Source organism: Vulpes vulpes, chromosome 1 (genome assembly GCF_048418805.1).
Source record: "Vulpes vulpes isolate BD-2025 chromosome 1, VulVul3, whole genome shotgun sequence".
Lineage (NCBI taxonomy): Eukaryota > Metazoa > Chordata > Mammalia > Carnivora > Canidae > Vulpes > Vulpes vulpes.
Window position 1 is genome coordinate 12,251,220 of NC_132780.1, and position 103,925 is coordinate 12,355,144.

Genomic DNA, 103,925 nt, shown 5'->3' on the forward strand with positions numbered 1-103,925 from the left:
TGGGCAGCGAAGGGCTGCGTAAGGCACACGTGCACCTGGAGGTCTCTGCTCATTCCTCGGGTCTCTGGCAAGTGACTCTGCTTCTCTGTCCTCGGTCTGCTCATCCACAAAATGGACAAAGTGGGATGTTACCCCCCGGAAAGTGGCGAGCTGCTATAGGAGATGCCTGGTAGGGGGACTAGGCAGCATGCCCAGGGTCCCTGGAGCAGAAGAGTTCACCGGACTAATTAAGATACTCAAAAAATAAAAATAAAAAAAAGATAGATGTTTATCCCACTGTTTATTGAATTATTTTTTTTTATTTTAAGGTTTTATCTATTTATTTGATATAAAGAGAGAGCACAAGCAGGGGGAGTGGCAGGGAGAGGGAGAAGCAGGCTCGCCACTGAGCAGGGAGCCCCATGATGCAGGCTGGGTCCCAGGATGCTGGGATCATGGCCTGAGCTGAAGGCTGATGCTCAAGGGACTGAGCCGCCCAGGCGCCCCCATTGAATCGGTTTAAAACACATGAGAGAAGCCAGAGGAAAGAGTTGGAGGGGTTAACACACCTAGGTCAAGTGATCAAGGATCCCACCACCTGAGTTTTGGGGTATACATGGCTCCCGAGTCCCGTCTCAGCATGGTGTGGCTCTGATGCCCACAGAGGAGGGTGAACCAGTGGCTTTTGAACCCTCGAGGTGCCAGACCCACGTGAGGGCAAATGCTCCTGGCCACACTATAGGTCTGAAAACGTGCTTGGCAGCCACGGCTTTTACCTACATGGCTTGAGCACAGGACTCCGGGAACAGAGCTGGAGTCACCAGCTGGGAGCCCCCTTGCCGACACATGGACACATGGGACTTACTCGTTCCTTTCATCCTTCCCACCTATGTTTAAATCATTCTTAATGCATCCTTTTTGTTTTAAGATTTTTATTTAGGGGGCAGCCCCTGTGGCTCAGTGGTTTAGTGCCGCCTTCAGCCCAGGGCATGATCCTGGAGTCCCAGGATCGAGTCCCATGTCAGGCTCCCTGCAGGGAGCCTGCTTCTCCCTCTGCCTGTGTCTCTGCCTCTCTCTCTCTCTCTCTCTCTCTGCCTCTCTCTATATATCTCTCATGAATAAATAAATAAAATCTTTTTTAAGAGACACAGAGAGAGGCAGAGGGAAAGGCAGGCTCCCTGCGGGGAGCCCAATGTGGGACTGGATCCCGGGACCCCGGGACCATGACCTGAGCCACAGGCAGACACTCAACCACTGAGCACCCAGGTGTCCCTCATTCTTAATATGTCTACCAGGCCCCGTGGGTCACTTCTTAAAAACTCATTCTTTGTTTCTTCTGTCTGCTCATGTGTGTGGCTTTCTTGTTTTCTGTACGGCAGAAGTGACTATCCTTTTTTTAAAAATACAGCAGACACAAGAGAGCCGTTGAGAGAATTTGATAAGATAACCATGGAAAGTGTTTATACAAAGCCTGGCACAGAGTATGTTTTTAGTACAAGTACATGTTTATTATTAGTAGTATCATCATCCAAGGAAATGGAGGGACAGAGAGAAAAGCAAAATAGGGTCCCTTGGTCCAGGGAAGGGATCAGGTGGAGAGAGATACCACTGTAAGAACAGACATCAGCGAGGGGGGATTCTGGGGAGCTAGAGGGGGAGTGAACAGATGGCTGGGGGAGGGGAAGGAGGGGGACCCCGGGGAGGAAGGGGTTCTCTATGCTCAGCACCTGGTCCCCAAGTTAATGAGGGGAGGGTCCTGGCCTGCCTCCCAGGAGGGCATGCATTTGCTTAAGGTCCCTCTTCTGCTTGGCATCCCAGGCAATTTGCATACAGATGGTAGCCTGTGCTCTCAGTCTGACCCCTCCTACCTTGGCCAAGGGTCTGGGGGAATGGAAATGGGGGATCCCCCACTTCTGGATCCCCAAGAAGTAAAAGCAAGTTTGGAGTAAACTACCCTTATTTACCAACCTTCTGTGGCTCCCTGTTGCTCTCAAGAGCATGAGCCACACTTCACCGGCCATTTGGGACCTACAGTGTTGCCCCTCACTCACAACCCACTGCTCCCCCCTCACAGATGCCCCTGCCTGATGCCTTCATGACTTTACTATTCCCAGAATGTCCTCCCCCATTGTCACAAAGCTCATCTGTCCTTCCAAGCCTGGACATCTTGAAGGATTCTGAAAAGTTTTCACTCTCCTTTCCCTGCCCTGGGAACTTTACAAGAATCTGTGCCTCTTCTGGACTCTTATAGATTCCATGACTTTGATTGCAAATGACCAAAAAAAAAAAAAAAAAAAAGAAAAGAAAAGAAAGAAAGAAAGAAAGAAAGAAAGAAAGAAAGAAAAAGAAAAAAGTGGGGGTGGGGGGAGGGAGAGTAAAAAATTGTGTAAGTGAAAAGGAAAATTATTCACTCATATAATTAGGATGACTACTTTCAGGCATAGCTGGATCCAGGAGTTCAAATAGTCTCATTAGAAAGCTCTTGTCAGGGCAGCCCAGGTGGCTCAGAGGTTTAGCATTGCCTTTAGCGCAGGGCCTGATCCCGGAGATCCAGGATTGAGTCCCCACGTCAGACTCCCTGCATGGAGCCTGCCTCTCTCTCTCTCTCTCTCTCTCTCTCTCTGTGTGTGTGTGTCTCTCATGAATAAATAAATAAAATCTTAAAAAAAAAAAAAAAGCTCTCCTCTTCCATTTCACAGCTCTGCTGTCCTCCAAGCACTCTTTTCTCAAGTGTCACCCTCGTGCCAGATTTCCACCCTACCAGCTTAGCAACCCCCATTAAAAGAGTGTATCCCTGGGTCCCTGGCTGGCTCATTCGGCACAGCATGTGACCCTTGATCTCAAGGTGATAGGTTGGGTGTAGAGTTTAATTAAAAAATAAAATCTTGGGGTGCCTGGGTGGCTCAGTGGTTGAGCATCTGCCTTTGGCTCAGGTCAGGATCCCAGGATCCTGGGATCTTGGGATCAAGTCCCATATCGGGGTCCCCATGGGGAGCCTACTTCTCCCTCTGCCTGTATCTCTGCCTCTCTCTGTGTGTCTCTCATGAATAGATAAATACAATCTTAAATTAAAAAAAAAAAAAAGAGTGTATCCCTTTCTTATTTGATCAAGAGGGAGTCTGGAGTCCCAGAGCTAATTCCCATTGGACAGGAATGAGTCCCACCCCCATCCCTGAACCAATCCTGGTGGTGGTTGGGGGGGATCAAATGCTCTGATTGGCCAGGACAGGGACAGGCTCACTCCCACCATAAGGATTCTCAGTAGGGGATTCTGTGCAGGGAAATTTGGTGGTGGGGTGGGATGAGGGCACTGCTGGAAGAAGGAAAAGAGGTTATAGGTTGCCAGGCAGGTAAATACTTGGCACCAACTCCAAAGCACCGTCAGGAAGACTTTGGCCTTGTGCCTGTTCCTCCCGGTGGTTATGGCTCTTCAGTGAAGTGCCTTGGGGCTTGTCGACAAGGAAAGCCGGCTTCTCAGGCATGAGACCCACCCAGGCATTTGTCAACAAACATGGCAGTGCACAGCCACATGCATGTCCCCTTCTTCATGTGAAGGGGGCGTTAAACTCCGGCTTACCCTTCCAGGGCTTCTTTCATGGGCTCCACGAAAAATAGCCAGGGAGGCTGAGCTCACTCACCAACAGGGCCCAGAAAAGAGCAGGTGCTAGGGGGCCTTCCTAGAAGAAATCTCCCTGGGGACTGGGCATTCTGTTGAGGGGAGAAAGGGGTGTATGTGTGTGGCGGGGAGGGGAGGCGGGAGGCAACGGTTTTACAAAGCAAATTAGTAGCAAAGCAGCACTGAAACCCAGACACGCTGGCCATCTAGTCTGGCCCCAGGCTGGGGAAAGAACAAAGAGATCACATTTATTATGCACCTATTTGCCCAACTGGGCTAATACCAGGCTTGTGGGAAGCCTGAAAACACATTATCTGGAAGACGTGTAGGGTAGAAAGGGTAAGAGCTCGGATTGCCTGGGTTCAAATCGCTGCTTGCTACCTTCTGGCTGGGCAGCTTGGGGCAAATGACCCTCAATGTACTTTTCAGCATTGAAAAGGGATCATAATGTCTCCTCCATTGTACTCTTTTTTATTTTTTTAAAATATTTTATTTATTTGTTTGTTTATTTGACAGAGAGAGAGCACAAGCAGGCGGTGCAGCAGAGGGAGAGGGAGAAGCAGACTCCCTGGTTGAGCAGGGAGCCTGATGCGGGGCTTGAGCCCAGGACGACGCTGAGATGGTGACCTGAGCCCAAGGCAGACATTTAAGTGACTGAGCCACTCAGGTGCCCCTCCCCCATTGGATTCCTGTAAGGAATAAACTAAGATACATTGGTCCCAGATTTGCCATTTTGTGACTCTGTTGGGCCAAGTCACTCCATCTCTCTGAGCCTCAGGTCTCTTATAGGGTCCTGGGTGGGTATAAGTATTTGAGATCAATACTTATGGGTATTGATCTCACTATAGGTATTGATCACAAATACTTATAGTGCATTTAAATGTGTACCCGGCACACAATAAATAAATATATTTATTAATAGTATTATTACCAAGACTTGAAGGCAGGCCAGTAAGAATCCCTACCACCTGAGACCTTGCCCTTTGGGGAGGAAAGCTCAGGTGTGTGGTGAGTGGGAAGGGAGGGCCATGGGGGAGGGCGGTCCTCTGGCTGGGGCGAGACCCCCTCAAGCGTCTGCCGCGGGCTGATCGGCACCCTCGCCCTGGAGGAACTGGAACGGAGGGACTTCAGGCGCTCGGTGGCATCCCCCGCCCCCCCCCCAGCCGCCCGCTTCCCGCCCTCACCCCAACACACTGGGCGGCCTCACCAGCTCCCCCCGTCAGCCCTAGGAATGTGAAGAGGTAGGTGGGGGTGGGGAGGAGCAGGCGCCGCCGGGGAGAGACAAAGGGGCCGAGTCAGAACTAGAGACACAAAGACGCGAGGAGGCTGGGAAGATAGGAGAAGTGGGACAAGGACAAGGGGAGGGACCGTCGGAGTCCAGAGGCCGGACCCTAGCCCAGCCCGGCAGGGCCCGCGGAGCGCGGGGGCCGGTCTGTGGCGCCCCCTAGCGGGAGGCCGCGGACAAAAGCAGGTGCGGACCAGATGCAGGAGGGGACCCGGGAGGCGGGGAGCGGGAGAAGCACAGAGAACAGAGACATCGACAGAGACACTCAGAGAGACAGACACAGAGTCAAAGGGATGGAAAGAGACGCGAGAACCAAGTGACATCGGGACGGTGGGAGAAAGACAAAGAGAGCAGAAACACAACGCGACACCGAGACGTGAGGACTGAAGGATCCAGAGATAGGGAAATAAAGGGACGAAGAAGATCAGAGATCATGAGAGAGACAGAGACATCTGGGCAGGAACGAGGCAGCGACGCCCCGAGTCCGAGGCAGAGATTGGAATGAGGCAGGATTGGCCGAGAGCATCCAGATGTGACACAGGCCCTGGGCCGGGGGGCGAGAACCAGGAAAGCCTCGTGGCGGGGATCGGGGTGGGGGTAGGTGGTCTCAGCCTGGGGGCGGGGCTCCAGGAGGGGCGGGCCTAGGGGCCCCCACGTGCCTCACGAAGGTGTGACGACGAGGCCTCAGCTAATGATGAAGGGGCGGGGCTAGAACTTCGCGCGGGGCCGAGACCGGGCGGCACGGAGTTCCTGGGAAGAGGCTGGACCGCGGCTGGGAGAGCGGGGGGCGGGGCCTCGGGGGGCGGGGCCTCAGGGGGCGGAGACCCCGGGAGCCCCGGGGAGGGCGTGGCGGAACGGCGCGGAGCCAGCCAGGGGCGGGGGGCGGGGCGCGGGAGGCCGCCCGGAGGGCCGAGGGGCGGGGCTGGAGCGCCGGGAGAGGCGGAGATAGGATTCTAGGGGAGGGGCGACGTCGAATCCCGGGGAGCGGCAGGTGTAGCACCCTGGGAGGGGGCGGGGGCAGAGCGCGGGGCGGGGCGGGAGTAGAATCTGGGGAGGTCCAGCGAGGAATCTCAGAGGGGGCGGGACAGGCGTGAGCCAGTGGGGCCGAAGCCCAAGGTCGGCTCCGCGGGGGGGGGGGAGGGAAGGGGTGGGTCCTGTGACGTCACCGAGTCCAAGCTGCCGGAGAGAAGCCTGGGGCCGGGGGCGCCGAGCGGGGAGAGCCCGGCCCCGAGAGCAGAGAGCCGCGAGAGTAGAGCGGGCGGGAAGCGGCCGGGAGCCGGAGCCCCTCAGGCACCTGCTCGACTGCCCAGCGATCGGCGCTCACGGAGTGGCCCGCAGGCCCCCGCCCGGGCCCAGTCCCTCCCGGGCCCCCCCCATGGCCCGGGCCGCAGCCCTCCCGCCGTCGAGATCGTCGCCGACGCTGCCGCTCTTGCCGCCGCTGCTGCTGCTGCTGCTGCTGCTCCGGGAAACCGGTGAGAAACCGGTTGGGCAGCCGCCCACCCCCCGCGCGGACCCCATCCCCTCCCACCTTCCGAGCGTCTTCCCGCTCCACTCCCAGTTCACGGGCCCCCTCTCGAGCCCTCTTCCAGGCTGGCCCCTACCGACTCCGACCGGTTTCTCTGCAAGCCTCGCCCCCCATCACCCTCCTTTATTTCAACTCCCCAGCCTACGCCGGACTTCTCGCCGCCCCCTCCCCCTTCCTCAGATTCTAACACCCGAAGGGTTAAATCCCAGTCTCGCGACCCCTCCCCACCTCGCAGCACGCTGTCAGCCGGATCTGGGGTGTAGTCTCCGCTTACCCCCTCAGGCATGTGGGGAATTCCTGCCCGCCCTCCCCCAGCGGGAGGGTCGCGGCGTGGAGGCAGGACCATCCCCATCTTCCTTCTCCCAGCGTTGGGCGTCTCCGGCCTTGCGAGAATTGAGGGCAGGGGGCCAGGTGCCCAGGTCCTCTAGAAGGGGGCCGGGAGCTCGGACTTTGGGTCCCTTGGAGGGCGACCTGGGGAAGGGCCTGACGACTCCAACCCTGGGCCTCGGGGAGCTGAAGGCTCTGACTCTTGGGACCCAGAAAACAAGGGGCTGGGGCCTGGCTCCTGGGCCCCGGAGAAATTAGGACCTGGGGGGGGCTCTGGCTCCTGTGTCCCAGGCGGAATGAAGGCTAGGGTCCTGGTCAGATTGGGGGGCAGGCAGGGCTCAAACTTGGTTCCAGATTGTGAGCGGGGGCCTCTGTCTCCTGGGTCCCGGGTAAAGTCGGGGGGCCGGTGGTGAAAGAGGCTCTCTCCGGTGGACGTCGGATTTAATTGTGAGCATTGAAATGTCTCCTGAAATCCAGATATAAATGTGGGCGGGGGCCCCCGTTCCTGGCTACTAGACGTAATCAAGGGCCACAGGCTCTACGTGGAAGCTGGAGCTCGGTTAGGGATGTCCCAGGCGGAAAGAAAGGCCGGGTCCCGCAGGCTGGGACCCTTCCCTTGCCCTGTGAGCCATTGGCTGGGACGTCCCTGGGGAAGTTTACCGGTTTCGCTTTAGCTGAACCCGGGCGGGAGGGGCGGGCGCTCTCCAGGCTCCCGGTTCCGGACTCCCGGGTTTCGGGACCTTATCTTTCCTCTGGTCGCGACCTAACCTTCGGAGCCGCCGCGGGGAGGGGCGGAGGGAGGGGGTGGACGCGCGGAGCCACCGCCCTAATCCCCCGCTTCTTCCTCTACTCAGCCCACCAACCCCCTCCCGTTCCCCTCAGACCCCTTGAGGGAGGGCGCAGCTCTCAGGGGAGGGAGGGGCTGGGAGGAAACAGGTAAACGAGGCTCCGGCCCCGCCCCTTGCAGGTGACCGGGCTGTTTATTCCCAACTCTGGATATTGGAGTTTCCCAAGGGTTTGCCCAGAAAGTGTAGGCGGGGGCCTGGGAGCGTGGGGGGAGGGGGCCTGGGGGGAACTCTGGTTACCCCTTGACTTCATTTTCCCCAGCATGTCTGAGTTGTATCCCAGCCTTCGTCCAGAGCTGCCTTTCCCTTGGTGTCAGAGATAGGGAGATGAGGTCAGAACCTGCCACTTCTGGAGGAATGCTGAGAACCCACCTGACCTTGAGCCAGGCTTTGACGTGGATGCAAGATCTCGTGCGGGATTGTAGATCTCCCTGGGAGACCCATCCTGTTCCTGTTCCCATTTTTCAGATGGTGACACAGAGGCTTCAAAAGGGCAAGCCTCTTTCCCAGGGTCCACAGCCAGTCCCCAGGAAGCCGGACTGCAGACTTCAGAGCCTTTCTTGGCTCTGCTCCACCGGGTGCCTCCGAGCCTCCATTTCCTCCTTTGTAAAAAAAAAAAAAAAAAAGAGATAGTAACCCCTTCCCTGCAGGGCCATTGAGAGGATTCAGAGGTCCTGCTGATCCCGTGTGAAAGCTCTTAGCACCTGGGGGAGGGGGGCCTTCCCCCTTCCTGACCTCTCTTCCTTGAGCCTACACTCCTGCTTTTCTCTCTGCCTCCCTCCCTTCCTCTCTCTCTCTCTCTCTCTCTCTCTCTGTCTCTCCCCTCTTCATTTCTCACCTCTCTCTCTGCTCCTCTGGCTCTCTCGGCTCTCACAGAGCTCTTCCCCGCTTTCCTTTCCATCCTTCTCTCTTTACCTGTCTCTAGCTCCTCTGCCTTCCCCCTCCTTGGCCTCTGTGGATGGAGGGGGCACCACCTGGGCCTCCAGCTGGGTCCTCCCCAGCTTTCACTGCTTATCCTTGTCAGCCCTGCGGCCCCACAGTAGTGGAGGGGGATGGGAGGAGAGGGGATGGCGGGCCTGCTGTCTCTTCTTGTTAGAGCAGGGGGACTGGACAGCAAAGTGGGGGTGGGTCTGCTCACAGGCAGGGGGGAGGGGTGGGAGGGAAGGGAATACGCGGAGAGGATAGAGATACAGAGATGGGGACAGAAGCCGATGGAGCGTGCATCTGAAACAAATTTAGGGATGAGGTCAGAGACAAACAGGAGAATGGAACCGGGAGATGGGGAGAAGGAATTACAGCCCACAGGGGTGGGATAGAGAAAGGCAGAGTAGGGGGAGGGAGCTGGACAGAGACACCAGGATCAGGGCAAGAACAGCCTAAGGAGAGAGACCTAGAGGTTTGATGACCTGCTGGGGATCCCAGCCGTCAGTGATGGAGATGCCACGACCCAGGGAGGTCAGGGCACAGGCGAGCCTCAAGGCCAGCGGTGTGTGGGGGCCACAGGGAGTGGTGGACATAGGAGGGACAGGGAGTCAGGCATGCGGACCAGCTCCTCCGCCCCGCCAGGGATGCTGTTACATTTTTAATGTCCCAACGATGCTGAGAAATGGAGCAGGAGGGGGAGGAGGAGAGAGACCCAGCGAGATGGCCCCGGCATAGGGAAACGGTGTTAGAGAGTGAAGAGATGGGCAGAGATGGGGAGACCTAGGAAGTAGGGAGGTACCGGGGTCAGAGACCCTGAGAGATGTACCTCCGGAAACCTCGAGAGATTAGAGACCCCAGGAGTCCATGCAGGGAGCCGGATTCCGGAGATGAGGAGACCCAGACCAGAAAGCCTGGGCTCTCAGGTGTCAGACATGAGGAAAGAGGATACGAGAACAGCGAAGGATGTGGGCGATCTTCTTGGGCTGGTGAAAATGTTGAGATGGGCTGCAGTGTGACGGAGACCCCAGCCTGTGAACATACTGCCACTGAATATGTAGCCTATGAATATACTAACACCGCTGAACTCTGCCTTGAACGGGCAGATTGGGTGGTATGGAAATTATGTCTCAGTAAACCTGTTGGAGAGAATATGAGAGACACAGAGAGACCAGAGACCCCAGGAGTCAGACAAGTAGGGACAGATTTAGGGCCCAGGAACCAGATGCAGAGAGAGACACAAGAGATCAAAGCCATGACCTACAAGAGCCTGTGGCCAGAGTCTCATGACCAGAAACATTTTGAGGTACATGTTGACTGGGCAGAGGTGCTTCTTTCTGTCTGAGGGGCTCAGCCAGGAAGAGCAGTCCTAGAGATTCACCCCCAGAAATAATAGACCCCACAGGGGAGGTCTTCAGGGTGGTTGAGCCCCTATAGAAAGGCAGGGAAATCTTAGCCTGGGAGGGAGTGATAACCACTGAGAGATGATGTGGAGGCAGGGAGGCAGGTGCAGAAATCCTGGGCACAGCCAGAGAGCCCCATATCCTGGCTGCTGCTGCTGCTCAACATCCCCCACCACCACCACCAAAACCGGCTCCCGGATGTCCGCTGTGGGGGTGGGCACTGTGATTAATGCAATTAATTAATTAGCAAGGTGGCTGAGGCAGCAGCTGAAGCCAGTGCCCAGAGCACGCTGGCCTTCAAGGGCCTGCTGGAGTCCTGCCGCGCCCTACAGGGCAAGTCACAGTGTTTATGGGTCAGGAGGAGGTGAGCCAAGCCCTGGGGAGCCAGCCAGGCAGGAGTCCAAGCCCCCAGCCCCCTACTCCTCCGGGATGCCGTAAGTCCCTATGCACACTCTGTGCCTTGATCCATCCTTCTGCAGATCTCAGGGTCTCAGGCTGTGTCTCTGTCCCTCACAGTTTCCTCCTGGGCTCGCACAGTACCTGGGGGCTGCCCCCACTCTGCTACCAGAAAGCCTGCAGGCCTAGGCCACAGGGAGAGGAAGCATGTCTGGGGACCCAGCTGATTCCTCATTGAAGCTGTCGCCAGTCTGGCTTGCTGATGAGGGAAGCGGAGGGAGGTCCATGTTCACAGGGCCATGCTCTCCCCCACTGCGATGCCAGCTATGTCCCAGCCAAGGTTAGGGCACCGGCACCCGCCCAGCAACATGCTGGTCACTAGGATTCTAATTCCAGGCCAGCCATCCTCCTGGCTTCAATTCCCTACACCTAGCACCTAGAACATCTAGGCATTGGCCCACCCCTGTGCCCCTAACTCCCATAGCCTGTCAGCCTTGTGTCCCAACCTTCCCACCTTTTTTTATTTATTCATGAGAGACACACAGAGAGAGAGAGAAAGAGAGAGGCAGAAGCAGAGGCAGAGGCAGAAGCCAACTCCACGCAGGGAGCCCGATGTGGGACTCGATCCCGGGACCCCAGGATCATGCCCTGAGCCAAAGGCAGACACTTAACCACTGACCCACCCAGACGTCCCTCCTTCCCACCTTCTGAACTTGTTTCCAATCTGGCTCATCCTTCCTCCTATTCCCAACCCCCGTGTCCCTGCCCCATCTCATTCTAAGGGCTCTTTGAGAAGCACACACCTCGAGGTACCTGGGTAGAAGAAGCAGCAGCAGCACACACCCAACCCTGTTCTTGGGTGTAACTCTCCCTGCTTCCCAGTGACCTCAGGAAAAAGCCCAAACTCATAATTTAGCCTCAGCCTGTGTAATCTGGCACACCACTGATACCCCACCTTCATCTCATTCATTCATTCATTCATTCATTCATTCATTATATTTATGGAGCTCCTACTGTGTGCCAGGCACCATTCTCAGCTCCGGAGCTACATTAGTGAACAAAGACCTCTAGCCCTGGGCCCTGATGTTCTCGTGGGGAAGACATGTCAGGTGCCTTGAGAAAAATGAAGCAGGGCCAAGGGGGTTTTTGTGATCATCATTATGGTGCTCAGCTGAGCAAAGACCTGAAGGAAGTGAGGGGGGAGCTGTGGGGACAAGTGGGGTAAAGCATTTTAGGGTGAGGGAACAACAGGTGCAAAGGCCCTGAGGTGGAGCTTGCCTGACATGTTTGAGGAGTAGTGAGGGGGCTGGTGTGGCTGAAGCAGGGCGAACCCAGGGGTCAGGGTGGGAGGTGAGGCCAGAAAGAGGATGTGCAAAGATCATGCAGGGCCTTGTGGACCAGTAAAAAGGTTTGAGTTTCTTTCCTGAGTGAGGGGAGCCCCTGGATGCTATGGATCTTCAAGCCATAGAATTTGTTTTTTTAAATCATCCTACCTACTCTTTTTTTTTTTTTTTTTTTTGAAGATTTATTTTATTTTTGAGAGAGAGAGCACAAGCAGGGTGAGCTGCAGGCAGAGGGAGAGGGAGAAGCAAGTTCCCTGCTGAGCAGAGAGACTGACATTGGGCTCGATCCCAGGACCCCAGGATCATGACTTGAGCCAAAGGCAGATGCTTGACCGACTAAACCACGCAGGCGCCCCAAGCCAGAGGATTTTAGAACCTCATTCATTCAGCGAATATTGAGCATCCACTAGGAGCCAGTGTCTGTTATAGATACTGAGGACATAGCTGTGAGCCTAACTGGGCAAAGAATCTCCGCCCCGGTGAAGCTCTAGGGAGTCATGAAAATCCAGGGTGAAGATGAGAAGTGCTCTGCAGAGGAGATGGGGAGCAGGGGGAGGGGCGCGGGGCCCTCTGGGGCAGAATGTTGGGGATGGAAGGAGACTGAGGAGCCTACCCCACAAGAAGCTAAGAGTGAGTTTTTTTAATCCTCTGAAGTGGGCAGTGCTGAGACACTACCCTAGATCCGGGAGGACCACATCCCTCAGAAGATACAGGCAACATGGGATCATAAGGACTCCCTTAGAATGAGAAATCTGAGTCCTATGGGACCCAAGGGTGGGGGTGGGGGTGGGGTTCTCTGGACCTGAGCTCAGTTTCCCTTGGAAAGGAATTAAGTCTCCTTCAGGAAGCCCTCCCAGCCTGCCTCTGTAGGGTCAGGCCTCGGTTCTGGGTTCTTCTCCCATACCCCATCCCCTTCAGTCTTCCTGGCATCCTTGATGATGCCAATTGGTGCGACATTTGTCTCCCCACCACACTGTCAGCTCTTGAAGAACAAGCACCTGCTTTGTCCTGTCACTCCTGCAGCACCCATACCCAGCACAGAACCAGATGTTAATTTGGTGGTGATTTTTTTTTTTTTTAAGATTTATTTATTTATCTGAGATGGGGGCAGAGAGAGTACATGCATGACCAGCGGAAGGGGCAGAGGGAAAAATCTCAAGGCATTTCCTTGCTGAGGGTTTAGGGCTGAGCCCGCCTGGGGCTCAGCCTCATGACTCTAAGATCATGACCTGAGCCAAAATCAAGTTGGATGTTTAAACTGATGAGCCACCCAGGTGCACCCACTTGGTGGTATTTATTGAGCGCCTACTACATGCCAGGCCTTGGCAGAGGCTGTGGGGATACAACAGGGAACAAGACCGGCACCTCTTCCCCAGGGGCTGACTCTCCAGCCCCCAGCACCTCTTTGCTGAGTTGCTATTGTATGGACTTGCATGGGATGGGAGCCAATTCCAGTTCGTCCCCAGCTCCCGGCCCCCAACACTAGATCCCTTCCAGTTCTAAGGCCCCCTCAAGGGGTCAGCCTCCTGCCCTGTACTCAGTGGCTCCCTCTCACCTCAAAGGAGAGGGCCTAACTCCTTGGCCCCAGCCTCCTTGGCTCTCTCAGAGCTCCCAAGGTCGGATGGTTTTCCCTGACAGAGTGCCCATCCCTCCTCACCCAGCGGAGCCTTTGGGAACCCTTGTCCCACACTCAGTGCCTTTGGAGGCCAGGTGGGTGAGGGGTGCTGGCACCCGAAGGAAGAGGCAGCCTTTCCTCGGCTCTGCCCAAGTAGTGACCCGCCTCCCCCCACCACCCCCGCCCCAGGAGCCCCATATCCTGATTTTTGTCTGGATTTTGACATTTAGTCACCAGACCCTTTGGCCCGCTAGTAGATGATTCTAGTTCATGTTTGAAACAATGCTGTGTGGGCCAAAAGTAAATACAAGTGAAGCCAGACTTGGCCTACGGCGGGCGGCTGACGACCTCTGTTTGACTCACCCGTGCCAGGCCCTGCAGAGCACCGATGGAAACAGATCGTTGCCTGGGATCGTCACAGGGGACCCTGTGGGAGGGTAGCTTGAACATCCTCATTTTACAGATGGAGGAATTTAGGCTCAGAAATATGGTAGCCCCCCTGGAAAGGGACTGAGCCAGCAGGAAACCCCTGGGCAACCTGCTTAGGGGTCCCCCACTCTAGTGTGGCCTGTCCAAAGGGGGAATGCCCCTTTCCCAAAATGTTGCTCTTGGACTATTTGGGGACACACGTGCAGATTCCATGAGATGATATATCTACTATGCAGTGATCTTTTTTTTTCTTTTTTAAGATTTTATTTATTTATTTGTGAAAGAGAGAGAGAGGCAGAGACACAGGCAGAGGGAGAAGCAGGCTCCATGCAGGGAGCCCGATGTGGGATTCGATCCCAGGACTGTGGGATTCCAGGATCATGCCCTGAGCAGAAGGCAGATGCTCAACCGCTGAGCCACCCAGGCACCCTTCTATTACACAGTGGTCTTGACAGTTGGCTTCTTTCCAGAGTATTTGGGACTGGCCCTGCTTGTGGGACTACCTTCCTCCAGGGGGACTCTCTCATTAGGGTCTCTTGTTTACATTGCCTGGGTTTCTGTTTGAGGCCAGTGGCTGCACATGCTTCCCACCCCCCTTCTTGGTCAAAGACGGTAGGGCAGCCATTGCCTCTCCTGAGACAGGTCTTGTGTCCTTGGCCTTGCCTCAAGGCTGAGTGTCAAGGGCCACTTGTAATTACTTACCTGGCCCGTGTTTATTTGACAAACATCTCCTGTTTCCTGTGGCCCTGTGCTAAGTGTTCCACAAATATTCTTTAATCTTTATAACAACCCCTAGGAGGTAGGCCCTATGATTATCCTCATTTTACAGCTGAGGAAACCAAGGCACAGAGAGGTGAAATGACTTGCCCAAAGTCACATAGGCAGCGCGTGGCAGAGCCAGGATTTGAACCCAGGCAACCTACCCTCAATCACCAGGCCGTCCTGCCTTGCACAACAGAGTGATATTCCCCTTTATCCTGGTTTTTATTAAAAGTGAGAGGGGTACGTGGATGGCTCAGTGGTTGAGCGTCTGCCCTCGGCTCAGGTTGTGATCCTGGGGTCCTGGGATCGAGTCCCACATGATGCTCCCTATAGGGAGCCTGCTTTTCCCTCTGTCTGTGTCTCTGTCTCTTTCTGTGTCTCTCATGAATAAATAAAATCTTTAAAAAAAAAAAAAGTGAGAAAAGAAGGGGCGCCTGGATGGCTCAGTCAGTTAAGCGTCCAACTCTTGGTTTTGGCTCAGGTCCTGATCTCAGGGTTGTGGGATCGAGCCCTGTGTCAGCCTCTGTGCTCAGTGTGGGGTCTGCTTGAGATTCTCTGCCTCTCTCCCTCGGCCTCTGCCCTTCCACTTGCTCTCACATGCTCTCTCTCTTTCTCTCATAAATAAAATCATGTTCTTTTAAACAAGGTGAGAAAACAACAGATAAGTGAGAAAGAATGGGAACAACCCCAGTGTCCCAACTGATGAGCAGATCAATGGAACATGTTGCATCCAGACAGTGGAATATTATTTGGCCATAAAAAAGAACAAAGCACTGACACATGCTATAATACGGTTAAACCTTGAAAACATGATGCTAAATGAAGGAAGCTAGTCACAGAGGCCCCATGGTATATGATTCCGTTTATATGAAAAGTCTAGGGGCCCCCTGGCTGACTCAGTTCATTGGGCGTCTGCCTTCGGTTCCAATGGTGATCCCAGGATGCCGGGATCGAGCCCCACATTGGGCTCCCTGCTCAGTGGGGAGCTGCTTTTCCCTCTCCTGCTACTCATGTTCTCTCTCTGTCAGGTAAATAAAGCTTAAAAGGCGGGGGGGAGGGGCACCTGGGTGGCTCAGTGGTTGAACGTCTGCCTTCAGCTCAGGTCATGATCCCAGGGTCCTTGGATCGAGTCCCACATTGGGCTCCCCGTGGGAAGCCTGCTTCTCCCTCTGCCCATGTCTCTGCCTCTCTGTGTCTCTCACGAATACGTAAATAAAATCTAAAAAAAAAAAAAAAAAAAAAAAAGGATGGGCCAAGAGGGCTATAGATTTTCTAGAAAGGTGAAAGTATATATAATTCAATGCAGAAAAAAGTGAAGGTTGTCCTTTAAAAATTTAAGAATTTATTTTGCGAGAGGCTTATTTTTTTTATTGATTTATTTTTTAAGGAGATTCTTTTTTTCTTCAAACATTTTATGTTTAAGATTTTATTTATTTATTTATTCATGAGACACACAGACATAAGCAGAGGGAGAAGCAGGCTCCCCGCGACCGAGCCAAAGGCAGATATGCTCAGCCATTGAGCCACCCAGGTGCCCCTCTTTAAACATTTTACAATGGAAAATTTCAAACATAGAGATAGGGGTCAGTTGGAAGACCAGCTCAGGAGCCTCCCTCCCCTCCTCCCGCTAGACTTGACAGTGGGCTACATTTTGTCACATTGTCTTCATGGCTTTCTCTATAGCTTGTCTTGGTTTTGCTGACCCATTTGGGAGTTGCAAACATGACCGCTCAACCCTGTATCTTCTAAGAAACAGGAATGCTGCGTGGCTACAATTTAATCACCATGCTTAAGAATAGTAATGAGAATTCCAAAATTGCACATAATCTAGTCCAGACTTCTGTATCCCTAGTTTTCCTCAAAATATGTTTTCTGGGTGGCCTTTTTGGAATTGGGACCTCATGAAGGCTTCTGTGTGGCATTTCGGGCCCTGCCTGGCCTGGAGGTGTCCAGGTCCTTCCCCCACCTACCTATCTCTCTCTCTCTCTCCTTTCTCTCCAGGAGCCCAGGATGTGCAAGTTCGAGTCCCATCCGAGGTGCGGGGCTACCTGGGGGGCACCGTGCAGCTGCCGTGCCACCTGCTGCCTACAGGACCTGAAGTCCGAGTCTCACAGGTGACGTGGCTGCACGTGGATGCATCCGGAGCCAGCAGGAGCGTGGCCGCCTTCCACCCTTCGTATGGTCCCAGCTTCCGCAGCCCACAGCCTGGCAAAGAACGGCTGTCCTTTGTCACCGCTGGGCAGAGCACCGGGACCAGGCAGGGCACAGAGATGGAGCTGCGAGATGCCACCCTGGCCCTCCAGGGACTGACAGTGGAGGATGAGGGCAACTATACCTGCGAGTTTGCCACCTTCCCCAGTGGCACCAGTCGGGGGGTGACCTGGCTCAGAGCCATAGGTGAGCAGGGCAGAGTGGGAGAGGCGTGATGGGGGAAAATCCCCCTTGTGGATCTGTTTCTTTCTCTGCTTCAGCTGTAGTATTGACTTTCCCTGTGGTCTTCAGTCAATTAGCAAATATCCATGAAGCACCTACTGCATGGCTGATGCTGTTCTGCACGTGGAGGCTACGGCAGGCCACAAGGCATTCAAAAATTGATATTGAACACCTTCTATGTGCCAGGCACTCTTCTAGGCTCTAGGAATAAAGCAGTGAGTAAGACAGAGCTCCCTGCCCTACTGGGGTTTACCCTTCAATAGAGGGGTGTCGGAGCACAAATAGCATCAGTAAGAAAAATAGGAGTGGTCAGGTGGTTATAGGTGCTATGGATGCCGGAGGGGGGCAGGTTACAGTTTTGGGGAGCAGGGAGGCTGAAATCCCTTTTGTTCGGTGAAATCCGAACAAAAACTAGAAGGAGATGAGGGAGCCCTGTAGGGCTATCTAAGGGAAGAGAATTCTAGGTAGAGGGAACAGCAAATGCCAAGGCCCTGAGGCAGGGTGCATTTGAGGAAGATCAAGGAAGTCATTGTGGCCAGAGGCTTGTGAATAAAGAGAAAGTAGGAGGAGACAAGGTCAAGAAGATGATGGGGGACACAGGTCACAGGCAACTTCACAGACCACATGAAGACTTTGGCTTTTGCCCTGAAAGAACAAGAACTCTAGGAAGTTCTGAGCGGAGGACAGGTGTGATCTGGCTTTGGTTTTCACAGGCTCCTTCTGGCTGCATGTTGGGGACAAGGGTGGAAGCCCAGGGACTACAGGGTGGGAGGTCATGGCAACTAGAGCAAGGGGAGGCGATTGGGGTAGCAAGAAGGGGTAGGATTTTGGAAATACGTTAGAGGTAACGCCGGGAATAATCAAATTAGTAAACAAAGGGAACACCAGGATGTTGTGATACTGAGAGTAAGGGACCTGGGGGTCCCCTTTAGACAGACTGGTCAGGGAAAGCCTCTTAGTCAAGTCCTGAAGTATAAGGAGTCACCCTCGGACATATGCCCTCAAGCAGAGGAATGAGTGCACACATAGAGGGAACAGCATATGGAAAAGTCAGGATGCGGGAGCGAGCTTGTCATGTTCCAGGAACGGAAAGGAGCCTGGTGGCCAGGGCTTGAGTGGCCCTCAAAGGGACAGGAAAACCAACAGGGCCAGATTGCATGGGCCTCCTGGGCGAGAGGCGAGGCGGCTGGATTTCATTGAAGGCAGACGCAGTGGGGATGGGGAGGACCGTGTGGGATAAAACCTGGCTCCAGCAGGAGGGTGGGTGACCAGCACAGCCGCTTGACACAATGGGGAAGACTTAGGGAGGGCTTTTTTTTTTTTCCTGGATGATGCTATTTCTTGCTAAATCTTGGGCATTTGCCTGGGGTCCCAGCTTCCCCCAGCAATGACCCAGAAGCCACATCACTCTGGACACAATTTTCCTTCTCTCAGCCCCAGAGGGTGTGAAAGTCTCCTTTTTCTAAGGGAAAAGGCTTCATTTTTTTTTAAAGGAGCCTGAGACCACAGTTGTTTTGCATAATTCAAAGCAGATCTTCACTGCACTACCCCTCACAAAGGTATGCAGAAAGCACCTGTTTCACACCAGGGAACTCCTGGGGCAGGAACACAGAACAGCCAAACCTTAGCTTTCATGGAGGAGCAGGCGACGTGAGTGCCCCTAAACGGAGAGCCAGGTGTCAGGGAAGTTCCCTTGTGGAAGTGAAGCCCGGATCTGGAGGAGGGGAAAGAGCAAGCCAAGGAGAAGGGAGGCCAGAGCATTCCAGGCACATGGTCACCAAGATCTTGCAGTGGGTGGGAGCAGGGGCCCAAGGGGGCATGGGGCGGGTGCCTGGAGCCATCAGAGGACAGATGGCCAGGTGACCAGAGAGGATGTGGGGAGGAACATGATGAGCTCAGGAGAAACCCAGAGAGGTTCCCAAGGCAGCCAGAGCTTTGAGGCAGAACCTGACACAGTCCAGCTATAACTGCGGATTATTCCTCCTGGACATTTTACTATTGTTTCCCACCCAATGTCTTTCCATGTTTTCCAGGAAGATGGGTGAAAAGGGCAAAAAATTTCCAGCTTTGGGAATCTCCACAACCTTTATCCCACTTCCGGCACCACAATCTAGTGGTGATTACAGGAAAGAAGTGGAAGGCCTTCTGAGCTGGACCTTTGAACCACATTATTCTGCTTTGGCTTTTTGGAAAAAAAAAAAAAAAATCTCAGCCTCTTCCAGGCTTTTGGACACTGTTTCTGCTTTTCTGACAGAGTGGGACAGAATAATATCATGGCACCCACTTAGCCACAGGGAGTGCCAGGCCCCGTCCAAGGCCTTTATATACCAATTTGTTTAATCTGCCTGACAAACCCTCGGGGGTGGGCATTTTAATTCTCCCCACCTTATAACAGGGGAAACTGAGCTGAGAAACGGCTTGCCCAAAGCCATACAGCTGCTAAGAAGCAGAATGGGATCTGAGCCCGGGCTGTCGGGGCTTTAACTGCTCACTTCCATGGGTGAGGTGTCCGTCGAAGGGTCGCAGGTGAGGAGTGACGTACCCCTTCTGTTGCTCTCCCCAGCACAGCCCCAGAATCATGCCGAAACACAGGAGGTCACGCTCAGCCTGGACCCTGTGCCCGTGGCTCGCTGCGTCTCCGAGGGGGGCCGCCCTCCCGCCCGAATCTCCTGGTTCTCACCCCTGGACGGGGAGGCCAAAGAGAGCCAGATATCAGGGCCTGTGCCCGGCACGGTCACCGTCACCAGCCGATTCACCTTGGTGCCCTTGAGCCGAGTAGATGGGGTCAAGGTCACCTGCAAAGTGGAGCACGAGAGCTTTGAGGAGCCCATCCTACTGCCTGTTACCCTCTCCGTGCGCTGTGAGTGTATCAGGATGTGACCGCATCCCCAGTGTTGTCTACACTGGCTTCTCTAGGGCACTGTCTACACTATGCTTACGCGTTGTCTGCATTAGCCAAATTCTGCACCGCCTTCCTGCCTATTGTCTATACTGGCTTCCCCGGGCAGCATCTACACCCTGCCCTCATTGCCTACACCGGCTTTGCTAGGCTCCCTCCTTCCTGCCAGGCGGTGGTGAGCTGGGATGGGTTTGCAAGGGCCAGTTTTAGACATCTTGTCCCGATCCCACATTCAGCGAAGTGACATTGACAGCTTGGAATCGACCATTGGGGAGTATTTACAGCAAGGAAATTGGCAAACACCCAAAAACTGCCTATATCGACACCCCCAGTATTACCCCGAGAGGCTCCCCCGCCGCTCTCCCTGTGGACCCTGCCAGAGAGTGACTTGACCAGCTCTTCTTCACCCTGTCCAAACACAGCCTAGCCCCCAACTCAGCATTTTCTACACTAGCTCCCCAGGCGGTGCTTTGGTTAAACCAATTCCCTCTGCGGCTCCCTCAGACACTGCCGCATTGAACAATAACCTCCTCAAAATGATCCAGGCAGCATGCCTGGACAGTGTCTGTGCTCACCCCTGCAGAAGTAGCTCGAACTGATTTCTGCCAGGTTCCATGGGTCTGCTTCCTGTCAACCCACCTCATTTCTTTAGGATTCTCATGTCTCTGCTGATGTATCAGCCCTTCTGGGACTCTCCCTGTCTCTAAGCTAGTTCCCCCATTTCCCCCAGACCCTCCTGAGGTCTCCATCTCTGGCTATGATGACAACTGGTACCTTGGCCGCAGTGAGGCCACACTGAGCTGCGACGTCCGCAGCAAACCAGAGCCCACAGGCTATGACTGGAGCACGTGAGTCCTGGGTGGACCTGGACTCCCAGGTCTGAGGAAGGAGGGGGCTGGGGGCTGGAGACCTGGGTCTGAGGGAGGAGGTGCCTGGACCCTTGGTTCTGACGGAGGAGGGGATGGAGGCCTGGACCCTTGGTTCTGAGGGAGGAGGGGCTGGGGGCCTGGACTCCTGGGTCTGAGGGAGGAGGGGCTGGGGGCCTAGAACCCCGGGTCTGAAGGAGGAGGGGCTGGGGGCCTGGACCCCCGGGTCTGAGGGAGTTGCATCAGGGACCCGAATCCATGAGTCCTCCAGAAGGAAAGAGCTGGCAATATAAGGTCTTGAGCATTGAGTTTTATGTCCCTGGAGCTTGGACTGTGATGGCTGTGTCATGAATGACCAGGCCTGTGTCCCCTATGGACCCTGATACGTCCCCCCTATGGACCCGCCCCTTCCAGGACAGCAGGTGTCTTCCCAGCTTCAGCAGTCGCCCAGGGCCCCCAGCTGATCATCCACTCGGTGGACAGACTGGTCAACACCACGTTCATCTGCACGGTCACCAACGCTGTGGGCACAGGGCGTGCCGAGCAGGTGGTCCTCGTTCGAGGTGAGCGGGTCTTGGAGATTGGGTCAGCTCCCCAAGCGTTCCTCCCTTCTGGGTTCTGGGGCTGTGTTGGGGAGGCTGTGCCGCCGGCCTGGGGAGGGGTTCAGACCCGCCTCTCTGATGAGAAAGGAGGTCAGCGTGGTTTTTCTCTCCTGCCTCCTGTGGGATCTGGATTGGGATGACAGGGTAGGCCTGGGCAGAAGAACCAGGAGGATGAGGCCTCTGCTGAGGGCTTTCTAGAAACTAGAGGCCTGGAAAGGGTGTCCAGGAAGAGACCCAGGGACAGTGCCCCAGGCTCCAGTTGGAGAGACCTATCAGGCAGCTAGACAGACACAAAACACATTTGCATACTGATTTCTTACAGTGAGTGCTGGTCAAGTAACGTTAGGAAATTGTTTTTAGTGTGTGTTGGAACACATTTGTGTTCTTAGAGGGGGTATTTTGGAAATGGCGGCTAAGGTGTCGATGGGCGGAAAGTTCTCTGAGTCTCCCTGATAGGAACTCAAACCCAAATAGGCCCCAAGACAGAAGAGGAAAAAAACTAGGCCTGTGGCACTGGCTGATGGAAATAGGGTCGAAATCCCACAACTGTACACCCATGCACCCAGAGGGAGGCAAGGAATGTTTCAAGGCCATGTGCCCCGATTCACAGACACGTGGACCCCAGGGCAGGAGACAGAGTCCCTTCCATGTCACAGCCAGCGTGACCCACATCTGCAGAGACATATTCTGTGCTTTGAGATGGCATTGAAATCAAAACAGAAACTCACCCCTAAAAAAAAAAAGAAAGAAACTCACCCCTAACAACCCATGCACTCAGACCCACTGTCACCAAGACACGGCCCCCAAGAGGGCAGGGACAGACGCTAGACAAAGCCAGGTGACACCTGTCCAGAGAGACAGTTGGCCTGCCCTCAGCAAGGCTGACACACTCAGGTGCCAAACACACACCTCTGGAGGGAGACACCAGCATGCAGACAGGCCGACAGCGGGGAGACCCCAGACACCAACGCTGCCACACGCAGAAACCATCAACTCATGCACAGATGCTGAGAAAGAATTACTCAAGGACATTCTCAGAGGTGCACGCCCTCCGAAACTCTCCAGAAACCCAGTTTCTTTCAACATATCGTCATCTGACAAATATTTGTCCAGGGTTCCTCTTTGCCAAGCACTCTGTCCTCGATGTTAGGGATACAATGGTGAACAGAGACAGTCCCTGCCCTCGAAGACACACCCAGAGGATGGTCAGCTCCACCCACCCCAGCAGGACGCCCAACTGGAAATACATCTCCTGAACCTCTACCCCACATACACACCCAGCAAACTCGTCTCCCCGTCCATGCTTGGTCAGGAGGCACCTGCAACGGGTAGAGCCCGCAGAACACAGATGCCGTCATACCTGAGGTTCATCAGGGGAACACATGACCGCAAAACCATGGACACCCCCTAAAACCCCTTAAAACACACAGAAATCCCAGGGATATCCCCCCTCCGGAAAACTCCCCCCTCCAGAGAGGAACACACCAGCTTCAAAGTTAAGCCCTCCATCAATATTCGCCCTGTAAGATACATATTCAGTGTCAGGAATTGGGGTGTGGTGGGGGGCAGAGGGGAGTAGTGCACACAGGGTCACACCCCTGATTGACTCAGCTCACTGAAAAGGCCCCCTCCTCCCAAACTCCCCCAAAGGTAGCCACAGAGTCACATCTAGGCAAAGGCACATACCTCCAGAGGGACACCAAGAGAAGGGGGCCTGTGCTCTGAGGACCCTAGACACCCAGTGAGGGAGGTGGGTACCCCCGCAGAGCCTCCCCCAGACACAAGATTCACATGTCTTGAGTCACGTCCCAGGGGTCTCTGAGACATGTCACGTTCCCACATGCACCCAAGACATAGCCCAGACATGCAGTCATAGACCAGTGGTTTGAGGTTCACATTAGTGCAAACCATAGGTGTACAGATGGTGCCACAGGCTAGACATCGCCTCAGGGAGACTGGAGAACTTTTCACCCACAGGCTCCTGAACACACCCACCGTCTCTAAAATAACCACCTCCAGAAACACAGATAAACATTCCGACATGTGCTGCAACAGGTTCCCAGATGTTCTTGCTGGGATTCACAGTAAGAAAACTGTTTTTCACGCCCCTAACCAGGTGTATGGGCATAGATGTATATTCCAGAAAAAAAAAAAAATGTTCCACAAAATAGCACTTACCCTTCATCCTTGAGATACGCTTTTTCTGTTCTTTATTTTTTTATTTTTTTATTTTTACTGCTCTTTGTGAATCACTAAATTGATTTGAGAGCCCATGGGGTCGTGGCTCTATTTGCAACAAAGCGCTTAAAAGAAGCTCCTAGAGAAGCAGGTGTCCTCAGGAGTCCCTCCCAAATACAGGGTGTGGGGAGGAAGGGTTTAGGTGTAAATGGATCCCCTTCTCCCCATCAGGGCTCGCATGCAGGGGTGGGGGAAGGGCATGTATAAAACAGTTCCAGGTTCCACCTGCATCGATGTCTAGTCCTGGTGTGGGGCCCAGACTGCTCCCCCTCCTTCATCTCTCCAGCCCCTTGCATCCTTAGCACCCCCTGACTTCCTTCTCCATCTCCCCCAGACCCCTTCCCTCCCAGCTGCTGGGCCACTGCCAGGAGCACTAGCAGAGGTCAGGCAGTGGGCTTCAGGAGCCCCATTTTCCATGCTGGGTACATGGCCCAGACAGGGGAGGCAGGCCACCTCATCTGGCCCAGGTGCTCCCAGCCACTCCCAAGGCGGGAGGAGGATACCTTCCTCCCCCATCACCTTTCCCCCCTTCTCTCAAGCCTGGAGCACTTTGGAATCTGACAATCTTAAGCCCAAATCCAGCTGCCTCTTCCTGGGCAAGACTCCATCCATGACTCTATAACCTCAGAGCTTTTGTGAAGATCCACCCCCCCCACCCCCAACGCCCGGCACATCCCGAGTGGGTCACAAACTCAGATGCCTCCAGGGTCCTGGCAAGTGACCAGGTGACCAGGTGTGGAACCCTGTTCCGCCCCAAGCAGCCAGCCCTCACCCGGCTACTGCCCATTGCCAGGTAGGAGATGAGAGATTGGTGTTGGCTAATCCGAGTTTCTTTTTCCCTAAAAGAAGTCTGGGGTGGGTTTTGTGAGCTCTTTGTTTTGTGTTTGTTGTTGTGGGGGATTTTGTTTTGTTTTGTTTTGGTGAAATCGCCTGGCTTTTAAAATGTTAGCAAGTTTGATTTTTGAAAAACCCCGTGCAGGTCTAAGGAAGCACATCTGGGGGCCACCAGTTGGCAACGCCAACACCCCCTGAGCCCCATACAAAGTGCCCAGTGTGTAGTGCAGAACAAATGGGTTCTCCCTCCCCTCCCCCTCCTCTACCTTCTGCCCAGAGTCACCTCCCCTGTTTTCCCATCACTACCCCTGTTGTGTCCTATGTATCCCCCCAGATGTGTCCTCTTGACCTCGTGTCTCCCTTTCTCTCACCCCTCCTTCTCTCTCCTCAGACACACCCCGGGCCTCGCCCCGAGACGTGGGTCCAGTGGTGTGGGGGGCCGTGGGGGGGACACTGCTGGTGCTGCTGCTGCTTGCTGGGGGGTCCTTGGCCTTCATCTTGCTGAGGGTGAGGAGGAAAAGGAAGAGCCCTGGAGGAGGAGGAGGAGGAGGAGGAGGAGGAGGAGGAGGAGGAGGAGACAACAGTGGAGGAGGATCCTACGATCCAAAAACTCAGGTGTTTGGGAATGGGGGCCCAGTCTTCTGGACACCAACCGCCCCTGGTCCCCTGAAGCCAGACGGCAAGGATGAGGAAGATGAAGAGGAAGAGGAGGAGAAGGCAGAGGAAGGTCTCATGTTGCCTCCACCCAAGGCTCTCGAGGACGACATGGAGTCCCAGCTGGATGGCTCCCTCATTTCACGGCGGGCGATTTATGTGTGACCCCGAGACAGACAGAGACAGAAACAGAGCCAGCCACGCCAGCTAAGGGTTCCAGACTGGTTGGACTCGTTTTTCTGGACGACACTGGAGCTCAAATGCTACCTCCCACTTCCCTGGAATTGGGAGGGAGCTGGAATCACACACACTGGACTTCTGTCTCCAGGGCTGCATGGGGAAGGGGAGGCCCCAGGGGAGCTCGGTAATGGGGACCCGGAGAGGACCCCCCAGAGAACTGGTTTTTGGCTCTGGCTGCCCCAACCCCATGACACTCAGGAGTTAATAAACGCCTTGGAGGAAAACATCGGGGGTGTCTTGTAATACATCAGACCCCCTCACTGGGGGGCGGGACAGGGACTGCTAGGTCCCAGGGGGTGGGAGCCTGATGGGGGCTAGACTTGGGAGGCTGGGGCTGTGGGAGGTAGGTAGGGGGATCTGACTACTTGGATCATTCAAGGACATACTGCATGCCTGAGACCCCTGAGGCCAGTGCCCCCAGGAGGTGGGTGGCTGGTTTCTGGGCTTAGAGGCTGGGAAGCTTGGACTTGGGAGGGGGGGGAACCGAGGCTACCTTTCCATGTGGAATAGCCAAACTGGTGAGAGCGCAGAGCTCCCCAGAATGGAACAGAGAACCTGAACTCCTGGGCCCTTTTGGGGAGGGGGCGAAGCTCAAACTTGAACTTCTGAGGTTGCTGAGGATCTTGGGAGGGAGGGAGGGAGGGAGGGAGGGAGGGAGGGAGGGAGGGAGGGCACCCTCTGTGTTCTCCGGGGGGGCCCTGAAGATACAGGGCGGGTGGAGGTATTAAGGAACCAGAAAAGTCTCACCTGGATGACAGTGGACAGTGGCCTTTCTCAGTCTCCTTCCTCTTTCCTTGCCCTGGTCCCAAGGGGGTTTTCAGTGATGCAAAGGGAGGGGCTGCAGCTCTGTATCCCCCTCCTCCCTGGCCTCTACTATTTTTTTTTTTAAGATTTTATTTATTTACGCAGACACACAGAGAGAGGCAGAGACACAGGCAGAGGGAGAAGAGGCTCCCTGCAGGAAGCCTGATGTGGACCCGGTCTGGGGACTCCAGGAACATGCCCTGGGCTAAAGGCAGGGGCTAAACCGCTGAGCCACCCAGGCATCCCTCCCCGCCCCTACTAATTAGAAAATCTCCAAAACCCAGGCCCAGGAATAAGGTGGGGGGGGGGGGTAGGATGGGAGGGGCAGGGTTCCGTGCCAGTCACCTCTGCTGTCCTGAGCCCACCGTGGCCACCTCTCTAAGACGCAGGTGGAGCTGCCTCTGCTCCAGCAGCTGCTGCGGGGCACCGAGAGGGTGTGCCCTGAATGCCCCCCCTGAGCAGCCAGGTGAGGCTTGGGGAGTGCATTTCCCACCGGTATCGACTTCCACTTACTCTGCCAGGGACTCGGAGGTGACTCAGACAGATGTAGCCCCGTTCCCCTCTGGGCGTGCAGTCAACAAAAACAAGAATAACAGTACTTTCAGGATGGCTAGGTGTGGACGGAGTCAGCAGCAGCTACTGTTATTCCCCCAACCCTGGAGCCTTCCCGAGGATGCCAGGCTGTGGAGCAGGAAGTTCTGGAAACCAGGGATGCAGACATTATTCCTCTGGGCAACTTTATCTCCCCATATGAGCAATGGGGCCGACGGAGGGTGGAACCTGTGGGTGGGGCTTTTGCACACGTGTGGTTTCCTCTGGTTGTTTATTGTCTTGTCACCCCCTTGGGTCCCCCATCCCTCCTCCCCAAATGGGAAGGAAGCACCAGCAGGCGGGGGGGTGGGGAGGTGTGGAATTTTGACAGTCTGGCATAGGGTAGGTCCTTGAGCACCCACGCTGGGCGCCCCCCTCCACATCTGGCAAACAGCGACCATGTGCCAGACCCTGCCCCTTGGAGCTTGCAGTGTAGTGTGGAAATTGGCAAGTAGACAGGTGACCTCGGAGTGAGAAGGGCTACAACCGAGAGGCCCAGGGGGCCGTAGCTTCTCTCAATTCCTTTTCCTGTTAGGTTGGACGAGCTACATCCTCTGCCCAGGATGACCCCATTCCCTGTAATGTGTGAAGGGTTCTGATCCCGATTCCAGAATATCGACGGTTCTGTGCCTCTTAGCTCCGCCCTGTCACCTCCCTCCCCTCCCCATCCCCCCACCCTTGTTTTCCCTTCTTCTCTGGCCACATGGTCTCCTTGCTGTTCCTTCAAAGTAACACAAGGCTTCCTCCTCAGGGCTTTTGCACTGGCTGTTCCCTCTGCCTGGAATGCTCTCATTTCCTCATGGCTCACCCCCTACAGCTTCTTCAGGTCTTTGCTCAAATGTCACGTCATAGTAAGTCTCTCTCTGATGACCCTTGGGGTCCCTGGCTCTCTCATTTCCTTACTACCCTCCCCACACTGTTTTAACCCTCTATCCCTACTGCCACCTGGTACATTAGCTATTGTATTCACATCTGTGCTGCTATTCTCCTTGCCCGGCTAGGACAGGTGTTCCATGGCAGTGGGGACTTCTGTATGTTTCGTTAACCACCGGCACCGAACAAATGCTCAGTAAGGACTAGGGAGAGGAGGTAGGCAGGTGGGAGATGGCTTAGGGAGGAGGTCGCCTGGGGTAAGGAGCTTCCTCCTGGAGACCCCCTTACACTGTCCCTCTTCTTGCAGAGACCCCCAACACAGCAGGAGCGGGAGCCACAGGTGGCATCATTGGAGGCATCATCGCTGCCATCATTGCTACTGCTGTGGTCGCCACAGGGATCCTCATCTGTCGGCAGCAGCGGAAAGAGCAGAGGCTTCAGGGGGCAGAGGAGGAGGATGAGTGAGTGATGGGTCCCGAGGAGTGGGTGGAGGAGGAGTCCCAGAATCGGGGAGCTCAAGGGGTGGGAGAAATGGGGGGGGAGGGGCCCGACCCTAAATAACTATGACTTAAATGGGGTGGAGAGGAGAGTTTATTTCTGTCTCCTGTAAAGTGCGGGTATGATAGTGATGCTCTGTGAAGCCATCAGAGCCCAGGTTCCTGCTACCTTGTTGCTCAACTTTCACTTCTCTCAAATTCCAAGATGGCTCCCCACTCTTCTAGCCCTGTCTACTTCCTTGACCACCAGATACATCCGTTGTGGCCTCAAAGCCCCCATTCCTGCCATGGGGAGAGGGGAGAGACAAATATTGGGCAGTGAGCTGCCCTGAAAAGGAACCCATAACTTCCCTTTACTTTGCATTAGCCAGAACCTGGTCACATGGTGCACCAACTACAGGGAAAGCTGGGAAATGTAGTCTTTAGTCTGGGCAGCCATATACCCAGCTAAAATCTCACATGAGAAAGAAGGAGGGGGGATGGGCACTAGCCAGACTTATCTGTGTAGAGCACTTGTTCAATGCCAGGCTTGTTGAAATGCATTTTACATATATGACCTTGATGAAGCCATCCATTCATTGATTCAAGGAGTATGTAGAAAATACTAAGAGGGCGCCCAGGTGGTGCAAATGGTTGAGCTTCTGCTTTAGGTTCAGGTTGTGATCTCTGGGCTCTAGGATGGAGCCCTGGATCTGGCTCCCTTCTCAGTGAGGAGTCTGCTTCTCCCTTTCCCTCTCCCTCTGCCTCTCCTCTGACTCGTGCTCTCTCTCTCTCAAATGAATAAATAAAATCTTTAAAAAAAAAAAGAAAGAAAAAGAAAGAAGAAAGAAAGAAAGAAAGAAAGAAAGAAAGAAAGAAAGAAAGAAAGAAGAAAGAAGAGCCATTTATGGCCAGGCACTAGATGTTAGGAATACAATGACGAGACAAACATTTTTAAAGTGTTTGTACACATAAATACATCATAGAAAGATCTAATGATACCCATTTCATCAAAGAGGAAACAGGTTCAGAGAGCTGAAATCACTTGCTGAAATTCATCCATCAAGTGAGCATTTTGACAACGTGTGTGTGTGTGTGTGGAGGGGGCATGGGTAGGTAGGGACATTTGTTAAAAATGCAGATGCCTGAGCTTACACCAAACCTACTGAGTCAGAACTTTTACAAGACATGCTTGGGGGCAGCCCAGGTGGCTCAGCTGTTTAGCGCCGCCTTCAGTCCAGGGTGTGATCCTGGAGACCCAGGATCTAATCCCATGTCAGGCTCCCTGCATGGAGCCTGCTTCTCCCTCTGCCTCTTTCTCTCTCTGTGTCTCTCATGAGTAAATAAATAAAATCTTAAAAAAAAAAAAAAAAGACATGCTTGGAATCTGTACTTCTAATAAGCTCACTGAGTTATTCTGATGCACAAGGAACTTTCTGACCCACTGTCTTAAACATCTAGTTAATTTATTTATTTTTTATTTTTTAAAAAATATTTTTTAAAGATTTATTTATTTATTTATTCATGAGAGACACAGAAAGAGAGAGGCAGAGACACAGAAAGATGGAGAAGCAGGCTCCCCACAGGGAGCCCGATGCGGGACTCGATCCGTCGACCCGGGATCACGCCCTGAGCCCAAGGCACATGCCCAACTGCTGAGACACCTAGGCATCCTACATCTAATCAATTTAAACCAACAACTTGCTGTCACTCTCCTATGCCTAGCCCAGTGCTGAGAGCCAGTGGTGCCTGAGATGGCCCTCCTGGGGCTCACAGTCTGGAGGATATAGACCCATTCCTAGATAATGGCAGTCCAGTTGGCCAAGGATGGGCTAGAAAAGCTGATGTAGCTGTGAGAGGGCAGAGGACGCCTGGAGGGTCAAGTGGGGCTTCCTGGGAGAGGCAACATCTGAGCTGGTGATTGGAGGCATAGCAAACACTCATCATGATGTATACGGGATGCTCTGGTCTGTGGGTATGTATAACAAGAGAATTTTAACATAGTTTGGAGGCCAGGAAAGCATTTCCTTTATTCATTCTATTTTTTTTTTAACAAATATTTATTTATTTATTTGAGAGAGAGAGAGAGAGAGCACGTGCGCACTAGTGGAAGTGGCAAAGGGAGAGAGAAAATCCCAAGCAGACTCCACACTGAGTGTGGAGCCCCACATGAGGCTCAATTCCATGATCCCAAGATCACTGCCGGAGCCAAAACCAAGAGTCAGACGCTCAACCAATTGCACCACCCAGACGCCCGCCCCTTGTTCATTTTTTAAACAAATACTTGCTGACTCCCACGTAGTGAGTCCTGAAAACACTGTTGAGGACACAGATCTCATTTTTTCCCCTCACATTGCTCACCATGTGTGATAGTTATTGAACTGATATCAGAAATAATGTTTCTTTTTTTTTTTAAGATTTTATTTATTCATGAGAGAGAGAGAGTCAGAGAGAGGCAGAAACACAGGCAGAGGGAGAAGCAGGCTCCATGCAGGGAGCCTGACGTGGGACTCAATCCCGGGTCTCCAGGATCAGGCCCTGGGCTGAAAGCGACGCTAAACCGCTGAGCCACCCGGGCTGCCCAGAAATAATGTTTCAAATATAAACTCAGTAAGGGTCTGAGAGGGAAGAACAGTTAGATATAAGCAGATATCAGGAATCCCTAAACCTCCCAGAGAATCAGGGAGGCTTCCTGGAAGAGAAATTCATGGGATGAATTAGTTGTGCAAGGGGGGATGGCTGGGGGTGGGGGTGGGGCAGTGGAAAGGGAAATCAGGCAGAAGGAAGAGCATGTGCAGTGGTCCTGGGCTAGGAGGGCTTCTCCAGTCTGAGCCTCCACTTGACCTACCTCCTACCCAACAGTCTGGAGGGGCCTCCCTCATACAAGCCACCAGCCCCCAAGGCGAAGCTGGAGGAGCCAGAGATGGTAAGCACTTCCCCTGGAGCCCGGGCTGCCCCCACCTACACACCCACTTTCCCCACTGAGGCTGGGGCTAGGAGGGGGGACTCTCGGGGAGAGGCCAACTGTGAGAGGGTCCTGACCTGCCTCTTCCTTCCCTGTAGCCCTCTCAGCTCTTCACTCTTGGGGCCTCAGAGCACAGCCCACTCAAGACCCCCTACTTTGATGCTGGCATTCCGTGTACTGAGCAGGTGGGAGCTCAGGGGAGGGTAGGGGTGGGTTTGGCGTTTGGGTTTAAGGGTCAGGGATCAGCTCTAGACATAAAAGGTCAAACCCTAAAGGTCACAACTCCAGGTCAGCGCTGTATCTCTGATCAGAGGGAAGAACATCGAGATGTATTTAGGATTCAGTAGGGGGAGATCGTGGTTGAGAAAGTCCAAGGACATATGGTTAGAGCTTAAAGTCACTTAGTGAAGATGGGTTGAACATCTACATCTGCCAGATACCCTGCCTGGAGCTGAGACAAAACCGACTGTCATTCCCCTCGGTGGTCTATTGGGTGTCAGGGGTCAGATATTGAAGTTAAGACAAATCAAGGTTCATGGAGCTCTTTAGGGCTTAAGGTTAAGTAGTTGGAAGTCAAGATTGAAGCCAGAGGTTGATGGAGAAAGGCTTGTGGTCAGGGATCAAAAGACAAAGGAGAGGCCCAGGACTGGCAGGCTCTGGGCTTAGAGTTGGGGACAAGGTGTATGATTGCTCCGTGTAATTTCCACCCAGGCCAACAAGGGATGAGGTCAGGTCTGGTTGGCATAAGGAGATGATCAAGATGTGGGGATCAAGGGGGCAGACTGGGATTCTGTATCGTGCACAGGAGATGACCTTGGGCTCTTTTTCCTTTCCTGTCCCTAGGATATGCCTCGATATCATGAGTTGCCCACCTTGGAAGAGCGGTCAGGGCCTCTGCTCCTGGGGGCCACAGGCCTTGGGCCGCCCATCCTGGTGTCTCCGGGGCCACCTGCTATGGAAGGGGTTTCCCTAGACTTGGAAGATGAGGAGGAGGAGGAAGACTATATAGATAAGATCAGCCCCATCTATGATGCCCTGTCCTACTCCAGCCCCTCTGATTCCTACCAGAGCAAAGGCTTTGTCATGTCCCGAGCCATGTATGTATGAGCTGCGATGGCTCTGGCCTCTCAGCTCCCACTTTTTGATCCTTCAACTCTCTGCCAGGGATCTAGTGCCCCCTGACCTCTGGCCAGGCCACCGTCAGTTAACAGACAAAAAAAAAAAAAACAAAGCGTGTGTCATCTGTGACTTCTACCTTGGTGACTCCACTATGACCTCTAATCCATGATCTCTGACCCAGAGAAACCAGCCATGACAACAGAAACCTGATAACCATATCTCACGTGAGGGTGGAGTATGTTCCTGCACAACATCTGATCCAAGGATTCCTAAAGATCTGTGATCTTTAGATCATACCTCTCATGTGCCGTCATCTCCGGACTCCCCCCAAATCCCCCAAAAGACCCCAAACCTCCAAGTTGTCCTCAGGCAGTAAAATCTCAATAGTTCTGCTGGGGTAGGTGTTGGGGGTACCCTGCTGCTCAGACCTGAGCCCTCCAGGCAGCAGAGCCCCCTCCTCACCCTGTCTGTTCCCCAAAGGCAAGAGGGAAGGGATACCCCAGCCTGAGGCAGAGCTTCCCCATCTTCTCCCTCCTGCAGGCAGGAGTCTCAGGGTCCAGACCCTTCCCTGAGCCCCCACTACCCCAATTCCTGTCTACAGGGAATTAAGCCCTAGCCCAGGATGAGATGGGGTAAGCCTCATGCAGTATGCCTTGCCGGCCCCAGCCCTGGAGGAAGAATTTGCTGTTACTTTGAAGACTACTGAGTCCTTTTACTCCTGCCCAGTGGGATGCAACCCAAACATCTCGCGGGGGGGAGGGGGGGGGGTTGGAGGCTGGGGACACAATACTCTTTTGTAATATAGCATTTCCTACAAAAAACTGAGTTTATACTTTGACCGGATGTCAACTTGTGTCTTCTGTGGGATGTGAAGGGGGTGGGGGTGGGGACACGATGGGAGACCAATCGGGCGTCTGGGGCTGTAGGAAAGCGGCAGGCTAGAAGCCAAGGTGGGTTACAGGCAAAAAGCAAAAGGGCCAAAGATATATTTTTTAAATTAAGTGAGGGGATAATGAATAAAAAATTCATAAACCAAAAACAATGATGGATAATGGAAGGAAAGGGGGAGGAGTCCAGGGCACGGTGGTTAATGACAAGGAACGACAGTCTAATGGGTAATGGACGGAAATAAACGGAACAGAGACCGAAATGGCAGTAATTCAGGCTGCAGGACTCCGGTTTAAAGGATAAATGGCAAGGAGAGACCAAAAGCAAAATTGCGAATAATAGGAGCTCGGGGCATTGTGGGTAATGGAACTGAATGAATGAGCCAAAGGCAGAGGGATAATAGAGGAATAGGGCCGGCAGGCATGATGGGTAGTGGACCCAAGAACGCGACGGCTAATTAAAGAAGCGCTAGAAGGATGATGGAAGCGAACAGGCAGAAACCGGCTAAAGGTAGTGCAGGAAATGAAGCCGAAATGAATGGGGCAGAGGCATGCTGGGTAATGGGACGGCAATGAATGGGCCAAAGATAGAAGCCGCAGTGACGCAAGTGGGGGCGGGGAACATAAGGCATGATGGGTAACAAAAGGGGTGGGTCTACGGCAACTGTCGCGTTAAACACCTAAGGGGCATTGTGGGTAAGAAGCAGCCTGACTGGGTTCACATAACCGGTTAGGATTCTCCCGAGGCACTGTGGGAAGGGCCAGCACTTCCGGTTTTCGGTCGCCGGCTCTGGACTCCGGGGCTGCCCCGCTGCCGCGGTGCCTGGTGGGACTAGAGGCCTGACCTTGCTGCCTAGCAGCCTCTGCCGCGCAACGCACCTTTACCCGTGTCCCTCGACCCTGGCACGTTAGCCAATGAACGTACCAGACCGATTACGTCACCAGGATCGGCCTCCTGTACCCACCAGAGCCAATCAGGATGCTTCGAGGGCCAAAGCCGGCCAGTTACAGTGGCAATTTCGCCGCGGGGCGGAGTCGAAAGAAGGGGCGCCCTCTGGAAAGGGGCGGAGGCGGTGAGTCAGTGGGCGTTTCAAAGTACGCAGCGCAGACCAATGGCAGCCGAACACCGGAACCCGCGGCGTTGCGAGCCAATAGATGCGGTCTCCGCGGGCCAATGGGAGAGGCGGGGGTGTGTGCCTTGACCTGCCTGTGAGTGGGAGCCAATAGAAAAGGACGTCCCAAAGAGGTGGGTGGGACTCCCAGCCCTGACTCCAATTGCACGGCCAGGCCTTGAAGCTGGTGGGCGGATCCCAGGGCATGCTGAACCAATGGGCTAGGTGGGGCGGGGCGACGGTGCTGGCGGCGGCGGCAGCGGGTTCGGTTGCGCGTGGCGCACGGGGTGGGAGCGGAGCCGAGGCCGGGTGCAGGCGCCGCCGCCAGTGAGAACCGGGTTCCGGAGCAGAGCGGGGTTTGGCTGGGACTGGACCCGGAGCGCACGGGCCCTGACCTTCGCCCTCTGACCTTTCCCCTTGCAGGCGACCATGGGGAACGTCTTGGCCGCTAGCTCGCCGCCCGCAGGGCCGCCGCCGCCGCCTGCGCCCGCCCTCGTGGGACTGCCGCCGCCTCCGCCCTCTCCTCCCGGCTTCACGCTGCCGCCGCTCGGGGGCGGTCTGGGCGCTGGGGCCGGTGCGGGTCGAGGTTCGGAACGGACCCCCGGTGCTGCCGCCGGCAGCGCCGCAGGGACCGCGGACGATGGGGCCTGCGGCTGCCTGCCCAACCCGGGCACGTTCGAGGAGTGCCACCGGAAGTGCAAGGGTGAGGGGCGACGGACCCGGCGCGGGTGTGAGGGCCCGGATCTCGGGGGGTGGGGGGGCGCTCCGAGGACCTTGGGAATTGGCACCGACCATTGGAAACATTTAACAGAGCGTTAGGAGTTGATGTTAGGATCGAATGGTGGAACATTGGACTTGGGGCATAGAACGATGGGATCAAATGGTGGAACCTCGGGACGGAATGCCAGAGCGGTGGAGAAAAGGCTTAGGGAGCTCAAGGAGCCCCGGGTTCCGTCAGGCCAGCCTTCTTACGTGATCGGGAAGGAAACTGAGGCCCAAGGTCACAGTGTCAACAAGGGTCCAGTGGGGGTGGAACCCAAGTCTTCTGGAACTGGGCTTGGACGAGTTATGATAGCAAAAGTGGCGCTGACTGACTGGCATTCAGTGTACGTTAGTTAATTCATTAAATCCCTGCAATGTCTCCACGTGGTGAGCTTACAGATGACATCTTACAGGTGACAAGCTTGATACAGAGAGTTAAAGTGACTTGCCTTGGGTCACATGGGTAGTAAGCAGTGGCCCTGGGATTTGAGTGCAGGCAAAGAAAGGCCTGGTCCTGGCCCCTGATTTGGTTAGACTGGCTCTTTATTGTTTGGGGTACTTTTGTGATGCTGTGCTTGTGGGTGGGAGAGCTGGGATGGTAGGGAAGGAAGGGATGAGAGTCGGTGTGTTTGCGTAGGGGTGTGTGTATGTGTGTGGAGGGTGACAGCGAGTCTCTTCTTCAGAGCTATTTCCCATTCAGATGGAAGGTGTCAAGCTCACTGTCAACAAAGGGTTGAGTAACCATTTCCAGGTGAGCCTTCCTGGTGCCCTTACTCCCCTGAGGTCATCCCAACCATCCCCCTGCACCTACACATGCAACCCCCTCACTCCCCCCTAAAGGGCTAGGCTCCTTGGCACCTGAAAAGACTCAGAGACACAGTGCCAGGCTGACTGCTCATTGGGTCCCAGTGGAAGTGTTTAGGGACCCAGAACCCGGGGACGCCCCTCCACCCTTAACATCCAGGCAGGAGTGAAGGACCGGGTACGTAGTCGCATCTCCAGCTTGTCTTTTCTCTGGGCGTCTAAGTAGTCAGGCCGAACCTCCCAGTCCCCATCCCCTGCCCTAACCCAGAACTGCTCGTCTTTCCCTCCATGGTGGGGAAGCCAGACTGGCAAGTATCCCCATCCCAGGCTGGAAGGGAGCTTTGCTGGGGGTAGGTTCGGCTGGGTTTACTGGGGAGGGGGTGGCCTACGAGCTTATCCCTGCGGCCTTCCATGTTCTCCCAGGTGAACCACACAGTAGCCCTCAGCACAGTTGGGGAGTCCAACTACCACTTCGGGGTCACGTATGTGGGAACAAAGCAGCTGAGTCCTACAGAGGTGAGGTTCCTTTTGTCTTTTCATTGTATCTTTTTTCTAACCAGCATGTAGCCAAGTATCCTGCAAAGAAGGCTCTGTCAGTAGGAGGCCTGAGCTGCCCAGGGAGCTCAGAGGGTCTTGGCAGGTGGGGGAACTGCCTCTCCAAGGTGCTTTGGAATATGGTCCCTCCTTCATCCCATTTGACCCTGCCCTCCGCCAGCCCTGTGCTGGTTTGGGGTCACCAGATTGTGAGGACCCAGAGTAGGCAGGTGGAGATCATGCAGGGCCTTGAATGCCAAACAAGGCATTTGAACTTGCTCTAGGGGGCAGTGGAGAGCCACGGAAATATTTGGACTGGGAAAGACATGGTCAGGTTTAGGCTTTAGGGCTGTCCCTCAGGCAGCCATGTAGAGGCGGAGTTGAAGGAAAGGGGGTGAAACTGGAGGCCTGGTAGGAGGCTGGGCAAGATGCAGGTGGAGGTGAGGGCCTGAATTAGGTCTCTGCTTCTATCAGCTGTTGCCATTCAGTAAATTCATTTATTCAGCATATCTTCATTGTACTGCATTCTGTGCCCAGCCCTGTGCTGGATGGTGCTGGGGACAGAGCAGTGACTGAAATGGCCACAGAATTCACAGTCTAGTAGAAAAAGAGAACAGACCTGTCCCCAGAGAGTGACAGTCCGAGGTAGGCAGGACTGAAATGCCAGGGGTGGGGGATGGGTGCAGCCCAGAGGGGCACCTAACTCAGCCTGGGTGGTCAGGGAGGACGTCCTGGAGGAGGGGACCTCAGTCTGAGGTTTTCTGACGCTAGAGTTCTCACACAGGCTCACCATGCATGTATTTCCATAATGCTAGACCTCTGACCTCTGACCTTGCCCTCTGAACCACAGGCATTCCCCGTGCTGGTGGGTGACATGGACAACAGTGGCAGCCTCAATGCTCAGGTCATTCACCAGCTGGGCCCTGGCCTCCGGTCCAAGATGGCCATCCAGGTGAGTGGAAGCCAAGTCAGCTGTTCCCCGAACCTCCCTGAGCACTCAACTGCCCTCTACACTGTCCCTTCGCCCCACAGACCCAGCAGTCGAAGTTCGTGAACTGGCAGGTGGATGGGGAGTACCGGGGTTCTGACTTCACAGCAGCCGTCACCCTGGGGAACCCAGATGTCCTGGTGGGTTCAGGTAAGAGGCACAGGGCTTGGAGGGCAGTCAAATCTCAGTCCCAGCTTTCCCGGCAAATCCATTCCTTCCTCTGGATCTCCTTTTCCACTGTCTAGAAATAGTCAGGGGCCAGGAGTGATTTTTGAAACATCTGGCAATGTAGCATCAGGCACAAGCAAGTAGGTTCAAACCCCTACCTCTGCCACGGGCTACACTGCAACTCTAGGCAAGTTCCTTCACCCCCCGTGGGCCTCTTTTCTCCTCTGTTATCATTGGGCTACCTCACAGGGCGGTTGAAGAAGTTATTTAAGTTCTTTCGTGTGAAACACTTCAAGTGGCGTGGGGCACATAACGGGTCCCAGAGAGATGTGGGCTGCTCTTATTACTTGGTGGGGCTCGGGTGGTTTTGAGGCAGAGATCCCAGGGTGGGTGGGTCCATGTGCAATTCGGGAGGCAGCGATGGTTGGGTGGGGGCAGGTAGTCTGAATCTGAGACAGAAGCTGACAAGGAAAGTTCCTGTCTGGGTGGGTGTGGGCAACAACCGCATAACTCGTGCGTGTCTGTTAGTCTGTTCTTGGTTCCCTTTTTTTTTTTTCTTTTTTTTTGTCTACTGGGTATTGTCTTCAATTTCTCTACTTGACCGTTCATCAGGAGTGTCTTGGGTGTGTATTGCCTACATTCCAGGCCCTGAAGATAAGGTGTGGCAAGCAAAGGAGGATTAGGTTTGTCCTCTGAGATCTTCCATTCCAGAGGACTTAGACACAAGGAAAGCATCACAAAAAGAAAAAAAATGTCAGGTGATGGGGAGGGGGTTAGAAAGATTAGCACCTTTGGAAGGGTGGGTGGGGTCCTTGGAGAAAGCTTTTTTACCTAGGTGATCTTTGATTAAAGATTAAGGACTTGAGGGAAGGTGCCATGCAGATCTGTGGGGAAAGAGCTCTTGGGCCCTTGGCAGCAGCAAGTGCAAAGGCCCTGAGGCAGGAGGATGCTTTACTGCCACACCAGGAGGTGGGTGGGGGGCTATAATGGGTGGGGAGAGAGAGCTAGAAGTCAGAAGGGCAAGGGGCCAAGTCAGCTGAGGCTTTGTAGTAAAACTTTAGCCTTCACTCTGAATGAGTTAGGGGCCACACCAAAGGTTTGTAAGCACGAGAGGGACAGGAGCTGATGTAGCTTCTAATGGGACCCGCCATGCTGCCCCATGGAGAGCAGCCTATGAGGGGCTTTCCCCTAGGGGCAGTGGAGAGGTGAGGAATGGTCTGGCCTGATGTACTTTGAAAGTGGAGCCCACGGGGTTGGCCTTGGGTGTGGGAGGTGAGTGAGAAGAGTCGGGATGACTCCATAGGTTTGGGCTTGAACTACCAGAAGGATGGGAGTGTGGGTTCCAACATTTGTATCTGTCGCTCTGCCATTTGCTTGGTCTTGAAGAGTCACTGGCTCTTAGACATTGAGTGGCTTTGTGAAGGCAGGAAGCCAGAATCCCTGGGAGAGCCCTCGGTTCTGCCTGCTGGGGGGCCAGAGAGCCTCCTCAGAGGAGGTGGTGCCCGAGCTCCCCAAAGAAGGGCAGGGGCCACCCCAGCAGGGAGGCTGGGAGCAGCGGGAAAGGGTGAGGAGAGAGGGGAGGGCCATCCCGCCAAGTCCAGGGGATAGAGGGACCTCGGAAGAAGAAACGTGTCCCCTGCTGACCTCTTGACATCATCACCGGGCTCTGTTCATGTGCTCCCTCTAGCTGGGCCACAGGAGCTTTGCTGAGACTTTTTGGAGCTGCCACATTCTTTCTACCCTATGACCCTTTCACATGCTATCTCCATTGCTTAAAGTTCTCTGTGGGCTTTTTTTTTTTTTTTTTAAAGATTTATTTATTTATTCATGAGAGACCCAGAGAGAGAGAGAGAGGCAGAGACACAGGCAGAGGGAGAAGCAGGCTCCATGCAGGGAACCCGACGTGGGACTCGATCCCGGGACCCCAGGATCATGCCCTGGGCCAAAGGCAGACACTCAACCACTGAGCCACCCAGGTGCCCTGGGATCTCCTTGTTCTGATCAGCCGCCTTGCCCACCAGGGTGGCAGCCCTCTCAGGGCAGGAACCTGCTCATCTCCCTTGCCACTGTGTGCCTGGAACCGTGCCAGGAACAGAGTAAACACTCAGAAAATACTGAACAGGGAGCAAGTGGCAGTAGCGGCATGTCCCGTGTGGTACTGCCACTATCCTAAGAGCTGGAAAGGGGAAGCGCTTCCCAAGGACACAGCGGGTCAACGTCCAGAACCCAGGTGCTCCTCTATGGTGCCAGGCACACCCCCTGTGCACTCTCACTGGCATAGTCCTGTGCTTCCTGACGCTGGCTTCTGGGTCCCTCTGCCCTGGAGCCCAAGGCTGTGGGATACCCTTCATCTCTTAGTTCTTTTCGTCCCATCTAGTAACAGTTGTGACGTCATCTGTCACAAGGGCACCAAAATGGTGATCACCTCTGGGTGAATGATTTAGGGAGGAAGAGGCCAGGTGCACAGTTGGGCTTCCGTCTGTGTTGGGACTGCGTGTTGTCCTGCAGCAGGCAGGGGGATGTCACTGTTCCTCTGACCCCTTGTTTCACAGGTGAGGAAAATAGAGGCCCAGGGGTGAGAGCAGGGGCCTGGGGGCTCACTGCCAGGAAACCGAGAAGCTGGGATTTGAATTGTGGTCTAACGCGAGGGCCTGTATTCCTTCTCCATGCCCTCCCTGTGGCCTCAGCTTCTTCCCTGGAGCCCAGGAAAGCCTCGCATATGCCCGGCCCTCAGCAGGGCAGTGCCAGGATGCAGCAGTGACAGTCAGCACCATCCTATCACGGGGCTCCCAGCCCAGTGCAGGGGGGCACCTTTGCTTTTATTTATTTGTTTTCCTTAAATTTTATTTATTTGCAAGCAAGAATGAGAGAGCATAAGCTGGGGCAGGGACAAAGGGCGAGGGAGAAGCAGACTCCCCACGGAGCAGGGAGCCCGATATGGGATTCGATCCCCCAACCCTGGCATCATGAGGTGAGCTGAAGGCAGGTGCTTAACCAACTGAGCCACCCAAGCGCCCCAGGATATTTGCTTTTAAACAAATGATCATGGGGTGACTTCTACAATGTGAAAAATCCTACCCAGGAAAAGTTCAGACTGCCAGGAGAGCTTATAACTACCGCTGCCCTACTACACACACACACACACACACACACACACACCATTTCGCCTAGAGCGACGGGGACCGCTTCTCAAAAACTGGTGTCTGGTCAAAGGAGGGTGAGGAGGGCACTCCTAAGGCCCGTGGGGCACAGCACATGAACAGCAGAAAGTTGTCCCATCTGGCTGGGGCCGAGGACTCCTGGTGTGGGCCCCAGACAAGCAGGGGAAAGGCCAGGGGGAGTGAGTGGGCCCAAACCTTCCTGCTGCCCCATCTTTGTCTCCTGCTACCCGCCCAGCAGGTTTGGGAGGTGGACCTGGAGGTACAACTTAACCAGGTTGCCTGGCTCTGCCAGTTGCCCAAGGCCACCTCTCTGCTCACAGACCCCACTCACTTTCTTTTCTTTCCGCTTCCCGGCTGCTCTAGACGCTGCAGGATGGCCCCCACTTGGGCACCCCTGGTCCTGACAGAGGTCCTGCCTCAAGGAGCCCCTGTGCCTTTGGGGAACTAGGTCTGGACATGGTGGGAAGGACAGACTGGGTTGCAGAGATACAGGTACAAGGAGGAGTGAGGATCTGCGAGCAGGAAGGATGGGGCGAACAAGCCAGGTTCCATGGGGAACAAGAAAGACAAGTGGCAGAGAGCATGTTCTGATCCTAGTCCTCAGACTCTCAGTGGCTTTTATATCCACCCCCCCTCCCAACTGCAGGGGCGGGGAAGGTAAAAGCAGGGAGCCTGGGGCAGGGTGAGGGCCTCAATCCCATGGTGACCCTGGCTCCAGTCACAGGGCGTGCTAGAGAAAAGTACCCCAATCCAGGAAACACTTTAGGGGCAAATGTGTAGTTGGGGAGACTAAGCAGGGAAGGATGTGCACGGGGAAGAGTGTGCTCCACATATTCATACTGCCTGCAGGGACGGTGGTGGCTGTGTCTTGGGAAGAGGGAGGGGCTCAGTTTTGAAGCTGGGGCCCAGCCATGCAGGACCCTGCTGCTGAGTCTCCTGGGCACTAGAGCCATGACAAGTTCTGAGCAAGAGAACAAGGTTAGGTGTGTGCATGAATTAGATCCCTCTGTGCTGCAGGTATAATTAGTTGGAGAGGGCAAGGCAGGCCAGGAGATGGGAGGCAAGTTCAGGGGTCCCCCAGCCCTGAGTCCGCATAGGTGCCAGAGCTGAGAGACCAGAGACTCTGAGTTGAAGTGCCAGCCTCTGACCATCCTTAGTTTTCCCTCTGGGGCCACAGTTACCTCCTCATTGCATGAGGGCAAGCCCAGCCAGGGGTGCACTGGCAGTGGGGGCTGACCCCAAGTCTCCTGCCCTAGTGGGGAAGGGATGCACACTGTGGCCCACATGAGCCCAAAGGGCCCCACTCAGCCTACCCCTGACCACATCCTCCATAGAAGACCCTGCACCAGAACCAAGGCCGTGAGCCTCCCCAGCCCCGCTGGCGGCCCTCACCGGCTGTGCTCACAAATGGGACAGGTCCCTGACCCTGTGTGCTCATCCCTGTTCTGTCCTGTCCCTGTCCTACCTTCCTGGCTCTCCCCATGTCCCTCTGTCCCTGCCTTCCCCCTACCCCCAATCCTCTTCCTCGCTGGGTCGTGACCTCCCAGCCCAACTGCATCTGCTTGGTCTCCCCTGGGAGTCTTCCATCCCTCTCCACCTCTCTTTCTGATTCTGTTTCCGTTTCTCCATGTAGATGTCCTATTTTCTCCTTCACCGTCACTATGTGTCTCCCGACTCTTCTCCCTGCGCCCCACCCTGTTCTGTGTCTGCTCGCCTAGGCTCCAAAGACAGGCATGAATGCATCAGCCCTTGGGCTCCAGAAATCCAACCCAGCAGTGGACAGTTGCTTGTTAGCCACTCCCAGGGGGCTCAGGGCTGTCCCCACTGCCAAGGGGCAGGGGGGAGCCAGATGGCGACCTCAGCATGACCAGTCCAGCACTGGACACTGCACTGCGCCTCATTTACTCCTTGAGACTAGTACAACTTCAAGAGGTAGTCCTGTTCCCAGAGAAGTGACACCAGTGGCCCGCTATTACTCCCCCGGCAAGTGGCAAGGCTAGGATTTGAACCCAGGCTGTCTGGCCCCTAGAGGCATGCTCCTACCAGCCCTACCCTCCTGCCTCTCCCAGCAGCAAAGGGGTTCAGAACCCCTGAGAGGCAGAAGAAGCCCAGATTTCTGCCCCTGACATGTCTTGTGACTGCAGGTCAGTGAATCACTCCCTTAGCCTCCGTGGACTCTAAACAGTGGCAAATGAATGCCTGCCTCACGGCCCGGGAGGCTGACCTCACTCCTCTGAACGGTTGAGCAAGGAGCCAGTGCTGGAGGCCTCAGGGGCAGGCCTTGAGCCTCCAGCAGGGGCAAACCTGGAAGGCTGCCTGGAGCAGGAGTCTGGCCTGACAAACCAACCACCAAGCCAAGGTGACCCCTTCCCTGACACCCCTCTCCCCCTGTCTCACCCACAGGAATCCTCGTGGCCCACTACCTCCAGAGCATCACGCCGTGTCTGGCCCTGGGTGGAGAGCTTGTCTACCACCGACGGCCCGGGGAGGAAGGCACCGTCATGTCTCTAGCTGGGAAATACACATGTGAGCCCGGGGCCTGAGGGTAGGGTGCGGGGCTGGGCCCAGGGTTCCAGGTCTGAGGGAGGAGAGGGACCTGGCTTCCACACGCACCTAATGCTACCCTGCTGTCTTACAGTGAACAACTGGTTGGCGACGGTGACATTGGGCCAGGCGGGCATGCACGCAACATACTACCACAAAGCCAGTGAGCAGGTGCGCTGGGCCGGGGAACGGCTGCGAGGGTGCACTCTGCAGGCGTGGGCGGTGGGGGCCGGTGTGCCCGGGGGCTCTGGCCCGGAAGCTGACTCGTGCATGTTGCCCTGGCCCCTTCAGCTGCAGGTAGGCGTGGAGTTCGAAGCCAGCACGAGGATGCAGGACACCAGCGTCTCCTTCGGGTACCAGCTGGACCTGCCCAAGGCCAACCTCCTCTTCAAAGGTACGGGCGTCAGTTTCCCTACTTGCAGACAAGTCGGCCAAAGGAGTTGGTGGGGGGTTGCTTGCCCCCACTTCTGTGGGCCTCCAAGTTCCCTGGAGACGCTCGTTAGGAAGCCAGATGCCCGGCCCTGGGTCTGGAGGCACCCACCACGCCCGCTCCCCACCCCCTCTTGCTCCTCCTTTCTGATAAGTGGGAGGCAACTTGGAGCGCATATGGTCCACCCTGCTCATCAGTCAGGACGGGCCAGGCTCTGCTTGGTGAGTGCCGTCACCGCCCAATCCAGAGCCTCTTTCTGGGCCAACTCGGGTCCTTATGTTAAGTCTGGAGTCTTTCTTCTCGGACCTCAGTGGTTCTCAGGTTGGCGTCCAGGCTTCAGGCAGGGCTTCTCCAGGCGGCCATGAGGCCTAGGACTTGTTTGCCTCTGAAGCCGACCTCCTGTGCCTGCCTCTTGACCCCTCTCTGCACTCAGCCTGGTGTCGGAGGCTGGGTGTGGGTTCCAGCTCTGCTGTTCCTCTGCTCCCATGAGATGAGTGATGATCGGCCCTTTCTTTGGTGTGGGGACGGTCCCCCCCACAACCCCAAGGGAAGGTTTCGGTCTTCCTTCAGCAGCTACTGAGCACCTGCTCTGTGCCCAGCCTTCGTGCCGTGCTGGGGTGTTGGGAATAAAGTAGCTGCCGGGCTTTGTCCTCACAAGGCTCACAGCTGGGGGTGTGACCCACCCATTCCCAGAGAGTGAAGACCTGGTGTGGATGGGATTGGGATGGGGGGGCCCATGGTGTGGGAGGGGGCTTCTGGCAGGGGAGGGGTCATTAAGCTGGGGCAGGGGAGGGGCGGAGAGGACAACTGAGCTGATTGGCTCCCGGGGCCCAAAACCTGGAGGTTCAGGAAGAGGTTTCCAGGTAGTAGGAACAGTACCAGTACCGCCAGAGGTCTAGAAGCCGGCAGTCTGGTTGCTGGTGTGAGGTGGCCTGGAGTGTGACTCCACAGGGACAGGGCGGGAAGCTGGGTCTCAACGTAGCCATTTATCTGCAGGGTCCGTGGACAGCAACTGGATTGTGGGTGCCACTCTGGAGAAGAAGCTCCCGCCCCTGCCCCTGACGTTGGCCCTCGGGGCTTTCCTGAATCACCGGAAGAATAAGTTCCAGTGTGGCTTTGGCCTCACCATCGGCTGAGCCCCTCCTGGCCCCCGCCTTCCACCCTTCCTCCTCCAGATCCCACCTCCCCGTCCCCCTGCCGTGGAGGGGAGACCTGAGCCCTCCTCCCCCTCCCTTCCCTCCCTCCTTGGGGGCCAGGGGGGGCAGTGGAAAGGAGGGGACCCATCACCCCAGCAGCTGAGGGGGGGATTCTGGAACCACAGGCGCTTCAGGATTCGGAGCACTAGGGGCAGGGTTGCCCAGTGGGCCTGGAGTCCCAGCAGGGATTCCAGAATCGAGGGGCACGCCAGATTCTGAGCACCAGGGGCAGAGGTGGCCAGACAACCTCAGGGAGGTGTTGGGGCATCCCCGTCTCCCCCCAAAGGGCCCTGGGCCTGGCCCTGAGGGGTCCGCAAGAAGAGGAGCTTCCCCGTCCCCGGTCAGTCAGCCCGTGCCCTCCTTCCCACCCAGCCCTCAGTATAAATCATGTTTATAAGTTATGGAAGAACCGGGACATTTTACAGAAAAAAAAAAAAAACCAACAAAAAATACACGTGGAAAAAAAAAGGAACCAGGATGTGTCTGATTTGCTATCTGTAGCGCCTCTTGCCAGCCGGTCCAGACCGACCTCTCGGTGGCCAGGAGGGGGCGCTGCGGGGTGGAGCCCGGAAGGCTTCCTAACTGCCAGGGAGTCTGGCCAGAGATCACACATCCTCCCCGTGACTTGTGACTTCTGCTGGGACATCACAGGCCTTCCCTCACCGGCAGGGCCGGGTCTGTGGTGGCTCACCCCAGCCTGGCCCCGCCCCAGTGGCTGCTGCCTGAAGCAGTGGACTGATGGCTGGGGGTTGGGGGGAGCTGATGTGCAGGGGGGGGTCTTCTTTGTGACTGGAGGGTTGGAGCTTTCAGAAGCTTCTGAAGGATTCCAGCACCTGGAAAGACTTCAGAGTCCATTAGCTACTCCTCAGGGGGCAAAGGGTTTCTGGGCCTGGGGCGGGGGGGCGGTGCTGGAGTCTGACTCCAGGCTGGCTCCAGATGCCTCCTTGGCCCAGAGACGGGGAGGACATAGAGGTGTGGCTTGTGCCCACCTCGGGTTCCAGTAAACTCACACCCCTGACCTCTCCAGACCGGAACTGAAACCACACACATAATGGGCTTTGGAGAGGGAGGCCATTGAGCAGAGATGACCCCTCATCACCCAGGGAAGCCACCCCTGCTCATTTCCTGCCGGCGCCCTTTGAGGCCAAAGCAAACAGGCCCAGGCCTGGCTGCTGTCCTGAGACCAGTCTTTGGGCCTCCATGGGCCCCACGGCACCCAGTGTTCACGCACCCTTGAGGCAGCAGGCATGAAGCTCGGCCCTACTTTCCCGTGTGGCCTCACCCACCTCAACTTGGACTTCTCTGGGGAACAGCCAGGACTCCAAGCGGGCTGCTAGCAAGGTGACATCCTGACGTGGCCAATCAGAGCAGCTGGCCCCGTCTGCCCCAGGAACAGTTCTCAGGATTTCGTGCACTCAGCAGCTTGCATCACCGAGCGGTGGTGTAAGTGGGACCATTTTCCTGGTTTTGTGGAGCAAGGAGTAGGGTGGTGAGAGAAGCTCGATCGCTTGCCCAAGGTCATGCAACTGGCAGGAACCCGGTTTCGGCCCAGAGTCCGCAGTCCTAACCCGGCAGCCGGAGGGCTCCATAGCCCCGCGGAGGGCCTCCTGCCGGGGCGCGCGGGGACCTACAATGTTCCTCCTAGGGAGGAGGGCTGGATCTGCATTTTGTAAATGTGAAGCGGGACTCCGAGAGGTGCTCACCTGTGCCGGAGGTCACAAAGGGGAAGCTAGGATTAAATCCCAGGTTTACACAGTGCCCCCCCATCCTATCTGGGTCTGGTCCTCTCCCTGAGTCCCAGGAGTCTACGCAGCACTCCCAGCCACCTCCCCTTGGAACCCAGGAATCCAAAACCCCAGCCTTCTCTTCGCCTCTGTCCCAGGATTTCAGCCCCCAGCCCCCTCTTCCAAATTTGATTCATCCATCCAGAGAAAATAAGGGGCTCGAAGGGGCGCCGGGGTCTGCCACAGCTCCTTCCCTGGCGTGCCTAGCCCCTCCGAGCGGAGGAGGGGGCCTGAGTTACTGAGATGTCACCTCCCTTCGTGGGGGCCGGCGTGGGGTGGAGGGGCATCACAGGGCCTCCAACCACCCCCCTCCTTCCCCCTGCCGGGTGTGGGAAGGGGTGGGGGAGAACAGCCCACCTCGTGACTGGGGGCCGGCCCAGCTCGCGGGCCGGGGAGGAGTGGGCGGGGCAGGGGGAACATTATAATTGGACGAGTCTGGTATCCCTGAGTCCTACTCAGCCCGAGCGGAGGCGAAGGAGGAGGATCCCCGGGAGCCGGTGAGAAACCGAGTTGAGGGCACAGACCAGCTCAGGGCTCCCGGGAGCGACGGGCTGGGGCGAGGTGACTGTCAGACGCGAGGACCGGGGCAGAGGCAGCAGCCGGGGAAGAGGATGCACGCAGGGGTCGGACCTAGGAGGAGGAGTGGGCCGCAGGAGCATCCCGTCCTGGCTGGAAGGTGGGGCGGGGGGAGCAGCTGGACCTCTCGAAGAACCGGATGAGCCAGGCCACGAATTGTCACTGCCGTTCCTTGAGCGCTTCCCGGGTGACCCCTCAGATCTGCAGGGCTTGGAGGCCCAGGGCGGCGAGGTGGCCAGAGCGCTCACTGAGGACTTGTCAATGAGAATTAAGTTAGCTCATGGGTGGAACATGACGTTTAGATGTGAAGCTGGGGTTAGAATGTGAAGGGAGAACGAGGAATGCGAGGTTGGAACTTAGAAGCCACAGTCGGGGCTCTCATGCAACTCGGGGCAGGGTGAGTGGAATTTGAACCCCTGGGAGAGGGGGATGGAATTTGGGCGGCGGAGGCCGACCTGGTGATGGGGAGATAGGAGGAGACAATGAGGGAGTTAAATCAACAACGGAGGGACCGCCCGGTAAATGTTTGTGATTGGATTCGGCCCGATGCAGACTTGGGGGCGCAGGCAAGACTCGGAGGGCCGCGAGCGGGTGGGGCGGGGCTCCGGGTGGGAGGGGTCCCCACTGGCTGCCCAGATTGACACTTCTCCCTCACTCGTACTGACCAATCGCAGGCTGGAAGATGAAGGTTCTGTGGGCTGCGCTGGTGGTCACGCTCCTGGCAGGTAGGTGGGCGGGGCTTGCTCAGGTTCCCTGCCCCTTCCTCGCATCCTCACCTGCACCCCGCGGTGGGCCCTTCTCTCATCCCTGGGTCCCTCCTTAAGCTGATCTGTCTTCCCCTTGAGGGGAGGCCCAGGTCTGAGGCCTCCCATCCACTGGCTCTGAGCAGTTGTTTTACTCTCTCTGGGCCTCAGTTTCCCCATCCTTAAACCGGGAGTTAACAACAGTTCCTAATGCATTGTTGTCAGGCAGGTAGCGAGCGTTAGATTCGTGTCTGCCGTGATTAGGTTTATTCCTCACGGCAACACGGCCCTGCACGGAGCAGACACAGATGCTCCACATGTGCCTGTCAGGTGAACTGGGCATCCCCCCACCGGCTCCCTGGCGGCCAGTGCTCTAAAACAAGTGCGGGAGCATATGTGGAGCACCTGCTGTATACGAGGCACTGCGTGCCTGGAGCGGGCCGGGACGCTGACCGCCGCGAACTTGCTCTCTGCAGGATGCTGGGCCGATGTGCAGTCGGAGCCGGAGCTGGAGCGCGAGCTGGAGCCGAAGGTCCAGCAGGAGCTGGAGCCAGAGGCCGGGTGGCAGACTGGCCAGCCCTGGGAGGCGGCGCTGGCCCGCTTCTGGGATTACCTGCGCTGGGTGCAGACGCTGTCTGACCAGGTGCAAGAGGGCGTGCTCAACACCCAGGTCACCCAGGAACTGACGTGAGTGCCCCCTGACACTCCCGCTGGGTAGTTCCTCCTGGAGCGTCCGCCGGTCTGGGCATCTCTGCCCATGTCTCGATCCTTCTTTCCATCTCAAGCTCCTGGCTTTATGGACCGCTCTGACTCTCTCAGCGTCTCCTGCCCCTGGCCACCCCTCCATCAGGCTAGCTCAATCCCTGCACCCTTCCCTTTCATCCCCGCGTCTGGCCGTCCCTGCCCCCACCATGCCCTCCCGCACGACGGGTTTTCTCCCTGTTTCTCCCCCCCCCCCCCACCCCCGAGCTCTGCACACACATGCTCCCGCCCTCTCGGACCCCAGGACGCTGATGGATGAGACCATGAAGGAGGTGAAGGCCTACAAGGCGGAGCTGGACGAGCAGCTGGGCCCCATGACCTCGGACACGCAGGCCCGCGTGGCCAAGGAGCTGCAGGCGGCGCAGGCCCGGCTGCGCTCGGACATGGAGGACGTGCGCAACCGCCTGACGCAGTACCGCGGCGAGCTGCAGGCCATGCTGGGCCAGAGCAGCGAGGAGCTGCGGGCGCGCTTCGCCTCGCACATGCGCAAGCTGCGCAAGCGGGTGCTGCGGGACGCCGAGGACCTGCAGAGGCGCCTGGCGGTCTACAAGGCCGGCGTGCGCGAGGGTGCCGAGCGCAGCGTGAGCAGCATCCGCGAGCGCCTCTGGCCGCTGCTGGAGCAGGCCCGCGAGCGCAACGCCAGGCTGGGCGCCCTGGCCACCCAGCCGCTGGTCGAGCGGGCCGACGCCCTGGGCCAGCAGCTGCGCGGGCAGCTGGAGGAGGTGAGCAGCCGGGCCCGCGGCCACCTGGAGGAGATGCGCGAGCAGATACAGGAGGTGCGGGTGAAGATGGAGGAGCAGGCCGACCAGATCCGCCAAAAGGCCGAGGCCTTCCAGGCGCGCCTCAAGAGCTGGTTCGAGCCCCTGCTGGAAGACATGCAGCGCCAGTGGGACGGGCTGGTGGAGAAGGTGCAGGCGGCTGTGGGCACCATCCCCACCTCTAAGCCTGTGGAGGAACCATGAGCGCCCCGCATGCCACCTGCTGGCCCCCCCCCCAACTCCTTCCCTTGCCCCCTGCCTGCTCCCACCGGCCTCCAGGAGGCCTGCGCCTGCCCCCAGCTGTCCTCCTGAAAGGGCCCTGGCTTAATAAAGATTCACCAAGCTCCACAGCAGCTGCTGGATTTCTGTGTGTGATTACTCCCGGCTCTGCCTCAGTTTCTCTTTTCTTCCCCACACTGGCCACACCACTCTGTCCTGTCCCCTCTGCTTGTGTGTCTGGTTTTTGGTCCCTTCTGATCCCTCCCTCTGTTCCTTTCAGAGTCTCCCTTCTTGCTCTGTCTCTGCTCAGCAGTACTCAATCTCTCTCTTCCCTACCTCTCTGTCCCTTCTGGCTCTGAGACAAGGTTCTGGAACAGATCCACCCCTGGGGTGAATCCTGCAGTTGCTCCTGACTATGGCCGGGGAGGTGGTGGGTGGAGGGAGAGGGGAAGCAACCTCTCAGCCTGAGCTTGCTCAGCTTCAGGATACTGGCTTCATGGAGTTGTGACCTGACACCACTGCAATTATGATTAAATTCCCCCTTTTAATTTTTATTTTTAAAAATATTTTATTTATTTATTCATGAGAGACACACAGAGAAAGGCAGAGACATAGGCAGAGGGAGAAGAAGGCTCCCTGTGGAGAGCCTGATACAGAACTCATCCCAGGACCCCGGGATCATGCCCCAAGATGAAAGCAAGATGCTCAACCGCTGAGCCACCCAGGCATCCCTAAAAGAAAGATTTTATTTATTTGAAAGAGCACACAGCAGAGGGAGAAACAGGCTCCCCACTGAGCAGAGAGCCAGATGCAGGGCTCGATCCCAGGGCCCTGGGATTACGACCAGAGCTGCCCAAGGCATGGGTGCTTAGGGGACTGAACCACCCAGGCCGCCCTGGTTAAGCCCTTCTTGGCATTCCCCGGCCTTATCTGATTCTGCCTCCTGGCCTCCTGCCTGCTCTGGGTGAGTGAGAGGCTTCATTTTTCTTGCTTCCTGTTTTCCTCCACCTCTATCTTTTATCTCTTTCTCCTCCTGTTTCCCCCACACACACACCTTCTGGTCCTGCTTGTTTCTTGTTTCTCTTCTTCTGCCCTCTGGGTCGGTCCTCTCCACCATTCTGTTGCACTTGGGCCCTCTCTGCCTCTCCAGTTCCCTCTGGATCCGCAGATCTCTTCATCTGATCTTCCCTGCCCCCTGCCCTCATCCTCTCCTCTACTCTCCAGTTGGGTTGCTGACCTCTGGTCTCTCCCAACAAGCCTACTGGGTGCTAGGTCCTGGCTAGAGAGGAGGAAGCTGCCCTTCCCCCACCCCACCCCCAGGAGGGGCTGCCCCACCCCCATGAAGAACTGGGGTCCAGGTCTGGGAGACAGCTGGGAGCTGACCTTCAGAGTGGTGCAGACTGAAGCTGGGAGCCTGGGGCCACCCGCTGGCATTCACTCCCACCCCCTCAATTCCCAGAGGAGGGGAGCAGGGTTCCCGGCCCAGAGGACAGGCCAGGGCTTGAGCTTGTAACTCCTAGGCCCAGCTGCACTCTTCCACGTGGCTCCTGCACACTCTGAACTCCGAGCTTTCACCAGCTGCCCTGAGTGCCCTTCTGGGGGCAGGCTGTCCTCCCCACCCCCCCAGATGACTCACCCTAGGCTTGGTGAGCAAAAGGCCAGTGGGCTTAGAGGCAGGGGGACTAGTCCCAGCCAAGTGTGCTGCTGATTCACTATATGCCCTGAAGCTGGGGCCAAGCCCTCCGAGCCACAGCTGTCAATGCACGGGCTGGGATCAACCATGTCTCCCCCTTGAAGAGCTGAATCTTGGGTTCTCATGGATGAAGACAACAGTCAGGTCTAGAGATGGCACCAGGGCTGGAGAAGGAGTTTTGGGGAACAGAGCCTGGCAGGGGGTGCTGTGGGGCAGAAGGTGATCCCCCTCAGAGATTCAGAGGGGCAGCCTGAAGTCCAGAAAGGGGACAGAGAGCCACCCCTCCCTTCACCCCAATGGTGCTGAGCCATTGAATGTTCTTAGCTGTGCCTCGGTTTCCCCATCTGTAAATGGAAACCCCTGTAGCTAGCATAAGGAGGAGGAGACTGGAAAAGCCAAGTCATTCTTCTATTCCGGTGGGGTGGGGAAGGAAGGAGAAGAGACCTCTGGGTGGATGTCTGGGGAATGCTAGGCTCGCAGGGGAAGCAGATGTCTGGGAAGGCAGCTGGAGGGCTGACAGGGTCTGGATGCCCTGAGCCAGCCAAGGGGTTGTCGCAATCCTGCCAGGGTCATGTCTGTGCGTCCCTTTCATAACTGTCCCCTCCCACCACCACCCCCAGGCTGACACGTGGTTGTGGGGGCACAAGGCCAGCCAACCTCAAGTCTGAGGCCAGGGCCGCCCTCCCCACAGCTGCCAGGGATCACTGGCGGTCAAAGGCAGTGGAAGGGGGGAAGCATTGGACTCCAGCCCTGAGGGACGGATGTGGTGGGAGGAGAGACAGGGGAGGGGGGGAGAGCTTGGTGCCAGGAGGGGCCCGAAGGGGCAAGGGCAGATGCACTGTTTACCAGGGGGCCCGGAAGCTCGCAGAGTGGGAGAGCAGAGGGCTAGGAGGGGCCTGGTGGAATGGATGGAGGCACACACCCTGGGATCCTTGCAGCTGGGGTTTTGCAGTTGAGACAGGTTGCAAAGACTCCTGCCCCAAAGATCGATGTGCATGGGGCAGGGGAGGGGGCTGTGGAATGAAGACCTCAGAGCACATCCGTGGAGGTCTGGGATGCTCCCCGATACAGGGAGGTGGGGGGCTTGAGGGCTGGTCTGCAAGTGAGACTGGAAGTGGCCAGGGTCTAGGAATGTGGGGGTAGACTGGGTGACCCTGGAGTCATGGAGTTGGGAGTTGCTTGCACTGAAGAGGCTTGCTAAGAAGAGAAAGGGGATGGAAGAGGAGGCCTAGAGAGTTCCAGCGAATTACAGAGATGCTCTGTGACAGAGAGACCCTTGAGTTCAGCAGGAAGAAACACACCCCCACCCCTCACATGTAGGGAAGGGACTATGGCAGGCTGAGATCCACCAACAGGGAGATTTAGAGGTGCAGGTGCTGAACAGCAAGTGGCTTAAGGGACAAGGGATGTGCCCAGGCCCACCTGACCCCCGCACTCCCACCAGCCAGGCAGGGAAGAGGAAATGGTGGGTGGGCACGGGAGTGGGGGGAGGCCAGCGGCCCGGAGGCTTAAGGGGAGGGATTAACCTGCCCCGCCTCCGCCCCAGCCCGATAAAGGCCTGGGCCAGGCCAGGACCTCCCACCTGCGCTTTCCGAGACCGCTCCAGGTTGGTGCTCGATGCCTGATGCCCCGGGAGGGCTGCCCCTCCAAGAACACTAGAAAAGGGGTGGAGGGAACTCCGGGGAGGGAGGAGGGGTGTCACTGATCGCTCCCACCCCTGCTTCTGCTTCCAGAGAGCCCCTCCGGCCCAGCCATGAGGCTCATTCTGTCGCTCCCAGTTTTGGTGGTGGTTCTGTCGATGGTTTTGGAAGGTAAAAGTGGGATAGAAGAATCTGGGGGTTTGAGATTTGGAAGCTTGAAGCTGCCTACGTGCCTGGGGTCCAAGCTTGGAGGACGCTTGAGAGCTCTGGGACCCCTTCTGTGCCCTGGTTTTCCTATCTCTCACCAATCACCCCACCCCCAACCGGGCAAGGTGGGTGAGGGTGCTCTAAGGGGCGGGCCGGCAGGTGGCAAGTCTACCTCAGGAAGCCCTAGCAACAGATGATGTATTGACTTGCCCCTCCAGGATTGGCTGTCCTGCTTTTACAACCTGGAAAGGGGAGGGGGAGGAGGGAGGCCTGCCAGTAAGCTAATTCCCGGCAGCTTGAGCTCCATCTGGTCGCCTTAGTCCATCTTCCCCCCTCCCCTTCCCAGCCTAACCCCATGACCTCCAAGAATCATTCAAAGATCTCCTTTCCCGTCCCCAGAATTTCAGCCTGAGGCTTCCCAATACTGACATTTTTGTACCCCTGCCCGTCTCTGGGCAGGTCCAGCCCCCGCCCAGGCGGCCGGAGAAATCTCCAGCACTTTCGAGCGCATCCCGGATAAGCTGAAGGAGTTTGGTAACACCCTGGAAGACAAGGCCCGGGCAGCCATTGAGAGCATCAAGAAGAGCGACATTCCTGCAAAGACCCGGTTAGGAACCTTCTCAGGGTTTGGGACGGCTGGGGTATATCATTAACAGATTGGGGAAACTGAGACCTGGAGAGGCTGACAGCTTCCCTGTGGTCATGGCTGGATCACAGGGTGCCCAGATGTGGGGGACAGGTTCCTGACTCCTACCTAGGCCACAGTGTAGAAGTGGTCCTGCGTGGTGGTAAAAGGCCGAGCTTGGGTGTCGAGTCACCCCAGGTCCACAGGCTAGCAAAGACTCAGTTCTCTTTGTGTCATTCCAGAACAGATCTGGATGAGCCTTCTTCCTCCTCTGTTACATGGATGGTTCTGAGGAGAAGTAAACTAGGGGATTTGCATAGTGCCTGACACATTGTAAATGCTCAGTATGCTTTTTCACCAACAGTGACTCCATTTGGCCACTTAGAGTAGAGGATCATTCATTCATGAACAAGTATTTATTGGGCATCTGCTAAGTGTCCAGGATTGTTCCAGTGTGGGGAATAATAGTGATGAATGAGATAAAGTCCCAGCCCACAGGGAACAGATTGTAAACCAGTGAATTTCCAGGAGGTCAGCCCAGACGGGGCTAAATACTGAGAAGACAATAAACAGGGTGGATGTAGACAACCAGCGTGGGGCTTGAACTCATGACCCTGAGATCAAGAGTTGTATATAATACCTCCTGAGCCAGCCAGACGCCCCTTTTCATATCTCAATTTAAAGTGTTATTGCTTCAGGGCGCCCGGGTGGCTCAGTAGGTTAAGCTTCAGACTCTTGATCTCAGTTCCAGTCTTGATCTCAGGGTGGTGAATTCAAACCTACATGAAGCCTGGCTGTCTTACTTTAAAAGAGAGAGAGAGAGAATGAGAGAGAGAGACAGATCTGAGTGATTAGGAAAATCCAGCCAGGCCTAGAAACATGGGAAGAATGTTCCTGTGGAGGGTAAGTGCAAAGGCCCTGAGCCAGGAAGATATGAACATAATCCAGGCCAGGGACACAGCCTGGACAAAAAACAAGAAGGCTGAAGAGTGCCCCTGAATAACTAGGGGACAGCGTGCCAAGAGCAGGCTTGGTAGCAAGAGATAGCAAGCCTTGAAAGTTGTGCCCAGGGTGGAGTGTTCTGACTTCAAAGGGCTCTGGCCCATCTGGGAAATCCAGCCCAGGGCTCCTCCCAGTTCCACAGATGTGGGAACCAAGCTCTGTCCTTGGGGGAAGGGAAAAGGGAAGATGGGGGAGGCAGGTAGGAGGCAGGATTTGGGCCCTCTGACCTGCCCTGAAACACCAAACTCAGTGACTCCTCCCCCATCTCTCCCTGCAGAAACTGGTTTTCTGAGGCTTTCAACAAAGTGAAGAATCATCTCAAAACTGCCTTCTCCTGAACTCCAGGAGAGCGGCCCCTCTACTCTGGCCTGTGTGCCCCAGGAGGGGGCTCCGAAATTTCCCATCCCCTGGCTCCTTGCCAAGGACTTCATGATGTTCATGTCTACCCCGAACCTCCAATAAAAATCCTAGAGAAATCTGAGTGGTCTTTTGCTGGGGGTGGGGGTGGGGGGTGGGGGTGGGCTGCATCTTTTGAGGAGGCAAGGATTCAAATGTATTGAACATTGTCTACTTGACCTGTGCCAAGGACTTTGAACTTCATGGTCTCAAATAAATCCTCACAAGAACCTCGGGAGCAGGGGCCCTGTTAATTCCACGAGGGCATGGGGGCCCACAGAGGTGAAGTCACTTGTCAGGAAGGGGAGAGCTGTTTCTCTGCTATATTCTTCCCCCACTGGGCTGCCCAAGATGAGGGACCGGGTTGGTTCATCACCATGAACAGTAGGTCTCCTCCAGGAAGCCCTCCTTAGACCTCAGGCTGGGTCATCACTGCCTAGTAATGGGTCTGTCTTTCCTACTGGATTGTGAGCCCAGGAGGACTGGGCCAGGACGGTCATCACCACTGTCCCCAGGCATAGTCCCACACAGGACTGGGCATGGTGTAGGCGCTCAGTAATACTTGGTGGAATAATTATTCACAATCCGAAACAAACAAACAAAAACCCTAAACATTACCTTTTCACAAAACTCCCCGTAGGTGGGTGCTGTCTCTGCCCCTATTTTACAGAGGAAGAAACTGAGACATAGAAGTCTAAAGTCACTTAGGTGATGTTATGCAGCCAGAAATGGGTAGGGCTGGGATTTGAATGGAGGCTGGGCGGGTGGGGGTGGGGGTGGTTCAAGGGCCACCTCCTCACTCTGCTTTCCTGGTTCCTGGGACACCCTGCCAGACAAGCCTGCTGCAGCCACACACACACACACACACACACACACACACACACACACACAGCCTGGCCCAGGGCCTCGCCTGCATCATCCCCAGCATATTAAAATGCACCCATATCCCTCATCAGATAAAATTCAAACAAGCAGTCCTCTTGCAGGTGGCTAGTTGGCAAAAAGGTATAGTCTGTACAGATTTAATCAATTAGTCATCTTGGCCATATTTCCAGCATTTGGGGGCCAATTTATTTTTCAAGCACTCTTCCCAACCCCTCTGGACAGCTCTCAGGTTGGAGAGGCACAGAGACAGAGAAGATGGACAGTTCATGGAGCATGCCCTTCGCTTTGGAAGAGAGGCTTAAACTCAGGGGCAGTAAGATGAAAACAACCAGGGAACCTGGGTGGCCCAGCGGTTGAGCATCTGCTTTCGGCTCAGGTCATGATCCCAGGGTCCTGGGATCGAGTCTTGCATTGGGTTCCCGGCAGGGAGCCTGCTTCTCCCTCTGCCTACGCCTCTGCCTCTGTGTGTGTGTGTGTGTGCGCGCGTGTGTGTGTGTCTCTTATGAATAAATAAATAAAAATTTTAAAAATAAGACGAAAACAACCAAAAGACACCAGCCTGCTTCCCATCACCTGGCAGCAAGAAGATTGACTGGAAAGTACCAGGGGCTGGTGAGGACGTGGGTACCTGAGAAGCAGCACACCCTCCCCAGGAGAGTGGACTGACTGGATCTCTACAATGAAAAGCAACCTGGCAGTTTGCCCCGTGTCCACCCCAGCGATCCCGAATCCCGGTGCGGGGGCCAGAAAAGCATCTGGGAACATGGACAAGGCTACTCATTGCAGTGTTATTTGTGGGGATGGAAGCTGCAAGCAACCTAGCAATCGATCGCTAGGGGAATAAAAAAAAGAAAATGTGCAACTCCATGCAACTGCAGAAAAATGAGCTAGATGTTCATGCAACACCTTGGAGAGATCTAACAGTGTAGCCTTGAGTGAAAAAGAAACAGGAGAGGGGCGCCCGGGTGGCTCAGTTGGTCAAGTGTCTGCCTTTGGCTCGGGGCATGATCCTGGGGTCCTGGGATCAAGTGCCACATCACACTGGGCTTCCTGCTCAGCAGGGAGTCTGCTTCTTCCTCTCCCTCTGTCAAATAAATAAATAAATAATATTTTTTTAAAAAGATTTTTATTTATTCATGACACACACACACACACACACACAGAGGCAGAGGGAGCCACCCAGGGATCCTCTATATAAATAATATTTAAAAGAAAGAAACAGGGACACCAGGCTGGCTCAGTAGTTGAGCCCCTGCCTTCTGCTCAGGGTGTGATCCTGGGGTCCTGGGATCGAGTCCCACGTCGGGTTCCCTGCATGGAGCCTTCTTCTCCCTCTACTTATGTCTCTGCCTCTCTCTCTCTCTCTCTCTCCCTCTGTGTGTGTGTCCCATGAATAAATAAATAAATAAAGTCTTAAAAAAATAAACAAAAAAGAAAGAAAGAAACAGGAAAAGACGCACAGGGTGGTGCCTTTGTTGTAAAATTAGAACACAGGCACATAGGGGCGCCTGGGAGGCTCAGTCTGCCTTTGGCTCAGGTCATGATACCCGGGTCCTGGGATCGAGCCCAGTGTGGGGTTCCCTGCTCAGCGGAAAGTCTGCTTCTTCCTCTCCCTCTGCCCCTCCTCCCCTGCTCATGCTCTCTCTCCCTCTCTCTCAAATAAATAAATAAAATCTTAGAAAAGAAAAAAAGAACATACACACATGGAACCTTGCACCTTGTGGGTTTGAGTTCTTTCCTGTCTGAGGACAACTCCAAGCACATCTGAGGAACGAGGGTAGAGAACAAAGGTGGGAAATAAATAAATATAAGTGTGTGTACTCAGTGCCCCCCGCCCCAGCCAATCAGCCCTCCAAGCTGCTACGCTCCCTTCCCACTTGGCAGCCAGAGGGATCCTGTTAGAACACAAGTCACGTCACACCCTTCCTCTGCTCACAACCCTTCCTCTACCCTCAGAGGAAAACCCAAAGATTGTATCAGAGTCCACCAACTCAAGTCTCCAGCTCCACACTACCTGGCCTGGTCACCCCTGTGCTTCCTGCCCTGTGCCTCTCCCCCTCCATCACCTGCAACTCCTCAGGCTCCTCTGACACACTGGGCAGGCTTCTACCCCAGGGCCTTTGCATTTGGAATGTCCTTCCTGCAGATGTCCAGATATCTGCCCTGCTTGTCCCTTACCTCCTTTGGGTCTCTGTTTAACACTCACCTCCCCGTTGTGCTCCCCTCATACTGCTCTCCCATCATTCTCCCATCTCCTCATCTACCTTTCTTTTCTTTTTTTTTAATAAGTATTTTTATTTATTTATTTATTCAGAGAGAGAGAGAGAGACTGAGAGGCAGAGACACAGGCAGAGGGAGAAGCGGGTTCCATGCAGGGAGCCCGACGCAGGACTTGATCCTGGGTCTCTAGGATCAGACCCCGGGCTGCAGGCGGCGCTAAACCGCTGCGCTACCGGGGGTGCCCCTCATCTACCTTTCTTTCCAGTATTTGCTATCCTCTAATATATGTCTATTTGCTTACTTGTTCACTGTCTCCTGCTGCTGGGACCTCAAGTTCATGGATGCTGTCTTGTCTCCTGCAGTGGCCCCAAGTGCCCAGAACAGTGCCTAGCACACAGTGAGCGCTCAGGCAATACTTACTGAATCAGTGAATGAACATTTGCATTCCACGGACCAGCTTACATATACATGCGTGGTTCCCATTCATTATCCACTCATGAACTCACTCATTCTAAGATTTTCTTTTTACACTGTATTTATTTATTCAGAGAGAGAGGCAGAGACATAGGCAGAGGGAGAAGCAGGCTCCCTACGGGGAGCCCAAAGCAGGATTTGATCCCAGGACCCCAGGGTCAGGACCTGAGCCAAAGGCAGACGCTCAACCACTGAGCCCCCGAAGTTCTTTTTACACTTTATATTTAGAGCCAATACGTTTGTTCTTCTCAGGGTTACAGACATACCTTCAAGTCCTCAGAGAGCAGGGATCCCTGGGTGGCTCAGCAGTTCAGCACCTGCCTTTGGCCCAGGGCGTGATCCTGGAGTCCTGGGATTGAGTTCTGTATCGGGCTCCCGGCATGGAGCCTGCTTCTCCCTCTGCCTGTGGCTCTGCCTTTCTCTCTCTATGTCTATCATGAATAAATAAATAAAATATTTTTAAAAAAAAGAGAGACCTCAGAGAGCAAAGAGCCCTGATCGCACCAGGAACAAAAACACTTGGAGAACTCCAGACATCCAAGTAGAAATGTTCACACTCAGGGAGTGGAGGTGGCACATTCAGACAGCCCCACCCATGGCACACACTCCACACAGCGGGCAGGGCAGGGATGGGGGACTCCAGTGGGCACCAGACTCAGCGTAGCTGGTCAGGGAGGGCTCCCTGCAGGAGGGGACATGGCACCTGAAACCCAAAAGACAATTCAGAAATCATCAAAGAGAGGTAGGGGAGTGCATGACAAGCAACACAATTTTGTCCCCATGAAATGGTCATCAACAACCACCCAAATGAAAAACTGAATATAAAAACGAATGAGGAGGGGATCCCTGGGTGGCTCAGTGGTTTGGCGCCTGCCTTTGGCCCAGAGCAAGGTCCTGGGGTCCCAGGATCGAGTCCTGTGTCGGGTTCCTGGCATGGAGCCTGCTTCTCCCTCTGCCTGTGTCTCTACCTCTCTCTCTCTCTCTATCACAAATAAATAAATAAATAAATCTTTTATAAATAAATAAATAATGAATGAATGAATGAATGAATGAATGAGGGATGCCTGGGTGGGTGGCTCAGTGGCTGAGAGTCTGCCTTCAGCTCAGGCTGTGATCCTGGGGTCCCAGGATCGAGTCCCACATCCAGCTCCTTGTGTGGAGCCTGCTTCTCCCTCTGCCTCTCTCTCTGTCTCTCTCATGAATAAATAAATAAAATCTTTTATTTTTTTAAAAGATTTTATTTATTTATTAAGGAGAGACAGAGAGAGAGGCAGAGACACAGGCAGAGGGAGAAGCAGGCTCCCTGCAGGGAGCCTGATGTGGGGCTTGATCCCAGGACAATGGGATCAAGACCTGAGCCAAAGGCAGACGCTCAACCACTGAGCCACCCAGGTGCCCCTAAATAAAATCTTTTAAAAAAAAGCAACAAATGAACAGAGCCCCTTTGGAAAACAGTTTAGTAGCTCCTCAAACTGTTCAACAGAGCTACCATGTGATCCAGCAACTCCATTACTAGGCATCTTACCCAAAGAGCTGCACACAGGTTCACACCAAAACATGTGCACGCATGCTCGTGGCAGTATTGTTCCTGACAACCAAAAAGTGGAAACAACCCAAATGCCCAACAGCTGATGAACAGATAAAGCCACATAGTGTGTGTATATGGATGCCCACCCTGTGAATATTACTCTGCCATAAAAAGGAAGCACTGACACACGCCACAACACGGATGAACCCGAAAACTCGATGCTCAGTGAAAGAAGCCAACCACAGAAGGCCGTGCAGTGTACGATTCCAATCACATGACGTCCAGAATAGAGAAATCCATAGAACAGAAAGTTGATCAGTGGTGGCCCTACTGGGCCGGGGGAAGAAGGTAATGGGAGTGATCCCAATGGGCTAACAGGTATGGGGGCTCCTTTTCAGGGTGGTGAAAATGTTCTGGAATTAGATGGTGGTGATGGTTATACAACTTTGCAAATATGCTAAAAAACCATTGAATTAGGGATGCCTGGGTGGCTCAGCGTTTTGAGCATCTGCCTGTGGCCCACGTCATGATCCCAGAGTCCTGGGTTTGAGTCCCACATCAGGGTCCCTGCAGGGAGCCTGTTTCTCCCTCTGCCTGTGTCTCTGCCCCCACTCTCTCTCTCTCATTCTGTCTCTCATGAATAAACAAAATCTTAAAAGAAAATAAAGCATACAATTCAATGTTTTTTTTTTTTTTTTTTTTTTAAGATTTTATTTATTCACCAGAGACACACACACAGAGAAGCAGGCTCCCTGCAGGGACCCCAATGCGGGACTCGATTCCAGAACTCCGGGATCATAACCTGGGCCAAAGGCAGATGCTTAACCAACAGAGCCACCCAGGTGCCCCAAATTGTATGCTTTAAAAAGATGAATTCTGGGCACCTGGGTGGCTCCCTTGGTTAAGCATCTGCCTTTGGCTCAGGTCATGATCCCGGGGTCCTAGGATCGAGCCCCACAGTGAGGAATCTGCTTTTCCCTTCACCTCCACCTGCTACCCCCAGCTTGTACTCTCTTTCCCTCTCCCTGTCAAATAAATAAATAAAATCTTAAAGAAAAAAAGGATAAATTTTATGGTATGTGAATATCTCTGTTGTTTTAAGTAGGCTCCACGCTGGAGGGCAGCTCAAATTCAATAGTCTGAGATCAAGAGTCAGACGGGCTTAACCAACTGATCCACCCAGGCGCCCCAATATCTCTGTTTTTAACAACAAAGGAAAGCAGAACTCTCAGACAGAAGGCAGAAAGTAGAGATCAAGGAGGGGACATTTCCACCTCTCTTTGGTCCCAGATTTCCCTGACATAAACCAGGGCCGCAGAGGAGGGAGGTGAGCACCAGGAGTGCTGGCGGGGAGGTGGGTTCTGGGATTCAGGAGTGAGGGGATGGGGTCTGGGCAGGGGGAGAGGGATTTGGGTGCCTGGTGGTCTCTCTGACACAAAGCTGCAGGCTCAGAGATGTTCTCTGCCTCCAGACACATGCTCTCCATTCTCAGGGCCCACTGCTCCCACTGTTCCCACTGTTCCCACTCCCCCCTCCCTCTTGTGACCTCTTTCTCTCCCTCTCATCACCCTGCTCCCAGTTGTTATTGAGCTGATTCTGAGGTCCACCCTGAATGACCTTTAGCCTGTTCCTGTCCCCGAGATGGACAAACATTGCAAGCAGCAAACAGTAAACAGCCTACACTGACCTTGGAGCCAGAGCAGGGGTCAGAGACCTCTCCCAGGCCCACCCCACTGCGGGTCTGATTTTACCTCCCTCTTGATCTCTAGGACTCAGGTGGGGAGGAGCCGCAGGGGTTGTCCTGGCTTAGTGAGATGTGAGAGAGCCGAGTTCAAATTCACCACCTGCTGGTTGAGGAGCCGTTAGCTAAGTGGCCTCACTTCCACCCCCAAGCCTCAGTTTTCTCATCTGTAAATGGGAATGATAAAGATGCCCCACTTCATAGCGCCAGAAAACACAAGCTTAATAAATAGCCTCTGACCTTAACAGAGCACCTCTGCACTGTATCTGGCACTGACAATTTACATAAATAGTCTCCTCTACTCTCCAGGGTAGGTAGTCCCTGACTCCCAGTCATGGATGAAGAAATAGGCCCAGAGAGGTTAAGCAATTTGCACCAGGTCACACAGTAGGGCAGATGTACAGTCAGGTTCTGAACCCCATCTCATGGCTGCCCACCATATATGGCAGGATTTTCTTTTCTTTCTTTCTTTTTTATTTAAAAAATATTTATTTATTCATGAGAGACACAGAGAGCAGAGACATAGGGAGAGGGAGAAGCAGGCTCCCTGTGGGGAACCCAATGCAGGACTCAATCCAGAGACCCTGGGATTACAACCTGAGCCAAAGGCAAGACACTCAACCACTGAGCCACCCAGGTGTCTCTTTTTTCTTTTCTCTTTTGGTCAAATACATAACGTAAAATCTACCACATTAGCCATTTTAGGGGTGCACTTCAGTGACATTAGGTATATTCACAAATTGTGCAACCATCACCACCATCCATTTCTGGAACTTCTCGCCATCCAAAAGAGAAGCTCCAGGAGGTTTCATTTTACCAATTATTGCTAGCCTGGCCCTGCAGGGCACATTTGTTGTGCACCTACTGTGTGTGGGAGCCCACATTGGGGCCCCTGGAGTGAGCAGCATTCTGCTGGAAGCCTCTGGGTTAGCACCAAACCAGTAGCCACCCCTTATCAATGGGAGATGCCTTCCAAGACCCTCAGCGGATGGCTGAAACCACAGATTTGGATCTACTGTGTTTTCCTCTCCCTATATACTGATGATAAAGTTTAACTTATAAATTAGACACAGTAAGAGATTAACAACGAGTAGGGGAGGGGTTGGGGGGAATGGGGTAACTAGGCACTAAGGAGGGCACTTGGTGTGTTGAGTATTGGGTGTTATACTGTATGTTGGCAAACTGAATTTAAATTAAAAAATAAAAGAGGGGGATGCCTGGGTGGCTGCCTTTGGCTCAGGTCGTGATCCCGGGATCCGGATCGAGTCCTGCATTGGGTTCTTGCAAGGGGCCTGCTTCTCCCTCTGCCTGTATCTCTGCCTCTCTTTCTGTCTCTCTGTGTCTCTCATGAATAAATAAATAAATCTTAAAGAAAGAAAGAAAGAAAGAAAGAAAGAAAGAAAGAAAGAAAGAAAGAAAGAAAGAAAGAAAATGGGGCATCTGGGTGGCTCAGTGGTTGAGCATCTGCCTTTGGCTCAGGTCGTGATCCCAAGGTCCTTGGATGAGTCCCCCATCGGGCTCCCCACAGGGAGCCTGCTTCTCCCTCTGTCTATGTCTTTCCCTCTCTCTCCATGTCTCTCATAAATAAATAAAATCTTTTAAAAAAGAAAAGAAAAAATATAATACTAATAAAAACAATGAATAATACTAAACTAGTACAATTATAATAATATCCTATAATAAAAGTTATGTGAGTGTAGTCTCCCTCTTTCCCTAAATACCTTTTTTGTTTTTTTTAAGATTTTATTTGTTTGAGAGAGAGAGCAAGAGCACAAGCAAGGGCAGAAGCAGAAGCTGAAGGAGAGGGAGAAGCAGATTCCTCACCAAGCAGGGAGCCTTTGTGGGGCTTGATCCCAGGACCCTGGGATTAGGACCTGAGCCGAAGGCAGAGCCAAAGGCTTAACTGACTGAGCCACCGAGGCGCCCCTCTGCCCCTAAATATCTTGTTGAACTGTACTCACCCTTTTTTGTGTGATGATGTGAGATGATAAAATGCCCCTGTGAGGGGAATGACATAGGCACTGTGACATAGTATTTAGTGATGACCAGCCTGCTGGCATATTGTCAGATTATCTGCTTCCAAGCCTTGGTTGACCTTGGGTAACTGAAACTGTGGATAAACAGGGGATACTAGGGGCGCCAGGGTGGCTCACTTGGTTAAGCGTCTGCCTTTGGCTCAGATCGTGATCTCAGGGCCCTGGGGTCTAGCCCCACGTTAGGGCTCCCTGCTCAGCAGGGAGTCTGTTTCTCCCTCTCCCTCTGTCCCTTCCCCGGCTCATGCCTGCAACCCCCTTCAATTAAATAAATAAATAAATAATTGAAAAAGGTGGGGGAACTACTATATAAGTTGCTCAGGCTATGGCCACCAAAGTGGGGTTGTCAGATTCACCACATAAAAATACAGGATCCTGATCGGGTTTGAATTTCAGATGAATAACAAACAATTTTTAGGATACTTCCCAAATAGTGCATGGTACATAGTTATACTAAAAGAAAAACTTGGGCAGCCTGGATGGCTCAGCGGTTTAGCACCACCTTTGGCCCAGAGCCTAGTCCTGGAGACTGGGGATCGAGTCCCACGTCGGGCTCTGTGAACAGAGCCTGCTTCTCCCTGAGTCTGTGCCTCTCTTTCATTCTGTGTCTCTCATGAACAAATAAATAAAATCTTTTTTAGAACCTTATTATTTGTCTGAATTCAAATGGGAATCTTGTATTTTATCTGGCAATCCTAGACTAAGGAATCCAGTCCATGGTCTGCTGACCAAGATGTGTGCTCTGGCTCTAGGCTAGGTCCTCCAGGAGAAAAAGGCTCATTTTCTTTCTGTCTAGTGTTGGGCCTGAGCCTGATAGTGACAACTTCCTACTAGGTGCACCTGGAATTTTCTCTCACGGAGCCTCACCCAGCTTTCACATGGGTGAAATCACATGGTGCATCACATTCTGGGAGGCAGGCGCTTATGAGCATCCCCATCTTACAGAAGAGAACATTGAGGCCCAGGGAAGGAGTGGTAATTGCCCAGGTCACATGGTGAGAGGGTGTCTGGTCTGTAGTCCAGTGCCCAAGGGATATTAGAAAGAAAATAACCAAAAGCAGCCATAATCGGGGCACCTGGGTAGCTCAGTTGGTTAAGTATCTGCCTTCGGGTCAAGTCATGATCTCAGGGTCCTGGGATTGAGTCCTGTGTTGTGGTCTCTGCTTAGCAGGTAGCCTGCCTCTCCCTCCCTCTGCCTATGTATCTGCCTCTCTCTCTGTGTCTCTTGTGAATAAATAAATAAAAATTTAAAAAATACATATATTTAAAAAACAGAAACAGTCACGATCTGCGAGGACCACCATTACCAGGGTGCTTGTTAAGATGTTTTCCTGTGTGGTTTCATTCCATTAAAGTCCTGCTGAAGTATGGATTGTAGGCCCATTTGTCAGAGAAGGGAACTGAGGTTAGAAAGAGGAGCCAGCAGGTGAAGTGGAGGCAGGATCTGAACACCTGTCATCGGAGGGCCAGAGAGCTTCTGTCTTCTGTCGGGCCAGAGTGCCGGGAGGGTAGGAAGGAGGGAGGCCAGCAGGGGCGGGCAAGGTCTTTGCTTGTCACTGTTACCTGGGTCCCTCTCTCTGAAGTCCCTGCCAAGGGGCGTGGGGAGGCCGCCAGGGGAGGGCCCTGCTCTGAGCCATCTGCCCCCCTCCCCCAGCCAGGAGAGCTGAACACGGAGGAAAGGAGGAAGGAAGGAGAGCCCCCAGAGATGCTGCCTCCTGGACTCAGGCCCCAGGCCCTGCCCTCCCTCTGCCTCTGCATTCTGGTCCTGGCCTGTGTTGTGGGTGAGGAGGAGTGGACGGGCGGGTGTGGGGCCCCTGCGGTGCTATGGGCTGTGAGTGTGACCGTCTGTGTGGTGTGCGAGTTTGCACACATGCGGGTGTGGAGTTTGTGTTTTGTCGTACACCAGTGTGTGCACGTTCCTGTGAGAATGTGTCAGCGGTGGCCCCGTGGGAGGCGGGTAACGTGGGAGTTGGCAAGAATGACAGTGGTCGTGTAGGTGTGTTGGTGTGTGGATTCATACAAGAATATGACATCGTGGCAAACGTGTGTCTGTGAACATACATGTGTGTGTGTGTGCACTCATGTGTCTTTATGGGGGTTTCATGCAGAAAGATTTGGGGGCACTGCAGAAGATTTGAGTGTGTGGACACTGAGAGGGGCTGTATGTGCTGGGTTGTGAGCCTGTGTGAATTCTGCACGGGCATTTCAAGTTTTTTTTTTTTTAAGATTTTATTTATTTATTCATGAGAGGCACACACACACAGAGAAAGAGAGTGAGAGAGAGAGGCAGAGACACGGGTAGAGGGAGAAGCAGGCTCCATGCAGGGAGCCCGACGTGGGACTCGATCCCGGGGCTCCAGGATCAGGCCCTGGGCTGAAGGCAGCGCTAAACCGCCGAGCCACCCGGCCTGCCCCGGCATTTCAAGTTTTAACACTTACACGGTGCAGGGTGCCATCACCAGTGCCTCAGACGTGTTAACTCTGGGTTCTCACAGTATTCCTGGTGCAGGGCCTATCACCAACCCATTCTACAGAAGGGAAAACTGAGTATAGAAGAGGTTTGGTCACTGGGTAAGGCACACTGCAGGGCACACACGTGCTTCTGTACATGCCTGAACACGTATGTGCCCGTGTGAAGCCAGGGATCTGTGGGTGAGGCTCTGCCCAGGTGTGTGAGTGTGAGTGCTGGACAGGCAGGTAGGAACGAGGAGGTGAAGTGCGATTGGAAGTGGTACCCCCAGCCCCTGGGAGGAATGACCAGCACAGCCCAGCCAACCTCCATCCCGAGGGGTAGAAAGTCTTCCTGCACCCTCTCCCCTTCCCCCCACCTGTGGAGGTGGTTCTGGGGGGAGTCACAGGAGAAGGGGGGAGGCAGTGAGATCAGGTAGAGAAGGAGGCATCAGGAGGGGGGTGGGGGCAAGGAGGTGGGGTCACAAACTGAGGGGGAAACAGAAGTGACAGGAGGGGCCGTGGGCACAGAGGGTTATGAGAAATTGACTGATGATGGAAAGGGGGGACAGGTGGTCAAAGGGACATATGAGGTGAAGGCCAGCAGGGACAGTGTCAGGTGGTTGCCCTCGGGCCCCCCGGGAGCGATGGTGAGCATGGAGGGAAAGGGAGGAGGAAGGATTCTCAGGTCCCAGCCCACCCATGTTGCCCTCTGGTCCCACCTAGCACGCCAGCAAGCAGCGCCCACAGAATCCCCGAGCCCCCCGCCGAGGCTGGTGAGTAGTCCTTGGAGCCTGGTGCCCAACAAGGTAAAGGCGGTGGTGACCAGGACCAGAGAGAAGTGGCAGTGGTTCTGGTGAGTGTGTGCAGCAGTGCTGGGGGGTGGATCCCTGGGTCTGAGGAGGAGGAGCCTGGGGGCCTGGACCCCTGGGTCTGAGGGAGGAGGAACCTGGAGGCCTGGATCCCTGGGTCTGAGGGAAGAGGGGGCTGGGGACCTGGACCCCTGGGTCTGAGGTAGGAGGGGGCTGGGGGCCTGGACCCCTGGGTCTGAGAGAGGAGGAGCCTGGGGACTTGGACCCCTGGGTCTGAGGGAGGAGGGGGCTGAGGGCCTGGACCCCTGGGTCAGAGGGAGGAGGGGGCTGAGGGCCTGGACCCCTGGGTCAGAGGGAGGGGGGCAGGGCTTGAACTCTGGGGTTCTGAGTGGGATAAGGCGGGGTCTGAGAAGAGCAGAGGGTAAGAGTTGAGAGCAGTCACTCCCAAGTCTGAGGGTGGAGGGACGGATGAAAGGGGCAGAAGCCTTATGGATAGCTGGGGTCTCAACTCTTCTGTCCCCTCTTCTACAGGGGACCGGAGGCCTTCCAGGGCTTTGTGCAGACCTACTACGACGACCACTTGAAGGACCTGACTCTCCGTACCCGGGCCTGGCTCCGCAGCTCCAAAGACAGCCTTGTGAACCAGGCCCACAGCCTGTGCCCCCGGCTCTTCTGTGGGGACAGTGATTAGGATTAAAGTTTCTGCAGCCACCACAATAAAGAAATGCTTCTCTGTGTCCCTGTCCCAATCCCTTCCAATGTGGCCACCCCCAGCAGTTAATGAATTGAGGAAGCAACACCTGGCAAGGGAGGAACAATGGGGGACCCTGAGAGGAAGGAGTCAGGGGGATGACCCCCTGCCCCCTGGGACCCACCACTACGGGCTGGTGGCGGGAAGGAGACATCAGGCAACTGAGTTTGGGACGGGAGGGTGAAGGTGGGGGAGCAGGTGGGGTCAGCAGGTTCTCCCAATGATCCCTCACTCAGAGCTTGGCCTTTGCTACCCACGTGAGGGAAACCCCAGACCCCTTCCTGCTGGGTGCCCAGGACCCCCCACCTCTTCAAAGTCCCTGCCCAGCCTGGCCCTCTCAGGAGCAAATTATCAGAGTAGGGGCTCTCTGTGGCTTGACCTTGGGGACAGTCCCTGCCCTCTCTGCCCCGCACCACCCCCTCAGCGGTCCTGTTGGCTAGGACTTTGGACTAGGGGACAAGGTGGGGGTGGTAGCTGTGGATGGGGAGGTGGATCTCAAGAGCTATAAAGCCTTTCTCTGCCCGTGTGGAGCTGGTGAGGACAGCCTGCCAGAGTCGGGTAAGAGAGGGTCCCCAGTGGAAACGGAGAAGGGGCAGCGGGGAGGGGGCAAAGATGATGAAGTCTGAAACTGCAAGAGTCCCTTTAGGTTTCTCCACTGGAATGGGGGGAATTTAGAATCCTAGGCTGTTTCCCCGTGCCGACGCCCCTTGGGGTGGGATCTCAGCCTCATCTCCAAATTACAGGTGACAGTAGGGCCTGAGGACCTGCCACAGGGTTGGGGTGAAGACAGACAGAATGAATGCAGAACAGAACTCGGGGCATCCGAAATGCACTCATCCCATGCTCTTCCCTCTGCGGGTTGTCTCTGAGTCTGTGGGGATGCATCCCTGTACCGACTGGGTCCTATTAGAAGTGTCACCCTCTGCCAAGGCTTTCCCCGGCTATGAGACACGCCCTCCCCCCCGCCAGAGTACTTATTCCCCAGTGACACGCTGCAGATTTGCCTCATGTAATATAGTTGATTGTATTTCTCTCTCACGTGGGCTCTGTAAGGGCAGGGCTGCTGCCTGCGTTCACAGCTGCGCCCAGAACTGGGATCGGTGCACAGTTCCGTGCTCAAGAACTGCTTCTTGAGAGAATGAATGGATATTAGAACTAAGGTCTTTTTTTTTTTTTAAATTTTATTCACAAGAGACACAGAGAGGCAGAGACAAAGGCAGAGGGAGAAGCAGGCTCCCTGAGGGAAGCCCAATGTGGGACTCGATCCCAGAACCCCGGGATCACGACCTGAGCCAAAGGCAGATGCTCAAATCACTGAGCCACCCAGGTGCCCCTAGAACTAAGCTCTTAAAATCCGGAGTAGAATCATAAAATGTTAGACAATGAGGCCCGAGCCAATGCATCAGCAACTGGATCAGCAGGGAAGGAGGGGGGGAGAGGGAAGCCCAGCACCCTCCTCTTGAGTTCGGGGGGTAGTAGACAGGACAGGACAGGGTGGGGGCCGGGGGGAGCAGAGCAGGATAGATGTCACCAGTGGCCCTGCCCTACAGCTTTCTCAGTGGTCCAGGTCTTCCGAAGCCATGGGTACCCGATACCTCCTGGTTCTGTTGCTTGTCCTCCTGGTATTGAGATTTGGTGAGTGTGGTCAGCTGGGGAGGAGGGTCTGTGAGGGGGATGAGATGAGCCCCCAGCATCTTCCCAGCCCAGTTCTTACCTGGCCCTACCCCTGTCCCCCTCCGTCCTTGCTTCATTGTCCCCTGCCACATGCTCCTCAGCTCTCCTAACGCATTCTACCCCTGCAGAGGTCCAGGGGGCCCACGAGCCCCAGCAAGATGAAACCACCAGCTCCGCCCTGCTCACCCAGATGCAGGAATCACTCTACAGTTACTGGGGCACAGCCAGATCGGCTGCCGAGGACCTGTACAAGAAGGCATACCCAACCACCATGGATGAGAAAATCAGGTATCAGGGCACCTGGGTGGCTCAATGGTTGAGCATCTGCCTTTGGCTCAGGTCGTGATCCCGGGGTCCTGGGATTGAGTCCTGCACTGGGCTCCCCTCGGGGAGCCTGTTTCTCCCTCTGCCTATTGTCTCTGCCTCTCTCTCTCTCTGTGTCTCTCATGAATAAACAAATAAAATCTTTAGGAAAAAAAAAAGAAAAAGAAAATCAGGTATCAACCCACTGCCACTGGGAATCAGGAGTCCCGGCCCCCCGGTCCTGTCTGAACCCTGGATTCTGAGATCCCAGCCCTGTCCTCCCTAGGGATCCAAGAGTTTGGGTTCCATCCACCTTTCCCCACAGGACACATGACTCTGGGCCCCCAGCCTGTTCCTCCCTCAGACTTGGGGTCCTCCCAGCTTCCCCCCCACTGCTCAGAGCTTCTGTCCTTTTTCTCCAGGGACATATACAGCAAAAGCACAGCAGCTGTGAGCACTTACGCAGGGATTTTCACTGACCAGCTACTTTCTATGCTGAAGGGAGACTCGTAACAGCTGAGCCCCGATCGTGGGGGAGGGGAGAGTCCAGACCCCACAACCCCTTGGCTCCTCTGACCAACCCCCCACTTCTCAGCACCTGTCAGCATCTTGCTCCCAGTGCTGGTCTGTCTTCTTATAAATAAATACATTTAAAAAGCCATTTCTTTTCTTTCATGTGGTTGCCTTTCTAAGATCTCAGGGGATGGAGCCGTCCATCCAACAGTGCTCATTGGATGCATGTAGCCCTAACTTGGTCAGTGGGAATAAAAGAGGCGAATAATAACAGTTGAGAATCATAACAAAATTAAAGATTGTCCTTCACCGAGGTTGGCCTTTCTCATATGTAAAATGACAAACCAGGAACACAGCTAGCTTCCAGTGGCCTCTGGCAGTATCCAGGCCCTGGATAGATACTTTGAACATGCATCACAGTGAGGTGTCCCATAGTCCTGTGATAGAGAGGACGCTGGTGCCCAGAGTCACTATGGAGCATAAAAAAAATCAGTGTCCAGGTTCTCTGGGACCCAAAGGGATGGATCTGCAAAAGCTGTGCCCTGTGATAATGCCTATACACTTGTCCAACATGTATTTATTGAGACCCTACTAGGCCCAGGGGACACTGCAAGGGAAAGACAGAGGATTTTGTTTCCGTGCCCCCTCAAAAAGCTATTGATTGGGCCCTGGCCCAATTCCACACAGTTTTAGTGACTATGGCTTTGTGCTCTGTTTTGTTAGCTGTTCTCTCCTTATTAGCAATAGTAGTAACATCTTCTGAGCTCCCATTCAGGAATCGGGAGCTCTATTCTGTCCTGAGGTCACAAACAGAGGGGCTGGGGGAAGGGGGGGTGGTGAGGCTGAGGATGAGCAAGCCGACCAAGGGAGGAGATGACTTCAGGCAACAATTTGTGCAATAACGAAAAGAAGAAGTGTAGAGTTGAAGGCCTGGGTACAGTCCCCTAGGCTGGGGGAGGGTCCCCTAGAAAACCTGGCTGGGCTGTCCACAGAGGATGCATCACAGTGTGGTTGAGGCTTTTGTTGCTGGAAAGTGGGGGCCCACTCTCTTGGTCCCCAGGTCCACGACGGGTGATTAGTGGTTGGGAAATGGTATCTGGGCAGTGGGGAATTGCAGGCAAAAAGCACAGGATGAGGGGATCCCTGGGTGGCTCAGCGGTTTGGTGCCTGTCTTTGGCCCAGGGCGTGATCCTGGAGTCCCGGGATCGAGTCCCCCATCAGACTCCGGCATGGAGCCTGCTTCTCCTTCCTCCTGTGTCTCTGCCTCTCTCTCTCTCAGTCTATCATAAATAGATAAATAAATCTTAAAAAAAAAAAAGCACAGGATGAGCAGGTAAGAACAGAGGTGATGCAGTCAGAGAGGACAGTGCTGGGGTCCCTGGGTAGATGGCCGGGGACCTGGACTTCTGGGTCCTGAGGGAGCAGAGGGTGGTCTGGACCCCCAAGTCCTAGGGGTGGGGCTGTTGGCCCCTGAGGATGCAGGGCCTGTGTTTCTCCTAATCTGCTTGGCATTAACTTCCAGCCAGCCTCTCAGCGTTCTTGGGGCAGCTTTCCCAGGTCTTGAGGATGGGGAGCTGTGAGTCTAGTAGAAAACAGAGACCTTGGGGGAGGTTGTGGGAAATGCCCCCAAGTCTCCGGAGCCTGGGAAGAGCTGAGGCTGCCAAACCCAGGGGGTGATGAGGAGGGGGGACCCCAGAGGAACAATCCCTGCTCTGTCCACTTGTTTCCCACGGACTCAAGCCAAACCAAACCACTGCCCAGGCCAGTTCTGCTTCCAACCAATCCTGGTGCCCTTCCCAGATTCCTCCTCCCTTTCTCAGGCCTCCACCGCAGTCCCACTGCCTCTAAGACCCCAGCATTCAGACCCCTAGACTCCTCTTCCCCCAGACCTCAGGAGTCTGGGACCCCAGACTTCTTTTCCCTCAGACTCAGGAGTCTAGACCTCAAGCCTTTTACCTCGGGACCCAAAAGTTTAGGGCTCCAGTCCTTTTCTCCCTTAGAGCCTGCAATCACAGCCTCTGGTTGGTGTTGGGCGTCCCCTAGTGGAGGGCAGAGAGGCTCTGGGCTGTGATTCAACTAGCAGCACAAATCAAAGAATTTATTTAGTCACTCAACAGATATGGGGGAGTGTTTTGCAGGAGTCCTAAGGTCATAGTCTAGCAGAGACTTTCATGCTCCAACAGATCAGAACTCTGCAGTTTATGGGAGAGGAGGGCACACCGGGGCATTTTACATCTAGTGTTGAAAGCAGAGATGGGATTACAGTGAAGCTGGAGATTACATTTTAAAGCCCCTCACCTGGGGCAGCCCCTGTGGCTCAGTGGTTAGCTCCGCCTTTAGCCCAGGGCCTGATCCTGGGGACCCAGGATTGAGTCCCACGTCATGCTCCCTGCAAGGAGCTGCCTCTGTCTCTGTGTCTCTCATGAATAAATAAGTAAAATCTTAAAAAAATAAATAAAGCCCCTCACCTGCCTGGACTTTCTGCAGTCTTCTGTTTAAGCTTGAGTATGTAATTTCATACTTTTTAAAAAGAGGCCTGCAAGGGATCCCTGGGTGGCGCAGCGGTTTGGCGCCTGCCTTTGGCCCAGGGCGCGATCCTGGAGACTCGGGATCGAATCCCACATCAGGCTCCCGGTACATGGAGCCTGCTTCTCCCTCTGCCTATGTCTCTGCCTCTCTCTCTCTCTCTCTCTCACTGTGTGCCTATCATAAATAAATAAAAAAAAAAATTAAAAAAAAAAAAAAAGAGGCCTGCAAATTTCAATATGCCTCTTGTCTGGTGGACTTCAGTCATTATGTTCATTTTTTCCCTAGACTTAAAAACTGGGCCTACAATTTCAAAAAAAAATTTTTTTTTTAAAAAAGATCTTATTTATTTATTCATGAGAGACGAGAGAGAGGCAGAGACACAGGCAGAGGGGGAAGCAGGCTCCGTACATGGAGCCCAATGTGGGACTCGATCCTGGGTCTCCAGGATCATGCCCTGGGCTGAAGGCAGGCACCAAACCGCTGAGCCACCCGGGCTGCCCTCAAAATTTTGAGAGAGAGAGAGCATAAGTGTGTGTGTGTGTGGGGGGGGGCGAGGGGGAAGCAGGCTCCCCAACCAGGGGCTCAATCCCAAATCCCTGGGATCATGACCTGAGCTGAAGGCAGAGGCAGATGTTTAACCCACTGAGCCACTCAGGCACTCCCTGGACATACAATTTGACTTGTTTTTCCTATTCTTATTTGTGAGTGAAGTGGACTGGGCAACACTTTCTCTAAGGTTCCTTCTTGCCCTGTGCTGGTCCTCAGAGGTGTCATCAACCTTCCGCATTCAGAGTTTCACGGTTCACTTAGCAACCATCCCCTGGGGCAGTGCTGGAGGGCAGGGCAGTGAGCGTGAAAGCCCTGGGCTTCCGCGCCCAGAGCAAAACATACCACACCCGCCCCTGACAGTGATGATATAAAGTGGGCCGGGGTGGAGTTGGGGAGCCCAGGGAACTGGGAAGCCCGGGAGGCGGTGCGGGCCCAGAAGGGTTTTCAGGAGGAGAGGATACTACTATTGAGCTGGAACCAAGAGGAGAGCGGAGGAAGTAGATAGTAAAACGAGAAACAATGAATCCCAAGGCAAAGCCTGTTCTCCCTTTTAGGTAATCTGCAAGGTCCACAACAACAGTGCAAAGATACAGATCTCTTCCGAGGAGTGAAGTGGGGGTGGGCGGGTAGGTGCTTCACATTCGTGATCCATCTCACTCGGTCCTTCCAAAAAATCCGGCAGGGCACAAGCCAGAGGGAAATGCTTCGTTTATAAAAGAGGAAAAAACTGAGGCCCCAAGAGATAGGTCACTTGTCCGGGATCATTTAAAAGGTCAGTAGCACAACCAGGTTGAAACCCCGGTCACACCTCCACTCAACTCACAGAGGAGGCTTCACGGCCGCTGACAGGCTTCTTTTCTGGTCCTCCATCCCACCCTCCCCAGGCCAGGGGTCTCTCCACACGCGTCCGGGCTCGGGACTGCACAAAGATAGCTAAGAGAAAGTATGAGCGCTCAGAGCCCCCGAAGCCGAGTCCAGACGTGCGACATTTGCGAGGAAGCAAAGACCACTCCGGAACGCGCGTGCGGGCTACGCGACGTGGTCTGAAGGCTTGAGGAGGGGCTGGCGGGGTCCAGTTCGAAGGAGTGGCGGCTGCGAGAACCGAACGCTCAGAAAAATTCCAAGGGGACTTGGAGGAAAGGGTTGCTCTAGAAGACGCGTCTGAAGGCGAGGGCCTCGGCCGGAAGCCCGCCCCCCGAGTCTCGGTACCGCGGCCGGGGAGGTTTCTGTTACGCAGCAGGGGCGCGCTACGAGCTGAACGTCCGGCGTTACGGTGGCCGGGGAAGCTCAAGAAACACGAAAACCGAAAGGACTCGAAGAATCGGCGAAGCCGCCAGTATGGCCTACGAGGCTCACATAAATGGCAGAGACGGGTTTGCTCGAGAAAGCCAAAGGAATGGAGCCTGTGGGAAACTCATACGCTTACGACAAACTCTGGGCTCAAAACACAGAGAAGGTCTCTTAGGTGAACACAAACGCGCAGCAGAGACGAGGCGGAGTATGGTGGCCCGACTGGTTCTTTCATAGCCGGAAGCGACTCTTCCCGAGAGGCGTGGCTTAAGCTCTCTGGCCGGATACGGTCGCTGGCGAGTCGGGCGAAATGTGAAATCTCGCGCGAACGCACTGGCGCCGTCGGGGACGGGGCGGGGCTGGCGGCGGGGGCGGGGACCCGGAGCGGGAAGATGGCGGCGGCGCAGGAGGCGGACGGGGCCGGCAGCGCCGTGGTTGCGGCCGGGGGAGGCGGCTCCGGTCAGGTACGGAGGCCGAGAGGGGCCTGAGGGGTTCTTCCCCACCCGGGGGGCCTCCCACGGGGCGTGTCCTGCCCCTTTTCGCGGAAACCCGTGCACTGGGGGCTCCTTACCCAGAGGGACCTTGAGTACCGGGCCCAGGCGGGGCCGGGCAGTCCTGGAGGCCGGACAGTGCGGGGAGCGGGGGCCCTGTTGCACGCCGGGTCCCCTGCACGCTCGCGCTGGGCGGTCACCAGGCTCTGCTCGAGCCAGGAGATAGTGGCGCGGAGGGGTGCAGACTTAACACCCAAGCGCCCTGCTTCTCGACTCTGCGATCCCAGGCTCCAAGACCGTTCCTAAAGTGGACTGGCGTTTAGGGTCTCCCTTGCAGTGCCCGGGATGCGGGCAACAGTGGATTCACTGGGAGTTTTTTAGCTCTGGGGAAGTCAGGTAATCATCGTGGGTGAGGGTCCGGGCTGTGGAGGCCGACAGACCCACTTTACAGACGGGAATCCCAGGAAGAATGAGCCTGAAGTGCTTGCAGAAGGTCACCCAGGTTCGGTTTGGGATCTATTCCATGTAGAAGTTCCCAGACATTGCCGAGCCAGGGTGGTCAGAACTGCGGTGGGTGTGCTTTCAGCACAAACTAATCCATCGGGGGATTTGGTCCAGGTGCCAGTGACTTCTGATGCACTGCTGCCTCAACTAAACCAAAGCTGCAGAACATAATAGTTGAGGCATCCATCCTTCAGGCTTTTAGGGAATGGATGGAGTGACAGCGAGGTGCTGTCGACCCACCCACTGGGATGTCACTGACATGTGGGAGGCAGCACAGGGGAGAAGAGTGCAGGTTAAGAGGGAAGGATGAAGCTGACTTTCTGTGTGACCTTGGGCAAGTTCCTTGTCTTGTTTGGGCTTTCATTTCTCCAGTGGTAAGTGGAGGGGTTCCACAGGATGGCCAGCCACGTGATGGGTCACAAAGATGGTTCCAGCCATGTCCCTGCCATCAGTGGAGTGGAAGAGAAGATTGACACGTAGAGAATTATAGTCTTCAGTGACTAGGATGGTGACATAAGTCTGTGTCAGCGACTGAAGGTGCCCAGAGGAGGGGCAAATAATATCACCTGGGGAGGACACCAGAATTTGATCTGTGTGATAGAGCCCAGCATGCCTGGTTCAGGATCTGTAACCAGGGCCTGGCCTGGGGGCGACATCAGGAGATACTTGTTGAATTAGCTCTAGAGTGAAGACTCAGTCCTTGCCATCAGGCGTTTCCCAGTCTTGCCGAAGGAAGGTCTTTTCTTTCCTGAGTTTCTGTCGATTACTGGGTGGGGGGGGGATGGATCAGAGAGACTAGGGTTCAGGTTGCCCCGATTGCCAGGCTTCCAGGACCCCCGATTTTCTCTAGTCCCATCTCTGCTTAAAATATTTCAAGATTTACTCCTTTGCCTTCAGGGTAAAGTACAAATTCTTTAGTAGATCAAGACCTTGAGTGATCTGAATTTTCTTGCGACTAGACAAAGATTTCTCAGCCTCAGCATTATTGACATTTTGGATTGGTTAAGTCTTGGTCGTGGAGGGCTGTTCCATGCATTGTAGGATGTTTAGCAGCACCCCTGGCCTCTACACACTAGATGTCAGTAGCACACATACTCCTTTACAGTTGTGGCAATGAAAAATGTCCCAAACGTTGCTAAGTGTCCCTTGGGGTAGGGGGAGAGCAAAATCACCCTTGCTTGAGAACCGCTGGATGAGAGGAGTGTCCAGCACTGTGAAGCTCCTTTATTTCCAGCAGTGCGCCTTGCTCTTTCCTCACTGCCTTTGCACACACTCCTCCCTTCTATACCTGGTTGATCCTTACTAGCTCTGTACATCTCAGATGTTCCCTCCCCTAGGAAGCCCTCTCTGACCCTCTCAGACTAGGTCAGGGTTCCCTTGGCCTCCTGGGCTCTCTTGTCCCAGCCATGGCCACTCTGGGTTCTACTGTCTGCCTGTCTCTTCCCCTGCCCTGGGAGCCCTTGGAGGGCAGAACCAGGACTGTCTTGATCAACACTGTCCCCTACACTGCCCAGCTTGGGATCAGGCACAGAGCAGGTGCCCAGTGTTTGTGGAATGAACAGATTTTGAGGCAGAGGCTGGTCTGGGATGGAATTCCCACAGTGGATCAAGGCAGTCAGTGAGGATACCCTGGAAAGCCAATCTTCACACTCCCAGCCCAGCCTCATAGTCTCAGCTGTTTCTGGGCCCCTCAGCCAGTGGTTCTGTAGATTGTGTGTGAGATTGGACATGTGGGTTCCAGAGGAAGAACTGTGTCTTAGTCACTACTATATCCATAGCCACCATACCCGGCATCTCCCCGCCACCGACCCAGGCCTGTGGGGGCCTAGCACAGAGTGGGTGGACCCTCAGCAGTCTCATGCTCCTACCATCCTGCTTCTCCAGCCAGAGGCTCAGACACAGGGCCTACAACCCTGCTCTTCATTCCTTCAGCTGATGTATACTGAGTCCCCACTCCATGCGAGGCCCCAGGCTAATGCTGGGGGCTACGGCTGTGAACAGAACAGAGTCCCGGCACTCTTGGAGCTCATGTTCTATTTAAGTGCTGGTGGATGAGGATAGAAGAATGGACAGGACAACCGTTAATAAGATAAATATATGTAGCAGGTCAGATAGTGATAAGTGCCATGGACAGTAAAGTCTGGGAAGGGGATCGGAAGTGAGAGGTGGGTAAGAGGGTTAAAGTTTAAACAAGGGTAGTCTGGGAAGGCCTCTCTGAGGAGGTGACTTTTATTTGTTTTTTTAAGATTTTGGTTACTTATCTGACAGAGAAAGCACAAGTAGGGGGAGCAGCAGGCAGAGGGAGAGGGGAAAGCAGGCTCCCTGTGGAGCAGGGAGCCTGATGCGGGACTCAGTCCCAAGACCCTGTGATGATGACCTGAGATGAAAGCAGACACTTAACCAACTGAGTCACCAAGACACTCCGACTTTTTTTTTTTTAAGATTGATTTTTTTAAAAAATTTTTTTTAAATTTTTATTTATTTATGATAGTCACAGAGAGATAGAGAGAGAGGCAGAGACACAGGCAGAGGGAGAAGCAGGCTCCATGCACCGGGAGCCCGACGTGGGATTTGATCCCGGGTCTCCAGGATCGCGCCCTGGGCCAAAGGCAGGCGCCAAACCGCTGCGCCACCCAGGGATCCCTTTTTTAAGATTGATTGATTGATTGATTGATTGGAGGGAGCTAGAGTGGGGTGAGGCAGAGAGAGGAAGAGAAAAACTAGCACACCCTGTACTCAGCACAGAGCCTGATGTGGGGCTCAATCCCACAACCTTGAGATTATAATCTGAGCCAAAACCAAGAGTCAGTCACTTAACCGATGCACCACCCAGGGGCCCCTGAGGAGGTGACATTTGAATGAAGACTTGAAGGAGATGAGGGAGGGAGGAATACAGGTTTAAGGTGGTGGGGCAGGGAAGCCTCTCAGATAAAGGGAATGGCAAGTGCAAAGGCCCTGAGGCAACAGGTGCCCAACAATATGAAGGAACAGTGAGGGGGCCTTGTGGCTGAACCAAGTGAATGAGGGGAGAGGGGTGAGGGTAGAGAGGCAGGGGTCGGGGGATCAGATCAGGCACAGACTTGGAAGCCAACATGAAGATTTCGCCTTTATTCCAAGGGAAGTGGGAGCCATGGGATAGTTACCTTTTTTTTTGAAGTATGATAGATAATACAACATTCGCTGTCGTCAGTATGGACTTCAGGGACTTTTCGTGCATTTGCAAAGTACAGCTATCACCACCATCTGGTCACCATTCCCTTAGAACATTCCAGTTCCCTTTTGCAGCCCCTTTGCCCCCAGCAGGGCTCCTTATTACTGGGTGGCATTCCACTGTGTAGATACACCACATTCATTCATCCAGGGGCATTTGGGTTGTTTCTGGTTATTACAAATAATGCCCCTGTGAACATTTGCTCATAAGCTTTCGTGTGTCCATATGTTCTTTTTCTTGGGTAGAGAACTAAGAGTGGGGCTGCTGGTTTGTATGGCAGGTGCACATTTTTCACTTTTTATTTTTACTTATTTTATTTAAAAATTTTTTAAAAGATTTTTTTATTTATTTGAGAGAGAAACAGAGTACAAGTGAGGGGAAGGGCAGAGAGAGAGAGAGAGAGAGAGAGAGAGAGACAAGCAGACTCCCTACTGAGCAGGGAGCCTGACTTGCGGCTCCATCCTAGAAACCCTGAGATCATGACCTCAGCCAAAAGCAGGCACTCAACAACTGAATCACTCCAGGAGCCCCAAACATTTCACTTTTTAATTCCCTGCTGTGTTTTTCAAAGCCGTGGCTCCATTTCCCCATCATTTGTATACAACCGGTCAAGCTTCTGCACACCCTCGCCAACACTTGTTGGCAACTCATTTTGATTGTGGCCAGCTGAGTGAAGTGGCTTCTTACTGCAGTTTCCATTAACGTTTCTGTGGGAGGGTTTCCATCCAGATTGTCCACCAGTGCAGGTTGGAGAACGGACCCAGGGGTCAACCAGACATGGGTGCAAATCTCGGCCTGGCCTCAGCTTCTGTTTTTTGACTCAGAATCAGCTCAGAGCTGCTGGAAACCCTCACTTGGCCCCCAGTGCTCCCGGGAGCAAAGCCAGCCCTGAATAAGGGGGCCCTGTGCCTGTCTCCAACCTTGCCTGCCAACCCTTTCCCTGAACCTGTCCCGCCCCCGGCGTGCCCTTCACCCAAATGTCAAAAATAGCTCCTCAGGCAGGCCTCTGACTGCCTAATCCAGAGTGGCTCCCTGTCCCCAACCCAGTAGCCATCATTGGCCCCTGCTTCTTTCCTCCACAGCCACTTTTCCCACTTACCAGTTTGAATGATGCCGTTGACTGTTCCATCGGTGTGTTTCCCTCTAGACCCTGAGCTCCAGGAAGGCAGGGCCCAGAGCTCTCTGGCCACTGCCTAGCACAGGCCCCGGTGTACAGTAGGTACTCAGGAAGTATATATTTTTCAACACACAAAGGGAATATTTTCTGTCTATAACATACTGGTATTTTCACGACTTGGCCTCTGGGCCAGAGAGAAGAAGTGACGCGTCTAAGATCTCACAGCCAGGAACTGCAGAACCCCAGAACCCCCCCTCCTTTTTGAACCCCCCCCCCCTTTTTTACCATGGTGGCATCTTGCACAGTGGAGGATACAGGGACAAGCTCTTGCTGGTGAAGGGGATAGGAGATGACAAATGCCAGAGAGGGGTGGGCTTGGGGCTGTGGCTGGGGCAGGGCCTGGGCCCTGGAGGGGAGTGAGTTTGGGGGCCCTGGGTGCTGGGGGCAAGCCCTTCAGGGAGCACATGTTGATTTCACAGGTGTTTCCTGAGCCCCTGCTCTGTGCTGGGCAGTGCTTCTGCCCAATGGTGACCATGAAGTCCTGGTCCTGCCTCTTGAAGGCTGAGTGATGAGGGGACAGAACTGGGAGGAGGAAGAGGAGAGGATCCAGGAACCAGCAGGTGCAAGGAGAGGGTGGGAAGAACTTCCCCATCTCAGGCCCTTCCTGACATCATGAGCTGCCCTGCTGCTGAGCATCTGTTTCTGAGTGAAGGTTCTTCTGGGAAGCCCTGCCTGACCTCCCTGACCTGCCCACCCCCCTGAGTCACCCAGATGTAGGTTAGCCCCCACCGAGCCTCCACTTGCCCGGCTGCTAAATGGAATTGTTCATAGTTAGGGCCTCACATGGCAGCGTGTGCTGCGTTCCTCTGTTGTGGCTCACGCTCTGGCTGTGTTTTTCTGTGTCTGTCTCCTGCTGGATTAGGAGCCCCTGGAGGGACAGGCCCTGCACAGGGCTGGCCACAGAGGAGGCCTTAGGAGCTGTATGCCCAGGGAAGGACCTTTCAGACCAACCCAAGCCTTACAGAATCTGGTACTGGTCACCCTGTGCATTGTCCTTAGGAGCCACCTTGCATCCTGGGCCCTGGCTTCAGGGAGCAATCTGGACAGTGCTCACCATCATACTGTCTCTCCCCTTCCTTTCTGTACTTCCTGCTTCTCTTACTGCCTCCTCTGCATTGTCCCCTTATTATATTGTAGGCCTCAGTGCCAGTGGTTCCTTCCTCCAGGGAGCCCTTTCTGACCTCCAGGCTGGACCAGATGTCCCCTATGGGATCATACATCCCCGCCCTGTCCATTCTGGATCATCCCTGTCTGGGAACTGTTTGGCTCCCCCCACTGGACTGTGGTCCCAAGGGGGGTAGCACAGGGCTGTCTTGGTCACCTCTGTATCACTAGCACAGAGTAGGTTTTGGGGGAGTGTTTTTCACTTGAAGGAATAAGGTCCACCACCCTTCCTGGGTGATTTTATTCATCTGTTCTCCAAATATTGGACAGGGCTTTGTCCTTAGCCCTGTGCTGGGCCTTGGCATGAGTGGTGCCTAAGACAGCCCCACCTCAGGTGGCACCCTCCCTCCTTACTCTAGTCTCTTTTTCCTGCAGGTGACCAGCAATGGCAGCATTGGGAGGGACCCGCCGGCGGAGACCCAGCCCCAGAACCCACCACCCCAGCCAGCACCCAACGCCTGGCAGGTCATCAAAGGCGTGCTGTTCAGGTGAGCAGATAATGGTGGGTTTTGTTCACTGAAAAAAAATTCAAGTAAGGAAACCATAAAGAAGAAAAAGTCATTGGGGATGACCATCACCCTATTGGTAGAGATCTTTTTTCAATACAACAGAGTTTTTTTTGTTGTGGTGGTGGTAAAATATACGGTTGTGGGTTTTTTGTTTTGTGTGTTAAGATTTTATTTTTTTAGGCTTCTGGGTGGCTCAGTCGGTTGAGCATCTACCTTCAGCTCAGGTTGTGATCCTGAGGTCCTGGCACTTGAATTCCCTGCTCTGTGGGGAGCTTGCATCTCTCTCTGCCTGCAGCTCGCCTTGTTTGTAATGCATGCGTGTTCCCTCCCCCTTTTTCTGTCTCTATCAAATTTTTAAAAAAAGAAAAAAATTTCTTAAAAAAAAAAAGGAATCCCATGCTTTACCAACTCAGCCAGCCAAGTGCCCCTAAAATGTACATTATTAAATTGCTAGGGATGCTGTAACAAGTAGCTTAGACTGGGGGGCTTAAGCAACCAGAAATTTATTTTCTTACAGTTCTGGAGTCTACAAGTGAGATCCAGGCATCAGTTATGTCTGGTTTCTTCTGAGGCCTCTGTTCTTGGCTTGTAGATGGCCATCTTCCTGTGTCCTTACATGGTCTTCCCACTGTGTGTGTCCGTGTCCTAATCTTTTATAAGAACACCAGCCTACCCTAGTGGCCTCATTTAGCTTTAATCACCTCTTTAAAGGCTGTATCTTCAAATACAGTCACTGAAGTACTCAGGGTTAGGACTTCAACATATGAATTGTGGGGAGGGACTGGGACACACATAAACAGTTTAGGCATAACATATACATTACATAAAATCTTCCATTTTAAAACCTATTTTAAAGTGCATAGTTGTGCAACCATCACTACCATCCATCTCCAGAACTTTATTATGTTCCCAAACTGAAACTCTATGTCCATTAAGCCACTTAGGCCCCATTTGCCTTCCTCCCAGCCCTTGGCACCCACCGTTCTACTTTCCATCTCTATGAACTTGACCGCTCTACTTACCTCATAATAAGTGGAGTCATACAGGCTGTCTGTTTGTGCCTGGCTCGTGGTGATCTTTGTATGTGTGCATTCAAATGGCCATTGCTGGGCAGTGGGAGCACAGGGCCTGCCTTCTGGAATCCTGGCCTCTAAGTGAGGCCCTGGGGAGATGCCAGGTGGAGCAGGGCCGTATACTGGAGGCTAACTTCTGCCCTGCCAGCCTAGACCTGCCGACGGTTCCCTTCACTGTTCTGGGCCCTTTTTTTTTGCCCATATGCCAAATGGACATTTCTTTATCTTTCCAGAGATGTATTTTAGCGAAATATTCAAGAGACAGGCTATGCATTTAAGCAAGCGCTTTTTCTCTTTATCAGCTATAAGGAATTCCATGGCAGAGTTTTTTGTTTATTAAAGTCTCATTTAAATTCCAGTTAGTTCATCTATAACAGTTTCAGGTGTACAGTGTAGTGAATCAATGCTTCATACATCACCTGGTGCTTGTCACAAGTGCACTCTTTCATCCACATCACCTGTTCCCTCCTTCCCTGCACCCACCTCCCCTCTGCTGACCAGCAGTTTGCTCCCCGTAGTGAAGTCTGTTTCTTGGCTTATCTCTTTCTCCATCTCTTTTTTTTTTCTTTCCTCCTTTGTTTTCTTATTTAAATTCCACATGTGAGTGAAAGCGTATGGTATTTGTTCTCTGACTTATTTCGCTTAGCATTGGATTCTAGCTCCATCCATGTCATGGCAAATGCCAATCTTTCATCTTTTTTTATGGATTAGTAATATTCCATTGTGTATATATACCACATCTTTATCCATCCCATCAGTCGATGGATGCTTGGGCTGCTTCCAAAATTGCGCTGTTGTAAATAATGCTGCTTAAAACATCGGGGTGTATGTATCCCCTTGAATCACTATTCTTGTATTCTTTGGATAAATACATAGCAGTGCAATTGCTGTGGCTCTATTTTTAACTTTTTGAGGAACCTCCATCCTGTTTTCCAGAGTGGCTGCACCCATTTGCACTACCCCTTGTGGTACAGGAGGGAGCGTCCCTTTTTCTCCACATCCTCATGCTGCAGAGTTATTTAAAACAGTCATCCCCTTATTAGTATGTCCTAACGCGCTATGGCCTGCTACAAGGGAGCCTGGGAAATGTGCTCTTTGTTCTGGGAAACTAAGCACCCTGCTGAAATCAGGAATGTTGTTACTGAGGAAGAAGAGGGTGGTTTCGATGGGTCAACTACTTGTCTCTTCCAGTTTGTCTTGTTTTGTTTCTAAATTTATAAGTAATACACACTTATTGTAGAAAGTAAATTCAAAGAATATAGATATGTAGAAAGAAGAAAGTCACAAAGAAGTGTGATGGATTGGTGGCCATCCTGTAAGCACACACCTGCAGTTTGCCTTCAGGGAGATTGTATAAAGATGCTCATGGACGGTTGTTTAACCTGGAGAAAAACCCCAAACAGCCTGCTTGTCCAAACTGGAAGAGCTGTGTGTCTTGGTTGGCCAATCATCCCTCTTGTGCCTGAGTTTCCACCTCAGAGTTCGGAATCCTGCCAGTTAGCTCACAGGTCACGAAAGGATGCCACGAGGTTCGTTTCATCTTGGGGGAGCAGGAGCTGGCACCCACTCAGAGTTGGCCAGGGTCACTTTTGTTGTTAAATGTTAAAAAAAACCTTAGAGCATACAAAGAGAAACAAGTGGGGGGGAAAAAGCCCACAATCCCAGAAGCAGTCAGCAGTCATATTTTGGTGTGGGACAGGCCCACCTGCCTGATGTCCTCCAACAGTGTCACCCAGGATGTGGAGAGAAGCTGTGTAGGAAAGAGATTCCTTGCTGTTCTGCCCAGACTCTTCCCTATGGAGCTTCTGTTCCCTCACTCCTCTGTTCCACTCTTCCCTGCCCTTCCCCACTGTGTCCAGGAAAGACTTGGAATTTTCTTACCTATCAGTTTCTTTTTCTCATGCTCCAAGCAGCTCTGGATAAAGATTATTTTTATCTTTCCCTTCACTTTTACATAAGAGCAGCCTACTTTGCACAGTTCTGCACCTTGATTTTTTTTTTCATTAACAATATATCTTAGAAATCTTTTCACATCAGTACATAAGGGCACTTCCTTCAAATAGACATTTTTCATAGAGTCCCAGCTTAGGCTCATTTCCTTCCTTAGAACCAGACAGCACCAAACATCAGCCTGACTGGGTGCCTGGAAACCATCCCATCTGGCATTCTGGAAGTGGGGTTTGGGGTTGGTTCTCAGGGGCCTGTGAACTCTCCAAAGCTTCAGATAGATGGTGTGAGAATGGCCTTTTTCTGAGGAGAGGGGGTGGAATCTGGTTCTCAACACCTCTTTGCATTTTACCAGTGGTTACCTGGTGTGCGGGATGGGATGATTACTGGGTGGGAGGGTTTTCATTATGTCTTTTCATCTGTTTAACATTTTTCTGAGCCCGTGAACATAGGGTCCCTAGGTGGGGTGGGAGAGAAGATTGAATGTCTCCTTTATTTGCTTATTAGTGCAGGAGGTAGAAAAGTATCAGGTGAGAGCCAGTCCCCCCTAGGCCTGTCCATAGGCTAGGGCTTCCTGGCCTGGGGTGTGTGGATGGAGGGGTGTGGCCATGTGCCCTCTGAGAGGATCTACAGAGCTGTGTGTGTACAGGTACACATAGGTGTTATTCAGGGGACCAGGGATCTGGAATCCTAAAATATGTCTAGTCAACTCAGCCTCGTTTCATACCCAGGGACCCAGCAGCCCAGAGTGGGTGGGACTCCTGCAGGCCACACTGAGCTAGGGCAGAGCTGCCAATGGGCATCCTTGCTCCCGCACTCTCCCTTGGCATATTTACTCAAATGGGAGCCTCTCTTGGGATGTGGAGGGGTCCCCCGAGATTACCAGTTCCAGACCTTCCTCAGCCATGTGCGTCGGGGACATCTTGAGGAGGCAGCAGATGGCTCAGCTGGCCCATGACCCCTGAGACCCCAGACCTCAGGGTTCCATAGCTCCTACAGGCAGAGACAGGTCCCTGTGCCTGATCCTGCCCTGCAGTGTGGTTTGGGGCCCACCTACACTAGAATTCCCTTGTAGTGTTTTTCCATTCCAAAGAGTTTGCCTTTTTCCTGTGATGAAACTAATAATAGCTAACACTTCTAAAGTACTTACTGAGTGTATACCAGGCTTCATTCTAGGTAATGTATATTTATCATGGATACATATGTGTATGCACTTAGATACAGATATATATCCATGCATTTGATGATTATAAACAACCCTATGAGGTAGGTAGTGTCATCATCCCTATTCTAACTGTTGAGAAAACAGGCCTGGAGAGGGTAAGAGGTTAAGACTCTTGCCTATGGTTACACAGGTGGTGAGAGTCAGAGCTGGGCTTCAGATCCAGGTATTGCAGCTTAGAGGCTGAGCATTTAATCTCTGCTATGTTGCTTTTCATATCTGTAATTAGTAAATACTTGTCTCATTTAATAATTACACAGTAGCATGTGTCTGAGAGACCTGAATTAACATAATAGAAGTTTTTTATTTTTCTCATGTGCTATTCTGGACTTAGACCAGAATTCCACAGTCTTCTGCAACCCAGATTCCTTCCTGCATTTTGTTCCACTGTCACTACGTTTTGCCCCTTATCTGCATGGCCTAGGGATGGCTACTGAAGATCCAGCCATCGCATCTGCATTCTAGGAGGGAAGAAGAAATCAAGGAGGCATCCTGTGTCTCTTTAAGGACACATCCAAAGCCCAGCACAATACACAGTGTTTACATTTTATTGGCCAAGACGTCACCCTGTGTCCACTCCTAGCGAGGCTGGAATTATTGTCTTTATTCTGGGTAGCCAAGGGGTCCAGCTAAAATTTAGTTTTCCTTTTGAGAAAAAAGGGGAAGATGGATCTTGGGAAACATCTAGCAACCTGCTACAGTTTTGTTTGGGGGCTTTTCTTTTGTTCATTAAAAAGCAAGAAAGAAGTTAAAAAAGAAAAGCCTAAAGAAGAAAGTAAAAACCACTGAAGGATAACCATCATTCATCATTACCATATGATCCTTTTACATGTTGACTCATATAAATGCTGGGTTTTGTTTGTTGTTGTTGTTTTTTTAAGTAAACTCTATGCCCAGTGTGGAGCCTGAACTCAGGAGCCTGAGATCAAGAGTCACATACTCCACCCACTGAGCCAGCCAGGCACTCCTGGGTTTTTTATTCGGAATTTTTTAAGGTAGTATTGTGTTTTGCAGTTTATTTTTTTTGCTTACCTGTACACCTTCTACTCCCTCAAACCAGGAAATCCCTTTGAAAGTCTGATGTGTATCATTTCATATCTTTTTCTGTTTTTATATCAGCATAAAGGTGCAGATGCACGGTTTGGAGGGTATTTGGGTGGGTGTGTTTTTGTTTTAAGATTTTTTTTTTTAAGATTTTATTTATTTATTCATGAGAGACACAGAGAAAGACAGAGGCAGAGACGCAGGCAGAGGGAGAAGTAGGCTCCATGCAGGGAGCCTGACGTGGGACTCGATCCCGGGTCTCCAGGATCACACCCTCAGCTGAAAGCGGTGCTAAACCGCTGAGCCACCTGGGCTGCCCTAAAACTAGTATTGATATGTTCTTAGTATATTCATTTTTACTAAGTTTTTCCAAGTTGTTTCCAACCGCAGTGCTGGTCTGAATAGCCTAGGCCAATATTGCTACAAATTGGGACTAATCCTTTACTTCCTGCCTGCTTCTCAAGTGTTCAATTGATTGGAAGTTCTAAAATATTGCTCTCAAGGATGCCTGGGTGGCTCAGTGGTTAAGCGTGTCTGCCTTTGGCTCAGGGCATGATCCTGGAATACCAGGATTGAGTCCCACATCGGGCTCCCTGCAGGGAGCCTGCTTCTCCCTCTGCCTGTGTCTCTGCCCCTTTCTGTGTCTCATGAATAAATAAATAAAATCTTTTAAAAAAATAAATAAAATGTTGCTTTCAAAGGTGCTGTGCCTCTAAAATGCTGAGATTCCAGATTCTTTGACTTTGAGATTCCAGGGGCCTGGCATATCAGGTTTCCTGCGTCCCAGGTTAGAAGGCCCATGCCCTGCAGCCCTGTGGCCACCAGGGGTTTTTGGAGGCCTCACGGGGCGGGGGGGGTCTACGTGGAAATGGGGGCAGCACCCCAGACATGGCCTCTGGGGGCCTCCGGTCTTCCCACACCAGTGACTACCTGCTTAGGGGCCCTCCCTGCTTGGTCAGCAGCACTGGGTCATGCCCCACGCGTGCTATCAGAAGGAGGTCGGGTGGGCCCACATCGGGAAGGAAAGGCTTGGGATTCACTGTGTGCCCTGCTTGCCTCCTCAGGATCTTCATCATCTGGGTCGTCAGCAGCTGGTTCCGCCGAGGGCCGGCCCCACAGGACCAGGCAGGCCCCGGAGGAGCCCCGCGCGTCGCCAGCCGCAACCTGTTCCCCAAAGACACTTTAATGGTAACTGCCAGCCCAGAGGCCAGACTCGGGAGACAGCCATGTAGGGGAGGCTGTGAGGGAGTGACATAGGCAGTCAGGACAGACAGGTCCTTCATTGCCATCAGCTGGCCACAGGTCTGGACTTGAGGGACTCCAGCTCCATTCTCAGCCGATGGAGCCTGTATCACTTAACACCCATAAGGAAAAAGTAAATTATTTGGGTTTTGTAGGGGAAGACGGGCATCAGAGATTTCCCTCCTTGTTTATAAACTGTTTTAAGTGCCCAGCCCTGGGATGTGAGTGAGGTAGGGGTGGGGGTGCGGGGTGGGGCACCAGTAAAAAAAAAAAAAACTGTTTTAACAGGGTCCTGATGTAATGTATTTCAAAAGTATGTTCAGGCCTTAAAAGTTGCAAAGGGAGAAGAAAAAAAAGTTGCAAAAGGAGGTGTGCAGGGACGGGAAGGGATGAGGTTGGGGAGAGAGAGTGGGGAGCCGAGCAGAGGCAGCTGCCGAGAGTGAGAAGAGGGAGGTGTTTGTGTCCCATGAGGTCCCAAGGGGCCGAGGCTCGGGGTTCCGGAGCCCTTGCAAGAAGGGCCCAGACCCCAGTAATGGAGACTTCTCCCACCTTTCACTTCTCCGCAGATCTGGGAACCCCGATTGCGTAGAATTCCAGGGTAGCGAGTGGTCACCACTGCTTGGAGTTGCTCTGTCATTGGACCTTTAGGGCTCTGTTCAGAGATGGCCACGGGGCACTCTCTGAGGCCCGGCTTCTCCATTTGCCCTGTGTTTGCAGGAGTCCGCTCACCCTCTTGCAGCTCTCCACTGTGCTCTAGCCATGAGCCTGTAGAGCTCTGACCAGGAAGGGGTCAGATAATTCAAGGAGACTTGATCCCTTCTGACCCCAAATTCTAACTATTTTTTTTTTTTTTTAAGTAAAAACATGGGAGTTGGACTCCCTGAGTTGCATGCCCTACTGCCTGAGCCCATCAGGCCGGCCCCAAATTCCAATTGGCAGGCCAGCCCTTCTTCAGTTGTGGGTTTCTTGTTTTTTTGCTTTTTTTTTTTTTTTTTCCCTCATGGACATAACAGACTCAGACCAGGACAGTTGTGGAGGGTTTGAGAAAGGAGAAAATTTATTCCACCGGCAGGTATTCTTTACTAGGCCTGTGTCTGCTCCCTCCATGAAATCATTCACATGAGCGTGCCGACCACTGCCATGGCTCTCAGGCTGCTCTTTATCCATTGGCCTTCAGAGGCTGTCTGCAGCAGCCCTGAGCTCTACCCTCCCCTCTCCTCGCAGAACCTGCACGTGTACATCTCAGAGCACGAGCACTTTACAGACTTCAATGCCACATCAGCACTCTTCTGGGAGCAGCATGACCTCGTGTATGGTGACTGGACCAGTGGCGAGAACTCAGATGGCTGCTACGAACACTTCGCTGAGCTGGACATTCCACAGGTGGGTTCAACTCCTGGCTTCTGGCTCCAGGGCTGCACTTCTCACATTGAGAGGCCTTTCCTTGAACCAACTCCCAGCCCTGCAAACCTGAGTGGGTGCTGCCTGTGGTTCACATGCCCCATGACCACGGGGAGGCCCTGGAGGTCTCTGGGCCTTGACTTCCCCATCTGAAAGGTGTGAATAGGGTTGGAATTGGCCTTGGATCCTTCCAGCTATCTCCAGGGTTGTGTAAACCTGTGCTTTAAACCCAGGAAAAATTAATAACCAACCTTCGGGGGATGTCAGGCTGCTGGGTTTGTAGTAGTAGTTAATACTGATGAAGCACTTACTAGCATAGGGCACCAAGCTAGGCTGACTGGTGGGAGCCTACCCATGAAGTGGCAGCTATCCTTTCCATTTCACTGACTGATAAGGAAACAGAGGTACAGAGATCTTGGGGGACCTACAAGATCAGATATTGTGCGAGATTGGAGTTCAGGCTATCTGGCTTTGGACTCTCACAGCCCCAGGCTCAAATCCTGCCTCCTCCAGGAAGCCTTCCTTGACACTCAGGCTTGGGCAGTGGGCCGTCTCTGGGCTTCTGCATCCAAGCCTGTGCACAATGGGTTGTCAGTCCCGGGGCTGGTGTAGTCACCGCTGTGTGCCCAGCTCTGCCCAGCATGAGGCCAATACATCAGCCTATACACACATTAGTGAATATGATGAATCAGTGAATCAGTGGGTGTTGATATTTCTTCGGGCTCCCTTCTCATTCATTTCTCCCCAGCCTGTCTTCTCCTCGGCCCCTGGTGGGGAAAGGGCTTGTTTGCTCTGTGTGCCTGGAAGCAGAGTCTGGGCACCATCTTTATGAGGCAGGTGGGATAACTGTGCAGGGGCCAGCTCCACCAAGATCTCCAGCCCAGCCCCCAGAACCCTCCCTGAGACGCCATCCCAGGAAGGCTGGGGGTGGGGGATGTGGCAAGTTGGATGGTGAGAGCCATTCCCAAGCATGCCAATCTAAGCCTCCTTCTCAGCTTTGGGGTGGGAGGTGGCCCAGTTGTGCCTGATTTTAATTTACTGTTTGTATTTCCCACACAGGGCCACAGGGGAAACCCCAAGTTTGGTCAGGAGCAAAGGAGCTTGGGGGGGTAGCAGAGCCCAGCTGGAGCTTTCCCTGGGGTTTCCACGGGAGAAGAAAGGCAGGCAGGGGAAACATCTTAGGATTGGCTCCTTGGGATGTTGGTGGGCTGTGGGTTAAAGGGGTGGTCTCCAACTGCGTGTACCCGATGTACCCTGTCCTGGGTGATTTAGGGAAGCTGAGTATATGAGTTAGATCAAGGGAGCGGGTAGAGTATGGGCTTGAGATTGGCCAGTTTGCATATGAAAGGTGTGTTCAAAGGTAGGTGAGTTGTCTTTAGGAATGAGTAGCCCTGGAAGGGGCAGTCTCTCCCTAACCAGCTAAGGACCCTCCCCACCTGAAGATGTTAAAACAGTAAAAATACATAAAATATGATTAACGCAAAGGTGGGTTTAAAAGGCAGGGAAGTGAGGGGGACACGGTGTGACTGAGGCAATCTGTTGTGCCTCGAGCTCAGACAGAGGCCTCACATTGGCCATCCAGGGCCTCAGGCAAGTGGCCGCCCTCTTGGGTTTTCTCGTCTGTAACAGGTGGGAGTGAGAGTAGTTCCCATCCTGGGGAGACAGGAGGTGACAGACAGGCATAGGCAGCGCGGAGGACACAGATGGTGCGAGGCAGAGCTGCACGGGAGCCCACAGACTGGGTTCAGATCCACTTATTCACCACATGTTACACAATCTCTCCATGTGAGGCCCAGCTGCGGCATCTGAAAGATGGGAGCTGTAATAGCATGGAAAGCATAAGGTTTATGTGGTTAGCTAGACAACTGAGAACCCCCTGGATTCAGTGCTTACAGTCTGGTGCCCGGAGCAGGGTCTGGGACTCATTGTTTTACTGTTGACTGGGTTAGAACTGCTGGCGTTACTGAGCTCCTCCTGTGTGCCCAAGTGGCAGTGCTGGGTGCCCTCAGATAATCTTTCCACTGCTGTGCGTTCAGTGCTGGTTATCTGCGTGGTGAGGGCAGACCTGAGGCCCAGCGAGGCGGAGCCTGGGGGTCCCACAGCCCAGATGTGCTGTAGCCGGGACTGGTATCTGAGCAGCTCTGATGTGAGCTGTCTGCTCTCCATCCCTCAGCCCCTCTGCCCACCCAAGCACTCGGTAATGGGAACCTGGGGGTGGTGAAGCTCCTGGGCCAGGTGCCACGAGGGAGTTCGGCATGTCCTTTTTTTCCCTATTGGCTTGCCTTGCAGAGTGTCCAACAGAATGGCTCCATCTACATCCACGTCTACTTCACCAAGAGTGGCTTCCACCCAGACCCCCGGCAGAAGGCCCTCTACCGCCGGCTCGCCACAGTCCACATGTCACGGAGTAAGCACTCCCGCTGTGCAGTCGACCCCCAGTACCAGGTCCCCAAGGGTAGGCAGGCAGCCCAGGCCCAGGGAGGCTGGGTTCGAGCCCCCCCCGCCCCCCAACCTCTGCCTCTGTGGACACCTGTGAGCAGATGGGAGCAGAGTCAAAGAGCAGGCAGAGAAAGGGATTTTTGAAAGGCAGGGGACAGTGTTTATAGAAGGGCGGGGCCGGCTTGTGCACACTGCCCCGCCTGGTCAAAGGAAACGCTTGAGAACAATCTGTGAACTAACAACAGAAGGAGTGAGGTTGTGGGAGGTGGGGTGGTGGTGGGGGGCAGGAGGACCTCTGGCCTTTGCTTCATCCACTATGATGTCTGTGAGTGCATCTGTGTTACCCCCTTGCATGCAAACGGGTGCTGCACAAATGTGCTGCCCTTTGGGGGATTTTATGGGGAGGTGCCTGGCTCCCCAGCCGCCTGTGTGGAGGATCCCATGTGAGTGTGCTGTGAGGGCCACGCAGCCGGATGAGGTACCCCATTCTCATTCTGGCTGGCCACCCGGCTCTCACTGGCTGCCAACCACTAGAATCCCAACTGCGAGAACAAACCCCAGGGATGGTGAGTGACCCTGAGAAGCCCTGGGTCAGGGCGAGCCACTTGGACTTCTGACATGGCCCAGTAGTGACCAGGGGTTTTCTCCACCTGGAGCGTCGTCTTCAATTTCATCTCTTCTTGCACACACGTGGTTCAGAATTCAAGTCATCTAACAAGACCGTGCAAGTCCTCAGGCTCCTGCTCACCTCTCTCTTGCTCCCCGTTCCCACTCCCCACAGCCAGCTGCCTTCAAGCTCCTGTAGCTGTTTCTCGAAGCTCCCCTAAACCAGGCGATACTGCAGTTTCTTGTTTTTTCTGTTTGGGTCATTTTCTCTGGACTTCCTACTCTGGAAGAGAAAGGCCCAACACAGGACTAAGATTTTGAGATTAACAATCAGTGTTTAGGTGCTTTTGAGTACATGGCTTTATTTGCATTGGAGCCACATGGTGAACATAGTTTTTTTTCCCCTTCCTGTCCAACTTCTCGTTTTGTATGAGGTTAATCATGGCTGTGGTCTTTTGCTCCCTCTTGGTGTCTTTGTCCTTGAGTCTGCTGTCTCCCGAGTGGCAGCCCTGGGGATCTCTCGCCATATTTGAGTTTCAGCAGATCTAGAAACTCCCTCAGAAAGAATCCCACGCCCTTCTCGCGATTCTCGTGTGCCCATCTCACTTTTATTTCATCGTGCCTGGAGATTTAGTTCAGATCCCTTGGCTGTTTCTGTGCAGGGCAGTAATAGGTATGCTTCTACTTGTGTGGGTTAGGCCTTTCCTAACTTTTGGGGGGACAAAAATATCCCAAAGGATGATGATATTTTCATCATTGCCCGTAGTGGGCCACACAAAGAGTTGGCGACCCCGTCTGAGCCTCCACGACTGATTTGGAAAAGTCCCTTCATGCGTGCTGAGCTCTGCTCTGTGAGTGTGTCTGTGGAATGTGATCCGTGGAATGTTCTGCCCGGTTGGCTTCTGTTAGCAGGATCTGGTGCAGGCAGAGGCAAGCAAAGGGAGTGGGGCTGGCGGGGGTAGTCTCCACAGTTGGGGCCCGTGAGCTTTATCAGGGGTCCGGGTTAACCGTGGCTGAAGCCTCAGAGGTTACCTTGAATGTGACCCAGGAGAACGGTTGCTCCCTCATCCCAGTTGCCCCTGATCAACACCAGCATTCTTTTCTGTGGTTCTGCCTTTGGTGAACGTGATCTGTATCAATGTGTGGGTTAAGGTCATGTCCATGGTCAGTGTGACACATGTTGGGGTGGTCGACAGAAAATCTGCAGCCCGTGGACCTGAAAAGCCCAGTAGGATCCTCCAGACCTCCCTCCCCAGTCTCACAGCTGGGACCCCTTGGAACAGGGACTTGAAGGGCCTCAGCGCTGGCCACACACCAAGTCCAGAGGGAAGAATGAGAGTGTGGGATCAGAGAAGACCCCTCTCTCCCCGAAAGGCTCTAGTCACTGCCTAGAGCAGCACAGTCCCATAGATAGCCACCAAAGTCCTTTATGCTTCCTAGTGGTCATGTTAGTGTTAGCGATAATTTTATTGAAGTCAACATGTTGTAATTTCAACATGTGATCCATGTAAAAAAATAGCGAGATATTTTACATTCTTCTTTGCATTAGGTTTTCAAGTCCAGTGTGTATTTTGCACTCAAAACAGATCTTGGTTCAGACCAGCCACATTGTCAGTGTCCATAGCCCTCACGTGCCCAAGGACTGGACTGGCTGGTGCAGTTCTAGAAGCTCTAACTCCAAGAAAAGGGGACTCTTCTCTCCCAAAGAAGCCAGGTCCATCCCATGTTATAATCCAGTCTGAATGCCACCAAGTTGTAGAAGGTTCTCCACCTGAGCCAAAGCCTCTCTCCTCCTGGGGTTGGGCTGGGCACAGCCACTCTCTTTCCTGGACAGCCTCTCCCAAGTGTGGAACAGCAGCAGAGCACGTCCCCCTGTAAGCTTTCCTCTAGGATGCCCACCCTCGGGTATTGCCTGTTCTCCCTGGACCTCGGGGCAAGGACTCAAATAACTACCATGATAGAAGCTGGGGGTGCCGTTCATGTTAACAGGAAGAGCAGCAGGTCCCGGATGGAAACCAAAAGCCAATTCCCAGAAGCATTTCTGAGCTTGAGTTCATCCATAGACTCCAAAAGCCCTGAGCCCTGGTTCTGAGTGGGTGGGAGGGATCTGGGCCCTGTGGTTTGTGGAAGTGTGATGGTCAGGGATTCTATCTGGCTGTGCTCTGGAGAGCAGAGCTACTTCACAGTGGTCCTGCCAAGAAGAGGTGGCACTTTGAACCTCATTCTCCAGAGGAGGGACTGAAGCCTAGGGAAGTGATGTAGCTCTCACCAGCGTCCCTTGGGGAGATAGAGCCAGGATGTGACCCCAGAGCCCCAGCTCTCTTTCCCATTTCCCCATCTCTCCCTTCCACAGGGGCAGGATGGAGAAGTCACAAGAGGGGCAGGCTGTGGTTTGTCTTAGCATAAGACCTAAAAAGTACCAGGCTGGGGTGGATGAGGGGCAATGGGGTATAAGCAAGCACCAGCCTCTTTTTTTCTGGCAAGTCTTGGCAGTCTTCTGGGCAGGGCGACAGGGAGCCTGTAGCTTACCTGGTCTCCAAAAGAGGAAGTGTGGTCCACTCCAGACTGGGGATTCACAGCCCCAAAATATTTCTCACATTGGTGGCTCAGGCCTTCTCCAGAATTGTCTGCAGCCTGCCCATCAATGTTCGTGTGTTCTACTAGTTGTCAGTCCTGGGATTCTCAGTCTAGAGGAGGTGGACAGCAGACACACCAACCAATGGGGAGGCGAACTTGGGGCTGGGATAAAAAGTGGTGGAGGTGATAGAAACGGTGAAGAAGACGGCAGGACAGGCTCCTGGAGTGGGGTGGGCAGGGAAGCTGGTAGAAGAGGAGCATTTCACCAGGGACTGGAAGGCTATGAAGGAGCCAACCAGGAAGGTTCCAGCCACGGTGGATGCATACCAGGGAGATGGTGCAGCACCTCCAAAGGTCCAGGTTTGGCAGATTTGGGGAGAGAGGAGTGAGGTGCACAAAGGCAGGAGGTCAGTGGGGTCGTGGTGAGTGTTGCAAGAGCCCTGCTCAGGGGTTGGGAGCCTTCTGGGCTTCTGGAGCAGCAGGACATGAATTGCTGTTGCCTCGTGGAGAGAACATCATGGGGGCAAGAGTGGCCACCAGAAGTCCAGTGAGGACTGTGGCCATCAGGAGGGGGACGTTTGTGGCTGGCCTGGTGTGGGGCCCCGGAGAGGTGGGAGGAGTGGTTGGATGCAAGGCTCGAGCTGGAGGGGCATCCCTGGAACTGCTGACAGGATGGATGGAGCAATTTCTGGAGAAGGAAGACTCCCAAGTTTTTGCCTGGGGTGGTTTGGCAGATGTTGGTGTCACTGCAAAGATGGGGAGGTAGACAGGATTAGGTTTGAGAAGGCAGTTCAGGCTTTCTGGCTCCCGTGTAATCCACTGTGGGGTCAAGAGTGCAGCTAGGAGACCAGCGAGTGGCTGTTGGCGGGCAGAGGTCTGGTGTTTGGTGCCAGCGGGTCTCATGTCCACCCTCTCCCCACTACCCAACAGTGATCAACAAATACAAGCGGCGGCGATTTCAGAAAACCAAGAACCTGTTGACAGGAGAGACAGAAGCTGATCCAGAAATGATCAAGGTGAACATGAGAGGAGCTGTCAGCCCTTGAGGGAGTGTCTGGGCCCTTCCCAGCCCCCTGAGCTCCCTTCTGGCATTACCAGTGAGCCACTGTAGCGGCTTGGTCAGGCTGCCTCACCTCTCTGAGCCTCTGTTTCCTCTCTGGAAACCAGATGAGGAATCAGAGCTACCTGTCAGGATGGGGAGGATTCCAGGCAAGGGTGTAGCAGTCAGCCCCTATGGAGCAGGTGCTCTGCACACCATGCACGCACGCACTTAGATGCTCCGCATCAGAGGATCCTGTCAAGAGGATCCTGTCACTATTCCCATTTGTAGACAAGGAGACTTGCCCCAGGATTCACATCCAGGCAGCCAGGCCCCAGAATCCAGGCTCAGCCTGACACAGAGTCAACAGCTGATAATGTGACTCTAGCAGGAATATTCTCTGGCAGGCTGGGGTGTTTAACCAGTGGTGAGCACCAGGAGCTTTCCTTTCTCCACAAGGAAGAGAGGGACGGGAGGGGGCGGGAGGCAAAGGAGGGATAGGGGGATGATCCCCAAGTGTGGAGGCTGAGTGTGGGCCTCACATCCATGTTGTTATGAGGCCAGGCTTTGCAGCCTGGCGTTATGACCCCAACCACACCCTCATGCCTCAGTTTCCTGCTCTGTTAGGTGGCTGGGGAGGGGGGATCCAGGGCAGTGAGTCAGGAGGAGGGAAGACTCTGTAAAGGCTGGCATGGGGGTTCATCTGGGGTAAGCCCTTGGCCAGTGGTCACTGTGGTAGTTGCTCTTCTGCTGTCTCAAATGTCACGGAAGCCCTCAGAAGGAAGCAGGCAGGTGCCTCCGAGGCCTACCTCTCCAACCCCATCTCACCCCATCTTCCCTCAGAGGGCCGAGGACTATGGTCCCGTGGAGGTCATCTCCCACTGGCACCCCAACATCACCATCAATATTGTGGACGACCACACGCCGTGGGTGAAGGGCAGTGTGCCTCCTCCTCTGGACCAATGTGAGCCCCCAGCCCCCTTGATCCCCAGCCCCAGCTGTTTTCCTTGTCTCCCGGGCCCCAGCTCCCTGAGAGATCTGACTGGGATCTGACCACTCTCAGGCTCCATCCCCGCCTCCCCCAGCACTCCTGTTTCCTTTCTATACCTCCTGGTGATCCCAGCACTGACCACCTGTGTGCCCAAACCAGTCTTCTGGCAAGTGTCATCAACCCATGAGTTGTGGCCAACTTTGGAAGTCAGGATGGCATCGCTTAAAAACCCAGATTTCTGACTTCTTTTATAAAACCCTGGTATGTGGTAATCGCAGGCAGCTGTGGGTTGGGGCTAAGCCACAGATGTCCCCTTCAGGTGAGGCCTGCCCAGCCCTTTCTACCCTGTCCAGCTTCTCGTGTAGCCGAGAAGTATACCCCGTTCCCTGGTCTCTGTCAGAGGTCCCTTTAGGAATCTGAATCTGCCACCTTTGTCATTGGAGGCCCAAGGGATCTCCCCACCCTCTGGGGTGCCGGCGGCCCGCAGCCCAGGCTGAACAGTGCCCCTGCCCCACATGCCCGCAGATGTGAAGTTCGATGCCGTGAGTGGTGACTACTACCCCATCATCTACTTCAACGACTACTGGAACCTGCAGAAGGACTACTACCCCATCAATGAGAGCCTGGCCAGCCTGCCACTCCGTGTCTCCTTCTGCCCACTCTCACTCTGGCGCTGGCAGCTCTACGCTGCCCAGAGCACCAAGTCGCCCTGGAACTTCCTGGGTGACGAACTATATGAGCAGTCAGACGAGGAGCAGGACTCGGTGAAGGTGAGGCAGGATGGGGGTTTTCCACCACGTTCTTGGACTGCAGGAGGGGAAGGGGAAGTGGGCCCACTAGCAGCTTGGGGACCTCCAGCCTCAGCTCTCTACCCAGTTTCACAACCTCCCGGGCTCCATCCCTGCAGCAGGCCCTGGCTGGCTCTGGGGGTCCTGCTCCGAGGCTTCTGTGGGTCTCGTTATCCTGTCACAGCTTTTCTGTCGGCTCAGCCAGGCCTTTTCGGGTCTGGACCTACACCCTGGCCCCTGCGACAGCCTGGCTCCCTGACCCTGGGCTCCGACTGTGTCTCTGCTCCCTCTCACTGCATCCTTGGACATCTGCCTTTGTTTCCACCTTTCTTTTGGCCTGCGTTCATGACCTGGAGACTTGGCTGTGCCTCCCTGGGCTTGTCTTCAGTGTTGAGTTTCCAGTCCTCACCCCAAACTGTCCCTTCATCTGTCTCAGTCACCCTGCTTCTCGCCCCATTGCTGTCCCTCTACCCCCCACCCATCTGTGCATCCTGACTCTCCTGGTGGCCAGCGTACTCTCTCCTTCCCTGGGGCACCCCCCAGGGCTCAGGTCCTCTGGGGTCCAGGGGAAGGAGAGCAGGGCCGGCTGATGAAGGTGCTGCCGTGGTCCCCACTGGGCAAGGACACAGCTGTGCTTACAGGACTTGCCCCCACCCCCACCCCCAGGTTGCACTCCTAGAGACCAACCCCTACCTGCTGGCGCTCACCATCATCGTGTCCATCGTCCACAGTGTCTTTGAGTTCCTGGCCTTCAAGAACGGTAGGGTGGGACCCTGGGGCCTATGGGAGGTTATGGGGAGCCGGGGATAGGAGGGGGTGTGGCACCACCAATGCAGAGGCAGGGGTAGGGCCTATCCCTTCCCTATTTCCCTCCTTCCCCATAGGTTCTCCCTCTACATGGGATGTCTCAGCCCTGCTCTCCAGAGACCCGAGGAGCTGGGGAGGGTAATGGCCCCAAAACTCCCAGCCCAGAAACTCCCGTCCAGTGGGTGTGGTGCTGGGGAAGAAGCTGGCCTGCTGCTCCGGCAGAGGCCGGGATGGTACCACCAGGAAGCAGGGCCGGGGAACTCCAGGCTGGAATCAGGGAAGCCCCAGAACTGCTCCTGCTGCCCTGCACAGCAGGCTTTTTGTTGGGGGAGGCCCCCTGAGGCTGAGTGGATGGGGCCTACCTGAGTGGGAAGGCGACAGCCCTGTCGCCAGAAGGCCCCTAGTTCCAAAGGCCAGCAGTGCTGATGGCCAGCGTTTGAGGGGGTGCTGTCCAAGTGCCAGGCACTGTTGTTAGCACCCTCATTGATTAGCTTATTGAGTCCCCACAGCTCCAGCCCCATGAGGAAGCCTATCATTACCTCCGTGCTTATAGGTGAGGAAGTGGAGGCTCAGGGAGGTTAAATAACTTGGCCACAGTCACGCAGCTCTCAAGTGACAGAGCCAGGATTTGGACCCAGGCGGGGGATCCAACACCCACTTTCATCCCCTAGGCTGTGTGAGCCACTCCTTCCTTTCTTCCCTAGAGAGGCCACCGTCTGAGGGAGGCCGGCTGCTCTACAGCTTGTGCAAGCAGCAGTGCTAACGGATATTATTAAGACAATGCTGCCACGATTGAGTGTTACCTTCTAGGAGTTAATAACATCCAAATTGGATAGTAGGTGGTGGCTTCCACCACCGGTAGGGAGGGAGGTCCCTAGCTGTGTTGTCCGGAGCGCTCACGGTACCTGGCCACACTCAGGCTCACAGACTTCCTGCTCGCTTCCAACTGGGGCATCTACCGTCCCTCTTCCTCACAAGAAAGGAGGGTACAGAGGGTCTGGTCACTCACCCACAGTGACCAAGGGGGGACATGGGCCGTGAGCTCCTTTACACTCCCTGCTTGTTGTCTCCCTGGTCTGAGGCGGGACTCAGATCTCCCCGCTTCCAGTGGAAGTCCTTCTCCTGATACGTTCTTCACAGTCAGGACTGGGTCGGGGGGCGTTTTATGAATGTCCCCCTCGGGTCTCCTCAGGCCCTAATGGTCTGATGGCGGGTGGGGCAAGCCTGCTGAGTGTGCCAGAGCCCTGGAATAGGAATCCAGGTGGGTGCACAGCCTCACCACCAATGCAGAGGGAACTGTGTGACCCTGGGCCTGGCTTCACTTCTGTGGGCAGTTATCGTGGTGGGTCACTTCTTGTGGCTGCAGGTGTTAGTGCTATTACCCACTTTGGCCCATGAGAGACCAGGGTGCGAAGAGGGGCTGCCTGGCCCTGTGGGTAGGGGTCCATCAGGGACACTTGGAAGGAACTCTGGTTGGGGACCAGAGCCAGGCCCTTGTCTGCACGTGTCTGAGGTCCTTCAGGGTTTCAGGGTGGTGGGCTGAAGGAGCTGGTCTCGAAGTGCATGTCGCAGAGCCTCCTGCCCAGGGGAGGCAGCATGGCACCAGGTGGACAGCATAGGTCTGGTGTCATGTAGACCTGGCTCCCATCCAGGGTAGGCTGTGTGGCCTGAGGAGTGGGGCTTCCCCGACCAGCCCTAGCACCTGGTGTGTGGTGAGCACCAGGACATGGCAGTGATCACTGTCACCATCACTGCCACCCTGTGCCCCACAGGGCGGGTGATCCTGCCTTTCTGCTGCTCTGCGTGGTGCCCATGAGGCAGAGACTCTTCGTGGGACGGGAGGGTGTGGGTACCCCTCTGCCTTGGCAGACCCAATGCCTCTGTGGCACATCGGGGTGGGGTGAAGGGTATGAGGAGGATGGGTTGTGGATAGCCTTGCACACCGATGCAGAGCCAGTGGGAGCTGCAGGAGGGACTCTGCAGTCTCTCAGTATCCCCCACCTTTGTGCAGATATCCAGTTCTGGAACAGCCGGCAGTCTCTGGAGGGCCTGTCTGTGCGCTCTGTCTTCTTCGGCGTCTTTCAGTCTTTCGTGGTCCTTCTCTATATCCTGGACAACGAGACAAATTTCGTGGTCCAGGTCAGCGTCTTCATCGGGGTCCTCATCGACCTCTGGAAGATCACCAAGGTCATGGACGTCCGGGTAAGGCCAGGCCACTGTGTGGACCTAGGGGCTGCCGGGTTTGAGATGGGGGTTGTCTGCCCCAGCCGGCCCCTGGAGCTGGCCCCTGGGGGTTTCCTAATGCCTATTGCGCTCCCAGGACCAAGGGGATTTTTGCACCAGGGGATTTCTTGGGTCACACGTGGGGCAGGGGAACTGGGAACAGTGAGGAAGGGCAGGGGCCAGAGCTGGCCTGGGGGTGGAAGCCAGTGTGGCAGCCGACCACGGCCTCCCTCCCTGTCTGCAGCTGGACCGGGAGCAGAAGGTGGCGGGGCTCTTCCCCCGCCCGACCTTCAAAGACAAGTCCACGTACATCGAGTCCTCGACCAAAGTGTATGATGATGTGAGTGTCCCCCAAGTGGGCCCCTGGGAGGCTCTCCAAGCACCCATGCTCTCCGGGAGCAGGAGATGGGCAGCGGGTGGGGTCCAGGCCCTCTGCCTGCTGACGAGGGGCCCATCCGTTCTTTATGGCCTGTGTCACACCCTCCAGGGTTCCGCGCCTGCCACGAATGCTTCCTCTCCAAGCCCAGAGTTCTCAGGGCCACCTGGAAATTCCCCTGGCCTGGCCTGCCAGACCAGGTGTGGGGGGGTGAGGGTGGGGAGCAGGGGTGCCAGGTGGGGCCCAAGCAGCTGGGTGCCAGCCCCACCCTGTGCCCTACAGATGGCGTTCCGGTACCTGTCATGGATCCTTTTCCCGCTCCTGGGCTGCTACGCTGTCTACAGCCTCCTGTACCTGGAGCACAAGGGCTGGTACTCCTGGGTGCTCAGCATGCTATATGGCTTCTTGCTGACCTTTGGTGAGCAGGCCCCTGCCATGCCTGCCCCTACTTGGGGCAGACTCAGCACATGTTCCTGGGTCCCGTGCTGGGCCATGTAGGGCACCAGCAGCGGTCCAATCAGCCTGGCCCTGCCTCCTGATGCTCGTGGTCCAGTGTGGGAGAGACTCACCCCCAGACAGGGACAACCCAGGGTGGGTGGAGGTGGCCTGTCAGGACCCTCAAAAGGGTGCCTGGTCCAGTCTCGGGGTCAGGGAGGACTTCCAGGAGGCCCGTGCTCAGTGTGATTCAGTCCTGGTCCTCAGGGGCCCCTTCCGAGTAAATAAGCAGATAGACGAGTCATGGCACATGGCAAGTACCATGAGGGGCTGAAGTTAAGGGGGTTGGGGGGACCTCTCTCAGGAGATGGTGTGTAAACTGAGCCCTGAAAGATGCCCAGGGGCGGGGTGGGGGTGGGGGAGCAGCGAGGAGACCAGAGTGGCTGGAGAAGAGTGAGGAGAGAGCAGAAGTCCTGTCAGAGAGGTCAAGGGTCAGGGCACCCCTTCCTCTGCTCATGGGGGTCCTTCTGTCATCACTGCAGGCTTCATCACCATGACCCCTCAGCTCTTCATCAACTACAAGCTCAAGTCTGTGGCCCACCTGCCCTGGCGCATGCTCACTTACAAGGCCCTCAACACCTTCATCGATGACCTGTTTGCCTTTGTCATCAAGATGCCTGTCATGTACCGGATCGGCTGTCTGCGGGACGGTGAGGTCCAGTGGCCGGGAGGGAGGCTGGGCAGGAGGCTGCTGCCACAGCCAGACACAGCGAGGGTCTTGGCCCGAGGGAGGTGCCACGGCGCTGGCCTACGGGCTCAGTCTAGGGGTGCCAGATGGGCCTGTTCCCCTTACACTGCCCCCCCTCCCCCACCCCCAGATGTGGTCTTCTTCATCTACCTCTACCAACGGTGGATCTATCGCGTCGACCCCACGCGGGTGAATGAGTTTGGCATGAGTGGCGAGGCCCCGACAGCAGCCGCCCCTGTGGCCGAGGCCCCAACAGCAGCAGGGGCCCTCCCACCCCCACCCGCCCCAGCCCCTGCCACAACCACCGCCGCAGCCGCCAGGGAGGAGGCCTCCACGCCCCTGCCCGCCAAGCCCACCCAGGGGGCCAGCTCTGCCACCGAGCCCCAGGAAGCCCCTCCAAAGCCAGCAGAGGACAAGAAAAGGGATTAGCCGCCCCTGGTCCTCCTCTTCCGCTCCGGCTCCTGGTGACCACCACCCCTGCTGCCCGGCCCCCTTGCCTCCCCTTCCTGTCGCTCTTTCCCTGGACAGATGGGGCCAGGGCGGCAGGAGGCCCCCCTCGGGGCAGAGCCCAGTATGTGTTGTGGGGGCCGGGGCAGGCCAGGGCACGTTGTTTGTGGAGGCGCCGTCTGTCCGTATGTTCCTCTGTGTTTCTAGCCATCTCGCCCTGCCAGCCCAGCACTATTGGGAATCATGGTGAAGCCGATGTGGCGCTGCCGGGGTGGGGGGCCAGGCGGGGGAGCGGCTGGGGCCCCTTGTGGGATGCCCACGGCCATCCATCATCTTGTCCCTTGTCCCCCAGCCACGCCCCTCCTCCCAGACCACCACCCTTTAACACAGTCTGGATTTAATAAATTCATATGGGTGTTTAACTTAAACTCAGCAATCCCCCCCTTGTGCCTGCCTTCCTCCACCACCTGGAGGGTAGCTTTACTGGGGTGCGGGTGGCTCTCATGGGTCTGTGAGAAAGACCCGCACGTTGCAAGACACAGTCAAGTGGGTCTCACGGACAGGCCTCTTCCTCCACTCTCTCCCCCTCCTAGCAGCCCTCTGAGGGGCTTCTGTAACTGTCCCCATTTCACAGATGGGAAGCTGTTTGCTATGACTATATTGTACCTGTGTTCTTACCACAA

At 54.5% G+C, this 103,925-nt stretch overlaps 7 protein-coding genes across 10 annotated transcripts; all 7 read left to right on the forward strand.

Moving 5' to 3' along the window:
• Positions 1-5,901: 5,901 nt before the first annotated feature.
• On the forward strand, positions 5,902-32,878 carry NECTIN2 (nectin cell adhesion molecule 2). 2 transcript variants are annotated; one of them, XM_026013804.2, is made up of 9 exons: positions 6,019-6,352; positions 16,448-16,843; positions 19,443-19,739; positions 20,509-20,626; positions 21,059-21,207; positions 27,788-27,941; positions 30,819-30,882; positions 31,020-31,106; positions 31,765-32,878. In XM_026013804.2, exons 1-9 carry the CDS (start codon positions 6,256-6,258, stop codon positions 32,026-32,028), a joined length of 1,626 nt encoding a protein of 541 aa, XP_025869589.1. In that variant the 5' UTR covers positions 6,019-6,255; the 3' UTR covers positions 32,029-32,878. The 2 variants fall into 2 exon arrangements, with proteins under 2 accessions (XP_072610786.1, XP_025869589.1); XM_072754685.1 differs by lacking the exons at positions 27,788-27,941; positions 30,819-30,882; positions 31,020-31,106; positions 31,765-32,878 and adding an exon at positions 24,710-25,438 and having other exon boundaries at positions 5,902-6,352.
• Positions 32,879-34,277: 1,399 nt separating this feature from the next.
• On the forward strand, positions 34,278-45,098 carry TOMM40 (translocase of outer mitochondrial membrane 40). The gene is made up of 10 exons (XM_026013914.2): positions 34,278-34,366; positions 34,463-34,742; positions 35,485-35,552; positions 36,029-36,121; positions 36,990-37,091; positions 37,172-37,277; positions 42,860-42,982; positions 43,095-43,171; positions 43,292-43,394; positions 44,427-45,098. Exons 2-10 carry the CDS (start codon positions 34,469-34,471, stop codon positions 44,564-44,566), a joined length of 1,086 nt encoding a protein of 361 aa, XP_025869699.1. The 5' UTR covers positions 34,278-34,366; positions 34,463-34,468; the 3' UTR covers positions 44,567-45,098.
• Positions 45,099-46,770: 1,672 nt separating this feature from the next.
• APOE (apolipoprotein E) lies at positions 46,771-49,602 on the forward strand. Of its 2 annotated transcripts, none has more exons than XM_026013924.2 (4): positions 46,771-46,907; positions 47,661-47,711; positions 48,206-48,416; positions 48,736-49,602. In XM_026013924.2, the coding sequence occupies exons 2-4, from the start codon at positions 47,669-47,671 to the stop codon at positions 49,451-49,453; spliced, it is 972 nt and encodes a 323-aa protein (XP_025869709.1). In that variant the 5' UTR covers positions 46,771-46,907; positions 47,661-47,668; the 3' UTR covers positions 49,454-49,602. The 2 variants fall into 2 exon arrangements, with proteins under 2 accessions (XP_025869709.1, XP_025869711.1); XM_026013926.2 differs by having other exon boundaries at positions 46,862-46,971.
• Positions 49,603-52,631: 3,029 nt separating this feature from the next.
• Positions 52,632-55,111, forward strand: APOC1 (apolipoprotein C1). Its single transcript, XM_026013896.2, has 4 exons — positions 52,632-52,767; positions 52,895-52,972; positions 53,468-53,615; positions 54,913-55,111. Exons 2-4 carry the CDS (start codon positions 52,915-52,917, stop codon positions 54,971-54,973), a joined length of 267 nt encoding a protein of 88 aa, XP_025869681.1. The 5' UTR covers positions 52,632-52,767; positions 52,895-52,914; the 3' UTR covers positions 54,974-55,111.
• A 10,422-nt stretch (positions 55,112-65,533) lies between these two features.
• On the forward strand, positions 65,534-67,909 carry APOC4 (apolipoprotein C4). The gene is made up of 3 exons (XM_026014024.2): positions 65,534-65,693; positions 67,087-67,216; positions 67,704-67,909. Exons 1-3 carry the CDS (start codon positions 65,618-65,620, stop codon positions 67,861-67,863), a joined length of 366 nt encoding a protein of 121 aa, XP_025869809.1. The 5' UTR covers positions 65,534-65,617; the 3' UTR covers positions 67,864-67,909.
• Positions 67,910-68,375: 466 nt separating this feature from the next.
• On the forward strand, positions 68,376-70,561 carry APOC2 (apolipoprotein C2). Of its 2 annotated transcripts, none has more exons than XM_026014022.2 (4): positions 68,376-68,481; positions 69,474-69,558; positions 69,726-69,885; positions 70,323-70,561. In XM_026014022.2, exons 1-4 carry the CDS (start codon positions 68,404-68,406, stop codon positions 70,411-70,413), a joined length of 414 nt encoding a protein of 137 aa, XP_025869807.1. In that variant the 5' UTR covers positions 68,376-68,403; the 3' UTR covers positions 70,414-70,561. The 2 variants fall into 2 exon arrangements, with proteins under 2 accessions (XP_025869807.1, XP_025869808.1); XM_026014023.2 differs by lacking the exon at positions 68,376-68,481 and adding an exon at positions 69,060-69,083.
• Positions 70,562-75,115: 4,554 nt separating this feature from the next.
• Positions 75,116-103,670, forward strand: CLPTM1 (CLPTM1 regulator of GABA type A receptor forward trafficking). The gene is made up of 14 exons (XM_026013786.2): positions 75,116-75,245; positions 81,704-81,816; positions 88,188-88,311; positions 89,590-89,748; positions 92,056-92,173; positions 96,319-96,404; positions 97,271-97,391; positions 97,944-98,188; positions 98,873-98,966; positions 101,025-101,215; positions 101,481-101,576; positions 101,895-102,030; positions 102,590-102,757; positions 102,926-103,670. The coding sequence occupies exons 1-14, from the start codon at positions 75,174-75,176 to the stop codon at positions 103,222-103,224; spliced, it is 2,022 nt and encodes a 673-aa protein (XP_025869571.1). The 5' UTR covers positions 75,116-75,173; the 3' UTR covers positions 103,225-103,670.
• Positions 103,671-103,925: the final 255 nt, after the last annotated feature.

Bases quoted from the DNA above. Each gene is read 5' to 3' on its own strand.
- NECTIN2 (XM_026013804.2), top strand. From the start codon at position 6,256: ATGGCCCGGGCCGCAGCCCTCCCGCCGTCGAGATCGTCGCCGACGCTG. The intron at 16,844-19,442 runs GTGAGCAGGGCA...TGCTCTCCCCAG, and splicing joins GACCTGGCTCAGAGCCATAG to CACAGCCCCAGAATCATGCC. The intron at 19,740-20,508 runs GTGAGTGTATCA...CATTTCCCCCAG, and splicing joins TGTTACCCTCTCCGTGCGCT to ACCCTCCTGAGGTCTCCATC.
- CLPTM1 (XM_026013786.2), top strand. From the start codon at position 75,174: ATGGCGGCGGCGCAGGAGGCGGACGGGGCCGGCAGCGCCGTGGTTGCG. The intron at 101,216-101,480 runs GTAAGGCCAGGC...CCCTGTCTGCAG, and splicing joins CCAAGGTCATGGACGTCCGG to CTGGACCGGGAGCAGAAGGT. The intron at 101,577-101,894 runs GTGAGTGTCCCC...TGTGCCCTACAG, and splicing joins CGACCAAAGTGTATGATGAT to ATGGCGTTCCGGTACCTGTC.
- TOMM40 (XM_026013914.2), top strand. From the start codon at position 34,469: ATGGGGAACGTCTTGGCCGCTAGCTCGCCGCCCGCAGGGCCGCCGCCG. The intron at 37,092-37,171 runs GTGAGTGGAAGC...TTCGCCCCACAG, and splicing joins GGTCCAAGATGGCCATCCAG to ACCCAGCAGTCGAAGTTCGT. The intron at 43,395-44,426 runs GTACGGGCGTCA...ATTTATCTGCAG, and splicing joins GGCCAACCTCCTCTTCAAAG to GGTCCGTGGACAGCAACTGG.
- APOE (XM_026013924.2), top strand. From the start codon at position 47,669: ATGAAGGTTCTGTGGGCTGCGCTGGTGGTCACGCTCCTGGCAG. The intron at 47,712-48,205 runs GTAGGTGGGCGG...TGCTCTCTGCAG, and splicing joins GGTGGTCACGCTCCTGGCAG to GATGCTGGGCCGATGTGCAG. The intron at 48,417-48,735 runs GTGAGTGCCCCC...CTCGGACCCCAG, and splicing joins CAGGTCACCCAGGAACTGAC to GACGCTGATGGATGAGACCA.
- APOC1 (XM_026013896.2), top strand. From the start codon at position 52,915: ATGAGGCTCATTCTGTCGCTCCCAGTTTTGGTGGTGGTTCTGTCGATG. The intron at 52,973-53,467 runs GTAAAAGTGGGA...GTCTCTGGGCAG, and splicing joins TCTGTCGATGGTTTTGGAAG to GTCCAGCCCCCGCCCAGGCG. The intron at 53,616-54,912 runs GTTAGGAACCTT...CTCTCCCTGCAG, and splicing joins GACATTCCTGCAAAGACCCG to AAACTGGTTTTCTGAGGCTT.
- APOC4 (XM_026014024.2), top strand. From the start codon at position 65,618: ATGCTGCCTCCTGGACTCAGGCCCCAGGCCCTGCCCTCCCTCTGCCTC. The intron at 65,694-67,086 runs GTGAGGAGGAGT...GGTCCCACCTAG, and splicing joins GGTCCTGGCCTGTGTTGTGG to CACGCCAGCAAGCAGCGCCC. The intron at 67,217-67,703 runs GTGAGTGTGTGC...CCTCTTCTACAG, and splicing joins GAGAAGTGGCAGTGGTTCTG to GGGACCGGAGGCCTTCCAGG.
- APOC2 (XM_026014022.2), top strand. From the start codon at position 68,404: ATGGGGAGGTGGATCTCAAGAGCTATAAAGCCTTTCTCTGCCCGTGTG. The intron at 68,482-69,473 runs GTAAGAGAGGGT...CCTGCCCTACAG, and splicing joins GGACAGCCTGCCAGAGTCGG to CTTTCTCAGTGGTCCAGGTC. The intron at 69,559-69,725 runs GTGAGTGTGGTC...CTACCCCTGCAG, and splicing joins CCTCCTGGTATTGAGATTTG to AGGTCCAGGGGGCCCACGAG.